This window comes from Muscardinus avellanarius (genome assembly GCF_963383645.1).
Source record: "Muscardinus avellanarius genome assembly, chromosome: 1".
NCBI classification, from domain to species: domain Eukaryota; kingdom Metazoa; phylum Chordata; class Mammalia; order Rodentia; family Gliridae; genus Muscardinus; species Muscardinus avellanarius.
Genome location: NC_137786.1, coordinates 206,615,066 through 206,759,244, shown reverse-complemented (window position 1 = coordinate 206,759,244; position 144,179 = coordinate 206,615,066). Strand labels below are relative to the sequence as shown.

Here is a 144,179-nt window from a genome sequence, read left to right as displayed (position 1 = left end):
TTTTTTTTTTTTTTTGGTGGTACTGGGGGGGGGGGGGTGGAACCCAGAGCCTTTCTACCTCCGGGCTATACTCCCAGACCTATTTTATATTTTATTTGGAAACAAGAGTCTCACTAAGTTGCTGAGAGCCTCACTAAGTAGCTGAGGCTGGCTTTCGAACCTGTGCGATCCTCCTGTCTCAGCCTCCCAAGCGCAGGGATTACAAGCGTGCGCCACCACGCCCAGCTCCATTCTCTTCTTTTGGTTGTCGAAAAGACAAGCCAACCACCTAGGTGTTTTGTTCACGATACTGGGCATTAGTCTCCGCTAGGTTAATCAGAGTCTCGCTATTCGCTGAGGCTGTCTCAGAACCTGCGATCCTCCAGTCTCAGCTTCCCACGCACTTCAAGTGGCTGCTGCACGTTGTCTACAGAAAGAGAGAGACTTCATCTCTGCTGAGGCAGAGGCAGACAGTTCCCTTGAGGACACAGGCCGGTGCAGGTGGTTCTTAAGCACTGGGAATGCCCGGTGTTTGGGAGACTGAGACAGGAGGATCGAGGACAGCTTCAGCAACTCATGGAGGCCATCAGCAACTTATAGACTGTTTCAAAACAAAAATAATAAAATTTAAAAACGGCTGGGGGTGTAGCTCGGAAGTATAACGCCTTTGGGTTTAATCCCCAGTACTACAGATAAAAGGGGAGCCAGGCGTGGTGGCCAACACTTGTAATCCCCGCGCTTGGGAGGCTGAGACAGGAGGATCGAGCAGGTTTGAAGCCAGGCTCTGCTGGCTTAAGAGACCCTGTTTCCAAATAAAAAATATATAATAGGCCTGGGAGTGTACCCCGGAGGTAGAAGACCCCTGGGTTCCATCCCCAGAACCACCAAAAAAAGAAAAAGAAAAAAGGGGGAGAGGCTGCGTGTAGCTCAGTGGTAGAATTGTCTCTGGTTTGAATAACTAGTACCCCACCCACAAACACATACCAACCTAAATCTTAAGATATTCAACTGGAACTCTGAAGATGCCTGAAGAAATCTATCAGTCTTCACTTCTGAGTCCAGACTAAGATACCAGAAAGTCTCTAATATTTCTCAACCCTAACTACATCTTAGAGTATAGGGGGAAGGTTCTAAAACTATGACCTGAAAACTCAGGGTGGCGGTAGGTATGCAAAGCAAACAATATTGAAAACGTCTCAGCTGATTCTGACACGTGGCCAGGTTAGAACACCTCCACACCCTAGTGAAAATCTATCCTTGAACGACTGATATAACCAGGAGTCACTTGGAGAGGACACTGACAGTCCTGCAATCACGGATGTAATTTAGAATGGTTTACCATAATCTTTTTTTTTTTTCCCATTTTTTATTTTGGTGGTACTGGGGGTGGAACCCAGAAGCTTTCTACCTCCGGGCTATACTCCCAGACCTTCTTTATATTTTATTTGGAAACAGGGTCTCACTAAGTTGCTGGAAGCCTCACTGAGTAGCTGAGGCTGGCTTTGAACCTGTGCGATCCTCCTGTCTCAGCCTCCCAAGCATGGGGATTACAAGCGTGCGCCACCACACCCGGCGTTACCATAATATATATATATATTTTTTTTTTTTTTTTTTTGGTGGTACTGGGGTTCCTGGAAACCCTTCTACCTCCGGGCTACACTCCCAGACACCTATTTTTTATATTTCTATTTGGAAACAGGGTCTCCTAAGCCAGCTCGGCTGGCTTCGAACCTGCACGATCCTCCTGTCTCTGCCTCTCAAATGCGGGGATTACAAGCATGTGCCACCATGCCCAGCTAATATATCTTGAACTGTTTCCTTTAAGTATTAAAAACATCAACACATGTTCCAGTTTGATCTTTGGCTGCAAGGACTGGAAACCCAAACTACCTCAAGGTAAAGGGAGTTCACACTGAGGTCACCTAGGGATTGCTCTGGAGTTGAATGCTTGTCACCTCCTTGGGACACACAGGATCTCTCTCATCACCTGCTTCTTTTGGCTTTCTCCTTTTTCCTAGTCTCTGCTCCCTCATTATTTAGGTTTACCTGAAAAGAATGTGACTGACCAAGGCAATTTTTTTGCAAAAAATCAAACCTCTCACAGGGAGGCTGCCCTTGGATGAGGTTTTTAGCCTTGGTCTATTATGTTAGGGCAGTGGCAAGACTCACAAGTCTCCTAAACATGGAATATACACATGGGGAGGGGTGCCCAAGAAGGCATCATGGATGAATGAATGAGGGAACACTGCTAACAGTAACTGACAACTCTAGTGACCCAGGAGGGTGGATTAAGTCATTCAGGGAAGCACTGGACCTGTGGTTTAAAACTTTAACAATGCCAGCCAAGAGTGGTGGTGCACGCTTGTAATCCCCGTGCTTGGGAGGCTGAGACAGGAGGATCGCGCAGGTTCGAAGCCAGCCTCAGCTACTTAGTGAGGCTTTCAGCTACTTAGAGACCCTCTTTCCAAATAAAATATAAAAAATAGGTCTGGGAGTATAGCCCGGAGGTAGAAAGCCTCTGGATTCCACCCCCAGTACCACAAAACAACAACAACAACAAAAAAAAATTTTTAACAGTGCCTAGCCAAGAGCAGTGATGTACACCTGTAATTTCAGCACTTGGAAGGCTGAGACAGGAAGATCATAGGTTTAAGGACAGGCTCAGCAACTTAGTGAGGCCCTCTGTAACGTAGAAGACTCTGTTTCAAATAAAAAGGGCTGGGGTGTAACTCAGATGTAGAATGCCCCTAAATTTTATCCTCAGTACCACAAGCAAAATCAGAAATGAAAACTTTGGCTGGGCACGGTGGTGCATGCTTATAATCCCAGCATTCGGGAGGCTGAGACCAGAGGATTGTGGTTCACAGCCAGCCTCAGCTACTTAGTGAGGCCCTCTGCAACTTAATGAGATCCTGTTTCAAAATAAAGAATAAAAAATAGGGCAGGGGATATAGCTTAGAGGTAGAATGCCCCTGGGTTCCATCCCCAGATCCTCAGGGAAAGAAAAAAAAAAAAAGGGAAAAAATCTTTGGCAATGCTTGCAGTAAACATGATCAATTTTTCTTAGCATTTCATTCTGTTTTTGTCAGGCATGGTGGCACACACCTGTAATCCTGGTACTTGGGAAGCTGAGACAGAAGGATCAAAGGTTCAAAGACAGCCTCAGCAATTTACCAAGGCGCTCAGCAACTTAGTGGGACCTTTTTTTTTTTTTAAAGGCATGGGGGTATACCTCAGAGGTAGAATGGTCCTGGGGTTCAGTTCCCAGTACCACACACAATTGTTTTTTTCATTCTATTCTTGCTTTTGAAGTTTAAGGCAATCTTTGGCATTACTGTAAGTATGTTTTTCATGAAGTTAGAATGTTCTTCTAGAAGCACAGACAACATCAACCAGTCAGTTCTGCCTTCCCCTGAAGATATTCATTTTGGTTGCCAAATAATCATGCTCTTTAATTATGAGCAAAATAAAGATTGGACGCCAGATAGCACAAACTCTGTTGCTTTGCCAACTATGTTGCTCTCACCAGTTTCAATACCTTGCTTCTAAAAACTTCCTCTCACACTTAAGTCATTATCTTTTACCTCATTACAAAGAAAGCTGCCTTCCCACTCTTTATACATGCAATAAAAACCTGACTTTCCTTGCTTTTAATATTAGAATTGGCATCATCAGCCAGGCATGGTGGTACACACTTGTAATCCTAGGAATTGGGAGGCTGAAACAGAGGATCGCAAGTTTGAAGCCAGCCTTGGTAACTTAGCAAAGCCCTCCCCAACTTAGGTTCTGTTTCAAACTAAAGAATAAAAAGCAGAAAGCCCCTGGTATATATGGTGTGTGCGTGTGCATGTGCGTGTGTGCGTGTGTGTGTGTGTGTGTGTGTGTGTGTGTGTATATATATATATATATATATATATATATTTATATATAAAAATTAAAAGGCTGCGGGTATAGCTCCAAGGTAAAATGTCCCTGGCTTAATCTCCAGTGCCCCCCCCAAAATAAAAGAAGTTTAAAGTCTAAGTTAAAATATAAAATTTAAGCCGGGCCTGATAGCACACACTTGTAATCCCTGCGCTTGGGAGGCTGAGACAGGAGGATCGCGCAGGTTCAAAGCCAGCTTCAGCTGGCTTAAGAGACCCTGTTTCCAAATAAAATATGAAATAGGTCTGGGAGTATAGCCCGGAGGTAGAAGGCCCCTGGATTCCATCCCCAATACCACCAAAAAAAAATTTTTATATATATATATATATATATATATATATATATATATATATATATATATAATTTAGAGTCAGTAGTGGTGGCACACACTTGTAAACCCAGTACTTGGAAGGCTAAGACAGGAAGATCTCAGGTTCACAACCAGCCTCAGCTATTTAGTGAGGCCACCAGCAATTTAGTGAGACCCTGTTTCACAATAAATAAAAAATAGGGCTGGAGGTGTAGCTCAGAAGTAGAATGCTCCTAGGTTCAATCCCCAGTACTACATAAACAAAAATAAAATATATAAAATTCAGTCTCATAACCAAAAAGTTAATGGACTGGGCATGGTGGCACACTCTTGTTTTTTTTAATTTTTTTTAAATTTTTTATTGGGTGGCACACTCTTGTAATCCCAGTACTTGGAGGACTGGGACAGGAGGATAGCAGGTTCAAGGACAGCCTCGGCAAATACTGAAACTCTCAACAACCTAGGGAGGCCGTTTAAAAATAAAAATAAAAAGGTCTGGGGATATAGCTCAGAGGTAGAATGTCCCTGGGTTCAATCTCCAGTAACACACACACACACACACACACACACACACACACACACACACACACACACACGTTAATTGAACAATCTGAAATCTTACTGTAATTTTATTTCAAATTGTGTTGTATTATCTATTTACCAAATCTATCTGGACAATGCAGTCATTCCAAAATAATCACTAGCTTGGTTAAAGTTAACAACTTTGGTGGTCTAAGGGAAGGGGTGGGTTAGAATGAGGTTCACTGAAAAAATGACTGCCACTGGCTATGTGTAAACATACGAAAATGTGTGTCAATCTCAGTGGTCTGTATGGGGCAGGGGGAAGACAGGGAGCAGCGGGGAGCACACCCCGTGCTGTGTGCACGTATGTCACTGTCAACACGATTTATATTACAATGCGAGACTACAATGCACCCGTGAATGCATATAAAAACTTAACAATCACTTAAAAGAACAATTTAACTGGGCATGGTGGTACAGGCATGTAATCCCAGCATTTGGGAGGCTGAGATGGGAGGATCTCAGTTCCTGGACAGCCTCAGCTACTTAATGAGGCCCTTTGCAACTCAGTGAGATCTTGTTTCAAAAATAAAGAATATAAAGCCGGGCGTGGTGGCGCATGCTTGTAATCCCAACACTTGGGAGGCTGAGACAGGAGGATCGCACAGGTTCGAAGCCAGCCTCAGCTACTTAGTGAGACCCTGTTTTCAAATAAAATATTAAAAAGGTCTGGGAGTATATCCCGGAGGTAGAAAGCCTCTGGGTTCCACCCCCAGTACCACCAAAAAAATAAATAAATAAAAATAAAGAATATAAAACAGAGCTGGGGGTGGAGCTCGAAGGTAGAATGCCCCTGGGTTCCACCCCCAGTACTGCAATAAATAAATAAATAAATAAATAAATACCAACTTACAACAAATAAAAGACACAAAAGACCATAAAGAAGGATGGCCTGTGCTTGCAATCAGCAAACTCCAGACTGTGGGAAGCTCAAGGAAAAATGGTCAGGTTCATTTAACAACACAGAGAGACAGGAAGAAATGAGTGAAGAGAGAAAGAACTAGTAGACTGAGAGGAACTTAAAAGCACATAAATCAATTGTAACTTCCATTGTTTGGATCCCTACTTGGATACGCTGTCAAAATCATTTAGAGCCTGTGGTTATTTTTTAAAGGGAGTGGTGGTGAAGGCCTGTAATCCCAGTACTTAGGAGGCTGACACAGGTGGATCGCAGGTTCCAAGACAGCCTCTAAAACTTAGTGAGGCTCTCAGCAATTTAGTGAGACCCTGTTTCAAAAATAAATTAGAGCTGGGCGTGGTGGCGCACGCTTGTAATCCCCGCGCTTGGGAAGCTGAGACAGGAGAATCGCACAGATTCAAAGCCAGCCTCAGCTACTTAGTGAGGCTCTCAGCAACTTAGTGAGAACCTGTTTCCAAATAAAATATATATTTAAAAAAAAAGGTCTGGGAGTATAGCCTGGAGGTAGAAAGCCTCTGGGTTCCACCCCCAGTACCACCAATAAATAAATAAATAAATAAATAAATAAATAAATAAATAAGAGAGCTGGGGGTGTAGCTTGGAGATGGAAGGTCCATGAGATCAGAAAATCTGAGCACTGACTGCATGTTGCATGGTTGATAGTATTAAGGAATTTTAGGTTTATGTGAGCAATAATGATCCTTCTTTTTTTGTGGCATATGGGCTTGAGCCATTCTACCTCCAAGCTGCATCCCCAGTCATATTTTTTATATTTAAAAATAATTTTTTTTTTGGTGGTACTGGAGTTCCTGGAAGCCCTTCTACCTCCGGGCTATACTCCCAGACCTATTTTATACAATTTTTATTTGGAAACAGGGTCCCTTTAGCCAGCGCGGCTGGCTATGAACCTGCGCGATCCTCCTGTCTCTGCCTCCCAAGCGCAGGGATTACAAGCGCGTGCCACCACGCCCGGCTTATTTTTTATTTTGAAACAGGGTCTAAGTTGCAGAGAGCCTCACTAAGTAGCTGAGGCTGGTGGCGAACCTGTGATCCTCCTGTCTCAGTCTCTCATGTACTGGATCTGGATTACAAGCATGGGCCACCGCACCTGTCCTATGTTTTTTTGTTTTGTTTTTGTAGTACTGGAAATGGAACCCAGGGGCATTCCACCTCTTAGCTACACTACCAGCCCTATTTTGCAGTCTTTTATTTTTTGAAACAGGGTCTCACTGAGTCACAAAGAACCTCACTAAGTAGCTGAGGCTGTCTGCGAATTGCAATACTCTGGTCTCCACCTCCTGAATGCTGGTATTACAAGTGTGTGCCACCACGCCCGGCTGCCTATGTTTTTGTTGTTGTTGTTTTTTTGGTACCAGGGATCAAACCCAGGGGCATTCTACCTCCGAGCTACACCCTGAGCCCTATTCTTTCTTTCCAAACAGGGTCTAGTGGCAGAGGGCCTCACTAAGGAGCTGAGGCTGGCATTGAACCTGTGATCCTCCTGTCTCAGCCTCCCAAGGACTGGATTACAAGCGTGGGCCACCACGCCTGGACTGTGGTTACTTTTTAAAGTCCTTATCTTTGGGCCACACATATTGAAATTTCATAGAGGAAGTGATATAATGTCTGACATTTGCCAAGGTGGGAGCGAGAAAGGGGTGGGGATATAAACGATGTTGGCCATAAATAGACAATAAATACTGGTTGATGAGTACATGGGAGAGTTCTATTCTCCCTTTTATATAAAATCTGCCAAGATAAACTTAAAAAGATGAAAATTTTTGAAGGGCATAGTGGTATACATCTCTACTCCCAGTACAGGAGGATCACAGGTTCAAGGCCAGCCTCAGTAACTTGATGAGACCTTGTTTCAAAAAAAAATAAATAAATAAAATAGGCTAGAGTTGTTGGTTCAGAGGTAAAACGCGCCCCCCCCCATTCAATCCACAGTATCAATAAAATAAAATAAAATAAAATAAAATAAAATAAAATAAAAATATAAAGTTTCAGAAGCACTGGTATGGTCTTATTTCTGAGTTGTCTACAATTTGTAGTAGTTAGCAAATTTGTTTTATCATGGTATAAGTTTTCATCTTGTACCTTCCAAAATACAAACCATACTCCTACTATTATATAATTTTAGACTTACTTACCGGTGAGTGAGTGAGTGAGTGAGTGAGTGTGTGTGTGAGTGTGATTGAACCCAGGGGTTCAAGCCACACCAGGGGTTCAAGCCACTACCTCCAAGCCACAACTCTTTTTATTTTTTGCTTTTGAAACAGGATCTCACTAGATTCCTGAGACTCTCAGTATGTTGCAGAGGCTGTCCTGGAACCTGCGATCCTCCTGTCTCAGCCTCCCAAGTATTGGGATTACAGATGTGCTCCACCACGCCTGGCATGTTAAATATGTTCTTAAACACTACATGTCATATCACCTACGTCCCTGTGATGTTCTATAAAGCATTAGGCATAATAATTACAAACCAATTCACCTAAGTCACTACCTAACAGCAATATACCACCTAATACTTGGTTTCTGACACATAAGGTTATAAAAAAAATTTATTAAGTACAGTTTCATATTTAGATCATCCAAGTTTACAAATGTGATTAGATCTTTAGGATACATAATTTATTCTTAAAATACAAAATTTATATACAGACATTAGAAACTCAGTTTCCAAAATACTCAATAAAGATGTCTGGGTGACACTTATAGAACTGACCTAGCAGCTTCTTCTTCTCTTTGGCAGACAGTTTTGAATCCCCATCAATAGTTTTTAGTAAACTCAACAGCTCATCTTTGGTTGTCTTCTGTGTACTGCTGGAGTAGTCACTTTGATCGATTCTCTGGCAATAAATATATCCTTAAGGTTCAAAAGTAAGAAATTCAGTTAATGACTATTCCTCAGATTTAACTAGAAAAATCAAGCACTTTTGTATGTGTAGGGAGAGTACTGGGGATTGAACCAGGGGCATTCTACCTCCAAGCTAAGCTATTTTTTAAATTAATTTTTAAAATTAATTTTAATTTTAATTATTATTTATTTTTGTGGTGCTAGGGATGGAACACAGAAGCACTGTACTTCCAAGCTACACCCCCAGCCCTGTTTTTTAGTCTCTTTTCTTTTTGAAGCCGAGTGTCACTGAGTTGCGAAGTGCCTCCCTCAGTAGCTGAGGCTATCCGTGAACCCCCGGTCCTTCGGTTTCACCTCCTGGATGATGGGATGACAAGGGTGCAACACCACGCTCGGCTTATTTTTTACTTTGAAACAGAGTATCAGTACTCTTCAGAGGGCCTCACTAAATTGCCAAGGCTAGTCGCAGCCTGCAATCCTCTTGTCTCAGCCTCCCAAGTACTGGGATTGCAAGCATGTGCCACCACGCCCAGCTCAAGTACTATTTTTATATTTATGTTTTTCTTCCCCATTTTGTATAATGTATCCTCTTTAGAAGAACAGACTGCTGCCAGGCGGGCGTGGTGGCGCTCGCTTGTAATCCCAGCATTTGGGAGGCTGAGACAGGGGGATTGAGGTTCAAGGACAGCCTCAGCTACTTAGTGAGGCCCTGTTTCAAAAGAAAGAATAAAAATAGGGCTGGGGTTGTAGCTCAGAGATAGAATGCCCCTGGTTTCCAACCCAGACAGAAAAAAAAAAGAACAGACTGCTGACTCTGACCAGGCTGCTTTTTTTTTGAGCGGGGGGCAGTACTGGGGCATTCTACCTTCAAAACAGGGTCTCACTGAGTTGCAAAGGGCCTAAGTAGTAGTTGAGGCTGGCTGCGAACTTTGATCCTCTTGTCTCAGCCTCCCGAATGCTAGGATTACAAACGTGTGCTACTATCATGCCCAGCTCCATGCTGCTTTTTGACAGAGAAGACTCTTTACTAAGTCTGTGCAAATAAGGAGAACATTTAGGATTTAACTGAAACTAACGACTACAGTAAAATGCTTTCAAATAAATATTGGGAATTTGTCTTTAGAAGATCATAAAAATAGCTGGGCATCCGGGGCGTGGTGGTGCATGCCTGTAATCCCCGTGCTTGGGAGGCTGAGACAGGAGGATTGCTCAGGTTCGAAGCCAGCCTCAGCTGGCTTAAGAAACCCTGTTTCCAAATAAAATATAAAGTAGGTCTGGGAGTGTAGCCCGGAGGTAGAAGGCCCCTGGGTCCCATCCCCAGTACCACCAAAAAATAAAAAATAAAAAAATATCTGGGCATGGTGGCACAGGCCTGTAATTCCGGTTTGAGGAGGCTAAGACAGAAGGACTGCAGGTTCTAGGCCAGCCTCAGCAGTGTGATGAAACTCAGCAACCTAGCAAAACCTCATTAAAAAAAAAAAAAAAAAAAAAAAAAAGGGAAGGCAGGAGTGGTGGCGCATGCTTGTAATCCCAACATTCTGGAGGCTGAGACCAGATGATCGTGGTTCATAGCCAGCCTCAGCTACTTAGTGAGGCCCTCTGCAACTCAGTGAGACCTGTTTCAAAAGAGGGCAGGGTGTGGAGCTCGAGGTTGAATGCCCCTGGGGTCCATCCCCAGACCCGCAAAAAAAAGAAAAGAAAAGAAAAGAAAGACAGGCATAGTTGCACACACTTGTAATCCCAGCATTCTGGAGGCTAAGACAGGAGGATAGTGGTTCGAGGTCAGCCTCAGCTACTTAGTGAGGCCCTTTGCAACTCAGTGAGACCCTGTTTCAAATTAAGAAATAAAAATTAGGGCTGGGGGTGTAGCTCAGAGGTAGAATGCCCCTGGGTTCCATTGCTAGTAACCCCAAAATATATAAATAAAATAAAAACTTGAGTGCTGGGAGTATAACTTGGAAGTAGAATGCCCCTGAGTTCAATCTCCAGCAACCCACCATACACACATAAATAAATAAGCCGGATGTGGTGGTGCAGACCTGTAATCCCAGTACTTGAGAGGCTGACAGGAGGATCACACAGATTCGAAGCCAGCCTCAGCTCCTTAGTGAGACTGTTTCCAAATAAAATATAAAAATAGGTCTGGAAGTATAGCTTGGAGGTAGAAAAACCCTGGGTTTTATCCCCCGTACCACAAATAAATAAATAAATAATTTTTGGTGTGTGTGGTACTAGGACTGAATATAGAGACATTCTACCTCATATCTATACCCAGCCCTACTTTATTTTTACTTATTTATTTATTTTTTATTTGGTGGTACTGGCGTTCCTGGAAACCCTTCTACCTCCGGACTCCCAGACCTATTTTATAGTTTTTGGTTTTTTTTTTTTTTTTTTTGAAACAAGAGTCTCTTAGGCCAGAGCAGCTGCGCGATCCTCCTGTCTCCGCCTCCCAAGCGCGGGGATTACAAGCGTGTGCCACCATGCCCGGCTTTATTTTTATTTTGAAACATGGTCTTGCTAAGTTGATGAGAGTCTCACTATTTACCGAGGCTGTCCTCGAACCCGAAATCTTCCTCTCTCAGCCTCCCAAGGACTAGGATTACAAGCACGCACGACCACGTTTGGCTAATAAGTATTTTTAAAAACGAATGAAGATGTAGCTCAGGGACAGAATGCCCGTGGATTCAATTCCTAGTACCAAAAAATAAATAAAAAGGAAGATAATAAAAATAATATTTCTGAGATTACCTGTGTCTTTATTTGGATCTCGTCCCTTCTGGATGGCCATAAGCTTAACACTGACAATTTTATGAAGTGTCCCAGGAATCTTAAGGAAGGGATGCGAAACATTACTCAAATGCATTCTCATCTACACGTAAGGGATCTAACACGGCTCGGCACCATTTCACTGCTAGTGTTACCTTAAAAACATCTTTTTGATGATCCATTAAAAAGAGTATCAGAAGATCCGTTTTTCCTTTGGATAAATTTTTATTGTCAACAATAGCTTTTGAGAATATCCTTTTCACAACCATTCGATTATCACTCTGTAAAAACAAAACACGCTCCATAGCACGTTTGTTTGTTTATTTATTTACTTGGTGGTACTGGGGTTCCTGGAAGCCCTTCTACCTCTGGGCTACACTCCCAGACCTACTTTTTATATTTTTATTTGGAAACAGGGTCTCTTAAGCCAGCGCACACGGCTGGCTTCGAACCTGCGCGATCCTCCTGTCTCCGCCTCCCAAGCACGGCGATTACAAACGTGCGCCACCACGCCCGGCTATTTATTTATTATTTTATTTTGTTGCTAGAGATTGAACCCAGACATTCCACCTCTGAGCCACAGTCCTGGCACTTTTTATTTTGAAACAGAGTTTCTTTAGGTTGCTAAGTGTCTTGCTATTGCTGATACTGGCCTTAAACTTGTGATCCTCCTGTCTCAGCCTTCCAAGGGCTGGGACTATAGGCGTGCACCAGCATACCCTGCCATGTTACTTTTTTTTTTTTTTTGTGGTACTGGGGATGGAACCCAGGGGCTTTCTACCTCCAAGCTACATTCCCAGACCTATTTTATATTTTATTTATTATTTTATTTATTTATTATTTATTATTTATTATTTTATTTATTTTTATATCTATTTTATTTTATATTTTATATTATATTTTATAAAATATATAAAATATATTTTATATTTTATTTATTATATTATATTTATTCTCACTTAGTTGCTGAGAGCCTCACTCAGTAGCTGAGGCTGGCTTCGAACCTGCGAGATCCTCCTGTCTCAGCCTCCCAAGCGCAGGGATTACAAGCGTGCACCACCACGCCCGGCTCATGCTGCATATTTAAAACACTCAGTTTAATACTGAGGGAATATTAGCTATAAATACTATTATCCATTCCAGCATACTGATGCTGAAGATGGAAGAATCTGACACATGGGTCTTTGTAAGTATTACAGATACTGAATACAATTAACATTTCAACAAAAGACTTACTTCTTTCTGTAATTTAAATTCAGAAGGATGTGCTGCAACAGCCATGAAATACAGTAATCTTCTAAATTCTTCTCTATTTTGGGAATCCAAGAGCTTCAGAAAGAGCTGAGTAGCTTCTAAAGCTATTTCAGTCTTCCCATTTACTTTAGCCAAAAGAAAAAACTGCTTTTAATTGACCAAATATAACTATATTAAAGGGAACAAAATTCAAGTAACCGTTTACGCTAAATAGAACACATTAAGAATCCTTCCTTCTCTCCTTCCTTCCTTTCCTTCCTCCTCTTTCTTTCTTTCTTTCTTTCTTTCTTTCTTTCCTGATTGATACTGGAAACTAATACCTTAAGTTTTTGCCATATAATCTCTTTGGATATTATATCTAATTCCTGGTTTAGTACATAAATTCCCAGCTTATGTCTTTCATTTAATTCAGTACAGTTTGGGAGTTCATTATGTGTATAATACTGATGTATACCACTCTGAAAAAAAACAGGATTCTCTGAAATCCCCAATTCATCTTCAACAAAACATGTGGAACATCCTGGCTCACTGGAAGAAGAAAAAGACTGTTTGCTATTTTGAAGAGACAGAAGCAGGAATGGTGCTGGTGCTGGCAATTCTTCCTCAAACAAGAACTGCTGCTGCTCTAAGCCTAAACATTCGGAGAGAGAGAGCATCATTCTCCTATGGCAACCAAAATTTTCTGGATAACTTTAAAGCTTATTAAAGCCTCTGGGCAAATGAGCCCTAGAAATTTTAGAATTAACCTACTTTTCACAGATTAATATAGATCTACCCACTGCCAGCTTGAAGTAGCACTCTTTTGAGGCTGATTTTTAAGATAATGTCTAGACCCCAGGAAGAACTGACTTACCTAGCAGTTCTGCAATTCCATTGTGAACATCGGAGAGGTGATTTAATAGAGGTTCCCTGCTGCTGTAGTATTTGCCGATGGCATCGAAAAGAAGTTCCTTCACTAAGTCCATTCTGTCTGGTTGCTCAGGAAAGTTTCTGCTTATGTCTACCACCATCTGGTCTGGAAGGTATTCCAAGCAGTCGATGGCTGCAGACAGCCACTCATCTTCCCTATAGAGGAGTGACATGTTTTTTGTTGTGTGACTGTTGTACAGAAAATGGAACCCAGGTGCATTCTACTTCTGAGATAAAGCTCCAGCACCATTTTATTTATTTATTATTTATTAATTTATTTATTTTTGTGATACTGGGAATGGAACCTAGGGGCACTGTACCTCCAAGGTATACCCCCAGCCCTATTTTTTATTCTTTTATTATTTATTTATTTTTTTGTAGTACTGGAGATGGAACCCAGGGCCTGTCTACCTCCAGGCTACACCTCTAGACCTATTTTATATTTTATTTGGAAACAGGGTCTCACTAAGTTGCTGAGAGCCTCACTCAGTAGCTGAGGCTGGCTTCGAACCTGTATGATCCTCCTGTCTCAGCCTCCCAAGCACTGGGATTACAAGCGTGTGCCACCACGCCTGGCTTATTCTTTTATTTTAAAACAGGGTCTAAGTTGCAGAGGACCTAACTAAGTAGCTGAGGCTGTCTGTGAACTACAATCCTTCTGTCTCAGCAATTCAAACTATTTTATTACTTTGAAACAGGGTCTCAATTAAGTTGTGGAGGATCTAATGGCTGAAGTTGGCCACAAACCTACAATCCTCCTGTTTCAGTCTCCCAAGTTACAAGTGTGTGCCACCATGTCAGGCTTCATGAAGTGCTATTTATTTATTTATTTATTTATTTGGTGGTACTGGGGTTCCTGGAAGCCCTTCTACCTCTGAGCTACACTCCCAGACCTATTTTTATATTTTTATTTGGAAATAGGGTCTCTTAAGCCAGTGTGGCTGGCTTCGAACCAGCGCGATCCTCCTGTCTCTGCCTCCCAAGCGTGGGAATTACAAGTGTGCACCACCATGCCCGGCGTGAAGTGCTATTTTAAAAAGCAAAATATAACCGGGCGTGGTGGCATACGCTTGTAATCCCTGCGCTTGGGAGGCAGAGACAGGAGGATCATGCAGGTTGGAAGCCAGCCTCACTGGCTTTAAGAGACCCCGTTTCCAAATAAAAAATATTTAAAAATGGGTCTGGGAGTACAGCCCAGAGGTAGAAGGGTTCCATCCCCAGTACCACCAAAAAAAAAAAAAAAAAAAAAAAAAAAAGCAAAATACAGCCGGGCATGGTGGCACACGCTTGTAATCTTAGCATTTGGGAGGCTGAGACGAGGATCGCAGTTCGTGGACAGCCTCAGCTACTTAGTGAGCCCCTCTGCAACTCAGTGAGACCCTGTTTCAAAATACAGAATAAAAACGCCAGGCATGGCGGCACACACTTGTAATCCCAGCATTCGGGAGGCTAAGACCAGAGGATCGCAATTCGCAGCCAGCCTCACCTACTTTGTGAGGCCCTCCACTACTTAGTGAGACCCTGTTTCGATTGTAGCTCAGAGATCGAGTGCCCCTGGGTTCTATCCACAGACTCATAAAAAGAAAGAAAAAAAATCCAGGCATGTTGGAACACGCTTATAACCCCCACACTTGGGAGGCAAAAACAGGAGGTTCACGCTGGTTCAAAGCCAGCCTCTCTGGCTTAAGAGACCCTGTTTCCAAATTTAAATAAATATATAAAATAGGTCTGGGAGTATAGCCCGGAGGTAGAAGGGTTTCCAGGAATCCCAGTACCACCAAAAAAAGAAGCAAAATATAGCCGTGCAGCAAGCAAGGCCGGGCAGGAGCCTGCCTTTGGGCAAGGCCGGGCCCTGAGCCTGTCACGCAGCAAGCCTGGGACTGGGGCCTGCTCCACAAAAAAGGCCCAGCGAGTCCCTGCAATCCTGTGGCCAGGAAGCACTAGAAGCTGCCACTGCCTCACCTCATGTCTCAGCGGATTCCCAGATCCAAGTGACCTCTATTAAAAAAAATTGGTTGTGAGTGAATCATCTTGTCAAAGTTACTCACCTTCTGGCTATCAGGTTTTCAGTAAGTGGAAATAAGTGTGGAGATACAGAAGCTCTAATACATTGTTGGCGGGATTGCAATTTGGTGCAACCACTTTGGAAAACAGTATAGAAGATCCTCAGAAGAAGGAAAACTAACTTACCATATGATCCAGCAATACCACCTCTGGGAATCTTCCAAAAAGAATGAAAACCAAAATACCAAACTAATGCACCAACAACCATGTTCATAGCTGCACAGTTCACCATTGCCAAACTGTGGAACCAGCCAAGAGGTCCTTCAACAGATGAGTGGATTTCAAAACTATGGGATATGTACACAATGGAATGCTCTGCCATAAGGGAGAATAAAATTATCGCATTTACAGTGAAATGTCACAAAAAATAAGAAATCAGATGCTTTTCTAAATGTGTGAAATATTAGGGAGAAATGGGTAACAGAAGGAACTCTAGATGAAGAAGGGACCCTATAGAGGAGCAATGAAGGTGACATATCTGAGGAGATGGGGGTGGGGGAAACTCTTTAAAGCACATGATGTACTTAAACATATCAAAGTGAATCAGGAAGCCAAGCATGGGTAGGAGAGAGGGGGAGGGAAGGGGTTAGGGATTGAGTAAGGGCTGATTGGGAGATGTGTGCATGTATATCTCCACAAGTTCTTTTTTTATCTCATTAAGATGTATGACTACAATATGACTACAATACACCAATAAAATTTTATTAAGAATAAAATAAAATAAAATAAAAAGCAAAATATAGCTGGGCGTGGTGGCACACACTTGTAATCCCAGCATTTGGAGGCTGAGATGGAGGATCGCCGTTTGCAGCCAGCCTCAGCTACTTAGTGAGGCCTTCTGTAACTTAGTGAGACCCTGTTTCAAAATAATAAAAAATAGGGGAGGAGGTATAGCTTGGAAGTCAGCCTCAGCTACTTCATGAGGCCCTCTGCAACTCAGAGACCCTATTTCAAAATAAAGAATAAAACATAGGAAGCCGGGCATAGTGGTGCACGCTTGTAATCTCAACATTTGGGAGACGGAGACCGGAGGATGTGGTTCGCGGACAGCCTCAGCTACTAATGAGGCACTCTGCAACTTAGTGAGACCCGGTTTCAAAATAAAGAATAAAAAAAAGAGCTGGGCATGGTGGCACATGCCTGTAATCCCCGTGCTTGGGAGGCTGAGACAGGAAGATAAAATAAAAAAATAAAATAAAATAAAATAGAAAATAGGTCTGGGAGTATAGCCCGGAGGGAGAAAGCCTCTGGGTTCCACCCCCAGTGCCACCAAAACAAAACAAAACAAAACAGGGCAGGGGGTGTAGCTTGGAGGTCAAATGCCCCTGGGTTCCATCTCCAGACCCACACACACACAAAAGAATAAAAATAGGTCTGGGGTGTAGTTTGGAGGTAGAATACCCTGGGTTCAATCCCCAGTACCACAAAAATGAAGCAAAATAGTAAAATAAATAGGAAAGAATAACAAATACACACAATATACCTAATTTACTTGCTATTTCAGGCTTGCCACCAGGATAAATTTATACATGCTTAAAGAAAAAAATTATACATGTAATTTTTTAAATGCGTGGCTAAATCATGTATCCTAGCTAAGATAAATAGCTTAATTTTTTTTTTTTTTGCAAAACCAGAAACTATTCACTATAATATAAAAGTGAAGACAGGTACAGTGGCACATACTTGTAACCCAGTATTAGGAGGCGAGACAGGAGAACTGCAGGTCCAGTGCCAGTGCAGCAACTTGGTAAGATCCTGCTTCGCATTTGGAAGACAGACAGGAGGATGGCAGTTCACAGCCAGACTCAGCTACTTAGTGAGGCAGTTTGCAACTCACTGAGACCCTGTTTCAAAAGAAAGAAAAAAAAAATAGGGCTAGGGGTGTAGTTCAAAGGTAGAATGCCCCTGGGCCCATCCCAGGACCAGAAAAAAAAAAAAAAAAGATCCTATTTCAAAATATAAAGGGGGCTGAAGCTGGACATGGTGGCACATGCTTGTAATCCCAGCATTTGGGAGGCTGAGACGGAGGTCTGCGGACAGCCTCAACTACTTAGTGAGTCCCTTTGCAACTCAGTGAGACCCTATTTCAAAATAAAGAATAAAATATAGGGCAGGCTGAGGGTGTCACTTGGAGGTAGAATGCCCCTGGATTCCATCCCCAGCACTGCAAAAATAAATAAATAAATAAATAAATAAATAAATAAATAAATAAATAAATAAAATGGCTGGAAATGTAGCTCAGTGGCAGAACACTCCTGGGTTCAATTCCCAGTACCACAAATCAAAACAAAAAAATTCTCTTACCTCTTAAAGTTAAATCTTCAGACCCTAAGATTTATATTCAGATTGGTAGTTGAAGATTATTAAGCTGCTTCCATTATAATTCTTCAATAAAACTAGCTGACTATAAAGTGCATATATTTAACAGGCAGTCTAAAAGAGTATAAAAGCATATGTAATCAACAGATTACAAAGATTTGTTAAATATGTTCATTTTGTTCCAAGTCCCTTTGAGGAAGTGTGTGTGTGTGTGTGTGTGTGTGTGTGTGTGTGTGTGTGTGTGTGTGTTACTGGGGATGGAATCCAGGGGCCTTCTACCTCTGACCTACACCCCCAGCCCTATTTTATTTTTTAATTTCTGTCTGGAAACAGGATCTTGCTAAATTTCAGAGAGCCTCACCAAGTTGCTGAGGCTGGCTTCAAACTGTGATCCTCTTGTCTCAGCCTCCCAAGTATGAGATTATAGGCATACACTACCATGCCCTGCTTGAGAAATCTTAAGAGACTAGTCAGCCCTACATTTTAATAAAGATAAGAAGATGAAGCATAATCATTTTCTTCGTCTGATGTGCAACTATGTTAACATGTGAAACAAAAATAAATGTAAAAGTAGTGAAATTTAAATGTTTTCTGATTTTGACTAATGTAATTTTGTTACTCACACTCTCAAGCACAGATAATATCAACTGACGGTGCCTATATGATCCGAATCAAAATCAAAAGATTATCTTTTTTTTTTGGTGGTGGTACTGGGGCTCCTGGAAGCCCTTCTACCTCCGGGCTACACTCCCAGACCTATTTTTACATTTTTATTTAGAAACAGGGTCTCCTAAGCCAGCGCGCACGGCTGGCTTCGAACCTGCGCGATCCTCCTGTCTCTGCCTCCCAAGCGCGGGGATTACAAGCGTGCGCCACCACGCCCGGCTAAAAGATTATCTTAAAACATCCTCTCTAATGCTGGGCGCAGTGGAGCATGCCTGGAATCCCAGTACTTGGGAGGTTGAGACAGGAGGATCACAGGTTTGAAGCCAGCCTAAGCAAGTCAGCGAGGCCCTCAGCAACCTAGTAAGACCTTGTTTCCAAATAAGAAATAAAATCAGCCTAGGGGGTGTAGATTGAAGCCAGAATACCTCTGTGTTCAATCCCTAGTACCACAAAACCAAAAACATCCTCTATATTTGACCTACAAACAAACTGAAATTATTATATGTATTTTCACCCACTGAGAGTCACTGTAGGCCTTGAGAATTCCTCGATCCAGATAGTTACTGGTGTTGACCATGTCCGGCTGCCTCTTGGGTTGAGGAACTCTAGGTACCACCTCTTTCTGCTTGAGTAAGGAGTCAAGAAGTGGAAGGTCGATGAGTTGTAGCAGACGCCCAATTGTTTCTTCTTGCCATACTTCATTAATAACTAAACCGGGAAAAGACAAGGCAAAGAGCAGCAATTCATAGTTACTATATGATGCTCGCCACGGTATTTGTCTCCACAGTAAATTTCTGAGGAGGAGGAGAAGGAGGAGGAGGGGGAGGGGGAGGGGGATGGGCATGAAGCCACATGCCTCCAATCTCAGTACCTGGGAGGCTGAGGCAACAGGTTCACAGGCTTACAGTCAGCCTCAGCAATTTAGTGAAGCCCTCAACAATTTAGTGGGGCCCTGTTTTGAACTAAAAGATAACATAGGGCTGAGGGTATAGCTTAGATGTACAACAGCCTGGGTTCAATCCTTAGTACCATAAAAAAAAAAAAAGAAAAGAAAAGAAAGGTGAAAAAGTCAGCCAGGTATGGAGGTGCATGTCTATAATCCTAGCACTTGGGAGGCAGAGACAGGAGGACCCCAGGTTCATGGCCAGCCTCTGCAACTTAGTTAGACCCAGTTTCAAAATCAAAGAATAAACAGGGCTGGGGGTAGAGTACTCCTGAGTTCCATCCCCAGTACCACAAAGAAAAGGGGAAAAAATAGAGGAAAAGTCAACCATATGAAGTGCTTTCTTATACAAAGTAAAACAATCCAAGATTTGTTTAAAGTGTAGGAGAACAGACTTTGGACAACAGGAATTCTTTTCATTCTTTGTGCTATATAAAGCAATTTGTCAGAGATAAGAGATCAAGTCATATAACATGTTAATAAGACTTTGGAAGAAAGAATGATTCATTACATCTAAAAACTGGTCTGAAACTACTGGCTGCAGATTATTCTGCTCAGGGTTTACACAAGATGGGGGAAGGAGGACGGAAATCGAAGCCATTCAGCTGCATTCCACCGCCACAAGGAAGAGCATGGGATCCCGTTAATGTTTTAGTGCAATTTTCAAATTTCGACTTAACCCTAATAAAACCTCAGGGAAAGAAATGCCTGAGTGCTCTTTTTAAAGTAAAAAATCTGCATGCAAAACATTCCAGATTTGAGCCTCTGCCAGCTGACAGGACAAAAGTCAGTGTTCAAGTGTTATAACACTGACATGTTTGTTAAAGATAATAGACTTCTGTTAAAATTTAATATAAACAACTTTAATACATAGGGCGCTCTTTCTTTGTGCTTTGAATACATTCTAATAAAGGTTAAGATTGAAAAATTTTGAATAGCTTTATTGTAGTTGGTCGCTTCTTTCTGTCTTGGCGGCACCATCAGCTTACCTTGCGGAGACAAGGTTGCGGAGATGTTTACCCGAGGGGGGTCAGCAGGCTTTAAACTCAGATTTTCCCACAGGTCCTCCAAACTGTCAGATCTGATGTCGGATGGCTGAAATAATGCATCTGCATACCTACAATGAATGCAGGATGCCCACAGAAATATTTTAGTATTTGAGAGCTAGGAATTTCTAGAGAGTTCAGAATAAAAACATGACAAATGCAAATCCTAAAAGTAGAATGAAATATAAAAAACACCGCCCCTCCCTTTCTTTCTTTCTTTCTTTTTTTTTTTTTTTTTTTTTTTTTTGTTACTGGGGACGGAACCCAGGGGCTTTTCTACCTCTAGGCTATACTCCCAGACCTATTTTATAGTTTATTTGGAAACAGGGTCTCACTAAATTGCTGAGAGCCTCACTAAGTAGCTGAGGCTGGCTTCAAATCTGCATGATCCTCCTGTCTCAGCCTCTCAAAGCACCGGGAATACAAGCATGTGCCACCACGCCCAGCTATCAATTATTTTTATATTTGGAGTATACGTTGGTGGACAGTGCCCATCATTTTCCAATTACTGACCTACAGCTGGGCATGGTGGTGCACACTTGTAATCCCTGCATTTGGGAGGCTGAGACAGGAGGAGTGCAGTTCGCAGACACCCTCAGCTACTACTTAGTGAGGCCCTTTGAAACTCAGTGAGACCCTGTTTCAAAGTAAAGAATAAAAAATAGGGCTGGGGGTGTAGCTTGGAGATAGAATGCCCCTGGGTTCCATCCCCAGTACCGAAAATAAGTAAACAAATAAATAAATAAGCCAGGCATGGTGGCGCCCATTTGTAATCCCAGCATTCGGGAGGCTGAGACAGGAGGATCATAGTTCAAGGACGGCCTCAGCTACTTAGTGAAACTCTTTGCAACTCAGTGACACCCTGTTTCAAAATAAAGAATAAAAAATAAGGCTGGGGGTGTAGCTCAGAGGTAGAATGCCCCTGGATTCCATCCCCGGTACTACAAAGAAAAAAGAAAAAAAAGAATGAGCCGGCATGGTGGCGCACACTTGTAATCCCAGTATTCAGGAGGCTGAGACAGGAGGATCATGGTTCAAGGACGGGCTCAGCTACTTAGTGAGCCCCTTTGCAACTCAGTGAGACCCAGTTTCCAAATAAAGAATTAAAAATAGGGCTGGGGTGTAAGCTCGGAGGTACAATGTTCCTGGGTTTCTTCCCCAGTATGACAAAAAATAAAAAATAAAAAAATAAAAAAATAAAGAATAAGCCGGGCTTGGTGGTACATGCTTGTAATCGCTGTGCTTGGGAGGTGGAGACAGGAGAATCACTCAGGTTCGAAGCCAGCCTCGCTCGCTTAAGAGACCCTGTTTCCAAATAAAATATAAAATAGGTCTGGGAGTGTAGCCCAGATATAGAAGGGTTCTATTCCCAGTACCACCAAAATAAAATAAAATAAATAAAGAATAAAAAATGGGGCTGGGGGTGTAGTTCGGAGGTAGAATGCCCCTGAGTTCCATCCCCAGTACCACAAACACTGATCTGCAATTCTTTCTTTGCAAATCTGAAACCAAAAAGCTATTAAAATCAAAAGTTGACTCAGAACTTTTAGAATTATAAGTTTACAGTGAAAAAACCTGATCTGAGATTACCATAACCTTTAGTATCAGTAGTACCAGTGGTACTGGAGACTGAAGCCAGGGACATTCTACCTCAAAGCTACAACCCTAGCCCTATTTTATTTTTTGAAACAGGGTCTTGCTACGTCGTGGAGGGTAAAATTGCTGAGGCTGTCCTCAAGCCTGCAATTCTCTTGTCTCAGCTCCCCAAGTACTGGGATTACAGACTGTGCCACCATGCCCAGCTCTTACTTAGTTTTTATTTTGTTTTGTAACAGGGTCTCACTAAATTGCTGAGACTGTCTTCCGAACCTGAGATCCTCCTGTCTCAGCTACCCAAATATTGGTATTACAGGCATGTACTACCATGCCTGATTTCCAATCTTTGTTTTTTTTTTTTTTTTTTTTTTTTTCAGTACCAGGAATTGAATCCAGGGGCATTCTACCTCTGAGCTACACCCAGCCCTATTTTTTTATTCTTTATTTTGAAACAGGGTCTCACTGAGTTGCAGAGGGCCTCACTAAGTGGCTGAGGCTGTCCATGAACCGCCATCCTCCTGTCTCAGCCTCCCAAATGCTGGGATTACAAGTGTGCGCCACCACGCCCGGCTTTCCAATAAATTATTAAATAAGTAATTGAGCATCAAATAGTAGCTTACACCTGCTTTTGGCAGGACTTTCTCATATTGGGCAAGTGCCTTACCACTGAGCTATATTCCCAACCCCAACTGACCTTGATAAAGTACAATCTCCTCATGCTAAAAATATTTTCATAGTCTCCCCAATGTCTGTATGATCAAGTCTCAACTTCTTAATATGCTGGACATAGTGGCAAGTCCTATCTACCTGGACAGCTGAGGCCGGAGGATCACTGAAGCCCAGGAGTTCAAGACAAGGCTGGGCAACATAGGGAGACCCCATGTCAAGAGTAAACACAAAAGCCGGGCGTGGTGGTGCACGCTTATAATCTCAGCATTTGGGAGGCTGAGCCAGGAAGATCATGGTTCGCGGACAGCCTCAGCTACTACTTAGTGAGGCCCTGTGCAACTCAGTGAGACCCCGTTCCAAAATTAAAAATTAAAAAATAGGGCTGGAAGTGTAGCTCGGAGGTAGAATGTCTCTGTATTCCACCCCCAGTACCGCAAAAAAAAAAAAAAAAGAAAGAAAGAAAGAAAGAAAGAAAGAAAGAAAGAAAGAAAGAAAGAAAGAAAAAACCACAGAGCCAGGCATGTTGGTACACACTTGTAAGGCTGAGAGAGGAGGATAGCAGGTTCACGGCTGGCCTCAGCAAATTGTGAGGCCCTTCGCAACTTATTGAGATCCTATTTAAAAATAAAGATAAAAAAATAGGGCTGGGGATGTAACTCAGAGGTAGAACGCCCTTGGGTTCAATCCTCAGTACTAAAAAAATAAAAATAAAAATAATAATAAACTAAAACAAGCAACAAATTCCTTTCTATGTTACAGGAAGCTTTGGCATTCTGGGTTCCACATGCCGTCACTGTATACCTGGGCCATTTTCTGAATCCTAGTGACCTCTACAACCTGACCTGCCTTCACCTTCTCTCTGTTCTCAGACGTGTGTGTGTGTGTGTGTGTGTGTGTGTGTGTGTGTGTGTGTGTGTATTTTGGTACTGGGGATTGAACCCAGGGTTCTACCTCTGAGCTTCACCCCAGGCCTATTTTATTTTTTATTTTGAAACAGGGTCTCACTCAGTGACAGAGGGCCTTGCTACATTGTTGAAGCTGGCCTCAAACCTGCAATCCTCCTGTCTCAGCCTCCCAGTTACTGAGATTACACACATGTATCACCATGCCTGGCTTGTACATAAATTTACTAACATTTTATTTAGACTGTGACAGTAACTTGAGACATAAAATTCAGTTTGTTATTTCTGCTAAATATAAAATAAGAATAAAAAGCAGGGCATGGTGGCACATGCTTGTAATCTCAGCATTCGGGAGGCTGACACAGGAGGATGGCGGTTCATGAACAGCCTCAGCTACTCCTTAGTCAGATCCTTTGCAACTCAGTGGGACCCTGTTTCAAAATAAAGAAGAAAAAATAGGGCTGGGGTGTAGCTCAGAGGTAGAATGCCAAGTTCCACCCCCAGTACCTAAAAAAAAAAGAAAAACTACCCCCAGATCCAGATTGTAACTATATGTATTGCTTGTAAGAGCAATATAAAACCAATCAATGTCTCATTGAAAGCAGACAAAGTCCTGCGCTTGGGAGGCGGAGACAGGAGGATCGTGCAGGTTCGAAGCCAGCCTTGCTGGCTTAAGAGACCCTGCTTCAAAATAAAAATATAAAATAGGTCTGGAAGTATAGCCTGGAGGTAGAAGGGTTTCCAGGAACCCCAGTCCCAGAAAAAAAAAAAAAAGTAGACAAAGTCCTGCCAGTATCCCCTTGATAATCTAACATTTTATACTGACCTGGAAGGTGAATATACTTTGTTCTCTTTGCCTAATTGGCTGTCTTGGTTAGCAATTGTCGTGAATCTGTAAAGGCTGCAACTGCTATCTTCAAATGTAGGCTTTTTGTCTTTTCCAAAGACTTTGGTAGGGACTGCTTCAAATACTTTATAGTCCATAAGTGCTTGACACACTCTCACCACTTTGGCCCTGGGAATGTCAATGTCGCCGAAATACTTGTTCTGAATCAGGTGAGCGTACACCACGTCCACAGCTTCTGAGCCAACGAAGCAATCGTTGTGTCGTTTCAAATGGTGCCTTCGCTTCTTCACTTCCACCTGTGTCTGGAGAGTGTTTATAATGCTGCTCCATACATAGGTGGCTCCAAAGGGCTTCTGGGCCACACTGAAACCTACAAGAGGGAAAAGCAAAGAGACTTAGAATCAGGATTCTGTTCATTTGGAATAAGGTCTAAGTGACCTTTAAGGGGAAAATGGCAATTTCCAAAGTAACAAATAAGAAAAAAATTAGCTAGGTGTGGTAATTCCAATACTTGGGACACCGAGACAGAAGGATCTCAAGTTTGAGGCCAGCCTTGGCAATTTAGTAAGATCTTGTTTCAAAATAAAAAATAAAGAGTTAAGGGTTAAGCTCAGAAGTAGAATGGCCTTGGGGTCAGTCCTCAGTACAATACAAAAAAGGAGAAATTATGAGAGCGGGTAATTATTGAAATATTGTAATTAATTTATTAAAAACTTTAGCACCTACTATGTGCTAGGAGGCACTAGAGAACACAATAAAGTCCCTGTTCTTATGGACTTAGACTCCTGGGGAAGATACAGACAAAACATACAAGTCTGATTTGTGCTAAAAAGAAAAGGCTGGGCAAGGAAGAGAATGCTGTTTTAAATGAGATGTCAGGAGCCGGGCATGATGGCACACGCTTGTAATCGCAGTACTTGGGAGGCTAAGACAGGAGGACTGAAGGTTTGAAGCCAGCCTCAACTATTTAGTGAGGCCCTCTGCAACTCAGCGAGACCCTGTTTCACAATAAAAAGATAAAAAAAAATCAGAGCCGGGTGTGATGGCGCACGCTTGTAATCCCAGTACTTGGGAGGCTGAGACAGGAGGATCGCGCAAGTTTGAAGCCAGCCTTAGCTACTTAGTTGAGGCTCTCAGCAACTTAGCGAGACCCTGTTTCCAAATAAAATATAAAATAGGTCTGGGAGTGTAGCCCGGGGGTAAAAAGCACCTGGGTTCTATCCCCAGTACCACAAAAAATTTTAAAAAGTTAAAAATGATTTTAAAAATCAGGCTGGGGGTGAAGCTCAGAGGTAGAATGCCCCTAGGTTCAATCCCCTGTGCCACTAAATAAATAAATAAATAAATAAATAAATAAATAAATAGTATGTCAGGAAAGACTTCCCTGATAATATTATCTCAGGCAGAGCCGAGCGTGGTGGCAAACATTTCTAATGCCAGCATTCGGGAGGCTGAGACAGGAGGATCACGGTTCATGGACAACCTCAGCTACTTAGTGAGGCCCCTTGCAACTCAGTGAGACCCTGTTTCAAAATAAAGAATAAAAACAGGGCTGGGGGTGTAGCTCAGAGGTAGAATGCCCCTGGGTTCCATCCCAAGTACTCCAAAAAAAAAAAAAAAAAAAAGATTATATCAGGGAGTAACTCAAGTTCTAAGTAAAAGTTCTAAGTAGGAACTTAAGTAAAACCAGAAAGCAAGTTTTGCAGATAGCCGAGAAAAGGACAGAGAGCGTGAAGGTTTGGGTTTGAGGTCTCTGCTACCTCAGAAAGGAGGCCCGTATGTGGAGAGAGCGGGCAGGAGGTAGAAGAGGTCGAGGAGGGGTAGAGACAGTGTGACGCTGGGGCAGAGACAGACTAAGCAGATCCTCTTGGCAGTTTCCAGTTATGCACAAGGAACTATTTAAAAGTGCCTCACACAGTTATCTGATTCTTCACTAACAACCTGATCAGACAGATAATCATCTCCACCTGAGCCATGAGACGCAAGTTCATAGACGCAAAATTTCCAGACATTATACTGAAAGAGGTTGTACTGAAATTGACTCCTGGTCTATAGGACTTTGAAGCATTTATCAGTCAAATGCACAGGCTGGAAGAATAAACTTGTATTTGTCAAGCTTCCTATTATGCTCAGACCAGGCTTGTGACTTAAGTACGTAGTAAACAAGGCAAAATCACCCTTTGGTTTCTGCTCAACATGAGCTCATGACCTATGCAAAGGAAGGGTGTACGCAGAAACAAGGCAAGATTTTAGCCAAACACGGTGGACGGAAAACAAGGCTCCACAAATTTCCGGTCTTATATTTTCTCATTTTAATAAACTAATTATTTGATAAAACTACAAAGAAGAAAAGGAGAAACAAAAAAGAAACAAAAGGGGGCCTTTGATTTTAGTAAATGATGGAACTGAGTCTACTAACTGGGAGGCTTTGCCCCTGCACAGCGGCACATGGCTCTTTTATGTATTACGCTTCTCATGAGCCTCTAAAAATTCAGTAGTCCTAATTTAAGCCCCCATTTTTGTCAAGCATCTTACTTACTTTATTTTTGGGATATCTTGGCAGAAAAGCTATTATTTCCCTAAAGATAAGTCTAAAAAGGAAAACAATACGCATCATTACAAGTGAGGAAAAAGGGGACATATAATTAAAGGAAGTGCTATGTGACATTGCCTTCTTACTCTAGTACACGTGGCCAGATGAGAGCGTAAGATAAGCTCCTGAAGCATATTCAACTCCACTGCATGCACCTCACACATAATTTTGTTTTTCTGCTTGTTTCTTGTTTTGTTTTGGTACTAGAGACTGAATCCAGAGCCTAGCAAACACTAAGTAGAACCATAAATTTTGACTGTACCATTTGGAATTCATTTCTTTTTTGGCAGTACTGGGGATGGAACCCAGGAGCATTTTACCTCCAAGCTATACCCCCCACCCTATTTTTTTTATTCTTTTGTGTGTGTGTGTAGTACTGGGGGTGGAACCCAGGGGCTTTTCTACCTCTGGGCTATACTCCCAGACCTTTTTTATACTTTATTTGGAAACAGGGTCTAAGTTTCTGAGAGCCTCACTAAGTAGCTGAGGCTGGCTTCGAACCTGTGCAATCCTCCTGTCTCAGCCTCCCAAGCGCTGGGATTACAAGCGTGCACCACCATGCCCCATGCCCAGAGGTTTATTCTTTATTTTAAAACAGGGGAGAGAGTAGCTGGGCATGGTGGCGCAAGCTTGTAATCCCAGCGCTTGGGAGGCTGAGACAGGAGCATCGCACAGGTTCAAAGCCAGCCTCAGCTACTTAGTGAGGCTTTCAGCAACTTAGTGAGACCCTGTTTCCAAATAAAGTATAAAATAGGTCTGGGAGTATAGCCCGGAGGGAGGTAGAAAGCCTCTGGGTTCCACCCCCCAGTACCACTAAAAAAAAAAAAAAAAAAAAAAAAAAAAACAGGAAGAGAGAGAGAGAGAGAAAAGGAAGAAAAGAGGGAAAGGGGAGAGGGGAGAAGGGAGAGGGAGAGGGAGAGGGAGAGGGAGAGGGAGAGGGAGAGGGAGAGGGAGAGAGAAAGAAACAACCCCAATGACGTGGAAAGGCTAATCTTCCCAGGGAAATTAAAGAACAAATTTCCCCATATTAGCCTGCTGCTTAAATGTGGGAAATCAGGAAGTTTGGGGGGTTGGATAACACCATATAAAAGATTAAGGAACAGGTTAGAGCAGGATAGTAGGCACCTGTGAGCTACATAATGTTTCCAGAGTCCTCCAGGCATGATACAATTCAGCCCTTTGAGGTCGCCTCTGTTCTAGCTGACCATTAATTCCCAAGCATTGCATCCTGGGATATTGCCCTCAAGCATCACCACCCACAGACCCAAAGTAGCTCGTGTTCATACAAATACTAGAATATGTAGCATACCCTGGACACGCAACAAGTAAATGTGCCAAAACCCACACCAGGATAACCTGTTTTTTTTTTTTGTTTTTTTTTTTTTGTTTTTTTTTTTAATGCTGACTTCACTAGTTAAGCACAGATTCTCCACATGCTGGTCAGAAATGTAATTAGCACCAGTTAAGAACTGAAATGAATATAGGGATGGTAGACCAGAGGCCAGTAAGCTGACTTACTGTGATTTTACTTTTAAACAGAATTCAAGAGATCAGAAGTACACAATGAGGGGTTTGTTAAGTCCAGCAATCAGAATTTAAGCTGCAGCTGGTCCTCAATCCTCACTTGTCTATGAGCTGGACCACTTATTTAAACTCATCCGCTCTGCATCTTGAGGTCTTCTTATTAACATTTGACCAAGCATTTTTTTTTCTTGGTGTTATAGGGGATTGAACCAAGGGGCATGCTACCTCTGAGCTATCCCCCCAGACCTATTATTTATTTATTTATTTATCTATCTATTTATTTTCCTAAAAGCATCATGACTGCCAGGTGTGGTGGCACAGACCTGTGGACCCAGCATGTAGAAGTCTGAGACAGGATGATCGCAGATTTGAGGACAGCCTTGGCAACATATTGAGATTCTCAGCAATTTAGCAAGACCCTGTTACAAAAACAAACAAACAAACAAACAAATAAAAGGACTGGGGGTATAGCTCAGAGGTAGACTGCCCCTGGGTTCATGCCCCAGTGCCACAATAAATAAATAAATAAATAAATAAATAAATGCATCATGACTAAAGAAATCTAAGAGTCTAGAGAATAACTTCAATAACCTTGGATAAAATATTTAACCTCAGCCAGGCGTGGTGGCGCACGCTTGTAATCCCCGCACTTGGGAGGCTGAGACAGGAGGATCGCACAGGTTCGAAGCCAGCCTCAGCTACTTAGTGAGGCTCTCAGCAACTTAGTGAGACCCTGTTTCCAAATAAAATATGAAATAGGTCTGAGAGTGTAGCCCAGGGGTAGAAAGTCCCTCAGTTCCAACCTAGTACCGCAAAAAAACAAAAAAGATTTAACCTCTGTAGGTTGGTTTCCTTATCTACTGATACAACAGTTGAACACTATGTTTAAGGTTTTCTAGTGTAAACTACTAAGTTTAGGAATTTAAAGACCAAAGTTGTACCTCTTACATTTAGATATGGAAATTGAATACCAGAGAGAATATAACAGACCTATAGGTAAGAAAGGATCAGGAGAGCTGGGCAAGGTGGCGCACGCTTGTAATCCCAGCATTTGGCAGTCTGAGATCGGAGGGTCACGGTTCACAGCCAGCCTCAGCTACTTGATGAGGCCCTCTGCAATTTAGTGGGACCCTGTTTCAAAATAAAGAATAAAAAACAGGGCAGGGGGTGTAGCTCAGAGGTCAAATGCCCTTGGGTTCCATCCCCAGACCCTCAAAAAAAAAAAAAAAAAAAAAAGGAATCAGGGGAACACTTTTTTTTTCCCCCTGTGTTATTAGGATTGAAACCAGGGGCATTCTACCTCCTGGCCCTATTTTAATTTTGAAGCAAGGTCTAAGTTGTGGAGGGCCTCACTAAGTAACTGAGGCTGGCTGTGAAGTTGTGATCCTATCTCAGCCTCCCAAGTACTGAGGTTACAAACATGAGCCACCACACCCAGCTCAAAAGGTATGCGGAGTTGGTGGTGGACACTTGTAATCCTAGTACTTGGGAGGCTAAGACAGGAGAATCACAGGTTCAAGGACAGCCTCAGCAAGTAATGAGACTCTTATCAACCTAGGGAGACCCTGTTTCCAAATAAGAAATAAGATTTGTGTATGGGTATAACTTGGGAGGTAGAATGCCTCTGAGTTCAATTCTCAGTACAAAACAAAATAAATAAATACTCAGAAGGTGCTACAACAAGAGGCTTAGATGTTTTTATTTTCATTCGTGCGTGTGTGTGTGTGTGTGTGTGTGTGTGTGTGTGGTACTGTGGATTGAACCCAGGGGCATTCTATTTCCAAGCTACACCCCAGCTATTTTTTTATTTTGAAACAAGGTTTTGCTAGGTTGCTACAACTCTCCTTCTTGTTCTGAGGCTGTCCTTGAACCTGTGATCCTCCTGTCACAGCCTTCCATGTACTGGGGATTATTGGCATGTGTCACAGCACCCAGTTTCAGATTTTTTTTTTTTTTCTGGTAATAGGGATTGAACCCAGGGTCATTCTGCCTCCAAGGTACATCCCCCAGTCCTATTTTTTATTCTTTACTGTGAAACAGGTTCTTACTAAGTTGTGGAGGGTATAAGTAGCTGAGGCTAGCCACAAACCTGCGACCCTCCTGTCTCAGCTTCCCAAGTAATAGGATTACAAGTGTGTGCCACTACTACACCCAGCTCCAGAAAGTATTTTAAATTAGATTTCTAACACTGTACATGCTCTTAAACACTAGATTAAATCTATGCTTGTTAAATTTCTTTTCCTAGAAGCCTCATCATTATTTGCTTAAAAACAATAGCTAATTTGCAAAAGTTCTGTTCTTTACACATATATGAATTCTACCCCAACGAAGCTTACCAACAATGAAAGAATTAAGCTTCCACGATAATACTGAACACTGATGGATATTTGAAATACTCTAAACCAGACACATCAAGAAATTACATTTAGCCGGGCATGGTGGCACACACTTGTAATCCCAGCATTAGGGAGGCTGAGACCTAAGGATCGCAGTTCGCAGACAGCCTCAGCTACTTAGTGAGGCCCTCTGCAACTCAGTGAGACCCAGTTTCAAAATAAAGAGTAAAAAATAGGGCAGGGAGTGTAGCTCGGAGGTCAAATGCCCCTGGGTTCCACCCCCAGATCCGAAAAAAAAAAATTATATTTAGCCAGGTACAGTGGCACACACCTATCACTTAGGAGGCTGACAGGAGGATCACAGGTTCAAGGTCAGCCTCAGCAACTTAGCAGAGGCCCTCCACAATTTAGTAAGACCCAGTTTCAAAAAAAGAAAAAAGAAATAATAGGGCTGTGGGTATAGCTCAGAGTTAGAATGCCCTTGGGTTCTATTCCTACCGCACACGCACACAACCACACAATCCCCAGTTTTTAAGGGGTTAACCCAGGTGCTCTCGGGGAAGGGTCATTCTACCCATTGGGACATATCTGGAGACATTTTTGGTTATCACAGAGGGTGGAGGTGCTATCGGTATCAAGTGCACAGAGGCCAAAGATGCTGTGGAACATCCTACAATGTGTCTGTGACCAAAAGAATGGCAATTTTCTACACAGTTCTGTTTATTTTATTTTATTTTATTTATTACTATTCTATTTTTTTTTTTTTTTTGGTGGTACTGGGGGTGGAACCCAGAGGCTTTCTACCTCCGGGCTATACTCCCAGACCTTTTTTATATTTTATTTGGAAACAGGATCTCACTAAGTTGCTGAGACTGGCTTTGAACCCGTGCGATCCTCCTGTCTCAGCCTCCCAAGCGTGGAGATTACAAGCATGCGCCACCACGCCCGGCTTCAGACTGTTTAAAAACTGTTTTCTGAAGACTGTTCAGATGTGGAAATGTGTGCTAACATATTAGGCACAGGCCTAGGTGCTGCAAGATACAAGGGGTAAGATCCACATGGACTTTGGAGTCCCAGAGACCTATGCTGCCCTCAGGCCCGCAATTCACTAATAATACACGCTTTGGCAAACTGCCTAACTCTTCTGCTGCAAAACAGACCAAACTCCACTTCTCTAGGTTACTGTGAGGATGAGAGAAGATAGGCTAATGTAGTTAACACAGTGTCCAACAACGAGCAGATGTTTCATTAAAACAGGGGACATGCTGGGCATGGTGGCGCACGCCTGCAATCCCAGCTCCGTGGGAGGTTGAGGCAGGGAGACCATGCCTCCCTTGGACTCCGGCCTGGCAAATTTGTGACACCTTGTCTCAAAATACAAATTAAAAGGGCTGGGGATGTAGCTCAGCGATACAGAGCTAGGTTCAATCCTGAGGACTGCAGAAAAAATAAAAGAAAGTGGGGAGGGACTGTCACAATTAGAAGAGCCTAAGGAGGCAACCACTCAATGTACTATGGTGGATGGGGTCCTGAAGAGAGAAAAAGGACACTAGGCAGAAACGGAGGACGCTTGAATAAAGAAAGTACTTTTTAAATTAATAACCATGTATCAGTATTGGTTCATTACTGTGACAAATGAACCATACTCAGGTAAGATAACAAGAGAAACCAAGTGGAATATATGGAAACTCTAGTACAAACCTTATTATTTTTTTGTAGTGCTGACAATTGAACCCAAGGTTATTTTACCTCCTGGCTATACCCCTAGCCTTACTTTATTTTTATTTTAAAACAGGGTTTTTTTGAGCCGGGCGTGGTGGCGCACGCTTGTAATCCCCACGCTTGGGAGGCTGAGACAGGAGGATCGCACAGGTTCAAAGCCAGCCTCAGCTGGTTTAAGAGACCCTGTTTCCAAATAAAATATAAAATAGGTCTGGGAGTGTAACCCAGAGGTAGAAGGACCCTGGGTTCCATCCCCAGTACCACCAAAATATAAATAAATAAAAAACCAGGGTCTTTTTTTTTTTTGTAGTATTGGGAATGGAACCGAGGGGCATTCTACCTTCAAACTACACCCCCAACCCTATTTTTTATTCTTTACTTTGAAACAGGGTCTCACTGAGTTGTGAAGGGCCTCGCTTAAGTAGCTAAGGCTGTCTGCAAACCGTGATCCTTCTCCAGAGGATCCTCCCAGGGTCTTTGCAACTCATAGAGACTCTGTTTCAAAATAAAGAATAAAAGCCGGGCGTGGTGGTGCACACTTGTAATCCCTGCACTTGGGAGGCTGAGACAGGAGGATCGCGCAGGTTCGAAGCCAGCCTCAGCTACTTAGTGAGGCTCTCAGCAACTTGGTGAGACCCTGTTTCCAAATAAAATATAAAATAGGTCTGGGAGTATAGCCTGGAGGTAGAAGGCCTCTGCATTCCATCCCCAGTACCACCAAAAAAAAAAAAAAAGGATAAAAATAGGGTTGGGGGTGTAGCTCGAAGGTAGAATGCCTCTGGGTTCCATCCCCAGTACCATAAAAATAAAATAAAATAAAATTTAAAAAGTAAACAGGAGAGGTACCTTCTTCGTTCTTTCTCTGAACTCAAAGGATGCAGTCCCTCTGCTCAGGACTTACCTTTGACTTTTTTTTTGGGGGGTGCATGGGGGTACTGAGGATTGAGCCCAAATGCATTATATCTCTAAGCTACATTCTTGGCCCTATTTTATTTTTTTATTTTGAATCAGGGTCTCACTAAGTTATGAAGAATCTCACTAAGTTGCAGAGGGTCTCCCTAAGTTGCCAAAACTGGCTTTGAACCTGAAATCCTCCTGTTTCAGCCTCCTAAGTACTAGAATTACAAGCCAGTGCCACCATACCCAGTTCCACCAGTAACCCTTTTTAATTTTTTTTTTTTTTGAAGGTCTGGGGATGGAACCCAGGGGCATTTGACCTCCGAGCGACACTCCCTGCCCTATTTTTTATTCTTTATTTTTGAAACCAGGTCTCACTGAGTTGCAAAGGACCTCACTAAGTAGCTGAGGCTGTCTGTGAACCACAATCCTCCAGGTCTCAGCCTCCAGAATGATGGGTGAATGATGGGATTAAAAGCTAATGCTGAGGCCGGGCGTGGTGGCGCACGCTTGTAATCCCCGTGCTTGGGAGGCTGAACATGAGGATCCCACAGGTTCGAAGCCAGCCTCAGCTACTTGGTGAGGCTCTCAGCAACTTAGTGAGACCCTGTTTCCAAATAACCTATAAAATAGGTCTGGGAGTATAGCCCGGAGGTAGAAAGCCTCTGGGTTCCACCCCTAGTACCACAAAATAAATAAATAAATAAATAAATAAATAAATAAATAAGCTAATGCTGGGATTACAACCCACCACGCCCAGCTACTTAATTATTTAAAAAACAAACATACAGGGTATTACTAAATTCCTGAGAGTCTCACTATGTAGCTGAGGCTGGCCTTGGAATCTGTGATCCTCCTGTCACAGCCTCCCGAGTACTGGGATTACAGGCGTGTGCCACCACACCCACCTCCCTTGACCTATTCTCTCTACCTGGACAATGCTGTCAAACTGAAAGGAATTCAGTCAAATAAAGACCAGTGGGAGAAGATAGATGTGAGATGCCAGAGGTCTTAACTTTTCATCAGAAAATAAATGTATTAATCCTAAATCATTCAGGATTTAAGAAAAACACATTTTTTTTTTTTTTACCAAAACTTCATGAAAATAGGTAAATGTAGTCAGGCACGGTGGTGCATGCTTGTAATCCCAGCCACTCAGAGGCTGATGCAAGAGGATTAAAAGTTCAGGGCCAGCCAGGGCTCTGAACTCAAAATAAGACCCTGTCTCAAAATTAAAAAAATAAAAATTAAAAAGAGATGTGGATAGCCAGACATGATGACACATGACTTCAATGATAATACTTGGAAAGCTGTGACAGGATTACAGGAGGATTGCAGGTTCAAGGACAGCCTTGGCAATGTAAGGAGGCTCAGCAACCTAGCAAGACCCTGCTTCACAAGAAAAAGGAAGCCAGGCGTGGTGGCACACGCTTGTAATCCCAGCACTTAGGAGGCTGAGACCAGAAGATCACGGTTCGCAGACAGCCTCAGCTACTACTTAGGCCCTTTACAACTCAGTGAGACCCTCTTTCAAAAATAAAGAATATGGCCGGGCGTGGTGGCGCACGCTTGTAATCCCCGCGCTTGGGAGGCAGAGACAGGAGAATCGCGCAGGTTTGAAGCCAGCAGCGCGCACTGGCTTAGGAGACCCTGTTTCCAAATATAAAAATGTAAAAATAGGTCTGGGAGTGTAGCCCAGAGGTAGAAGGGCTTCCAGGAACCCCAGTACCACCACCAAAAAAAAAAAAAAAAAAAAAAAAGAATAAAAAATAGGGCTTGGGGTGTAGCTTGGAGGTAGAATGCCCCTGGGTTCCATTCCCAGTACTGCAAAAAAAAAAAAAAAAAGAAAAAAAGAAAAGTAAAATACAGCTGGAGGCATAGCTCAGTAATAGAATGCCCCTGTGTTCAATCCCCAGTAACACACACACACACACACACACACACACACACACACACACACGAGAGAGAGAGAGAGAGAGAGAGAGAGAGAGAGAGAGAGAGAGAGAATAGTTGAGTGAACACAGAATTGTGTTTAATGTGTTAAAATTGGCTGTGCTGGGCTGAGCATAGTGGTGCATGCCTATAATACCAGTACTTGGGAGGCTGAGGCAGGAGGATTGCAGGTTTGAGGATAGCCTCAGCGACACAGCGAGGCTTTCAGCAACTTAGCAAGACCCCGTTTTCAAAGAAACAAACAAAAATAATAAAACATACAAGATCTGGGGTGTGGCTCAGAAGTAGAATGCCTGACTTTGAGCATCAGTCCCCCCACCACTACCCCCGCAGAGGAAAACTGGCTGCTGCGAGTGGAAAAACTTCCTATACTGCAGATAGCAAGATTGCAACACTTTTACTGGATATTGGTTTTGGTAGTCCAAAGTTTATCATTGTCCTATTTGGCATTAGAGACATGCTGTAGACTGTGATTGCCTCTTAAAAGAAGGTTGCAGGCAGATAAAATTTATAAAATAAGCCTCTACTAACAGAACAATTTTAAGATAGGCTAAGAGCAGTATCAACAAATGCAGGCATTGGCCCCTGCTTTAACTCACACAGATTAATGAGAGCATATGGGAAGTACTGTGAGCTCCCTGGAAAAGTGACACCAGTCAAATTCAAAGAATTAGGTTACAGTATAAAGGGATAACACGATAACATGCCACTTTATTGTATGTCTTTATTCAAAGACAAGCCTGTGAAGTACTGGCTGAAGGTCAGAATATAAACCTAATTTCCTCTATAATAAAAACCGGCCGTAGGTCATTACAGCCCCTTTAAGGTAAGAAAGAGTTACTAATCCACGGAGGAAAGGAAAGTAGAAAGCTGTTTGCCAGAGCACACAGAGGGGATGGCAAGGAACCAAGAGCCCAGGCTCCCATTACCTTGCTCCCCAGGACTGTGACGGGGCCACTCCAGGGTGGAAGCCAGTTAACAAACACTGACAGGTAGGGTCCAGCTGCAGCCAGCAAAAGCAATGAGACCAGGCAGTGCCCTCTGAGCTCTGCACCCGAGGTCAAGGATGGTGGTCTCCTTTAATTCCCCAGTCTGCTAGCCAGCATGTCAGTCCTTCCCTCTGACTGTCATCTCCTAGGTTTCTAAATACATATTCCCTCACAGCATCTAAGAACCTGTCTGCCGACACCCGAAACCCAGAATTGTTATTTCACTTATTAGAGACAAGACACACGTGTGTGTGTGTGTGTGTGTGTGTGTGTGTGCGCGCGCACACACGCGTTACTGAGGATGGAATCCTGGGCATTCTACCTCTGAGCTACACTTCCAGCCCTATTTTTTATTTTGAAACAGGGCCTCACTGAGTTGCAAAGTGTTTTACTAAGTACCTGAGGCTTTTTTGTTTGTTTGTGTGCTATCCTGGGAGTGAAACCCTGGGGCAAATGCGATCCTTCTGTCTCAGCCTCCTAAATGCTGGGATTACAAGCATGTGGTACCATGCCTCACTACCTTCATTTGGCTTTAAATCCCCAAATGGAGGGAGTATTTCCTTCACAATGTAAACCAAGGAGATGGTCTAAACGCAGCCATTATGTGTTTATCTGAATCCTCTAAGAGGGAGCAGAATATGGACAATATTAGAATTTGTTTCAGAAAAGCGCCAATGAAAACTGGTTCTCTATCTAAATTTATTATTAGCATTTTGAAGATTAAAAGACTGAGGCCACTGAGATGCGCCCGTCTGACCTAGAGGAAGGAGTCAGTTTCACTGGCTGGGGTTTTAGGAATGAAAGGCTAATTCCTGCAGCACTCTGTACTGCAGTTCCAGAAAGAAGGGGGAAAAGTTGTAACTTGTCCAAACAAACAAAAAAGCCAAGTGTTATCTGGGTATCTTGAATCATCTGAGTCACCCTATTTGCTAAGTTGTAGATATTCTAGGATCAGAATTTTAGAGCTGATCATCTGATTGTGTTCATTTGTTTAAGCATTTTTTTCTTGTGGCACTGGGGATGGGACCCAGGGGCATTCTACCTCAAAAGACACCTTCAGCCCTATATTTTATTCTTTATTTTGAAACAGGGTCTCACTGAGTCACAAAGGGCCTCACTAAGTAACTGAGGCTGTCCTCAAACCACGATCCTTCTGTCTCAGCCTCTCAAATGCTGGGATTACAAGCATGCACCACCACACCTGGCTATTGGTTTAAGCATTTGAAGAAGCCAAGCTCCTACACCAATGACTCCCAGAAGATATGATGAAACTGGCAACAGGATTCACCATATTGTCATTTAAGTAAAAAAAGAAAGGTCCCAAAACTCCATTCATTAGCTGTGTGTGGTGGCACAAGCCTGCAGTCCCACTACTTGGGACACTGAGACAGGGGAATAGCAAGTTCAAGGGCATCCTCAGCAACTTACCATGTCCCTATTTCAAAATAAAAATACAGCACGCTTGTAATCCCAGAATTTGGGAGGCTGAGACCAGAAGACCTCGGTTCGCAGACAGCCTCAGCTACTTAGTGAGGCCCTCTCCAACTCAATGAGACCCTGTTTCAAAATAAAGAATAAAAACTAGGGCTGGGGGTATAGTTCAGAGGTAGAATGCTCCTGGATTCTATCCCCAGTACCGCAAAATAAATAATAAATAAATACTTAAGTACATAAATACGTAAATAAAAATAAAAATACACTGGAGGTGTAGCTCAGAGAGCACACCTGGGTTCAATCCCCAGTAGCCCCCCATTTAAAAAAAAAAATCCGATTCACTGAAATAGTGCTTAGGCAGAAAGTGTTAATAAATAGCTACTCGGACAAGTTCCTGCCAGGATGACTTAGGTCAGAACCCTCTCATCTCTTCCAGAAGAGTCTGGGGGGACCCGAGTGAGTCTCCATTCCTGCCAGCCTGGTTAAGTAGCTCGAGAGCACGGGGGCCCCGGTCCTACCCTGCAGTCAAAGTCTGTGCTCAGACAGGAGCCACGGGCCATCCAAACTCCACATGCCATCGCAGTCGCCACCCACCCCCGCGGGGGAGTGCCCGCAGCTCGGCGAGGAGCCCGCGGTGCGCGGGGAGGATCGCGGCCGAGGGCCGCCCCGGCCCGGGGTCCCGCACCTACCCGGAGGCCTCTGAGCCGGGCTGCGCAGAGCCGACAGGTCCAACGCCGCCGCCTTCTCCCGCACGGTGGCCATCGCCCGGCCGCGCCTGCCGCCTCCCGACCGCGGCCGCCCCGCCAACTGCGCCCCCGCCCCCCGGCCGCGGGTTAACGGAGCGGGGGCGGGGCTCCGCCCGGCACGCCCCCTGGTCACGTGCCTCCCATAGGCTGGTCCCGCCGGGCGGCCGCGCTCTCCCACACCTGGGGCCAGGTAAAAAGCATCCCCCGCCCCGCCTGCGGGTCCGCTCCGCACTCCCGCGGCCGCAGCTCAAGCCAGCTGGTGCTGAGCAGGCCCTGCCGCGCGTGGGGCCCGCCGCAGTGTCCGCACCTGGGGCTTGGGTGGGAGTAGTCCCTGCTTCCCAGAGTGTCTGTTTTTTTTTTTGGGGGGGGGTTGCTTTTGCTTTGCTTTTATTTGGGGCATTTTACCCCTGTGCTACACTTCCAGCCCTATTTTATTTTATTGTGGTATTAGGGATTGAACCCAGGGGCATCCTACTTCTGAGCTACACTCCCAGCCCTATTTTTTATTCTTCTTCTTTTTTTTTTTTTTTTTTTTTTTTTTTTTTGGTGGTACTGGAGATGGAGTCTAGAGGCATTCCACCTCCAAGCTACACCCCAGCCCTATATTTAATTCTTTATTTTGAAACAAGGGCTCATTGAATTGCAAAGGACCTCATTAAGGAGCTGAGGCTGTCCAGGAACCACGATCCTCTTGTCTCAGCCTCCCAAATGCTGGGATTACAAGCGTGTGCCACCACGCCCGGCTTTATTTTTAATTTCCAACCGGCCTCACTAAGTATATATATGAGTTTGGCCACGAACCTGCGATCCTCCTGTTTCAGCCTCTCAAGTATTGGGATTGCCTACTTGTGTCACCATGCCGGACTTGTTTTATGTTTTGGTACTGGGTATGGAACTCATTCTGTCTCTAAAACTACACTCTCAGCCATTTTTATTATGAAACAGGGTCTTGCTAAGTTGCTAAGGGCCACTGAGTTACTGATGCTGGCTTTGAACCTATGACCCGTCTCAGCTTTCCAAGCACTGGGATTGCAGGTATGGTCCATGGCTCCCATCCTTCGGAGTTTTCATAAGGTGTACAAGAACCAATCCGTGTTTAGTATTTAGTAATTGAGCCTGTAACATAAGTGTTTAAAATGTTGTAATGGGAGCCGAATGTGGTGGCACACACTTGTAATCCCAGCATTCGGGAGGCTGAGACAGGAGAATTGCGGTTTGTGGCCAGCCTCAGCTACTTAGTGAAATCCTTTGCAACTCAGTAAGATTCTGTTTCAAAATAAAGAATAAAGCCGGGCGTGGTGGCGCACGCTTGTAATCCCCACGCTTGGGAGGCGGAGACAGGAGGATCTCGCTGGTTCGGAGCCAGCCTCGCTGGCTTAAGAGACCGTTTCCAAATTTTAAAAAAATATAAAAAATAGGTCTGTGAGTGTAGCCCGGAGGTAGAAGGGCTTCCAGAAACCCCAGTACGACCAAAAAAAATTAATAATAATATTAATAATGATAAAGAATAACCTGGGGTGTGGCTCAGGGGTGGAATGCCCCATCCCCAGTACCGCAAAAAAAAAAAAAAGTAATAAATGAGTTATCCATGCATCCCTCTTAGTGAAGAACAGACCAATCCTTACCTGACCTAGCAGAGCAAAGTCCAGAGGTCACAGAAGGGCTGTAGGGAAAGACCTTGGGACCTACTGCCAGGAAAATGTGTTGATTGCAAATAACTGGGTCAGGTGCTTAGGGAAAGGAAGGGAAGGGTTGGAGTAAAGGGAAAACAGAAGGGGAAGGAGGGCTGTTAACAGGAAGCACCTTACTTACTCCGGAAATCGAAACAGGGAATCCTGGGGTATAGTGCTGAATAGGCTAGGAGACCAATGCCCCCAATTCTAGATACATGGCCTCCCCCCGCACACACACACTTGGCACTTCTGCAATCATTTTCAGTGTTTGGTACATATAATAAATGTCTTCAAGCTGGACCTGATGGTGCACGTTTATAATCCCAGTACTTGGGAGGCTGAGAGAGGAGGATTGCATTTGCACCAGCAATTTACTGAGGCATTCAGCAACTTAGCAAGACCCTGTTTCCATATAAAAAATAAAATAGGTCTGGGAGTGAATCCCAGAGGTAAAGGCCTCTGGATTTCATCCTAGTAACACACACACACACACACACACACACACACACACACACACACACCACACTTGAAGATATCTGTGTGATCTGGGTATAAATTAGAATGGTACTTAAGTGAGACTTCATTATTTAACTTATTGGAAAAAGCTTCATGTGGTTGTTTTGAAGAATACAAAGAAGTTATGACATTAGGGACCTAGGTTCAGTAGGTGGAATATGAGAACTAATTTTCTATTCTTAAAAGTTAGAAAAGAATCGCCAGGTGTCCTAGCGCAGGCTTATAATTCCTGTGCTTGGGAGGCTGAAACAGGAGGATCGCGTAGGTTCAAAGCCAGCCTCAGCTACTTAGTGAGGCTCTCAGCAACTTAGTGAGACCCTGTTTCCAAATATAAGAGGTCTGGGAGGGTAGCCCAGAGGTAGAAAGCCCCTGGGTTCCATCCCCAGTAGCACAAATAAATAATAATAATAATAATAATAATTTTTCACCAGCTTGTGTTCTGCTTGACCATGTGGAATGCTGGAATTCCCTACAACCTACATCCAGGGCATCCCAGAGGCCTCCCCTTTGTCTTCCTCTTCACTGCTCATTTTCCCAGCTTGCCTGGATATTCTTCTCTCACTTATGGCACTTATCAAATAAATGTATTACTATTCACCCCACACGCCGGATTGATGCTTTCTAATTAATTCAGCACACACACATCTTGACTGCCTAACAAAACTGGAAAATTGTCCAGGACAGGGAGTATATTTTAACTCCTCAGGATTGCAGGTTCACAGACAGCCTCAGCTACTTAGTGAGGCCATTTGCAACTCAGTGAGACCCTGTTTCAAAATCAAGAATAAAAAATAGGACTGGAGTGTAGCTTGAAGGTAGAATGCCCCTGGGTTCCATGCCCAGTACTAAAAAAAAAATTATATATATATATATATATATATATATATATATATATAGTCTCTCAACCTTTTTTGTTTTGGAAGGAGGTACTGGGCATGAAACCCAGGAGCATTCTACCTTGTTAAATTGTTGAGGCTGACTTTGAACCATAATCCACCTGTCTCAGTCTCCCAAATACTGAGGTTACAGGCAAGCACCACTATGCCTGGCTTAGTTTTTACTTTATTATTATTATTTTTTTTGGTACTGAGGATTGAACTCCATGAGCTTCTACCTTTAAGCCACACCCTCAGTATTTTGTTTTGTTTTGTTTTGTTTTGAAACAGGATCTCACAGGGTTACTGAGGCTGTCCTTAAAACCTGCATCCTCTTGTCTCAGACTCCCAAGTACTATGATTACAGGTATGCCTTACCATGTCTGGTTTTTTGGTTTTTTTTTTTTTTTTTTTGGAGGGGAGTACTGGGAATTGAACCCAGAGAGTCATTTTGCCTCTGAGCTATACAACCCAGCCTTATTTTATTTCTTATTTGGAAACAGGGTCTCTCTAGGTTGCTGAGGGCCTTGGTAAATTGCTGAGGCTGGCTTTTTTTTGGGGGGGGGGTACTGGTACTGGGGATAGAACCCAGGGGCATTCTACCTTCAAGCTACATCACCAGCCCTAGTAGCTTGCTAAGTAGCTGAGGCTGGCTGCGAACCTGTGATCCTCCTGTCTCAGCTTCCCAAATGCTGGGATTACAAGCTTGTACCACCACACCCAGTTTAGGATATGTAAATTTTTGCCATACCATAATTGAACCCTGGGGCATTCTACTTCCCCCAGCCCTATTTTTTTTTAAAAACAGGGTCTTGCTATATTGTCAAGGTTAACTGCAAACCTTTGATATATCTCCACCTCCCAAGTACTGGGATTACAGGTGTGTACCATACTCTGTAGTTTATCACTTTCACATGTTTTTTTTTTTTCCTGCTTACAAAATCACTAAATATCATTTATATTGACAATTTCTTAAACAGGTATGTCAAGTCATTATAATGTTTAGCATATGGATATGGAAAGAATTTTATTTGATCTAAACTGGCCTAAGAGCAAACTTGTCTGAGCCAGTCAAGAAGTAGGAAACAGAACAGAAAGTTTATGATTCACTAATCTGTCTGAGTGTGATCCTAAATCCACAAAACAACACCAAAAAAAAAAAAAAAACCCACCACTTCTGCTTTTTCTAGCAATGTAAGACAGTGATGAGTGAAAAAATCTTTTTTTCCTGATACTTTGTTTTGTTTTTTGCAGTGGTAGGGATATAACTCTACCTTATAAAATTTCGTTAAGGCTAGGCAAACGCTTCAACTGACCTATACCAATAGCCCCTGGGGAATTTATTTATAAAATTCTATAATTTTTTTCAGTTTAAAGTTTATTTTTGTGTGTGTGAGTCTGGGAATGGAACCCAGGGGAATTCGACCTCCAAGCTACACCCCCTGCCCTATTTTTTATTCTTTATTTTGAATCAGGGTCTAAGTTGTGGAGGGCCTCACTAAGTAGCTGAGGCTGCCCGCAAACTGCAATCCTCCTGTCTCAGCCTCCTGAATGCTGGGATTACAAGCGTGTGCCACCATGCCTGGCTCAGTTTAAAGTTTTTGTTTTGGACCCCGGTGTGGTGGTGCACGCTTGTAATCCCCGAACTTGGGAGGCTGAGACAGGAGGATCGCACAGGTTCGAAGCCAGCCCCAACTACTTAGTGAGGCGCTCAGCAACTTAGTGAGACCCTGTTTCCAAATAAAGTATAAAATAGGTCTGGGAGTATAGCCCGGAGGTAGAAAAGCCCCTGGGTTGCACCCCTAGTACCACAAACACACACAAAAAAAGATTTTATTGGTTTTTTTTTTTTTTTTTAGACCGAAATGGCTGGTCTTGGTAGCCGGGCATGGTGGCGCAGGCTTGTAATCCCAGCATTTGGGAGGCTGAGACTGGAGGATCACAGTTTGCAGACAGCCTCAGCTACTTAGTGAGGCCCTTTGCAACTCAGTGAGACCCTGTTTCAAAATAAAGAATAAAAAATTGGGCAGGGGGGTCAAATGCCCCAGGTTCCATCCTCAGACTGCAAAAAAAAAAAAAAAAAAGAAAAAAGAAATAGAAGCCGGGCATAGTGGCGCACGCCTGTAATCCCCGCGCTTGGGAGGCAGAGGCAGAAGGATCGAAGCCAGCCGTGCTGGCTTAAGAGACCCTGTTTCCAAATAAAAATATAAAATAGGTCTGGGAGTGTAGCCTGGAGGTAGAAGGGCTTCCAGGAACCCCAGTACCACCAAAAAAAAAAAAAAAGAAAGAAAGAAAGAAAGAGAAAAAAAAAATGGCTTGTCTTGAACTCCTGAGTATAAGTGATTCTCTTGCCTCAGCCTCCCCAGTAGCTGGGGCTAGTGATGTCCCACTGCACTCCTCATATCCGGTCATCTATATCAGTAGGTGTGTGTGAGGGGTACTAGGGATTGAACCCAGGGGCATTCTACTTCAGAGCTACACTCCCAACCCTATTTTTTATTCTTATTTTAAAATAAGTTGCAGAGGGCCTCACTAAGTAGCTGAGCCTGGCCATGAACCTGAGATCCTCCTGTCTCAGCCTCCCAAGTACTAGGATTACAGACTTGTGCCAGCAGGCCTGGCTTGTCTTTTTTGTTTTGAAACAGGGCTTTGCTAGGTTGCTGAGAGTCTCACTAAATTGCTGACACCTGCCAACTTTCTGTCTCAGCCTCCCAAGTACTGGGCTTACAGCTGTGTACCACCAGGCCTGGCTGATCACTGGGAATTTGTGCTGCTCCCGCCTCTTCATTACTGGGACTAATACAACAATAGCTATGCATAAAAATACCTCTTCAAGATTCCATTTTAGCCAGATGTGGTGGCACACACTTGTAATCCCCGCACTTGGGAGGCTGAGACAGGAGGATCCGGGTTCGAAGCCAGCCTCAGCTACTTAGTGAGGCTTTCAGCAACTTAGTGAGATCCTGTTTCCAAATAAAATTTTAAAAAGGTCTGGGAGTATAGCCCTGAGGTAGAAAGCCTCTGGGTTCCACCCCCAGTACCACCCAAAATAAATAAATATATAAATAAACCCAGAGGCATTCTACCTCTGAGATGCACCCCAGCCCCATTTTATTTCTTATTTGGAAACAGGGTCTCATTACATTGCAGAGGACCTCACAAGGTTGGCCCGAACCTGAATTCTTCCTGTCTCTGTCTCCCAAGGACTGAGATCACAGGTGTATGCCACCACATTCAGTTATTATTTTTTATTTTTACATAAGGGCTTGCTAAGTGTTAAGAGTCTCACTGAGTTGCTGAGGCTAGTCTCAAACCTGAGATCCTCTTATCTCAGCCTCCCTTGTACTGAGATTATAGGAATTCACCTCCATACCTGGATTATATGGTAATATTATGTTTTGCTTTTTGCAGGAACTCCATCTTTTTTTTTTTTTTTTTTTCCAGTACTGGCGCTAGGACCCAGGGCATTCTACCTCTGAGCTACACCCCCAGCCCAATTTTTTTCTTTCTTTTTTTTTTTTTTTTTTTTGCAGGTCTGGGAATGGAACCCAGGGCTTTTGACCTCCGAGCTACACCCCTTGCCTTATTTATTTATTTATTTATTTATTTATTTATTTATTTATTTATTGCTGGTACTGGGGATGGAACCCAGGGGCCTTTTACCTCTAGGCTATACTCCCAGACCTATTTTATATTTTACTTGGAAACAGGGTCTTTTAAGCTAGCTGAGGCTGGCTTCGAACCTGTGCGATCCTCCTGTCAGCCTCCCAAGCGCGGGGATTACAAGCATGCGCCACCATGCCCGGCCCCCTGCCTGATTTTTTATTCTTTATTTTGAAACCGGGTCTCACTGAGTTGCGAAGGGCCTCACTAAGTAGCTGAGGCTGTCCGCGAACTGCAATCCTCCAGGTCTCAGCCTCCTGAATGCTGGGATTACAAGCATCCGCCACAACACCTGGCTTATTTCTTATTTTGAAACAGGGTTTCACTAAGTTGCAAAGGGCCTCACTAAGTAGATGAGGCAGGCTGTCTGCGAACTATGATCCTCCTGTCTCAGCCCTCCAAATGCTGGAATTACAAGATTGTGCCACCATGCCCGGTTTCTTTCTTCTTTTTTTTTTTTTTTAGATATATCTTATAAGGTCCATTGTGTATTTTTGATTGGATTACTGAGGGTTTTTTATTGTTAAATTATACTTCTTTATGTATTTTGGACAATAACCCTTTATCAGATTTATAATTTGCAATTCTTTCCTATTATATATAATTACAAATTACAACACTCCCTGCAGTGTTGGCTTTTCTCTTGATTGTTCCCTTGATATGCAACAGTCTTTAGGTTTAATGTAAACTCATTAGGTGATTTTTGTTTTTATGGTCTATGTTTTTGGTGTCATATCCAAGAAAAATCGCCAAGTTCAGGTCATGAAGCTTTTTCCTTATGTTTTCTTCTAGGAGTTTTATAGTTTTAGGTCATACATTGAGGTTATTAATCTATTCTGAGTTATATTTTATGTATGGTTTGAGGTAGGGATCCAGCTTTATTCTTTTGTATTTGTATATTTGTATATCTAGCTTTCTAAACATTGTTTAAGAGACTGTCATTTCCTGAATGCCTCTAATCCCAGTACTTGGGAGGCTGAGACAAAAGGATCACAGGTTTGAAGCCAGCCTCAGTGACTTAGCAATACCTTGTTTCTTTTCTCTCTCCTTCCTTCCTTCCTTCCTTCCTTCCTTCCTTCCTTCCTTCCTATCATCTATCTATCTATCTATCTATCTATCTATCTATCTATCTATCTATCTATCTATCATCTTTCCTTTCTTTCTACAGTACTAGGGATGGAACCCAGGGACGTTCTACCTCCTAACTACACCCTCAGCCCTATTTTTTTATTCTTTATTTTGAACCAGGGTCTCACTGAGTTGCAGAGGGCCTCACTAAGTAGTAACTGAGGCTGTCCTCAAACCACAATCCTCTTGTCTCAGCCTCCCAAATGCTGGGATTACAAGAATGTGCCACATGCCCAGCTCAGCAAGATCTTGTTTCAAAATAAAATTAAAGCAGGGCGTGGTGGCGCACGCTTGTAATCCCCACGCTTGGGAGGCTGAGACAGGAGGATTGCACGGGTTCAAAGCCAGCCTCAGATACTTAGTGAGGCTCTCAGCAATTTAGTGAGACCCTGTTTCCAAATAAAATATAAAAAAGGTCTGGGAGTATAGCCCGGAGGTACCCCCAGTACCACCAAAATAAATAATTAAATTAAATTAAATTAAAACTAAAAAAAGGGATGTGGGAGTATAAATTGGAGGTAGAATGCCTTGGGTTCAACCCCCAGGACAACAACAACAACAACAAAAAAAAAAGCACTTAGAAGCCAGATGTAGAGGTGTATGCCTGTATATCCTAGTCCTTGGGAAGCTGAGAAAGGAGGATTGCAGGTTCAAGATCAGCCTCAGCAACTTAAGACTCTCAGCAACTTAGTGAGACCCTGTTTCAAAATTAAAAGTAAGAAGGGCTAGGATAGAATGAGATAGAATGCCCCCTAGGTGCCATCCCCAGTACTGATGAGGAAAGGGCCTCATTAGGGTAGCTGAGGCTGTCCGCAAACCGTGATCCTTTAGTCTCAGCCTTCCAAATGCTGGGATTACAAGCATGTGCCACCACACCTGGCTTTCTTTATTTTTTAATAAGGCTGATCAAGTGGAGCAGTTATAGTAGAGAAGAAACAAAAAAATCAAAATCTGTAACTAGTTGTGATCATTTAATTGTAAATACCACTGCACTTGGACCGACTGAATTATGTGATTTAAAGGTGAATTTTATTTTATTTTATATTATTTATTTATTTATTTATTTTGTGGGTCTGGGAATGGAACCCAGGGGTATTCAACCTCCGAGCTATACCCTTGCCCTACTTTTTATTCTTTATTTTGAAACAGGGTCTCACTGAGTGGCAGAGGGTCTCACTAAGTAGCTGAGGCTGTCCGCGAACCACGATCCTCCGGGTCTCAGCCTCCCAAATGCTGGGATTACAAGCATGCACCACCACGCCCGGCTTAAAGGTGAATTTTAAACCAGGCATAGTGGCCCACGCCTGTAATCCCAGTACTTGGGAGGCTGAGACAAGAGGATTGCAGGTTCCCAGCTAGCCTCAGCAACTTAATGAGACCCAGTTTCCAAATAAAAAATAAAATAAGGCTGGGTGTGTAGCTCAGAGAAAGAACACCCCTATCAATCACCAGTACCAAAAAAAAAAAAAAGAGTTTTATGGTAAGTGAATAATATCTTAATTTATAATGTTCTGCCCAGGATGTGACTCACCCCTTCTTCAGTGTATCCACACTATATATGATACCTGCCCATTAGTCACATACTAGCTCTCTGGGTTAGCAGATCAACTGTTGGGACATTACAGTGCTTGTGTTGAGGTATCCCTTATCTTACCTAGTAAGGCCCCCAAACACCACTGTAATGTATATATAGGATTTGACACTAGCCAGTTTCAAGCACCTATTGGAGGTTTGGGGACCTCCCAGTGGGAAAGTGGGGCTACTGAAATATAGCCCATCTAGCTTTCTTTTGGTTAGTTTGTATATGGTGCATATACAAAGTGCATATATGCTTGTAATCCCTGTTTCCAAATAAAAATATAAAAATAGGTCTGGGAGTGTAGCCTGGAGGTAGAAGGGTTTCCAGGAATCCCAGTACCACCAAAAATTTTTTTAATAAAAATAAATAAATAAATAAACAAATAAATAAATAAATAAAAGGGGCCTGGTATCATACTCCTTTGCCTCCTTTGTGACCTCTGACTAAATTTCAACATTACATCTGGTGCCAAAACCCAGGAGGGTTTAATGATTTTGTACCCCCCTCCAGTCCCTTTATTTTATTTATTTATTTTTTTGGTGGTACTGGGGGTGGAACCCAGAGGCTTTCTACCTCTGGGCTATACTCCCAGACCTTTTTTATATTTTATTTGGAAACAGGGTCTCACTAAGTTGCTGAGACCCTCACTAAGTAGCTGAGGCTAGTGTGATCCTCCTGTCTCAGCCTCCCAAGAGCAGGGATCATAAGCGTGTGCCACCATGCCCGGCTACCCTGAGTCCCTTTAATTCCCAGTGGTTCCACCAGGCCCCTGAGGGGAGCCCTCCTCTTTACTCCCAGGACTCTCCAACCATTAATTGGATTGACTGCTTTCGGACAGGGTGAGTTCCCTTCCCTTTCTTGGGTCAGCAGGTCATCTCCTCCAGCTTCTTGCTTCTGGCTTCTCTGTTTATCCAAATGTGTGGCTGCATCCGAGTTTCCTCCAGACAACCAGGTTGTCCTCCAGCCTTGAGAAGGGAGTGGAGAAATATCTTGTCCTCTTGCTTCCTCCAGGAGTGGACACGTCTCTCCCATCCTCTTGGCCCTGTTCCTAGAGTTTGACCAGGATAATGGGGACGCCTGTCTCTTGTTCTTTGTTTTCACCCACAACCAGACATGGGAAGCCAAAATTCCAAAATAGATTCCCAGTCCCCACTGGGATGTCTCCTCCCTAATTTCCAGACCCTGGGGCTATCAGATTTATGCCCTGAGCACCTCCATTTCTATTGTAACATAGCATGGCCTCTGTACAAATTGCGTAATGGGTCATGGTGGTCCGAAAATGGAACTCTGGATTTTAATATCCTGACCAATATCAGCAACTTTTGTAAGCGGGCTGGTAAATGGTCAGAAGTCCTTTATGTCCAGGCCTCCTTTTTCCTGTGCTCCTGCCTCGTCTTTTGTTCCTACTGTCCCACTGCCCAAGTCCTACTGGCTAAGTACCCCCGTCAGCCACCATTTTTCTAATTCTGCTGGGTTACAGTTGCCACCTTGTGACTTTGCACAGTGCCATCTTGTGACCTTGCTGAGTTACAGGTGCCACCTTCTGATTACACCCCCGATCCCCTGGATCTCTCCTCACCACCCTACCCTAAGATGGCCTCTCACCCTAACCCGCTCCTTTTCCCCACGCTGTCCTCCCTCAAGAGAGCAACTCTTAGCTGCCCCTCACTTTCCCCCGCAAGTTGCCATACCCACTCCAAGGACCCCCCTTTTCTCTTGGCCCCACTCTGCGAGGTGGCTGGTGCAGAGGGCATGGTCCATGTCCATGTCTCTTTCTCCCTCTCAGACCTTGCTCAAATTGAAAGAAAACTGGATTCTTTTTCCACCAATCCATCCGGTTTTGTTAAGGAATTCCAATATATTATTCAAGCATTGTGGGCTGCTTCCCATAAGGCAGTTAACTATGATAAAATGAAGGAAGTCACCCAGGGTCCATATGAAAACCCAGCTGTTTTTCTTAATCAGCGTCAGAAGGCTTCCACCCTCTATACTCACTTATATCCATCTACTGAGGTGGGATCTGGGGTGTTGACAACCCATGTCATTGGGCAATTGGCCCCTGACATTTGGAAAAAAATTAAAAAGGCTGAGGACGGCCCTCAGACCCCTCTTAGAGATTTGGTGAATATGGCATTTAAAGTTTTTAGTTTCTGAGAGGAACAGGCTGAAGTGGAAAATACAACCCAGCTCCTCCAAAAGGCAGATTTGCAAACCTGCACCTAGGTAGTAGCCCTGCGGCAGGTGGCAGAAGCTCAGCCCTCTGGACAACGAGCACCACCTAGGGGTGGAGGAAGGCAACGACAACTGCCACTAGGAGCCTGCTTCAAATGCGGCAAGGAAGGACACCGGGCTAAACACTGCCATCAGCCATGCCCATTAACCAGACCATGTTGGGCATGCGGCCAGGAGGGCCAGTGGCAAAGTGGTTGCCCTTGGAAAAGCGGTAAGCCCCAGGTACATCAACACAGGAGGACCACCCTTCCAGACCAGGCCCTTCCGCTGGCTCTACTAGACCTGGCCAAAGACTGACGGCTCCCAGACTTGTCAATCCTTATCACTCTCACAAGGTAGCAGGTAAGCCAGTCTCCTATTCGGTTGATATGGAAGCTACCTATTTAGTCATTCCCTCCTTTTCGAGTCCAAGTTTTCCTTCTCCAATATCAGTACAGGGGTTTGACGATAAACCCTTCTGCCCACACACAACGCCCCCCACCCCCACCCCCATTTTTGACATTTGTAAAATCTTACCTTTGCCCATTCATTCCTGATTATCCCTTCCTGCTCTACCCCCCTTTAGGAAGAGACTTTTTTTTTTTTTTTTTTTTGGTTGTACTGGGGTTCCTGGAAGCCCTTCTACCTCCGGGATACACTCCCACGGGCTACACTCCCAGACCTATTTTTTAACCTTTTCATTTGGAAACAGGGTCTCTTAAGCCAGCGAGGCTGGCTTCGAACCAGCGCGATCCTCCTGTCTCCGCCTCCCAAGCGCGGGGATTACAAGCGTGCGCCACCACGCCCGGTGAGACTTTTTTTTTTTTTTTTTTTTTTTTTTTTTTTTTTTTTAACCAAACTTGGGGCATCCTGCACAAAGGATGGATGGCTTATGAGACTCAACAAAACTTCCCTGCCCGAGGCTCAGGCCAAAGCAGTCATTAACCTAATACATAATTCCCAACATGTTGGACCTACGGCACTTAAATATTTCCTAAACCCCTTGTTCAGTAAAGTCAGTGCCTTCTGTTCTATTTGCGCCACCATTTCTCCCCAAGGAGGCTTATGCCCCTCTTTACCTCCCCACCAAATGAGAGCACATTTGCCATGACAGAATTGGAAAATTGATTTCACCCTTATGACCTCTCACAAAAGACTAGATATCTTTTTACCATGGTTGACACCCTAACAGGTTGGGTAGAGGCTTTTGCCTCAAAGGATGAGAGATTGGCACTGTGGCCAATGCTCTATGCTCGGACATCATCCCTCAGTTTGGACTTCCTAATTCCTTACAGTCAGATAATGAACCAGCTTTTATTTCTAAGGTTCCTCAACAGGTGCACAGGCCCTTGGCATTGCTGAGAGACTGGCCTCGAAGAACATGTGGTCCTACTTTCTCAGTCTCCCAAGTACTGGGAATATAGTCATGTACAATTATAACCAACTTGCAATGATACTTTAATATATATGTGGAAGCAGAGTAGACTCAGTTTAATCTCACCCGGCACTACCCTGTAACTGAATCCCCCTCCCTCTTCCCATTTCCAGTGGTAAATCTAAAGTTTAACCTCGCTCCTCTAGGAATGACTGTGCTACTCCCAGCACGGAGGAGACTACTCCCTTCCCCCAAGACAGCATATCTCTACCTAAAATTCCTTTGTGGTGTCCCCTCCCACAACACCTAACTGGCAAATTTCACTTCTGTAACCTGCTTGTCTACCCCTTATAAGCCCCCTACCCCGGCCAGTCGGGGCACCCCTCTGGTCTGATTTTAGACTGAAGGCTCTGCCGCTGGCCAGCTAATAAAGTCTTCATTGGGCTCTCGAGTCTCTCCTTCTCACAAACTCTGCATACAACATATATAATGTTGACAGTGAATTGTCAGAAACTCCTGTAATGTTAATACACTCACATTATCATCAGCTCTGAAAATACTAACTTCCTGATTTCTACTTAAGTCAACAAACATTATCGTATAATAAACTCAGTGGAGAACTTATACTGAGAAAACCTTGTGTTGATTAGCCCATAAGCAGTTTTTAAAGTTACTGATAGGACTTCCGGGAAGATGGCGACCGAGAAAAGCGGGGCTTAAGAGTCCCGCTAACAACCAATCTCCATTACCACAAAAAGAGCGCCTTTCATAGCCAGAAAACACCATCACCAGAAAAACAAAAAAAACCACCAGGCTCCAGAGAGAAAGCGGACTGAGAACAGAGCTCAGGGCCACAGAGGAGACACACGCGCCCGAGGACGCGGCAGCAGCGCCATACTGCCGGCAGCAGCGGCGAACTCAACGGACGGCTACAGCAAGCCAGGTGAGCCGCTGCGGAACAGCCAGGCAGGATCTTTCGGCGCAGGGAGCATCTAAAGCTCCCAGTGGCTGAGCTCAGCACACGCTGTAGGGATTCAGAGTGGAAATCAAAACCAGAGAAGAAAAAATACGCCAGCTTCATGGCCGAGGGCGTGGCAGAGGCGCCATATTGCCACCGGCGGCGGCAGCAGCAGTGAATTCACCGAGTCCAGTACAGTTACATCTGCGTACTCAAGAACAGTGAGTCAAATTGTGGGCCACAGAGGAGAAATCGCAGTATTGGGCCTCCTGGGACTTGACCCAGTGAGGGAGTGGTGGTGGCAGAGATATCACACCATAGGAGAACGTGCAACCTGGCACCCCCCATAGTTTAAAGCAGCCTCTATCGACTCCCTGGGTCGGAGACTCTGTGATACAACCCAGTAAAGGAGTAGTGGGGTCTGAGATAATACAGACTCGAGATCCAGAGCACCTTAAGTGAAGCCATAGTGACCCAAGGGAAGAACCCAGAGAAGGCACAAACCTCCGAAATCATGGGAAAGAGGAATAACACTGGAGCAATGAATGTGCACAACCCCACAACATCAGAACCTGATAAAACAGAAAATCAGAGATTTCTAGAAGATCAAATCAGGAAAATAACTGTAGAAATAATAGAGGTGCTTCGAAAAGAACTCAGAGAGAGCCAAAAAGAGATAAAGGATGCAATTAATGAAGTAAAGGCCTCAATTCAAAGCACAAACAACCGATTAGACCACATGGGGAACAGAATCTCGCTCTTAGAAGATGAGCAATCCAAAAATGAATGCATAGTTTCTAATCTAGAAAAAAATATCCAACAGCAGGAATCTGACATTGAAGAAATATGGGCCCATCTTAAGAGAGCTAACCTAAGAATAATTGGAATAGAGGAGGGAAAAGAAAGTGATACCAAAGGGATCAACAATCTCTTCAAGGAAGTAATAGCAGAAAATTTTCCAAATATAGAGCAAGAGGTTGATACACAGGTCCAGGAAACTTATAGAACTCCCTTTAGACAGGATCGGAGAAGAGGATCCCCACGCCATATAATTGTCAAAATGACCAATGTGGAAGCCAAGCAGAGAATCTTAAAGGCAACAAAAACAAAGGGCCAACTGACATTCAGAGGCAAACCAATTCGAATCACTCCAGACTTCCCAAACCAAGTCATGAGAGCCAGAAGGGCTTGGAGTAACATATTCCAAACTCTGAAAAAAAACAACTTCCAGCCAAAAATTTCCTATCCAGCAAAACTTTCTATCAAATTAGATGGAGAAATAAGAAGCTTCCATGACAAACAGAAACTGAAGGAATTTATGTCTTCAAAACCAGCGCTAGAGAAAATACTCAAAGAGATTAACTACAAAGAAGAAATAGGTAACACTCACCAGAACCAGAGAAACAAGAGTTTCCATCCAACAGACAACTAAGATTGGTTATCTGTGGAGATTCATTATTTTAGTCTTTTACTTATCTTTAAGTTGTATTGTTTGCCTTTATTGTTGTTAATTTTTAGGATTTCTAGTTGGAATATTAATATACCTTCAGATATAGCATTTGGAAATATTTTATCCAATTCTATTAGTAACTGTTAACTCTGTTTACATTGTCTTTGGATATACAATATTTTCTTTTATTTTTTAGGGAGTTTGTATATTCTTCTGTTGCCTGTGCCATTGAAATCATATCCAAGAAATCACTGCCAATTTCAATGTTGTGAGGTTTTATGACCCAGATTTTCTCCTAAAAGTTTATAGTCTTAAGATTTATATTTAGGTCTTTTATTTATTTTGAGTTAATACTTGTATATGGGATTAGGTAAAGGTCCAATTTTATTCTTTTCCATGTAATTATTATTTTTCAACAATATTTAGTTAAAAGATTATTATTTCCACCACCAAATGTTCGTGGAAACCTTCTCAAAAATAACTTGACAATATAGGGAAGAATTTAGTTCTAGGCTTGTATTTAACTCCAATGGTCTATATATCTGCCTTTAGAACAGTACTACACTGTTTCAATTATTGTAGCTTTATATGGTTTGAAATCAGAAAATATACATCTGCTAGCTTTGTTCTTTTTCAAGATCGTTTTGGGTATCTAGAATTCATATTCCATATTAGGATAGATTTTTTTCTGAAAAATAAATATATAAATATACGATAGTTTCACCTAAAAAAAACAGAAAAAAATATGCTCTAGTAAGAAAGAAAGCAAAAAGAAATATTGATATGCTATCTTTAAATCATCAAACGCTTGGTATCAGACAAATGAAACTGTTATGTGAGATTATCATTTTTAATTTTGGATAAATTGCTATAATACTAGATGTCAACCACTAAGCCAAGCATGGGAAGGAGGGATGGGGAGAGAATGGGGTGGGGATCGGGTGGGGGCTGACTGGGCGATGTGTGCATGTATGTCTACAAAAGTTTGTATCCCACTATGATGTATGAATACAGTGCACCAATAAAATAAAATTAAAAAAAAAAAAGTTACTGATAAAAACGTCTATGTAAACATGGCTTATTTTCTGAGACAGAAGGATCACATGTTTGCCGCCAGCGTCAGGAATTCATGTGGTCCCCTGAAACTTAGTGAGAACCTGATTAAAAACAAATAAATAAAGCCGGGCGTGGTGGCACACGCTTGTAATCCCCGTGCTTGGGAGGCGGCGACAGGAGGATCACGCAGGTTCAAAGCCAGCCTCTCTGGCTTAAGAGACCCTGTTTCCAAAAATAAAACTATAAAATAGGTCTGGGAGTGTAGCCCGGAGGTAGAAGGGTTCCATCCCCATTACCACCAAAAACAAACAAAAAAACCCCAAACCAAACCAAAACAAAAATCCAAATAAATAAAATGGGGCTGGGGATAAAATAGCTCAGAGGTAAAATGCCAATGGGTCTAATTCCCAGGAAAACACACACACACACACACACACACACACACACACACACACACACGCACACACACACACAAAACCAAGGCTCATGGCTTCATGTGCAAAATTATAAGAATGGGCGCTGGTCTATTGGACAGTAAGCACTGAGAACTAAGCAATATATGAAAGGATGGGTACTCTCTATTTTTTTTATTCTTTTTTATTTTTTTGGTGGTGGTACTGGTGGTGGAACCCAGAGGCTTTCTACCTCCGGACTATACTCTGAGACCTTTTTTATATATTTTTTGGAAACAGGGTCTCACAAAGTTGCAGAGAGCCTCACTAAGTAGCTGAGGCTGGCTTCAAACCTGTGTGATCCTCCTGTTTCAGCCTCCCAAGCGCGGGGATTACAAGCAGGTGCCACCACACCTGGCTTTTTTATTCTTATTTTGAAACAGGGTCTCATTAAGTTGTGGAGGGCATCACTAAGTAGCTGAGGCTGGCCATGAACTTGTGATACTCCTGTCTCAGCCGCCCAAATACTGGGATTACGAGCATGCATCACCATGCCCAGAAGGATGGGTACTCTTTGTGTGTGTGTGTGTGTGTGTGGTACTGGGGATGAAACCTAGGGCATTCCACCTCTGAGCTACACCCCCAGTCTTATTTTTTATTCTTTATTTTAAAACAGGGTCTCACGCTGAGCGTGGTGGCGCATGCTTGTAACCCTCACTCTTGGGAAGCGGAGACAGGAGGATTGTGCTGGCTCGGAGCCAGCCTCGCTGGCTTAAGAGACCCTGTTTCCAAATAAAAAATATATATAAAAATAGGTGTGGGAGTGTAGCCTGGAGGTAGAAGGGCTTCCAGGAACCCCAGTACCAAAACCAAAACAAAACAGGGTCTGACTGAGTTGCAAAGAGCCTCACTAAGTAGCTGAGGCTGTCTGCAAATCACAATATTCCTATTTCAGCCTCCCAAATGCTGGGATTACACGCGTGTACACCACACCCAGCACTCCCAACCTTTTAAAATTAAATTAAATTATGATTTTTTGCGGTACTGGGGATGGAACCTAGGGGAATTGTACCTCTGAGCTACACACTCCAAGTGACACCCCTAGCCTTATATATTTTTTTGTTTTTTTGGTGGCACTGGGGATGGAACTCTTCTACCTCCAGAGTACACTCCCAGACCTATTATTTTATTTTTTATTTGGAAACAGGGTCTCTTAAACCAGTGAGGCTGGCTTCGAACCTGTGCGATCCTCCTGTCTCTGCCTCCCAAGCCCGGGGATTACAAGGGTGAGCCACCACACCCAGCACAGCCCTATGTTTTATTCTTTATTTTGAAACAGGGCCTCACTAAGTAGCTGAGGCTGTCTGCGAAACCACCATCTTCCTGTTCCAGCCTACTGAATGCTGGCATTACAAGTGTACACCACCATGCCTACAGCCTTTTTTTTTTTTTTTTTTAATTTTAAAAACAGGCCTTTCTAGATGCTGAGAGTCTGACTATAAACTGAGGTTGTCTTAAAACCTGGGATCCTCCTGTCTCATCTTACCTCAATTGCAAGAAGAGGAAATTGGTCCAGATGAGACTCCCATTATCTGCTTGAGGACAGAGCCCGTGTAGTAGAAGTGAAGCAGGAATATTCTCCCAAAGAGGAGGTAAGTGGCATGCCCCTGTCTACTCCAGTTCTGCCAATTCTTCTACCAAGTTGTTACTGCTTTCACAAAGCTTCCTGTGATCCTCACCCAAGAAAATAAACTCCCTGCCAGAATGTTTTGCTCATGGTAAGTACATTTAACAGAAAATTTCTTCCCCAACTATTCTGTGAAAAATCTCAAGCCCAAAAGACAAAGGAGTGCATGCCTATTCCCAACTCATATTGCATGTGAGAATAAAAGGTGGAAAATTACGGTCACTGCATTTCACTTTTTCACACAATATCAACTTTATATTAGACAAAGTCTTGGTATAGCCATTTTCTTCTGATATCGTACCAATTTATGCCTTTCCTACAAAATCCAGTGAATGCTTTCCTGTGGTTTTTTTTGTTGTTGTTTTGTTTTGTTTTGCAGGTCTGGGGATGGAACCCAGGGGCATTTGACCTCCGAGCTACACCCCCTGCCCAATTTTTTATTCTTTATTTTGAAACCGGGTCTCACTGAGTTGCGGAGGGCCTAAGTAGCTGAGGCTGTCCGCGAACCGAGATCCTCAGGTCTCAGACTCCCAAATGCTGGGATTACAAGTGTGCGCCACCACACCCAGCTTGCTTTCCTGTTTTTTTTTTTTTTTACCAATTTAATCATCCCTGGAACTTTTCTTTCATATGTTAGTTATTCATCAGATATTTGATGAGAACACACCATGTTTAAAATCATGCACTAGATGCTGTTGAGGAGGTAGAAAGGAAGTAGGTAGATAGGGAAGAGGCCTTGGTAGAAAAACTTAAATTCCTGAGGGGCGACGAATACTAATAACTTCCAAGGCTCCTAAAAGAGACCAGCTCTTCCAAGGTTCAGATATAAGAATGACCAAAGCTTCAGAAAACCATCTGTTTACTAATCAACAAACCCAGAGCCGGGCCGTGGTGGTGCAGGCTTGTAATCCCCGCGCTTGGGAGGTGGAGACAAGAGGATTGCGCGCTGGTTCAGAGCCAGCCTCGCTGGCTTAAGAGACCCTGTTTCCAAATAAAAATATAAAAAATAGGTCTGGGAGTGTATCCCGGAGGTAGAAGGGCTTCCAGGAACCCCAGTACCACCAAAACAAACAAACAAACAAACAAACAAACAAACACCAGGAGACATCACTGGAGCAAGTCTGAGCAAGTCTGACACCTCAACTGAAAGGAGACCCCTCAAAGGACATGCAAATACCCTATGCAAATTTTAAGAACTAACTCCAAGTAATAGAAGACATGCAGATATATATATAAACCCCTAGACTAGTCACCAGGATGGTTACCCACTCTGGGAAGCCCTCCCCATTGGGGAGCTTTTCTCTCTCTCTCACAGGTTGCGTTAGCTTTGAGAGAAGGTGGGGTGCAATTGAAGGCACTTGGCCCGGGATACACTTGGGTAGTGACCTGAAGGCCTCCACTGGACATCAAGGCCGACCAGGGCCCCTAGGGGTGTCCTGCACTTCCTTTCTGGCAGATCACGTGGACCTTGGGAGAAAGCAGCTTGCTTGAAGGCATTCAGCTTGGGCTACCCTCAAGTATTGTCCTGAAGGCAGCTGCTGGACATCAGAGACCCGACATCCCTTAGAGGTGTTCTGCCACTTTCCCTATTCCTTTCTGGCAGATCGCATGGACTTTGGGAGAAAGCAGATTGCAACTGAAGGCATTCGGTTTGGGCTACCCTCAAGTATTGTCCTGAAGGCAGCTCCTGGACTTCAGAGTTCCGACAGCCCCTTAGGGGTGTTTGGCCACTTTTCCGTATTCTCTGCTGTTTCCAATAAACCTTTTACTCCCCTTCCTGACGTCTGCGGGTGTCATTCTTTGCTCACCGCAGACAAGAATCCAGTAAGGAAACACTGGGTTTCTTCTCAAGAAACTCCGTTTCATCTTAAGGAAACGCCGTGTTTCTTCTCAAGAAATCCATTTCACTGTGAAAGCAAAGGGGATCAAATCACACAGAGAGAAGACAAGAACCAGCAGGATCCCGCCAATCAAGCCACTATGACCAAGGGATAATGGCCATGCTAGAGGACTCAAAGGCACGGACCTCATTTGTTCAAAAGCAATGAGAAAGTAAAATCAGAAGAATGAAGAGGTGGGGAAGGTCAAAAGAAGAAGCATCAGCCGGGCGTGGTGGCGCACACTTATAATCCCAGCATCTGGGAGGCTGAGCCAGGAGGATCTGGGTTAATGGCCAGCTTCAGCTACTTAGTGAGGCCCTTTACAACTCAGTGAGACCCTGTTTCAAAAATAAAGAATAAGCCGGGTGTGGTGGTGCACGCTTGTAATCCCCGCGCTTGGGGGGCAGAGACAGGAGGATCGCGCAGGTTTGAAGCCAGTCGCGCTGGCTTAAGAGACCGTTTCCAAATAAAAAAAAGTATAAAAATAGGTCTGGGAGTGTAGCCTAGAGGTAGAAGGGTTTCCAGGAACCCCAATACCACCCCCCAAAAAAAATAAATAAAAAGAATAAAAATAGGGCTAGGGGTGTAGCTTGGAGGTAGAATGTCCCTGGGTTCCATCCCTAGTACCACAAAAAAGAAAAAAAAAAAAATCAAGAATTGAAGGTACGGGAGCCAGGTGTGTTGGCACACGCTTGTAATCACAGCATTCATAACACAAACAGCCTCAGCTACTAACTGAGGCCCTCTGCAATTAAGTGAGACCCTGTTTTAAAATAAAGAATAAAAAATAGCGCAGGGGGTGTAGCTCAGAGGTCAAATAATACCTGGGTTCCATCCCCAAACTGGCAAAAAAAAAAAAAGTTGAAGGCAAGGAAACACATGATTTTGAGGAATTGGAAGATGTTCCCAAGCCTGAGCCACCATGGGGGAAGATGTGCAAAGGAACAGGGACTATTCAATAAAGGAAATTTGGGAATTAGGATAAAATGCCAGGTTACAAGGAATGAAAAGCCATGGAAAAGGTGTGAAGAGGAGGACTATGGAAAATAAATTTTTAATCCTTGCTTTTTTCTAAAGACTTTTTTTTTATTCAAAGAAAAATCTGTATTTACCTTTGTTAAAAACAACAAAGTTGAGCAGTGAGTTCACCGGACGGCACCAGACCAACTCACTCAACAGCCCACCAAACTTCAGAGAGGAGCGGCGAACAGCGAGCCGATATTTAGTTAAAAGATTAGTATTTCCTCCACCAAATGTTCGTGGGAACCTTGTCAAAAATAACTTGACAATATATGGAAGAATTTATCTCTAGGCTTTTATTTAACTCCAATGGTTTATATATCTGCCTCTAGAACAGTACTACACTGTTTCAATTATTGTAGCTTTATATGGTTTGAAATCAGAAAATATACATCTTCTAGCTTTGTTCTTCTTAGAGATTGTTTTGGGTATCTAGAGTCCATATTCCATATCAGGATAAATTTTTTCTGAAAAATAAATAAATGTATGATAGCTTCACCTAAAAAAAAAGAAAAAAAATACTCTCTGGTAAGAAAGAAAGCAAAAAGAAATATTGAACTGTTATCTTTTAGTCATCAAAAGCTTGGTATCAGACAAATGAAACTGTTTTGTGAGATTATCATTGTTAATATTTGATTAATTGCTTTAAAACTAGATGTCAACCACTAAGCCAAGCATGGGAAGGAGGGATGGGGAGGGAACGGGGTGGGGATCGGACAGGGGCTAACTGGGCGATGTGTGCATGTATGTCTACAAAAGTATTTTCTTTATACCATTATGATGTATGAATACATTGCACCAATAAAAAATAAAATTTAACCCCCCCCAAAAAAACCCCCACAAAGTTAGCACCCACTTGTAATCCCTCCTTGGGACACAGGCTCTCAGCCAGCTTCAGCTACTTAATGTCGGGCTGGGGATGGAGCATGCCCCTGGGCTCAATTCCCATACCACAAAACAAGCTCATAAACAAGCCTGTCTGAAGTACAAACACACAAACAAGCCTGTCTGAAGTGCCACAGCTAAATTCTATGTAAAACACAAGTTACTTTTGCAAAGCAATTACTTAGCTCCCAATTAACATTACTAGATAAGGTTTAACATTAGACCAGCAGGTAATTATATTATCCTTCCATCTGAAACCAGTCTGCTCTAAATTATTCATCCTACTGAAGAACAGATATATACATAACTTAAATGACCAATAATCAAGAGCATTTTGATTTTACTTTTGGAATATGGTTTTTAATTTTCAATTAATCTAAGGAATTTTGTATAGCTATGCCAGAGAAAAGGGGCAAATTTGTATGCCAAGTCATTGATTCATCACATACTTGGAACTCAAAGTTTGTTCTAGGCCACTGTCAAGACTTAAAGGGGGAGGGGAGAAAGGGGGGATGTTTGTATTTTTCTTCATTCTTTTCCACATTTTTTAACAAGCATAAGTAGTTTTATTATCTTCTAGTAATAAAATGTTTCCATTTGGAAAACAAGACTGGAAGGATTCTCCTTCACATTTTCCTGTAGAACAATCAGGCTAAATAATTAAGTTTAGAACAGCAATTTCAGTAACCAATAGAGGAACAGGGATCCTACAGAATTCTTTTTTTTTTTCTCTTTTGGTGCTGGGGATTGAGCCCAGAGACATTCTACTTCCAAGCTACATCCGTGCCCTATCTTTTATTCCCTCCCCACCCTCCCCTTCCTCTTCTTCTCGTGGCACTGGAGATAAAACCCAGAGGTATTCTACCTCCAAGTTATACCCCAACCTTATTTTTTATTATTTATTTTGAAACAGGGTCTCACTGAGTTGCAAAGGGCCTAAGTAGCTGAGGATGTCCGCAAACTACCATCCTCCTGTCTCAGCCTCCTGAATCCTGGGATTACAAGTGTGCGCCATGCCCGGCTTTATCCTTTATTTTGAAACAGGCCTAAATTGCTGAGGTTGGCTTTGAGCCTGTGATCTTCCTATCTCAGCCTCCTAAGTATTGGGATTACAAGCGTGCATTAATAATGCACAGCTAATGTTACAGAATTTTAATGTCTTTTGACAGATACATTTATTTTTATTTTATGGTACGGGGGATATAGGATTCAGGAGCATTCTACCACCAAGTATACCCTCAGCCCTATTTTTATTTTTTACTGTAAAACAGTCTTGCTAGATTAAGGAGTCTCACGCCTTGCTGAGGTTGCCCTCAAAACTGCGATTCTCCTTTCTAACCACATATGGTTATAGTTTTTTTTTTTTTTTTTTTTAAGGTGCTGGGGATTGAACCCAGGGCATTCTACTACCAAGCTCCACCACCCCTTTCATATTTTTATTTTGAAACAGGGTCTTGCTAGGTTGATGAGAGTCTCACTACTTGCTGATGATCCTCCCATTTTAGCCTTCCAAGTTCTGGGATTACAAGCATGTGTCACAGTACTCCTCCCCACCCATGGTCCTCCCCACCCATGGTACCCAGGGGCATTCTATTTCCAAACTATACCCCCCCCCAGGCCAATTTTTATTTTGTTTTGAAACGGTCTCTTTAGGTTGGTGAAAGCCTAACAACAGTGCTGAAACTGTCTTTAAACCTCCTGCCTCAGCTTTCCAAATTCTGGGATTACAGGTGTGTGCCACCATGCCCAGGTTAAGACAAACTTTTTTACTTTTCTTCTCCTTTTTTTTTTTTTTTTTTGTGGTACTGGGGATTGAACCTGGGGGCATTCTACCTCCGACCTACACCCAAGCCCTATTTTTTTTTTTTTTTTTGGTGGGTCTGGGGATGGAACACAGGGGCAGTTGACCTCCAAGCTACATTCCCTACCCCCCCTTTTTTTTTTTAAAAAATTCTTTGTTTTGAAACAGGGTCTCACCAAGTTGCGAAGGGCCTAAGTAGCTGAGGCTCCACGAACCGTGATCCTCCGGTCTCAGACTCCCAAATGCTGGGATTAGCCTCCTAAATGCTGGGATTACAAGGGTGTGCCACCAAGCCTGGCTCCCAGCCCTATTTTTTATTTTTTTTTAAACAGGCCCTCACTGAGTTGCAAAGGGCCTAAGTAGCTGAGGCTGGCTGCTAACCCAAATCCTCCTGTCTCAGCCTCCCAAATGCTGAGATTATAAGCATGTGCCACCACGCCCAGCTTAGATAAACTTTGTGTGTGTGTGTGTGTGTGTGTGTGTTAACAGGGATTGAACCCAAGGGTATTCCACCTCTAAACTACACTCTTAGCCCTTTTCGTTTTTTATGTTGAAATAGGGTCTCATTAAGGTTGGTCTTGAACCTGTGATCCTCCTGTCTCAGCCTCCTAAGTACTAGAATTACAAGGGTGTGCCACCACACTCAGTTTAGATAATCTTACACCTGGTGTGGTGGCGGTGTAAGCTTGTAATCTCAGCATTTGGGAGGCTGAGACAGGAGGATCATAGGTTCAAGACCAGTCTTGACAACTAATTGAGTCCCTTTGCAGCTCAGTGAGACCCCGTTTCAATATAAAGAATAAAAAATTGGGATGGTGGTATATCTCAGAGATATAATGCCCCTGGGTTCCATCCCCAGTACCGCAAAAAGAAAAAAAAAAAGATAGACTCTTACATTTTTATAGAGACAAAGGATATTCAGGACAAAGTCATATTTGGCAATAGTTTATAGAGATAAGTATTTTGATATTATCAATTACTTCGAGCTATGTAGTATTTTCAAATTAATAAGAATACAGCTGGGCATGGTGGTGCATGTGCCGGTATTGGAAAATTGCTTTGGTATTAATGTCTAAAATGTAAAATATAGTCAGGGCCTGAGTGCTGAGCAGGCACTCAGGCGGGGAGGGGGCTGCAGCTATTACAATGCACAGTTCCCTTATGTCTTTGCCCTTCGTTCTAATGATTAACCTATAGAAAATGCCTCAGAGTCAATTGAAGCCTTTAGCCCTAAAACTATATAGAGGCAATCAGTGCCTCAATCAGTGCCTCTGTTTACCTCTCTCCTCTGTGACCTGGCCTGGGTGTAGGAAAGGTAAACTCTATGTGCTGCTTTGAAGCACCCCTAGTTGATGAGCAACCAATACTGCCCACTACAATAGAGGCAAAGGCCAGGTTAATAAGTGCAGTCTGGAGACAAAGAGGTACCACCTGCCTAGGAATAAGTCCCTAGCCCATTGCCTTGGTAACACGATAAGAAGATAGCAATACAAGTCTACCTAAGTGCTGGGATCCTAGGAGGGGGTCAGAGTTCCCATTTTTTTCGGGCTCTCCAGCTTGCTTGCCAGCATACTGCTTTTTCTTTCTCTTCTCTTATTTCCTACTGACTCTGTAATAAAGATCTGCTAAAGCTGCACCAAGCTGCCTATTAGTTTTAATTTTTCTATTCAACAAACTTTAGCTGAATAAGAAAAAGAGCCCTCACACCATTTAAACTATAACAGTGCACGCTTGTAATCCCAGTACTTTGGGAGGTGGAGACAGGAGGGTCACAGGTTTGAGAATAGCCTCAGCAAGGAGTAAGACTCACCAATTTAGTGAGAGTCCCTCTTTCAAAAAAAAAAAAAAAAAAAAAAGCTGGGTGTGGTGGCACACGCTTATAATCCCCCCATTCCGGAGGCTGAGACAGGAGGATCGTGCTGGTTCAGAGCCAGCCCCTCTGGCTTAAGAGACCCTGTTTCCAAATAAAAAAAATATAAAATAGGTCTGGGAGTGTAGCCCGGAGGTAGAAGGGCTTCCAGGAACCCCAGTACCACCAAAATAAATAAATAAATAAATAAATAAATAAATAAATAAATAAAATTAAAAAAAATAGGGCACGGGTTATAGCTCAGAGGTTGAATGCCCCTGGGTTTCATCCCCAGACCCACAAATAAATAAATAAGGCTGGGGGTGTTGTTCTGAGGGTTCTGTGAGAACTCAGAACATGATGTTTTGTCTATATAATCGCTCCATTTTTAATTTTTTTCTTTTCTTCTTTTTTGCGATACTGGGGATGGAACCCAGGGGCATTCTACCTCTGAGATCCACCTCCATTCCAATTTTTCAATTCTTAAAAAAAAAAAAAAAAAAGTAGCCAGGCATGGTGGCGCATGCTTGTAATCCCCGTGTTTAGGAGGCTGAGACAGGAGGATCGCACGGATTCGAAGCCAACGTCAGCTACTTAGTGAGGCTCTCAGCAACTTAGTGAGACCCTGTTTCCAAATAAAATATAAAAAAGGTCTGGGAGTGTAGCCCGGAGGTAGAAAGCCTCTGGGTTCCACCCCCAGTGCCACCAAAAACATAAAAATAAAAATAATAAACACTCAGCTGGGCATGGTGGTGCATGCTTATAATCCCAGCATTTGGGAGGCTGAGAAAGGAAGATCTAGATTCAAGGTCAGCCTCAGCTACTTAGTGAGGTCCTTTGCAACTCAGTGAAACCCTGTTTCAAAATAAAGAATAAAAAAATAGGGCTGAGATGTCGCTCAGAGATAGAATTTCCCTGGGTTACATCCCCGCTATCTGGAAAAACAAAAAACAAAAAACAAAAGCACAAACACAAACATTATGATTTTGCTGTTTAAAAAATTGTTCTCATTTTAATGATCTGAGTTAGTAACAAACAAATATACAAAATTGTCTTTCACATTTTCATACACTGAATTATGGACCAATTGAAAACTCTGGACTACAAATGCAGGTTTCTTTGTATCCTTAACTTCAATCATTGTCACTTATAAATAAAGGTGATTCGTGGAAACATGCATTTGTGAACACAGATGCCAAAGTTGTGCAGTAAGTTAATGCACAATGCAGTGTACGTTGTTCATTTGCACAGCTGTGTGTCAAGTAAAATTGTATAACTGACCTAGAACAAGTTATCCTGGGATATTTCACTGTATTTGAAAAGCATTTTTGTCAAACAGAATTATAATACAAAACAAAAATTATATTCTACAAATACAAGAAATTTGCAACTTTCACATCTGAAGCAACTTTTGGGACAGCTGCTTCAGTAACCCTGCTGCTATACTGATTTATGGGTATTACCTTTAAAGTTATGGATTGGAATATACTGCTTTAAGGAAAATAAATATGTATATTAAGAAGAAAACCATGGTTTAAATGTGAAGCTTTTTCCCAATGCATGAATCTGTCCATATATATTCAAGTTTTAGACATGTAAAAAAATTTAGAATTTTAAAAGCAATCTGAGAATTTTCTAAACCACTTTAAAAAGTGATTTTTTTTAATCTGACCAATGTTTCCTGTTTGGTAACAAGAAAAAGGGCAGTTTTTAGTTAAACTGTGATAATTGATAAATCACAAACTTATACTTTTATTAGAGTTCAAATAAGTGGAGCTTCGGTCATAATGCAAATGATAAGGAGGCCCCTTTTCCTTCTCCGACCACTCATCAGAACTAATAGTAAGCACCAACATGAAATGAGTGTTTTTTTTTTTTTTTTAACATTATTTCCAGATATATCTAAGTAGGAAAATCCAATCTTTCTCAAAAATATTTTCCTGGGTTGTGGCAACATGTGCTTTACCTTTTTAGCGCTATCTACAACCTACAGTTATTCCTATATTATAAATTTCAATATCCCTGGCAAGGAATGTAAATGCTAACCAGCTAGATAGTTAACTTCAAAGAGAGGACTCGTGTACAGTCGTCATCATATAGTCCCACTTTTCTCTAAGGCCTGAGGTTGATGTTTTTTCCTATGCTATATGAAACAAATGTTTTTCCTATGCTATATGGAACAAATGATACATCTAAACAGTTAGGGTCTCATTGAGGCAGTGTAAGACTTGGCCTCCGGTATTTTGAAAACACTTGTTTCTCCAACTAACATGGATACTACTGTAAACATTTTGAGATAACTGCAGCTCAAAAAGTAATGTGTTATTTTCTATGCGAAACAAGATTAAGGAAACATCTTTTTTTCCATGGGGTTTATTCATGAAGAAAATGTGGCTGTAATTTCAAACAACTACTTCAAGAGTTATCTAAATGCAAGGTGGCTTTTAAAAGTACTTGAACCACAAATGATTCAAGAAAGTAAGCGGGAAAGTAAATTTGTATCCTTGCAACACTACATTAAGAGTCCTAGTTTACAACTCTGCACTTTGGAAATGAAAAGAAACCAATTCTGTTCAGAGTCAATACTATCAGAAAGAAATATGGCTGCTTCCTACTCTTCTCCACTTGCAAAATTAATGCTGAGATTCTCCCACTGCTGATAGCCTGCAAGTCTCTCATGAGTTAGGCAAAGTGAACCTTATAGGTTCCGTTTGTTTTTAAAATAAGTTTTATTTTAAAACTCTTTCAGAAATGGAACTTTAACCCTTGAGAGAAGCTTCTGTTATGGAATATCCTGGCTAATGGCAGGTACACATATTAAGGATTATTGCTTTTCATCAGATAAGGAGCAGGAGCAATATTTAACTCAAATATTCATTTTTATCTGATGTTACAATGTTGTATTCTCAAATCAAGTGACATGTCACCTTAAATTCTTTGTCAGTTTACTGAAGTTTTAAGTAAGAAGTTGGCTTATTAACTCAAAATCAAGACAGTAAGAATATCCACATAAGCACGTCTTATATGGGCACTGAGCAGCAACATTGCTTTCTTGATAGGACGTAAGGCACTAAATGGTGGCAAAATAAAAGTTCGATGATTAATAACTTCTTTAGAATCCTAAAAAAAGAGATTTTTAGAATGACACTAGTAAATATTTCACAAACAAATAAGGCATCCTGTTGGCAAACGTAAATAAAACACAAGGTCATGCTGAACCTAATACATTCACTGTTTTGGCTAAACTACTTTAACAGCTAGCTATTAAACTTAAGAAAGCTACAATAGTGTGTATAAAGGTTGAAAAGGCACCAAAAGGAGAACTCTACAACTTCCAGTTCTAAGAGTTAGGGAAGCTGTGTATAACACTGCATACTGTCTGATTATCAATTTTATTCCTTGAAATGTACCATGTAAATTTTTACTTTGACAATCAGTTAATCAAGTGCTAGTTTAGTAAGAAATTTAATGAACTAGGAAATTGCTGCAGTGTCTAACACAGCCTCATTTATAAAGCTTAACTAATTCTAGCACTGAATGCATATTCTGGATAACACTGGAGCAAATCTGTATGAACAAAAATGGTTACCTTACGATAACATTCACAATAGAAGTTTGACATATAACTAAACAGGATTTACTGAAAGTAGTGAAGTGTAGTACAGATAGAGGACAGAATCATAATTACAACATTTTCCTTGTGAAAAATACAGCTATTAGTAAAATAAAAAATGTACAATTGAAAAATTTCCAGAAGAAGAAAACACAGTATAAACAAAAATACTTTTCTTTGAGATAGGGAAAATAGTATGTCACTGGTTTTTTTCATTACAATATAATCTGACACAAAAAGGAGTAATAGAATTGCACCAATTCCACATCCAGTTTCCTGAACATGTTAAAAGCAGTCCATAAAGCAGAATGCTGCAGTTTCTGAATTTTATATTTTAAACTGATGATATTCACATACAGGATGTCACATCACACCAGATCTGTTTACAGAATGTACAATACTTCCGGGTTTGTGGCCAGACATGAATACAAATGTATCCTTTTGGCCACTTTTATTCCATTCTGGCATTTATCCAGAGTCAGAAAAAAAAAAAAATCAAGTGTCTTAAGTGTTATTCTCTAGCAATAAAAAAAGTTACATTTAATGCATGCTTCATAATTTGTCAAAAAACTATTCCTGAAAATAAAACGCAGTTACCCAATGGCTTACAAATTCATTAGGATAAAAACGTGGTGGAATTAAGGTCCACCTGTAACGACCGACTTCCGTGGTGGCACCAGTGTCCTTTTGCAGAGGTCCTAGTGAAAGTTCCATGGTGGAAGTGGGCATACCTGCAGGAGACCACTGCTTGACATTTCATTACCTTTGTCCACCCTCTCTGCTATGTCGTTAGTGCTACAAAAAACATGGGATTTTTGTAGAAATATTAGGAACATTTCTGCTGTACATGACTTAGAAGTTCTCCAAATTTTTCAAAAAGGTCCTCCACCCATTTTACATTTTTCATACAAAGTTGAACAATTTCCTCCTGTCCTAAATCTTCATTTTTTTTCTGCACAGAAGAAATCTAAAATAGAAAAAATTGTCACATTAGCTTCTACTTATTGCTTTATACTTAAGCACTTCATAAGACCTTACTCTTCCTAGATTTTTTTTTTGGGGGGGGTCTGGGGATGGAACCCAGGGGCATTCGACCTTCGAGCTACAGCCTCTGCCCTATTTTTTATTCTTTATTTTGAAACCGTGTCTCACTGAGTTGCAGAGGGCCTCACTAAGTAGCTGAGGCTGTGCGCAAACCGCGATCCTCCTGTCTCAGCCTCCCAAATGCTAGGATTACAAGTGTGCACCACCACGCCCAGCTTCTTCCTAGATTTTGAATCAAACAAAAATTTATCAACTCATCTACATAAACTTTTCTTTTTATTTCCACCCATGGAGAATACTTATTTCAAATAAATATATGTAAGGTATAATCGTATTACCATTGCCTCCATGCAGACAGAGAGGAAGGCTAGGAAAACTGCTTTAAATTTTCTCAATTCTTTCCACCTGTGTTAAAAACTAAATGACAAAGACAGGCGTGGTAGTGCATGCTCGTACTCGTAATCCCAGCATTAGGGAGGTAGAGACCAGAGATCACGGTTCACACACAGCCTCAGCTACTTAGCAAGGCCCTTTGAAACTCAGTGAAACCCTGTTTAAAAAAAAAAAAAAAAAATAGGACTGGGAGTGTAGCTCAGAGGTAGAGTGCTCCTGGGTCCATTCCCAGTACTGCAAAAACAAAACAAAACAAAAACAAACAAACAAAAAACTAAATAATAAGCCAGGTGTAGTGTCGCACACTTGTAATCTCAGTACTTGGGAGTCTGTGACAGGATAGTCACAGGTTTGCAGCCAGCCTCAGCAACATATTGAGGCCTTCCACAAATTAGCCTGTTCCAAAAGGCTAAAAGGCTGGGGGTATAGCTCAGAGGTAGAATACCCCTAGATTCCATCCCCAATACCACACAAACACACCCCAAAAATAAAAATGAAAAAACAAAAAACAAATTATAAGTGTAGTGATCAGTTCTGCATTTCAGAGCACTGTAAAAAGAGTCAACGTATTTTCCATGACCATGTTTGCTATCTTCTCTGCTAAAGAAAGTTACATTCATGAATACCTTTCTATACCAGACTATTGTCTAACACATCATTATATATATATATATATATATATATATATATATATATATATATATATATATAGCGCTTTGGGTTTTCTTTTTTTTTCTGGTGGTGGGCATTGAACCCAGAGGCATTCTACCTCTGAGCTAACCCCTCAATCCCTTTCTAACTTTGTAACAGGATCTTGCTAAGCTGCTGAAGTCTTGGCCTCCCGAGTACTGGGATTATAGGAATGGGCCACTGTTTCTGGCTCAACATTTCATAATAAGTAAAAAACTGACAGTGCTAGTCAAATAAGGTCATACTGTCTCCAACCAGTTATTCTGTTTGAAATCAGTCCTTCAATCTCATCCACAAGATAGTACTGTCGCCGGGCGTGGTGGCGTACACTTGTAAGCCCTGCGCTTGGGAGGCAGAGACAGGAGGATCGCGCAGGTTCGAAGCTGGCTGCGCTGGCTTAAGAGACCTTGTTTCCACATTAAAAAAGTATAAAAATAGGTCTGGGAGTGTAGCCCGTGGGAATGTAGTCGGAGGTAGAAGGGCTTCCAGGAACCCCAGCACCACCAAAAACAAACAAACAAACAAACAAAACAACAAAAAAATAGTACTGTCATATATAATTTCTTAGTACTTGATACTTAAGTTAAAATTAAACTTTCATTTTTCAATCCTAAGGCAAAAAACCCCCATTTTTCTGCAATCAAGAGGAAACAAGGTCATTGTAGTATAAGATAGTGAAATACCACATCAGTGACTGAAATGTATTAAAGCAGAATCACTCTACATCATAAGGGAACAGAATGCAATAAAGTATTATTTATTATGACAAAGTAAAGCAAGCACTAGCAGCTTAAAAACATTACCAGTTAGCCAGGCATAGTAGTGCATGCTTGTATTTTCAGCATTTGGGAGGCGGAGACTGGAGGATGGCGGTTAGAGGACAGACTCAACTACTTAGTGAGATCCTGTTTCAAAAAATAAAAAGAGAGCCGGGCATGGTGGCACAGGCTTGTAATCCCCACGCTTGGGAGGCAGAGATAGGAGGATCGCTCAGGTTCGAAGCCAGGCGCGCTGGCTTAAGAGACCCTGTTAAAAAAAAAAAAAAAAAAAAAAAAAGCATAAAATAGGTCTGGAAGTGTAACCTGGAGGTAGAAGGGTTTCCAGGAACCCCAGTACCACAAAAAACAAACAATAAAAAGACTGAAAATTAGGACTGGGATGTGGCCCTGGTTTCATCCCTAGTACTGCAAAAAACAAAAAAACCCAAAACCCAAAAAAACACATTACCAGTTGCCTGGTAAGGGGGCACACACCTGTAATCCTAGTACTTGGGAGTCTGAGAAAGGAGGATCAAAGGTTCGAAGCCAGTCCCAGCAACTTGGTGAGGCTCTCAGCAGCTTGGTGAGACCCTGTTACCAAGTTAAAAAAAAAAAAAAAAAAAAAAAGAGAGAGAGAGAAATGGCCGGGTGTGGTGGTACATGCCTGTAATTCTTGAATATGGGACGCTGGAATATGGATTGCAGGTTTCAGGACAGCCTCCAGAAGTAGTGAGACTTGAATCAAACTGAATCAAACCCTGTTTCAAATCCTGAATCAAAAACTGAATCAAACCTGATTCAAACCTGAATCAAAAACTGAATCAAACCCTGTTTCCAAATAAGAAATAAAACTGGGCTGGGAGGGCTGGGCGTGGTGGCGCACGCTTGTAATCCCCGCACTTGGGAGGCAGAGACAAGGAGGATCACGCAGGTTCGAAGCCAGCCTTGCTGTCTTAGGAGACTCTATTTCCAAATTTAGAAAAATATAAAATACAGGACTGGGAGTGAGTGTAGCCCGGAGGTAGAAGGGTTTCCAGGAACCTCAGTACCACCAAAAAAAAAAAAAAAAAAAAAGAGTTGGGGTCTAGTTCAAAAGGCAGAATGCTCCCTGTGTTCAGTCCCCGAGACCCCCAAAAAACAGAGTAACAAACAAAAAAATTGACGAGTTACAGCTCAAGAGATGTTTTTTTCTGATAAACATAGAGAAACCCAAAACAATTACCTATAGGAGTATAAGCAAAATTTGTTTATATACACACATATTTTATAATTATTTAAAGCACTCACAATTACTATAGCTAGAGTGTTCTTAAAGTTCAGAAAAGCATAATTTATTTTTTAAATAAATGAAGAGCAGTTACCTCTTTCTTACACATCCGATAAACATGATATTTATAATGATGAAGTGAATGATACAAAGAATACAACTGTATTTTCTCTGGATCAACAGCGAATTCCTACAAAAACAAAAAGGTTTACAGATATATCTCTTTTTTTTTTTTTTTTGGCAGGTCTGGGGATGAAACCCAGGGGCATTCGAACTCCAAGCTACATCCTCTCCTATTTTTTATTCTTTATTTTGAAACCATGTCTCACTGAGTTGCAGAGGGCCTCACTAAGTAGCTGAGGCTGTCCACGAACCACAATCCTCCAGTCTCAGCCTCCCAAACGCTGGGATTACAAGCGTGCACCACCACGTCCAGCTCAAATATATCTTATAGAATATCTAAGCTGAGAATACGTTCAGGAAAATACTAGATCAAAAGTTTCATGGCAATCTTGAAAGTAACTTTCATGGCTAGGAATTAAGACTGTATTAATAAATAGATATTTATTCAAAATAAAAGTTTAAATTCTTGAATATAAATATAAATATGCACTATTTGAAAAAAATTATAGAACTTTAAAAACATTTATCTTCAAGGATAAATGACTCTAATGGCATGTTATGTAGTCTATCATTTCTTTCTCCTAGGTACAATAAATACATATGTAAATATCACTAATTTTGTAATGAGAATGGAATAATCCAAGACTATTTCTTTTTTTTTTCGTGGTACTGAGGGTGGAACCCAGGGTCTTTTCTACCTTCCAGGCTATTCTCCCAGACCTGTTTTATACTTTATTTGGAAACAGGGTCTCACTAAGTTTCTGAGAGCCTCACTAAGTAGCTGAGGCTGGCTTTGAACCTGTGCAATCCTCCTGTCTCAGCCTCCCAAATGCTGGGATTACAGGCGTGCGCCACCACGCCCAGCTATCACAGCCCTTTTTTAGTTTTTGTTTTAAAACAGAGTTTCCCTAGGTTTCCAAGGCCGGTCGCAGGCCTGCAATCCTCCTGTCTCAGCTTCTTAAGTACTGGGAACACAGGTGTGTACCGCTGTATCCAGTATGCAAAACACTTTTCTTTCTTGTGATACTGGGGATGGAATCCAGGGATCCTATTTTTTATTCTGTATTTTTGAAACAAGGTCTCACTGAGTTGTGGAGGTCCTAAGTAGCTGAGGCTGTCTGCGAATCTCAATCGCCTCGTTTCAGTCCCCCAAGTACTGGGATTACAAGCGTGCACCACCATACCTGGTTTATATAAAAACATTTTTGATATGGAGTTGTTATTCTGTCAAACTTTTCTCAAAAACATTTTAATGCCGGGTATGGTGGCGCACGCTTGTAATCCCCGCGCTTGGGAAGCGGATACAGGAGGATCACGCAGGTTCGAAGCCAGCCTCACTGGCTTAAGAGACCCTGTTTCCAAATAAAAATATAAACACAGGTCTGGGAGTGTAGCCTGGAGTTAGAAGGGCTTCCAAGAACCTCAGCACCACCAAAACAAAACAAGACAAACAAAAAAAATTAAAAAGCCCATTTTAACTATCTATACTGCGTGTGTGTGTGTGCGCGCGCGCGCGCGCGTGTGTGTGTATGTGTGTGCATGCGCACGCACATGTGCGTGTTTGTTTTGTGGTACTGGGGTTTGAACCCACAGGCATTCTAACTTCAAACTAAGCTCCCAGCCTTATTTTATTTCTTATTTGGGAACAAGACATAATTACATTGATGAGTCTCACTACTTGCTGAAACTGTCTTCAAAAACCTGCAATCCTCTTATCTCAGCCTCCTAAGTACTGGACTACAGGCATTTGCCACCATGCCTGACTATACCGTGTTTAAAGAAAAAAAAAATCCCAATTTTAATAATTTTGCAGATATGAAATCTTATGGAATGTGTGCATGCTAACTCTTATTTGCAGCATAGATATCCAATAACAAAGTTACAAACAGGTAATGCATACATTAATTATTGAGTTAGCCATTCTATGATGTATATAGATTATAAAGCATGTTGTACATAATAAATATATAATTTTTATTTTTTAACTAAAATAAAAAGCTGTGTAAAAATGTGTAACACGGGCATGGGATGATTCCTTCCTTATTAGTCTATTTAAGAAATCTGTATGCTGATGCTGGTGGCGCACGCTTGCAATCCCCGCGCTTGGGAGGCTGAGACAGGAGGATTGCACGGGTTTGAAGCCAGCCTCAGCTACTTAGTGAGGCTCTCAGCAACTTAGTGAGACCCTGTTTCCAAATAAAGTATAAAATAGATCTGGGAGTATAGCCTGGAGATAGAAAGCCTCTGGGTTCCACCCCCAGTACCACCAAAAAAAAAAAGAAATCTATATGCTGGGCATGGTGATACATGCTTATAATGCCAGTAGTTGGAAATCTGAGATGGGAGGATCACAAGTTCAAGGCCAGCCTCAGTTACTTAGTGAGGCTCTCAGCAACATAGTAGACCCTGTTTCAAAATAAAGGATAAAATAGGGCTGAGGTTGTAGTTCAGAGAGAGAATGTCCCTGGGTTCAATCCTCAGAACCACAAAGGAAAAGAAATGAAAATCTGTGGCCAGGTATGGTGGTGTATGTCTGTAATCCCAGTACTTTGGAGGCTGAGACAGAATAATCACAAGTTTGAAGCCAGCTGTGGCAACTTAGTGTGGCCTTCTACAAATTACTGAGACTCTGTTAAAAAAAAAATCCATGAGCACTTATTAATATGCCATATACTGCATCAAGGCAACAGCAAAAGACAATAGGCTGGGCATGGTGACACACGCTTGAAATCCCAGCATTTAGGAGGCTGAGACAGGACGAGCAAGGCTTGCAGACATCCTCAACTACTTAACAAAGCCCTTGGCAACTCAGTGAGACCCTATTTCAAAAGAAAGAATAAAAAAATAGGGTTGGGATGCAGGTCGGAGGGAGAATGCCCCTGGGTTCATTCTCAGTACCACAGACACAACAAAAGACAACAAACACCGAGTCCCTGTTCCTCAAGCCAGAGCTGCTTGTTCACCTGAGACTTTCACACTCAACAACAGCATGGTGAAGTGTGTGCTTATTTCAGCATTCTTCGTAGGAACTATATTAACAATTAGACAAGGTATACTTTCTTTAATCAACATATACTTACTTGTGGAGATTTCTTTTGAACTTTCTTGTTTTTTTTAATTTTTTATTGGTGCACTATATTCATACATCATATTGGGGTAACATACATGTACACATCACCAATTTAACCTCTCCCCAATTCCCTCCCCATTCCCTCTCCATCCCTCCTTCCCTTGCTTACTTGTGTAGATTTAGTGGTTGTTTTAGATGTCCTCAGAGTTTTCTTATTATAAGCTTTGCCATTCATTTTGATTTTAGAAATAGCAGATCCTCCACTTTTTGCTTTAGAGTCTCGAGTAATTATTGTTAGTTCAGGAAAACTGTCCAAAGCATTCTTTAAAACAATGAAGCATAATAACTGAATGAGAGGAAAACTAACTTAAATTATTTCCATTATTCAAAATTTACACATACACGGAGGGTGGTTAAGAGGCCTGGTCACACGTTCTTTGTACTTCCATCAAATACTGAATCTATTTCCCCCTCCCTTGAATCTGGGCCAATGTATCACCCGCTTTATTTATTTATTTATTTATTTATTTATTTATTTATTTTTGCGGGTCTGGGGATGGAACCCAGAGGCATCTGACCTCCAAGCTATACCCCATGCCCAATATTTTAGTCTTTATTTTGAAACAGGGTCTCACTGAGTTGCGGAGGGCCTCACTAAGGTAGCTGAGGCTCTTCGCAAACTGCGATCCTCCAGTCTCAGCCTCCCGAATGCTGGGATTACCAAGTGTGTGCCATTATGCCCGGCGTCACCAGCTTTTTTTGTTGTTGTTTTTGCAGTACTGGGAATGGAACCCAGGGACACTGTACCTCTAAGCTAAAACCCCAGACCTATTTTTTTTTTTTGGTGGTACTGGGGTTCCTGGAAGCCCTTCTACCTCCGGGATACACTCCCATGGGCTACACTCCCAGACCTATTTTTTTTAACATTTTTATGTGGAAACAGAGTCTCTTAAGCCAGCGAGGCAGGCTCTGAACCAGCGCGATCCTCCTGTCTCCGCCTCCCAAGCATGGGGATTACAAGCGTGCGCCACCATGCCCGGCCCCAGACCTATTTTTTAGGTTTTTTTTTTTTTTTTTTTTTTTTTGGTGGTATTGGGGACTGAACCCAGAGGCATTCTACCTTTGAGTTACACCCCCAACCTTATTTTTTATTCTTTATTTTGAAACAGGGTCTCACTGAGTTGCAAGGGCCTCACTAAGTAGCTGAGGCTGCCCACGAACCACAATCCTCCAGTCTCAGCCTCCCAAATGCTGGGATTACAAGCACGTGCCACCATGCCCGGCTTTTTTTTTTTTTTTTTGAAACAAGGTCTCACTAAATTGTGAAGGGCCTCGCTAAATAGCTAAGGCGGTCTGTGAACTGTGATCCTCTGGTCTCAGCCTACTGAATGCTGGGATTACAAGTGTGCACCACTATTGCCCGGCTATCACCAGAGTTTTTAAGCAATGCTATATCAAAGACAGTATAGAAACTCCTGAAAAAGGCAGGTTTTCCCTAGTAATGTCTCTTTGGCTTCAAGGCAAGGAAAGACATGTATGTAAGTTACTTCAAATCTCTACCATATGAAGCACTGCTGTACCCTGAAACAGCCCAGCCCTGCCACAGAGAAGTCATTTGATCCTGGATGCAGATCCGGACAAGAAGCTTCCACATGCTTCTTTGTTGTCACCATTACTCCTACTTCTTTTGGCTCCACAAAAAGCACTTGTAAGGCAAGATCGCAAAGCCATGCAGCCACCACTGGTAATATTACGGCTATGTGGTAGGACCAATTTCAGCCCATTCCTTAGGAGGCATAGCGAATTTATGCCTTACCTACTTGGCAAATCATCTTGACATGAAAAGTTATAACTGAATGATACTTGTAGCTAAAGTTAACTGGCAGGATTATAGTTTTATAACACTGGATTGAGCTACCATTATAATTAAAGCACTGCAACCATGTTTATGATTCAGAATGTATTCTCATTTGTTAAGTTCAACAGTTAACTGTTAATAACTTTCAAGACCATTCTTTACCGCACTCATAGTTCCCAAGCACTGGGAGTATGGTCCTGATAATAACATGTACAGTGGGTGAGCGGGGTCTGGGACATTCTACCACTGAGCTAACCCCAGCACTTATCTTTGAAATAGGGTCTCACTAAGTTGCTGGGCTGCCACTGTACCTGCAATCTCCTATCTCAGATTCCCAAGTCTGAATTACAGATGTGCACCATTGTACCCAGCCTACAACCGGAATTTAAAGACTAAAAGTAGATTCTAAGCTAGAAACCATGAGTACTAAGTCATGAAAGGAGAAATTTTAAATCTTTTTGGTGAGCACAAGATACTAAGGATGATAAAAAATATGTGGATATTTCTCAGAGAATTATTGACTTCAAAAGACTTTAGGACTCATTTCCCAAATCACTAAGACCATAAGAAATGGTGCTAATTATTTTTAAGGAAGAGAACATTATTCTTAAACTATTATTTATAATATTTTACAACAAATAATTCTAACTTTTATATCTATATAATTTGGTTTTCAAATGCATTTTGTTTTGCTAATAAATCATCTAAAGGAAATACCTTGAATGATTGGTCCAAGTGAAGATTCAAAAGAAGTCTCTTTCGGTTATCATTTAACATGCCATCTATTTTTTTCATATGAGGTAAAAGTAGCTCATCTGAAATAACATAATTTAACAGGATAAACTAGAAACATGATTCCTTTTTAAAAATCCAACTTTTCTTTAAGCATTTGTATATTAAAACAAAAAAAATTTTTGGAGGGAACTGGGGATTAAACCCAAGTTATTAAATCCAAGTTATACTCCCAACCCAATTTTATTTTTTATTTTGAAATAGGGGACTCAGTAAGTTTCTGAGGGCCTCACTAAGTAGCTGAGGCTGGCCTTGAAACTGCAACCCACCTGGCTCAGCCTCCCAAGTACTGGGATTACAAGCATGCCCCACCACGCACAACTATTACATCTGAGCTACATCCCCATCCCTATTTTATTTTTAATTTTGGAATAGAGTCTTGCTAAATTGCTAAGAGCCTCACTAAGTAGCTGAGGCTGTCCGCGAACCGAGATCCTCCGGTCTCAGCCTCCCGAATGCTGGGATTACAAGCGTGCACCACCACGCCCGGCTTTCATTTTAATTTTTTGTTTATGGTACTGGAGATGACAACCAGGAGTATTCCACCTCCGAGCTACACTGCCAGCCCTATTTCTTATTTTTTTATTTTTAAACAGGATCTTACTGAGTTGCAAAGAGCCTCACTTAGTAGCTGAGGCTGTTCATGAACCATGACCCTCCTGTCTCAGCCTCCCAAATGCTGGGATTACAAGCGTGCACCACCATGTCTGGATTTTTAATTTTGAAACAGGGTATCACTAAATTGCTAAGGCTATCCCTAAGCCTGAAATCCCCCTGGTCTCAGTCTCCTAAGTACTGAGAGTATCGGTGTGTTCAGCCACCATGCTTGGCTGAGACACTGTTTCAAAATAAAAAAATAAAATATAAGGCCGGAGGAGGGTGTAGCATGGAGGTAAGATGCTATAACCCAACCCTATTTTTAATTCTTTTTATTTTTGTGGTACTGGGGATGAAACCCAAGAGTTTTTTTTTTGTTTTTTGTTTTTTACCTCCAGATCAATTTTATATTTTATTTGAAAACAGGTTTCATTAAGTTGTACACCTAACTAAGTAGTGGAGGCAGGCTTCAAACTGTGCAATCCTCCTGTCTTGGCCTCCCACATACTGGTATTACAAGCTTGCACCACCATGCCTGGTTTTTTACTCTTTATTTTGAAATAGGGTCTCACTAAGTTGCAGAGGGACTCAACTAGTAGCCAAGGCTGGCTGCAAAACTGTGATCCTCCTGTGTCAGCCTCCCTAGTACTGGGATTTTAAGTGTATGCCACCATGCCCAGCTGAGTTCATCTTTCCCTCCCTCCCTTCCTTCCTTCCTTCCTTCCTTCCTTCCTTCCTTCCTTCCTTCCTTCCTTTTTGTGTGGTACTGGGAATGGAACCCAGGGAATTTCTACCTCTGAGGTACACCCCCAGCCCTATTTTTTATTCTTTATTTTGAAATGGGTTTCACTAAGTTGCAAAGGGCCTAAGTAGCTGAGGCTGCCCTCAAACCCGCGATCCTCCTGTCTCAGCCTCCCAAATGCTGGGAATTACAAGTGTGAGCCAACACCCTCAGCTAAATTCAACTTTCTTTTTTTGTGTGTGGTACTGGGGATGGAACCCAGGGGCTTTCTACTTCTGGTCTACACTCACAGACCTATTTTATATTTTATTTGGAAACAGGATCTTACTAAGCTGCTGCGAGCCTCACTAAGTAACTGAGGCTGGCTTTGAACCTTTGAGATCCTCCTATCTCAGCCTCCCAAGTACTGGGATTACAAGCGTATGCCACTGTGCCCAGCATGAGTTCAAATTTCCATACCAAAAAAAAAAAAGGTGTATGTGTGTTATACATATATATGTATTTTTATTTTTAGTTTTAAACAGGGTCTCTCTAGGTTGATGAGAGTCACGCTATTTGCCAAGGCTGGCCTTGAATCTGTGATCTTCCTATCTCGGCCTCCCAAGTGTTAAAATTTTAATTTTAAGTGTGTTCAACCACATCTGGTCTCTCTTAAATTTAAGCTTTTAAGAAAAATACTTTCAGCTGGGCGTGGTGGCACACGCTTGTAATCCCCACGCTTGGGAGGCGGAGACAGAAGGATCATGCAGGTTCAAAGCCAGCCGCGCTGGCTTAAGAGACCCTGTTTCCAAATAAAAATATAAAAATAGGTCTGGGAGTGTAGCCCAGAGGTAGAAGGGCCTCCAGGAACCCTAGTACCACCAAAATATAAAAGAAAAAAAAATAAAAAGAAAAAAAATACTTTCAGAGTATAATTTGATTACTTTTGGTACTATATTAAATACTTTAGGGTTTGTAATCCCAGCATTTAGGAAGCTGAGACAGGATCACAGTTCATGGACAGCTTCAGCTACTTAGTGAGGCCCATTACAACTCAGTGAGACCGTTTCAAAATAAAGAATTTAAAAAAAGGGCTAATGGTGTAGCTTGGAGGTGGAATGTCCCTGAGTTTCACCCCCAGTACCTCAAAAAAAAAAAAAAAAAAAAAAAAGTTTGTGTTTGCTTTGTTGTGTTAGGGACTGAACCCAGGGCCTTACACATGTTAGGAAAGCACTCTATTCTTAACCCAGGCCTAACCCCATATATTCTTTTTTTCTGTGGTATTAAGAGATTGACTACAAGGGCTCTACCCTTTTACTTCTACTTCTGAACTACACTCCTAGTACTTTTTTTTTTTTTTTGTGGTACTGGGGATGGAACCCTTCTTCCTCTAGGCTACACTCCCAGACCTATTTTATATTTTTATTTGGAGACAGGGTCTCTTAAGCCAGCAAGGCTGGCTTTGAACCTGTGCGATCCTCCTGTCTCCGCCTCCCAAGTGTGGGGATTACAAGCGTGCGCCACCATGCCCCGCAACTCCCAGCACTTTTTATTTTTTGAATTGAAACACGGTCTTGCTAGGTTGCTGACAGTCTTCTTACTTGTTCTCAAACCTGTGATCCTCCTGTCTCAGACTCCAAAGCACTAGGATTATAAGTGGGCACCATCAGGTCCAGTTTTCATCTATTCTTTAACTTGATTAGATAAAATAATTTCTCTTGAATATATATTTTACTAAAAATAACAAATATACATTTTTAATCTTTACATCATTCTTATCTGGTTAATCTTTCCAATTCTTAGAAAACAGACTATATTAAAAAAATTTTTTGGTATTAGGAATTGAAGGTCTACCTCTGAGTTATACCTCCAACCCTATTTTATTTTTGAGGTACTGTACATTGAATCTAGGGGCATTTTACCTCAGAGCTTCACTCCCAGCCCTATGTTATTTTTATTCTGAAACAGGGTCTTGTTAGGTTGATGAGAGTCTCATTACTTTGCTGAGGCTGTCCTCAAACCTACCATCTTCCTGTTTCAGTCTCCCATGTGCTGGAATTATAGGTGCATGCCTCCAGTCCCGCCTTAATTTTTATTTTGCAACAAGGTTTTGCTAAGTTGTTGAACCTGACTTCTATCCTCTCTTTTTAGTCACCCAGTTACTAGGATTACAAGTGTGCACACCCAGCTAAATTATGGACTCTCTCTGTATTACAAACACTTAGAAAATAACAATGATGATACATATTGTAGAATTCAAAGAAATGATCAAATAATTTCCCCATCATCAGAAAGGAATAAAAATACGTTCAACATGAGGTTGTTCTAATATTCAGAAAATGCACTTAAATCATCACCATTTTCTATAATTAAGACATAATTTAACTGAAAATTTTTGGTATATATTATATTAACCATATCTCAACACATAATTAACAGATTCCCCCCTTAAATCCAAAAAGTACTACCAAGAAAATACTACTTAGCAGACTGTACCATTGCTCCTCTCTAAGGCTTGCATTGTGTCAGGGTCCAGGGCAATGCTAACAAGCAATTCCATGTAACTCTTAAAAGTTTCTTTCATTGCTCTTGTATTCAAAAAGCGAGTGACAAAAGGAGCTGGAGGATCAAATTCTAGGATGAAAAAAGATGAAATATTAAATTTTCCTTCCAAGCAACATTAATAACACTCTTGTCTATAACAGGAACCTATAAGCTAATGAAAGAAAGACTGTAGATACAAATGGGGTGCGTGTGTGCGTGTGTGCATGTGTGTGACTGAGGATTGAACCCTGGGGCATTTTACTTCTGAGCTTCACCCCCAGCTCTACTGCTTATTCTTTATTGTGAAGTAGGATCTCATCACATTACAGAGGGCCTCACTAAGTAGCTGAGGCTGGATGCAAACTTGCAATCCTCCTGTCTTTGCCTCCAGAGTACTGGGATTATGAACATGCACCACCCTACCTGGCTCTATTTTTTTTGGTACTGGGAATTGAACCCAGTGGCATTCTACCTGTGAGTTACACCCCTAGCCCTCTTTCATTTTGAAACAGGGTCTTGCTAAATTGCTAAGGCTTGTCCTCAAATCTGCAATCTTCCTGCCTCAGTCTCCCAAGTACCAGGATTACAAATGTGCACCACCACAGCTGGCATAGATACAATTCCTTCCAACTCCAGGCTTTTTCATCCTCCCCAACTCTCACTTCTTTTTCTTTTTTAATATTGGGGATTGAACCAATGGGCATTCTACCCTTTAAAAGTACCCGGGTGGTGCTGGGTGTGGTGGTGCATGCTTATGATCTGTCTCCTGTTGAGACAGGAGGATTGTGGTTCACGAAAAGGGCTGGAGTATAGCTCGGTTGTAGAATGACCCTGTACTGAAAAACATCCCCAGTACTGAAAAACAAAACAAAACACAAAACAAAAAACAAAACAACACACCCTGGTGACCAGGCATGGTGGCACACACTTGTAACCTCAGTACTTGGAAGACTGAGACAAGAGGATCAGAGGTTTGCAGCTAGCCTCAGCTATTAAGTGAGGCCCTCTACAACTTAGTGAGACCCTGTTTCAAAATCAAGAATAAAATATAGGACTGAGGGAATAGCTCAGAGGTAGAATAACCCTGAGTTTAATTCCCAACACTACAAAAAATAAAATAAAAAACACTTGGGAGGCTGAGACAGGAGGGTCATAGGCTTAGGGTTAGCGTCAGCAATTTAGTAAGATCCTGTTTCAAAATAAAAAATGAATGGGACTGGCTCAGAGGTAGAATGCTGCTGAGTTAAATCCCCAGTACTACACACAAATATAAAATTATAATTGCTATTCAGAAATATCAATATATCTAGCCCACATAAACAGAAGTATTTAGAATCCTTGAGACATTTTAAGACCACAAAGGTATCTTAAATCAGTGAATCTGAAAATCATAAGCATATAAATCTAACAGCACCAGCAGGCAACAGTGGTGCATGCCTATAATCCTAGTACTTTAAGTTGTTGAGAGGTTGAGACAGGAGAATGGCAGGTTTAAGGCCAGCCGCAGCAACCTAGAAAGACTTTGTTTTAAAATTAAAAAGGCTTGGGTGTAGCTCAGAGGTAGAACGCCCCTGGTATTAAAAAAAAAACCAAACAAATCTATTATGATCTTCTTAAAGCATTTAATTATTGCTTGCTTAACTATTAGTGACATCTAGTGGCCACTCAAGTTACCAATGGGAGAATTTTTGTGTGTGTGTGGTACTGCGGATTGAACCCAGGAGCATTCTACCTCAGAGCTACACCCCTAGCCCTATTTTTTATTCTTTATTTTGAAACAGGGTTTCACTAAGTTGCAGAGGGTCTCAGAATTTGCTGGGGCTGGCTGCAAACTTGCTATCTTCCTGTCTCAGCCTCTCAAGTCCTAGGATTATAAGCGTGTGCCACCATGTCTGGCTACCAATGAGAGAAAATTTAATCTTTGTCACTTGAGGAAAACTATACTCCTCTATCCGTGAGTGAGTGTCTCCTGAGCCACACCCTGAGCCCTATTATTTATTTATTTACTTATTACTTATTTATTGCGGTACTGGGGATTGAACCCAGAGGCATTCTACCTCCAAGCTACACCCTCAGCCCTTTTTAGAATTCTTTATTTTGAAGCAGGGTCTCACTAAGTTATGGAGTGCCTCATTAAGTAGCTGGCGCTGGTTGCAAAGCTGTGATCTTCCTATCTCAGTCTCCCAAGTGCTAGGATTATAAGTGTACACCATCACACCCTGCTATTTTTTTTTTTTTTTTTGAAACAGGGTCTTGGTTTTGCTGAGGCTCACTAAGTTGCTCAAGCTGGCTTCCAACCTGTGATCTTCCTGTCTTAGTTTCCCTAGCACTAGTATTTAGGTGTACACCACTGTCCCCTGATGATAATATATTTATATGCATGTGCCGCCATGTTCAGCCCCTCTATTCTTTTATTTTAAGGGGATTGAAAGCAGGGCTGCATGCATACTAGGAAAGCACCCTATTATCGAGGTATAATCCTAGCCCCTTAAATCCCTCCTATTCTTAAGCAGTAGAGAGAGCTGCTGATGCAAAAATTACATATAATGCCTTTGATACAGACTCAAAGGACTAAATTTATTTATAAATTCTCATATGAACACTTCTAAATAACCATTCACAAATAATTAGCTTTTAAAATTATTCTTGCCAGGCATGGTGGCGCATGATTGTAATCTCAGCACTTGGGAAGCTGAGACAGGAGGATTGTAGTTCACAGCCAGCCTCAGCTACTTAGTGAGGCCCTACGAGGTAGAATGTCCCTGGGTTCCATCCACAGGTTCTGCAACAAACAAACAAACAAACAAACAAAACACTCAACAACAACAAAACTTGTTTTTGTGTTACTGGTGATTGAACCCAGTGGCGCTCTACCACTGAACTATACCCCAAGCCCTTTTTATTTTAAGGCAAGGTCTTGCTAAGTTTTTCTAGGCTGGTCATCCTCCTGAGTAGCTGGGGTTACAAGCATGCACCACCTCTGGCATAACAACCCCCCCCCACCCCAGTACTGGGGATGGAACCCAGAAGCATTCTCACTAAATTGTGCAGGGCCTCAGTAAATAGCTGAGGCTGGCTGCAAACCTGCTATACTCCCAGAGACAGGGAGTACTGGGATTACAAGCATGTGCCACCACACCCGGCTCACAACAGGTTTTTTTTTTTTTTTTTTTTTTGCAGGTCTGGAGATGAAACCGAGGGGCATTGGACCTCCGAGCTATACCACTTGCCCTGTTTTTTATTCTTTATTTTGAAACAAGGGTTTCACTAAGTGCCTCACTAAGTAGCTGAGGCTGTCCGTAAACCGAGATCCTCCAGTCTCAGCTTCCCAAGTGCTGGGATTACAAGCGTGCGCCACCACTTCCAGCTTCACAACAGCTTTTTGAAGCAACACATCTTAAAGTGGCCTTTGGCACTGAAGGAGAATTTTACAATTCTCTTTCTAATGACATAATCTCTAAGATCATGTCTCAAGCAATTCTTGTAATTCAGAAACCATCTTCAGTATCAACCTCAACTATATACCCAATTGCCAATTAATCATCCAAATTATACCAAGGTTATATCCTGAATTTCTCAAATCTGTCCCCTTTTCTTGCTTCTTAGGCTCGGATTCAATTTATGCCTGAAATTATCTTAAAATTTTTTTGTGTGTGTGTGTGATGCTGGGGTCCTGGAACCCAGGGGCTTTCTACCTCAGGGTTATACTCCCAGACCTATTTTATACTTTATTTGGAAACAGGGTCTCACTAAGTTGCTGAGAGCCTCACTAAGTAGCTGAGGCTGGCTTTGAATCTGCGCGATCCTCCTGTCTCAGCCTCCCAAGCGCTGGGATTACAAGTGTGTGCCACCACGCCCAGCTTGAAATTATCTTTAAAAATGCAGATTTCATCATTTTACATCACTCTTTAAGTCCCTCTGAGACTTCTTTTGTTTACTGGAGCCCAAGCTCTGAAGCTTTAGTATGGCAGACACATCTTCTCATCATCCCTTCATCTTGCCCCATCTTCACCTTCATCCTCTAGAACAGAGGTCAGCAAACTTCTTTTATAATGGATCATATGGTAAATATTTTAGGTTTTGCTGGCCATCAACTCTGAAGAAACTACTCAAATCTACCACTGTAGGAGGAAAGCAACCGTATGGAAATGAGTCAATTTCCAAAGAGTATTGGTGGGGCTGCCTAGTTACAAAACTAGGCAGACAGTGAGATCTGGTTTGCAGGCTGATCTCTGCCATTGACTATTGAACTTGAAATTTTTTGTATCCACCACACACCAAGCTTTGGAAGCTAAGGGAATGTTACTGTGTATTCTTTGTTTTGGTACTGGGGATTCAACCCAGGGACACTCTACCAACGAGCTACATCCTCAACACTCAGCACCTTTTGAAACAGGGTATGGATAGGTTGCTGACAGACTGGGTAAATTGGTGAGGCTGGCCTTAAACCTGCAATCTTCCTGTCTCAGCCTCCCAAGTATTGGAATTAGAGGAATGTACCACTACACCTGCTATATATTCATTTTGTTTGTTTGTTTGTTTTTGGCAGTACTAGGGATAGAACCCAGGGGCATTCTACCTCTGAGCGACACCCCCAGCCCTATTTTTTTTCTTTATTTTGAAACAGGGTCTCACTGAGTTGCAAAGGGCCTAAGTAGCTGAGGCTGGCTTTGAACCTGTGCGATCCTCCTGTGTCAGTCTCCCAAATGTTGGGATTACAAGCCTTACCACCACACCCGACTACATATTCTTTTGTATTACAATTTTCAGTTTTAATTTTTTTTCAGATTGAACTCAGGGGCATTCTACCTCCGAGCTATACCCCAAGCCCCATTTTTTATTCTTTATTTTGAAACAGGGTCTCACTAAATTTCAGAGGGCCTCACTAAGCAGCTGAGTCTGACCACAAACCTGTGATATTCCTGTCTCAGCCTCCCAAGTACTGGTATTAATAAGTGTGCGCCACCATGCCAGGCTCTGTTTTAATTTCTAATATGATAAATTTCAACAGATATAACCTACATAAATGTCCTTTAGGATCTTCAATAGTTAAGAGTGACAAAGGATGCAAAGGTCGAAATTTGATAATTGCTAAATGTATTTCAAGTTTCTCATTTAGTATTTATTAATTGATATTGGGAATTGAACCCAGGGGCATTTTACCTCCAAGCTACAACTCTAGCTTTATTTTATTTTACTTGGAAACAGGATCTTACTAGGTTGACGAGAGTCTTACTACTTGCTAAGGCTGTCCTCAAACCTTCAATCTTCCTGTCTCAGCCTCCCAAGTACTGGGGACTATCGGTGCGCCTCACCATGCCTGGCTCAACTTTGTCATTGTTATTTACCTTAGTTATGAACACATGATTGGCTGGTAGAAGATACACAGTAGTATGTATCCTTTTTTTGGTGGTACTGGGGTTCCTGGAAGCCCTTCTACCTCCAGGCTACACTCCCAGACCTATTTTTTATACTTTTTTATTTGGAAACAGGGTCTCTTAAAGCCAGCAAGGCTGGCTCCGAACCTGCGCGATCCTCCTGTCTCCGCCTCCCAAGCGCGGGGATTACAAATGTGAGCCACCACGCCCGGCAAGTATGTATCTTATATACCTCACACACATACATTATTTTTTATGTTACTGTACCACAATAATAATTATAGTTTGAGTTACTGCCTCCTAGGTCTATTAACTTTTTTTCTGGCATAAACAGACTCAGGTGTTTAGAACTAATACCTAATCATCTGATCTAACCTCCACCCCATCCACAGAAGTGAAAAAAGTAGCATTACTAAGGTTAGAACTCACAAAGGGGAGTTCCACCTTTTCTAAAAGTTTTACAAGACTGTATGTAGCTCAACTGTACTTCAGTTGGTTTGTTATTTCTCACAAAAGCACAAGCAGATCTTATGAGGTAGATGAATCCCTGAAAAGCAAATGAACTGTGACCATCAGCGTTACTGTCCGCTCAGGAGGATGGTCAGAGGGTGGAGCACTCACCCTCGTCATCAGTACTATTAGAATGGATCTCAGGAGATGAGTCAGACTGGGATGATGAAAATTCTTCTTTCCATTTCTTCCGTTTCTTTGGTGGTGGCTCAGCCTTTATTTTTAGCTGTTTAACTTTGGGCTTCACAGAAGGAGTTTTTGTAGTTGTACTTTTTGATGTTGGAGGATCGGAAGTTTTACTGCTACTACTTGGCTTAGGTTGAACAGCTCTGCAATGTTACAAACTTCATTAATACACTTAAATCTTGTACTAAAATAAATTAGAAGAAAAAAAGTAAGAATCATAGGAGAAAAGATTACTTAAATACCCTCATCAATTCCTCTAAAATGAAATACATCTCAATAGCAACTTCCATTAAATTTTCTTTCTTTATGTAGTACTGGGGTTGGAACCCGGGGCATTGTACCTGAGCTACACCCCCAGCCCTATTTTTTATTCTTAATTTTGAAACAGGGTCTCACTGAGTTGCAAAGGGCCTCACTGAGTAGCAGCTGAAGCTGTCCGCAAACCACGATCCTTCTGTCTCAGCCTCCTGAATGCTGGGATTACAAGCTTGCACCACCACTCCTGGCCCATTAAATTTTCTTGAAATACAATTTTTATATCAGCATTTAATATTCAGTTATTAGGGGACAATTAATTCAATCCCTATTCTTCTCTCTTCATTCCTCCTCTTCTTTTATGGACTCGTTTCCTAGAGATTATGAAGCTGTACAAAAGACGATCAGTGAGCTGAGGAAAGAAAAGCCTGCTAAACATGTGGTAGCCAAATCCAGCTCTGACCTTCAGACGCTACCAAGCTGTGATGGTACCAAGTTTTCATGAAGAAAACCAAATGCATCTGCCCAAGAGCCCTCAAAGATCTGCTCTATGCTGGATCTAGAGATCTGAGTGGATAAGCTGGGCGTGGTGGCGCACGCTTATAATCCCAGCATTTGGGAGGCTGAGACCTGGAGGATCGTGGTTCGCGGACAGCCTCAGCTACTTAGGCCCTCTGCAACTCAGTGAGACCCGGTTTCAAAATAATGAATAAAAAATAGGGCAGGGGGTATAGAGGTCAAATGCCCCTGGGTTCCATCCCCAGACCCGCAAAAAACAAAAAAAAAACCAAAGAGATTTGAGTGGATAGAATTACATTGTAAAAAATAAGTGAGCTGCTTCCAAAAGGTGAAAAATCTTATTCATGTCCATAGATTGAGATTATCTAGGGTCATACTCACTTTCCCAAGAGACAAGAACAGGTTATTTATCATCCAGATTCATGCTGCAGACAACCCAGGAACATTAATTTATGATGATAATTTTATTGTCCACTTTCTTAATAATGCATTGTCTCAGTTTTTAAAAAATGATCTCATAAACTTGATAATCCTTTATTTTCATTATGTAGATAAAAAAAGAATTCAATATCTACTCTATGTTACAATTAAGAGATCGACTCAAACCTTTTTATCCTAAATTCTACTTTTCACTATACAAGGGTAACAGTAAAAGAACTAAGGGAAATAAAAGGGTACCTGCCCCAACAGAGATAGTCATAAGCTGTACAGTACCCGTCTCATTCTTTCAAAGGGAATCACTTATTGCAACAGGTACTGAATTTTTAGAATTGTATATTTTGTAAAACAATTAAGTCTCTTCAGCTGACATAATCATTTATAATAGCCAAAGTGAGCCTATAAATATATTACATAACAAATACCTGATAATCTGTGAAGGTTTATTTCTTGGCTTTTTGGAACACACTCTGACATACTCCTTTTTGTTTGCATTTTCAATGAACTTCACATATATCCTTTTGTATTTACTCTTTGCATCTCCAAAATACCCAAGGTACTAAGGAAAGAAAACACTCTGAATCAAGTAATTGCACAAGCTATATATAAGTTTTACTGTGTTGGTTTGTTTATCACAACCATCCTTTTTGCCTTCTCAAATTCATCTCTGGTCAGGCCAGTTTCACTGAATAAAAATGACCACAGGCTCATTCTTGACGCAAGCCAATTTATGCTGGTTATAAAAGCAATCTCATTTGAAAGATGCTTACTTACTCAAAACTACTGAACAGCTATGAAAGCAGTACAAAAGAATGATTTCTCTCAGTCTTCTGGTAAGTGAAGATATTTGACTGGTAAAATCATCAATATAAGAGCCTCTGAAATGTAAGAGTTCATCTGAAATCTTGAGACTAACATTAATCCCCTTTTCTTTATATTAAAATAAAGTTAAGCAACAGTTATCTAAATATCTGGGATTTACTGATTTTATTTTTACATCACTATCAAAGTATATAGTTAAAAATTCATGATATTTTATATAATAAATATTAAATATGAAATGCATCTAAAACCTAAAAGCATTATACATTTCCCCCATTATCACTGTCAAAATAAAGGCTAATGTATTGGGGGGGGGTACTGAGGGTGGAACCAAGGGGCTTTTCTACCTCCAGGCTATACTCCCAGACCTATTTTATACTTTATTTGGAAACAGGGTCTCACTAAGTTTCTGAGAGCCTCACTAAGTAGCTGAAGCTGACTTTGAACCTGTGCGATCCTCCTGTCTCAGACTCTCAAATGCTGGGATTACAAGTGTGCACCACCACGCTTGGCAAAATAATGTAAACAAACATTTTACTTACACTGTTTGTGGCTGCAAATTCTCTTTGCCCATCTCGAACTTCGGGAACAAATTTTTGTAATAAAGCTTTTTGTACTTTCCAAATAGCTGGGGGTTCTTTTCCTGTTTTTAAAGCCTCCTGTAATAAGCAGAATTAATTACTTATAAAAAGTATAAACATAATTTAGATTTATAGACTCCTTACACCTTCAAGAAATATTAAAGATCTACCTAGCTCAACCTTTTATTTCTCATCTTTGGCTGAATTTCTGCAATAATTCTTTCCCTACATTCTCTTGCAGTGCAGGGGATGAAACCCTGACCATGTGCATAAGCACTCTACTAATGCACTACAGTCCTAGTGAGCAATATATATATTGTGTGTGTGTAGTGCCGGGGATTGAACCTACAGGTTGGGTTTTCTACCACCAAGCTATACTGCCAAGCTTAATTTTAGCTTTTCAATTTGGAAACAGAGTTTGTTAAGTTACTAAGAGCTTAGCTAAATTGTTAAGGCTGGCTTTAAACTGTCTCAGCCTCCCAAGCAATGATATTATAGACGTGTGCCATCATGCCTAGCCCTAGCAATAATTCTTATAAGTTGGTTAGGTCGTTCAGTCTCTACTTAAACTCTTCTAGAAACAGGGAGCTTACTAAAATGAAATAGCTCATTACTTTCCTATACAGCTAAATATTATTGAAAAAATCTTCTACTAATAATACTGTCGTATACTATGTATAAATTTTATAAGAGCATATACATATTTAAAAGACCAAAAACAAATGCGCCAAAATATTTACAACAGTTAAGCTGGGTGTGGTGGTGCACGCTTGTAATCCTCACGCTTGGGAGGCTGAGACAGGAGGATCTCGCAAGTTCAAAGCCAGCCTCAGCTGGCTTAAGAGACCCTGTTTCCAGATAAAATAGGTCTGGGAGTATAGCCCGGAGGTAGAAAACCCCTGGGTTCCATCCCCAGTACCACCAAAAAAATAAATAAATAAAATAAATAAAAAAATAAAAAATTACAAGAGTTATTGTGAATGGTAGGAATATAAATGACTTGAATATTTACTTATTGTTCTAGCTATGCCATTCCTATGTGCCCCAATTTCAAAAAAATAAAAAGATAAAAGCAAAAATGAGCATAGAAAAACTCAAAAATTATCTTAAGCACAGATAAAAAAATTGTTTTGGTACCGAGGACTGAACCCAGGGGCAGTCTACCTCCAAGCTAAACCCCCAGCCCAATATTATATCTTATTTGGAATCAGGGTCTTATTAAGTTGTTGAGAGACTTGCTAAGTTGCCGTGGTTGGCTTTGAACCTGTGCTCCTCCTGTCTCGGCCTCCCAAGTACTGGGATTACAAGCATGCACCACCATGCTTAGCTTCTTTAAATTTTTAAATTATATATCACCATTTTCTCCAAAGTACAAATAGCACATTGAGTTGTTAGCTTGGAAAAAAAATGAACATTTCAAAACTACCGTAATACTAGGGGCGTAGCTCAGTGGTAAAACACCTGCCTACCATGTATAATGCCTTGGGTCCCATCCCATATACCACAAAAACAAAACAAAACAAAACAAAACAAAAAAAACACTGCGATAATTACTTGTACTAAATGCAACTAACTACTAAGAAATATATCATATCAAAATAAAGTTCTTGCCAGGCGTGGTGATGCACACTTGTACTTGGGAGGCTGAGACGAGGATCGCAGATTCTCAGTCAGTCTCGGCTACTTAGCGAGGCCCAATGCAACTTAGTAAAACCCTGTTTCCAAATAAAGAATAAAAAACAGGGCTGGGGGACTTCCGGGAAGATGGCGACCGAGAAAAGCGGGGCTTAAGAGTCCCGCTAACAACCAATCTCCATTACCACAAAAAGAGCGCCTTTCATAGCCAGAAAACACCATCACCAGAAAAACAAAAAAACCACCAGGCTCTAGAGAGAAAGCGGACTGAGAACAGAGCTCAGGGCCACAGAGGAGACACACGCGCCCGAGGACGCGGCAGCAGCGCCATACTGCCGGCGGCAGCGGCGAACTCAGCGGACGGCTACAGCAAGCCGAGGTGAGCCGCTGCGGAACAGCCAGGCGGGATTTCTCGGCGCAGACAGCATTTAAAGCTCCCAGTGGCCGAGCTCAGCACACGCTGCAGGGATTCAGAGTGGAAATCAAAACCAGAGAAGAAAAAATACGCCAGCCTCATGGCCGAGGGCGTGGCAGAGGCGCCATATTGCCACCGGCGGCGGCAGCAGCAGTGAATTCACCGAGTCCAGTACAGCTACATCTGCGTACTCAAGAACAGTGAGTCAAATTGCGGGCCACAGAGGAGAAATCCCAGTATTGTGCCTCCTGGGACTTGACCCAGTGAGGGAGTGGTGGTGGCAGAGATATCACACCATAGGAGAGCGTGCAACCTGGCACCCCCCATAGTTTAAAGCAGCCTCTATCGACTCCCTGGGTCGGAGACTCTGTGATACAACCCAGTAAAGGAGTAGTAGGGTCTGAGATAATACAGACTCGAGATCCAGAGCACCTTAAGTGAAGTCATAGTGACCCAAGGGAAGAACCCAGAGAAGGCACAAACCTCTGAAATCATGGGAAAGAGGAATAACACTGAAGTAATGAATGTGCACAACCCCACAACATCAGAACCTGATAAAACAGAAAATCAGAGATTTCTAGAAGATCAAATCAGGAAAATAACTGTAGAAATAATAGAGGTGCTTCGAAAAGAACTCAGAGAGAGCCAAAAAGAGATAAAGGATGCAATTAATGAAGTAAAGGCCTCAATTCAAAGCACAAACAACCGATTAGACCACATGGAGAACAGAATCTCGCTCTTAGAAGATGAGCAATCCAAAAATGAATGCATAGTTTCTAATCTAGAAAAAGATATCCAACAGCAGGAATCTGACATTGAAGAAATATGGGCCCATCTTAAGAGAGCTAACCTAAGAATAATTGGAATAGAGGAGGGAAAAGAAAGTGATACCAAAGGGATCAACAATCTCTTCAAGGAAGTAATAGCAGAAAATTTTCCAAATATAGAGCAAGAGGTTGATACACAGATCCAGGAAACTTATAGAACTCCCTTTAGACAGGATCCGAGAAGAGGATCCCCACGCCATATAATTGTCAAAATGACCAATGTGGAAGCCAAGCAGAGAATCTTAAAGGCAACAAAAACAAAGGGCCAAGTGACATTCAGAGGCAAACCAATTAGAATCACTCCAGACTTCCCAAACCAAGTCATGAGAGCCAGAAGGGCTTGGAGTAACATATTCCAAACTCTGAAAGAAAACAACTTCCAGCCAAAAATTTCCTACCCAGCAAAACTTTCTATCAAATTAGATGGAGAAATAAGAAGCTTCCATGACAAACAGAAACTGAAGGAATTTATGTCTTCAAAACCAGCGCTAGAGAAAATACTCAAAGAGATTAACTACAAAGAAGAAATAGGTAACACTCACCAGAACCAGAGAAACAAGAGTTTCCATCCAACAGACAACTAAGATTGGTTATCTGTGGAGATTCATTATTTATGTTAGTCTTTTACCTATCTCTAAATGGTATTGTTTGCCTTTATTGTTGTTAATTTTTAGGATTTCTAGTTGGAATATTAATATACCTTCAGATATAGCATTTGGAAATATTTTATCCAATTCTATTAGTAACTTTTAACTCTGTTTACATTGTCTTTGGATATACAATATTTTCTTTTATTTTTTAGGGAGTTTGTATATTCTTCTGTTGCCTGTGCCATTGAAATCATATCCAAGAAATCACTGCCAATTTCAATGTTGTGAGGTTTTATGACCCAGATTTTCTCCTAAAAGTTTATAGTCTTAAGATTTATATTTAGGTCTTTTATCTAGTTTGAGTTAATACTTGTATGTGGGATTAGGTAAGGGTCCAATTTTATTCTTTTCCATGTAATTATTATTTTTCAACAATATTTAGTTAAAAGATTATTATTTCCACCACCAAATCTTCGTGGAAACCTTGTCAAAAATAACTTGACAATATAGGGAAGAAGTTAGTTCTAGGCTTGTATTTAACTCCAATGGTCTATATATCTGCCTTTAGAACAGTACTACACTGTTTCAATTATTGTAGCTTTATATGGTTTGAAATCAGAAAATATACATCTTCTAGCTTTGTTTTTGCTTCGAGATTGTATTGGGTATCTAGAGTCCATATTCCATATCAGGATAGATTTTTTTCTGAAAAATAAATATATGATAGTTTCACCTAAAAAAAAAGAAAAAAAATATTCTCTGGTAAGAAAGAAAGCAAAAAGAAATATTGAAATGTTATCTTTAAGACATCAAAAGCTTGGTATCAGACAAGTGAAACTGTTATGTGAGATTATCATTTTTAATTTTGGATAAATTGCTATAATACTAGATGTCAACCACTAAGCCAAGCATGGGAGGGAGGGATGGGGAGAGAATGGGGTGGGGATCGGGTGGGGGCTGACTGGGCGATGTGTGCATGTATGTCTACAAAAGTTTGTATCCCACTATGATGTATGAATACAGTGCACCAATAAAATAAAATTAAAAAAAAAAAAAAAAAAAAAAAAACAGGGCTGGGGGTGTAGTTCGGAGGTAGAATGCCTCTGGATTCCACCCCCAGTACCCCCAAAAATAAAGTTTTTTTTTTTTTTGGTAGTACTGGGAATTGAACTCGGGGTCATTTTACCTCCAAGATAGAACCCCTCCAGTCCTATTTTATTTTGAAACAGGGTCTCAATAGGTTGCTGAGAGTCTCTTTAAATTGCTGAGGCTGGTTTTGAACCTGTTATCCTCCTTTCTCAACCTCCCAAGTACTGGGATTACAGGTATGCACCACAACACGTGGCCATGGCCAAAAAGAAGTTTTCTTTTCTTTTCTTTTGGTGGTACTGGGGGTGGAAACCAGAGGGTTTCTACCTCCAGGCTATACTCCCAGACCTATTTTATATTTTATTAGGAAATAGGGTCTCACTAAGTTGCTGAGAGCCTCACTAAGTAGCTGAGACTGGTTCTGAATCTGTGCAATCCTGTCTCAACCTCCCAAGCGAGGGGATTACAAGTGTGTGCCACTATGCCCAGATAAAGTTTTATTTTCAATGACTTCCCTTTTTTTCAGGTCTGTGGATTGAACCCAGGGGCATTCGATCACTGAATTATACCCCCTGCCCTATTTTTTATTCTTTTTTTTTGGGGGGGGGGGTCTGGGGATGGAACCCAGGGGCATTTGACCTCCAAGCTACACCCCCTGCCCTATTTTTTTTTTTTAATTCTTTATTTTGAAACCAGGTCTCACTGAGTTGCAGAGGGTTTCACTAAGTATGAGGCTGTCTGCGAACCACAATCCTCCGATTTCTCTTTTTTGTGTGTGGTACTGGGGTTCCTGGAAGTCCTTCTACCTCTGGGCTACACTCCCAGACCTATTTTTTATATTTTTGAAACAGGGTCTCTTAAGCCAGCGCAGCTGGCTTCAAACCTGTGCGATCCGCCTGTCTCCGCCTCCCAAGCGCAGGGATTACAAGTGTGCGCCACCACGCCCGGCCTCGATCCTCCGATTTCAGCCTCCCGAATGCTGGGATTACAAGCATGTGCCATCACGCTTGGCTTATTCTTTATTTTGAAACAGGGTCTCACTACATTGCAGAGGAACTCACTAAGTAGCTGAGGCTGTCTGCAAACTGCCATACTCCTATCTTAGCCTCCCAAATGCTGGAATTACAAGCATGTGTCACCACACCCAGCTAAGCTTAGACTAACTTTAAAAACATATCCGTAACTAGAGTAGACGTTTGCTCTTTAAGTTTTCATGAAGGCTATCATAGGCACTATAACTAAACTATGACCTTTAAACCCAAGAACATTCACATCACCTTAAATGTCTCTATATCTTCTATCTTTACCACAAATTCATCACGTTCTCTGTATTGGCCTTCTCCTCCACTTTCTGTGTTTTCATCATCTGTAAAACCTTCTATGGCAACAGCACTCTGTTCTTTTGCAAATTGGTCTGAAGGAAGACCATCAAGTTGTATGGGTTTTGTGGGTTCTGTAGAGTTTGTGCTTTCCAGGATGTTCACTGCACAGGTAGTAGAGTGGAGAGCTTCTTGCTTAGCTGCACCCACAGTGGTGGAGGAAGCAGCAGCAGCACCAGTAGTACTGACCGATGGGCTAGGTGCCACCTGTAGGGCTTCTGAAACAAAATCAAGCAAATGCAAAGCAGTAATATAAATATTAAACATTTGCATGCTTAAAGTAAAATCTGAACAGTTTTAAAAGAAAGGCTTAATTATTTTTTAATCAATTGGTTGAAACAGTCAAAACCACAGGAAGAAATTAAGGAATGACTATTAATTTCTAAGAATCAAGATGTGAGAATTGACTTAATGACAAGACTGAAATGCAAACCTCCATCTATGTACCTACTCTTCCCCCAAAACTCCACTTTAAGTAGAACAAATAAAGACATATAACACATATATATTTATGGGGGTTACTGAGGATTGAATCCAGGGACATTCTACCTCTAAGCTATACCCCTAGCCACTCATCTCCCATTTCCTATTTTTTAGCTTTTGTTTTAGCACTAAATTGCTGAAGCTAGCCTTGAACATGCAATCCTTTTGTATTAGTGCCCCAAGCACTGGGATTATAAGCATGTGTCACCAAGCCTGGCCTGGCCGCCCTTTTTATCTCCCCCCACCTCCAGGTCTGGGGATCGAACCCAGGGGCATTTTTTATACTTTATTTTGAAATCAAGTCTCACTAAGTTGCAGAGGGCCTAAGTAGCTGAGGCTGTCTGTGAACCATGATCCTCCTGTCTCAGCCTCCCAAATGCTGGGATTACAAGTGTGAGCCACCACCGCCACCGCTGCCGCCACCGCCACCACCACCACGCCCGGCGGTCTATTTTTTTTTTTAATGGTGCTGGGGATTGAACCCAGGGGCATTCTACCTTGGAGCTATACCCCCAGCCCTTATTTTTTATTCTTTATTTTGAAAGAGGGCCTCCTTAAATTGTGAAGGGCCTCACTAAGTAACTGAGGCTGGCTATGAACCTGTAATCCTCTGGTCTCAGTCTCTCAAATACTGGGATTACAATTGAGATTACAACTGGGATTACTAGTGTGCGCCGCCACCACCATGCCTGACTTTACTTTTTTTATTATTTTATTTTATTTTTTTGGTGGTTCTGGGGGTGGAACCCAGAGGCTTTCTACCTCCGTGCTATACTCCCAGACCTATTTTATATTTTATTTGAAAACAGGGTCTCACTAAATTGCTAAGAGCCTCACTAAACTGAGGCTGGCTTCGAATCTGCGTGATCCTCCTGTCTCAGCCTCCCAAGTGCGGGGATTACAAGCATGCATCACCACGCCTGGTTTTCTTTTTTTATTTTTAGAATCAGAGTCTCACTAAATTGCTGAGGCTGGCCTGGAATTTGCATTCCTTCTGTCTCAGCCTCTCAAATATTGGGATTTCAGTGAAACCTGGCTTGAACAAAGGTGTATTTAAAAGAAAACTGGGCTGGGCGTGGTTGCACAAGCTAGTAATTGCAGCATTCAGGAGGAGGAGAACAGACTAGAAGGATCATGGTCAGGGACAGCCTGAGCTACTTAGTGAGGCCCTTTGCAACTAATTGAGACACTGTTTAAAGATAAAGGATAAAAAATAGGGGTGGGCCAGGCGTGGTGGTGCACTCTTATAATCCTAGTATTCCGGAGGCTGAGAGCTTGGTTCCATGGACAGCCTCAGCTATATAGTGAGGCCCTCCATAACTTAGTGAGACCCTGTTTCAAAATAAAGAAAAAACAAACAAACAAACAAACAAAAAAACAGGCCAGGATGTGTAGCTCAGGGTCAAATGTCCTGGAGTTCTGTCCCCAGACTCGCAAAAAAAAAAGAAAAAAAAAAGGGTGGGTATGTCTCTGAGGTAGAATGCCCCTGGGGTTCCATCCCCATCACCACACACAAAAAAGGAGGTCAAAACTCAAATAACCATTCAAGAAAGACAGTGAGAACACACACTGAATCAAGTAGGATTTGGCCAGAATGTGGCTAACAAAAACTAAATCCCACTCAGGAGACAAAATATAAAAATAGTATATTAAAGTCAAAGTCAAGGAGAGGGAGAGAGAGAGAGCAAGCGAGAGAGAGAGAGAGAGAGAGAGAGAGAGAGAGAGAGAGAGAGAGAGACACACACACACACACACACAGACAGACAGACAGACAGACAGACAGACAGACAGAGGACAGACTGGGGATGGAACCCAGGGGCATTCTACCCCCAAGCTACACACCCAGCCCTACTTTATTTTATTTTTTAATTTGAAACAGGGCCTCACTAAGTTGCTAAGGCTGGCCATGAACCTGTGATCCTCCTTGTCTCAGCCTCCCAGATATTGGGATTACAAGCACATGCCACCATGCCCTGCTAGTAGTTTAGTTTTCTGAAAAGAACCATTTAATAAGCAAAACCCTTTCACAGGCTGACAAGGAAAAAGGTACAGAAATCACTAGGAGAAAGAAAGTTCACATTAGCTACAGAAGCAAAGGAGACTAAAAACTGGAAGGAATACTAATGTATAATTTATTTTTTTGTTCTGGGAATTGAACCCAGAGGCATTCTACGTTCAAGTTATACTCACGGCCCAATTTTATTTATTTGGAAACAGGGTCTCACTAAGTTGCAGAGGGCCTTGCTAAGTTGATAAGGCTGCCTTCAAGTCTGTGATCCTCCTGTCTCAGCCTCCCAAATACTGTGATTACAGGCATGTGCTACTATGCCCAGCACACTATGTATAATTTTAAAATCTAAATAAAAGAAACCATTTTATTTTCTAAAAAATATACCATTCCTAAAATGGCCCAGATAGATCAATTTACCTCAGGGAAAAAATGTGAAAGCATCTCAAGAGATAAGTGAGTGAGACGCTGTTTCAAAACAAAAATTAAAATGGTTCAGTGTTACAGACTGGGAGAGTATGGTTTTGGGGAAATTGTTCCTGGGGACCCCTGTTAGGGTCCCGGACATACTTTCCCTCAAACTAAAACCCAAAACAACCAAAAACAGAAAAAGAAAAAAAAAAAAAAAGTGGTTTTCTTGTCCTAAGCTAAGAATAAAAATGCATAGCTTGGACAGTTGCTAAAGATTTAGTTTATTAAAAAGACAGAAATACAGAAAATAGAAATACAGCCCCATGCCAGAGTGGCATGGAGGGGTGACTCGAATGAATACACTGAAGGATCTCATCATGTTCATGTAATCCTGACAGAGTAAACATCCCTATAAGGTACCTCCCCTCACCCTGTAAGGTACCTTCCCCAGCCAGGTGTGGCAAGGCATTTCCTACCATCTTAGCTAGCTTACCTAATCATGTAGATCTGTCTTTAGATAAAGGCCTAGTTCTCCTCTCCTATTGACTATTTGTTTTTGGTGTTCTTTCTTGATTCCACATATCTTAGCCAATTACCTTCTAAAACACATTTTGTACCGGTATTGGGAACAGCCTAGGAAGATTTGAGAAAGCTATGATTATTAATATATTTCAAAAATTGGGTGAGGGGCAAAATGGGCAAGGACTTGGTTTCTGCCTAAAAGCAGGCAACTATTCCAACATAAATTAACCTAGCTAAAAGTAATTAACAAGTCAATAGGAGAGGAGAAATAGGCCTTTCTCTATCTAAAGACAGATCTACATGATAAGCCAGCTAAGATGGTAGGAGGGGTCGACCTTCAGGAGACACTTTGCCACACCTTGCTGGGGAGGTATCTTACAGGATAAGGGGAGGTACCTTACAGGGGTTCACTACATCAGAATTACGTAAACATGATGGAGGTCATGTGTATAAAAAGTCCGGTCCATGTGCTGTATCTTGTGAGTGGTGAGTTGGCCCGGGCCGCCCTCCCACCTCATGCCATTTTGGCATGGGGCTGTAACTATTTTCTGAATTTCTATTTTCTGTATTTCTATCTTTTTAATAAACTTCTTTAAATCTTCAGCAATTGTCCAGGCTATGCATATTTATTCTTAGCTTAGGACAAGAACCCATGGTTTTTCTGTTTTGGGTCGTTTGGGGTTTTGTTATGGGTTGGGGGAAAGTGTGTCCGGGACCCTCGCAGAGGTTCCTAGGGAACAGTTTCCCCACGACCACAGACCACATTCTCTCAATCCGTAACAAAAGCATTAATGCTGGGATTACAAGCATGTGCTACCACGCCCAGCTTCACGAGTAATTCTATAAAATGACTTCAAAAATAATTTTGCAAGATGATATATCTGCTGGACTAAAACATGGAGAAGAAAGCAGTGATGCCAGGCATGGTGGCACATACCTGTAATCCCAGTACTTGGGAGGATGAGACAGGAGGATCATAGGTTCGAGGACAACCTTAGCAACGCAGAAAGACTATCCACAATTTAGTGAGAACCTGTTTTTTTTTTTAAAAAGAAAATATGGCTGGGGTGTAGCTCAGAGGTAGAATGCCCCTGGGTTCAATCCCCAACTACCATACATACACAAGAAACAAAAGAAAGCAGTGTAGGTAAAATCTAGTCTAAGAATCACAATTGTGAAAAGGAGGTCAGAGGTATAAGAAACAAGAAATTCCACTGTCAAAGAAATAGTGTTTGGCAAGGTGGGGCATGCCTGATAGCCCAGTACCAAAGAAGTTCAAACAGGAGGACCGTAGTTTTAAGGCCAGCCTCAAAAACTTAGTGAGAACTTCAACAACTTTTTGAGATCTAATTTTAAAATCCCCAATACAAAAAAGAAGAGAGAAAGTGAAAAGGACAAAGAATAAAACAGAAAAACTGTTACATATTACCTTTGTTTTTCTATGCTGTTCAAAATAATTTTCCTAAGCAGAAGCAATAATCAGCTTTTTTTTTTTTTTAAGTGGTACTGGGGTTTGGACCCAGGGGCATTCTACTTCTAAACTACATCCTCTGCCCTATTTTATTTTTTATTTTGAAACAGGTTCTCACTTAGTTGCCTAAGTTGCTATGGTGGACCTCAAACCTATGGTCCTCCTGTTTCAGACACCCAAGTACTAGGACTACAGGCATGCACCACCATGCCTGGCTATCAGCTTTCCTTCTTTTATAAAGACAAATCTGACAACCACACGGAGGAAGGCCTGGGGTAGAGACTAGTGAGAAACATTCTAATGAGAAGTTTGTTGCAACAGTTAAAGCAAGTATGTGTTCTTGCAGATGAGGCAACAGGATTGGTGAAAACTCCAAAGATCTGATAGTAAGAATTAGGTTGATGGTGATGACTGTACACTAAAAATGAGATGAGTGTCTGGAAGAAACTAATTTAGATTCTTGTTTTAGATTAGAGACTGCAAATGATTTATCCTAGGAATGACAAAGGAAAGATAACAATAATTTCAAAGCAATCTGAATTGAGAGAGAAGGGTGTAAAATCTTACTAGGATTGGCCACATCCACAGTAATGTCTTAGAACTAAAACTCATTTTCATGATGCTAATTTCCCTATGTAAGAACATGAAATTCTTTAGAAATGTATTTATTATCAGTTATTTATGGTAAAAGATGGGGGACAGCGGTTGTTTCACATCATTTTACTAGTTAAAGGTGGTCTCAAGCCCAGAAAAACAGTTAAGAAGTACACTACAAAACAGAGTTTAGTTCTGTTGTTGTTTTGTGTGTTTTTGCAGTAGAGATTGAACCCAGGGCCATTCTACCTCTGAGCTATACCCCCAACCCTATTTTTTATTCTTTATTTTGAAACAGAGTCTCACTGAGTTGCAGAGGGCCTAAGTAGCTGAGGATGCCTGTGAACCACAATCCGCCTGTCTCAACCTCCCAAATACTGGAGTTACGAGCGTATACCACCATGCCCAGCTCAAAATACAGTTTAAGTCTTAAAGCACAACCTTATTCAAACAGAAAAGCTCAGGAGGAATACAGGCTCTATAGCCATACAAACTAGGGTTCAGATTCTAGTCCTGTTAACTGCTAGCTATACAGACGTAGGCAATTCATTGACTTTCTATTTGATCATCTGTACAGTGGAGATGATAATGCATATCTCATAATATTGCTATCAGTTCCTGACACAGAGATGGTATCTATATATCTCTTTCTTGTCATGTTCCTCAAGATACTAACTTTATACTTACCCGTCAATTATTTACGAAAAGTAGTGCTTCTAAAACTTTTTTTATTAACTACAGAATAAACTGAAACACATACCTAAAGATGGATATATAATTTGGGGCCAGTACAAACTTGCAAGATTTTGTTTTAATTAATGTACATGCTGCACATAACCATATCTATATAGTAAAATGTTAATCTTCAGGTAAAGTTGGCATATCAAGGAAACGTCAAGTTCATACAACAGGGCCCCCAATACCCTGCTTTATATTCAAAAGCTACCTCAAGTTGTCTCAGGCTATAGAAATCTAGATACCTTATGGTAGAAGTTGAAGTTATGATGTCTGTGGCAAAAAGTCAAGAAAAGCATAACTGTTCAACCTAAAACTCAGAATTTTCCTAGGCAAGGTAAGTGTTCAAAACTAGTCTCTTAAGATACCTGCTTATATATTTTGTCTTGAAAATGTATTTGCAGATCTGCTTTAAGCTAAAAACTTAAATTGTAGGCTATCGTTAGGAAAAAAAAAAAACAACAGTAGAAAGTCTTAACTGTAAACCTATTTAAAACATTACCTGTTTTCTTTTTATCAGAATCTGCATCCAATGCAGTAAAGGGAGTAGAGATGTTTTTATAAATATCCTGACTGCACACTCCAGGATCATCTTCATCAGAAGAAAATGAAGACAAATTTTCCAAGTTTTTAAGTTTGTTATCAACTTTTTCTGATGGACTGTTACCCCCAGTTTCAGATACTAAAGGTGTGGTCTTTGGAAGTGGCGGCGGACAAAATGTACGGACAATTTGGGTCCCTGGTCGTCTGGTCCTGTTAGGCGTTCGTACAGCAAGAGTGGAAAACTGCTGCTTGGGTCCAGATTTCAGAAAATCTAAGAAAGAAGCAATAAATCCTGTTTTGACTTCTGGCTGTTTTTCCTCTACTTCTTTGATCTTCTGTCTCATTTTTTCTTGATGTTGAGAGCCATCATGGCAGCTCTCTGAGGGAGGAGGAGTATATGATAAATATATATCTGTTCCTCTGGGATTCTGGCATTTGCCTTGTGTAGTTCTTTTCAGCTGTTTCTGATTACTGTTGTCTTCCTCTTTAGGTTGTCCTTTGCCTTTAGCTTTTTTCTTTGGAATGTTAAAATGTACTAAATCTTGATTTTCTTCTTCATTCTTGACACTGATTGCATCCCCAGGTTGGGCCATGGCCAACAGTGCAAGCCCACTTCTAGTAGGGTTCACTGACACACTACTGTCATCACTGCCTAAGGTAAATTCACTCTCAGATGTAGCATTCTCTCCACTCAAGCTTCTATTACTAGAAACAAACTCTGGGTTTCTGTTCTTATTTAACATATTATCAACAGGAACTTCACTGTCTTCTTCAGATTCATGATTGGTTGCAGACTGTTTTTTGAATGGGCCAGAATTTTGTTCCTGACCTTCATGACTTGGTCCAATAACTGCTGAAGTTACCTTAGTTGATATAGTTTGACCAGGTGTTTCAACATGCTGTTGATCGAGAGTCATTTTTGACTGAAGGGTAGGTATGGGTGAAAGGTTTGCAGTTACCTGATTTCCATTTAAAGAAATATCGTTTATATTCTGTGGCTTTCCTACTGTAGCTGTTATAGAGTTAAAATCTGAAGCCACATGCCTCACATCTAGGGACTGCTGAAAATGAGATTTAGAATCACTGTCTTCAACAGTCTGCATGGTTTCATTTGAAGCTGACTTGGAAAAATCAGAAGGTGTAACCCCACAAGCTGCTGCTGTAGCTGCTAATATATCATCTACATTTGATAAAATATTTCTTTCATCCCCAAGAAGAATTGCCTCTGGGAAACATATTGCTCCAAGAGAAACAAACTGATTCTTTGAATCATGCTGATTTGTTTCACTGAAATGGCCCTTTGTTGTAAGATGCTGTTGTAATGGTTTTGAAGATTCGGAAAGGTCCATTTTCATAATTTCAGAATTCTGAGGATGGAGCTGTTGCTGAGAATGATCACCATTGCTCTGGATAATATGACCATCCATTTGAAGGAAAGGCTGTACTATTCGTTGAGGACTATGAACACGCTGTACTTGTAAAGATGTTTTCACTTGTCCTAAACCTGCCTGTAGTATTGACTGCTGAAGCATCTGTAAATCACAGGTAGAATCTAAAAGAACCTGTGTATTAGGAAGAGAAGCCTGATGGCCATGTCCTAAAGCATGATTTGGAATTTGAATCTGAGACGAGGCATTAATTATTTGATCATGCTGTTCCTGGACCTTGGCTTCATGTACCTTATGTATAAGAGAATGCTGTTGGCTTAGGTCTTTAGTATTCAACTGTATTTGTGGAGTTTGCATTAAACTAGTTTTCTTAAGATCAAGAGTTGCTGCATTATTAACTTGGCCAATTTGTTGGTTAAGTTGTGTCACTGAACCAACCATGTTTTCTTCTTTTTTTGATCCTTGTAGAGTAATACCAACAACTTGATCTTCAAGATGGGAATTACTTCTGATTACACTCTGAGGATATCTGTCATCTGTCTTGGACATCTTATAAGTTGATTCTTGAGCATTAATTTCCCCATCAGACAGCCTTTGGGTTGATGTCTCAAGAGATCCTTGTGGCTGTAATGCCTGTAACTCTTGAATTGGAAAATCACCTTCTTGCTTTGAAGATGTATACATATTTGAGTCAAGTTTCCTTTCAGCGTAAGACTTTGGATCAGAAGAAGATATATTATTTTGTAATGTCTGACAATGAGTAGAGGGTACAAAAGAAGATGACTGGACCGCAGGCAAAAACTTTTGGGACTGGGGAGATGATGAGCCTTGCGTCTGAGCAGTTGGGGAAGAATGCATAGAAATGTAATTTTGAGTTGGGCTAGAATCTGGCAAATTCTGAGTCTGAGAGGCAGAAGAATAAGAAAGAGAAGGGGCTGTTAATGTCAGGGACTGGCCTGAAGCATAACTTTCTGAAGGACTAACAACTGACAAAACTTGTGACTGAGATGAGTAACTAACCTGTGTCTGGCTGACTGGTGATAGGCCCTGAGTATGACCAGAAGAAAAACTTTGAGACTGACTGACTGAAGACAGATCTCTTGTTTGAGCAGGGTAACTCTCATTTCTAACTGAAGATAACACTTCTTGCTGACTGGATGAATAACTAAGTGTCTGATTTTCTGGAGTAAGTGGCTGAGATGACCCAGAAAAAGTCAATGTTTTATATAAGGATGGCAATTTCTCAACCTTGCTGGGCCTATAAACCTGTGAATGAACAATAGATGGCACATTATGTGGCTGTACTAGACCATAATTCTGAGACTGACTAACCGATAAAAGGCTTGGTAGCTGTGCTGTAGAATAAATTTGTGCTTGACCCGATATGACAGAACTCTGATTATGTAAAGGTTTGGAATAGCTTAGTGTTTGCATTGGAGGAATTATACTTGGAGGTTTTGCAATCTTAGTTGATGTTAGTGGTTCTTTCGTAGAACAGCTGTTTACTTTTGTACTAGAAGGAAGATACCCTGATGATGGAATTGCAGATGAGTAAGACTGACCGAGTTCCATCGATACTTGTGGGGTCTTCTGTTGCAATTGCAATCCTCCATTGCTCACCTGAGTAGAATCTCCAACTGGGCTACAGGATAAGGATGATTGCCTGGTTGTTTCCTGAAAATTAACTGCACTTGTACTTGATAGATAACTATGTAAGGAATGCTGTGAACCAGTCAGTTGTGCCTGAATAGAATGGGTACCTGAAGGCCGCTGATGGTGTTTGATAACACTACATTCTCGAAGAAGAGCTCTTTCAATGGAAGAAGTAGAACTAGTGAAGAGAGTTGAACTGTAGGCCTGAGGAGTTTGCTGGGCTCCTCCAAGTGCTGAAGGCAACAAACTAAACTGAGGTTGTAAAAGATGGGGAGCAGACTCTTGAGCTGAGCGATATGTTGAAGACTGAGGTGGTATACTGTTACTCAATGCAGAACCGCCCAGGCGCTCAAATGCCAAAGCAGTTGGAACAGTTCCCTGGGAAGTCTTAATTTGTAGCAAAGGGTCATGAGGACTTAAAATTCCATTAGATGTAGTGTTAAAAGTTGAGTCCTGAAGCACCAAAGGTGATGTGGTAGCAAAGTTTCTATTGCTAAAGGTGGTAGGATGCTGATAAGCAGAAAGGGCAGATGGTGGAAGTGTTCCAGTGGTTGGCGAAGGCCCAGTAACAAACAGCTCTGTTGTTGCTGAGGAAGGCATCCCTATGAAGAGAAGGTTCAAAAAGTTTTGTGCAATTATACCACAAATACTTAAATGCTTTAAAATAAGTGACTTATATGACTCAACCCACCAAAGTATTTTATGATCGAAAAGCCTGAGAAATTAGCTCTGTATATAAACAGTGAAAATTACATTTCATAGTAGCCCCCCTCCCCCACTTCTTGTGGCACTGGGGATTGAACCTAGGGGACTTCTACTTGGAGCTACACCCCTAGCCCTATTGCCCTATTTTATTTTTATTTTTTTGACTTTTGGGTGTGTGTAGTACTGGGTTTTGAATCCAAGGACATTTTTTAAATTTTGTTTTTATTTTATTTTTATTTTCAAACAGGGTTGATGAGAGTCTCACTATTTGCTGATGCTGTCCTTGAACCTGTGATACTCCTGTCTCAGCCTCCCAAAGTACTGGGATTACAAGTGTGCACCACCACACCTAGCTTATTTTTATTTTTGAAACAGGGTCTTTATAGGTTGACAACAGCCTCACTACTTGCTGAGGCTGCCTTCAAATGTATGATCTTCCTGTCTCAGCCTCCCAATTACTGGGATTACAAACCTGTACCACCATGCGGAGCAAAAGAGTTTGCTTTCTTAAAGCAAAAATACAATTTTAAAAGTTTCAGCATCCCAGGCATGATGGCACATGCCTGTAATCCCAGTATTTGGTATGCTGAGACAGAAAAATCACATCAGCAACATCAGCCTTAACAACTTTTTTTGTGTGTGTGGTACTGAAGGTGGAACCCAGGGGCTTTTCTACCTCAGGACTATACTTCCAGACCTATATTTTTTTATACTTTATTTGGAAACAAGGTCTTACTAAGTTGCTGAGAGCCTCACTAAGTAGCTGAGGCTGGCTTTGAACCTTTGTCATCCTCCTGTCTCAGCCTCCCAAGCGCTGGGATTACAAGCTTGCGCCATCATGCCCAGCCACATACATTTAAAATAAAATAAAAGAGATGGGGGTGAAGCACAGAGGTAGAACACAACAGGTTAATCCTCAGTAACACAAAAATCAATCAATCCGTAAAATAGGATTGGGGGTGTAGGTCGGAAGTAGAATGTCACTGGGTTCATTCTCCAGTACCACAAATTAATTTAAAAAAGGTTTCAAAGCTGGGCGTGGTGGCACTTGCTTGTAATCCCAGCATTTGAGAGGCTGAGAAAGGAGGATCATGGTTCACAGACAGTCTCAACTACTTAGTGAGGCCCTTTGCAACTCAGTGAGACCCTGTTTCAAAATAAAAAGAAAAAATAGGACTCAGGGTGTAGCCTGGAGGTAGAATGCCTCTGGGTTCCATCCCAAGTAATGCAAAAAAAAAAAAAAAAAAAAAAAAAAAAGTTTTGGCAATTCGTTTCTATAATTGTAATACAGGCAAATTGGGGTGTGTGTGTGTGTGTGTGTGTGTGTATGGTCTTGAGGATTGAACTCAGGAGCATTCTACCTCCATGCTATACTCCCAGTCCTATTTTATTTTTTATTTGAAACAGGGTCTCACTAAGTTGTGGAAGCCTTATCAAGTTACTGAGGTTGACCCCAAACCTATGATCCTCTTGTCTTAGCCTCCCAAGTACTGGAATCAAAAGCATGAACCACTATGCCCAGCTAAGACCAGCTTATATATAATTGAACAAGGCCATATGAAAATTAAGAAATAAGTAAAAATTAATCTACAGTGATTCTCAGTACAAAATACCAACATATTGATATGTACAACACATTAAACTGAAACATCAGTATTAAACTGCCTACATCTAAGATGATAAATAAATCTAGAGATAACAGTGAAGTTATCAACAGTAGAAATATTACCAAAATAATTTATATTAAAAATCTCTTGTAGCTGGGGATGGTGGCTCACGCTTGTAGAGGCTGAGACAGGAGGTTCGTGCAGGTTCAAAGCCAGCCTTCTCCAGCTTAAGAGACTCCGTTTCCAAATAAAAAATATAAAATAGGTCTGGTAGTGTAGCCTAGAGGTAGAAGGCCCCTGGGTTCCATCCCTGGAACCACACACAAAAAAAAAGTCTATTGCATTGCAGCCAAGCATGGTGGCGCATGCTTATAATCCCAAAACATTTGGGAGACTCAGACAGGAGGATTGTGGTTCACAGATAGCTTCAGCTACTTAGTGAGGCCCCTTGCAACTCAGTGAGACCCTATTTCAAACTAAAGAATAAAAAGAGAGCTGCAGCCGGGCGTGGTGGCGCACACTTGTAATCCCCACGCTTGGGAGGCTGAGACAGGAGGATCGTTCAGGTTCGAAGCCAGCCTCATCTACTTAGTGAGGCTCTCAGCAACTTAGTGAGACCCTGTTTCCAAATATAAAATGGGTCTGGGAGTATAGCCCGGAGGTAGAAAGCCCCTGGGTTCCACCCCCAGTACTACCAAAAACAAAACAAAAATAGAGCTGGGGATATAGCTCAGAGGTAGAAATCCTCTGGGTTCCATCCCCAGTACCACAAAAAAAACAAAAAACAACAGAAAAGAAAAAGGAAATCTCTTGCATTTCAACTATTGACTTCCAAAGAACAACTTCCCAATAACAGATGCATTGATCAGAAATGAATAAAGTACTATCAAGAAACTGACAGACAACATCAAGCCATATACAGAACAAGTAAAAACATGGACAGTTCTTGGTACATACCAGTAATCCCAGTACTTGGGAGGCTAAGACAGGAGGATCACAGGTTCGAAGCCAGACTCACAACTTAGTGAGACCCTGTTCCCAAATAAAAACTTTAAAACCCCATAATCCTTGTGATCCAAAATTTCCACTTTTTTTTTTTTTTTTTTTTTTTTTTGCGGTACTGGAGATGGGACCCAAGTGCATTCTATCTCTGAGCTACACCCCAGCCCTATTTTTTTTTCTTTATTTTATATTATTTTTGCAGTAGCGGGGATGGCATTTTACCTCTGAGCTACACCCCGGCTCTATTTTTTATTCTTTATTTTAAAACAGGGTCTCACTAAGTTGCAAAGGGCCTCACTAAGTAGTAGCTGAGGCTGTCCACAAACTCAGATCCTCCTGTCTCAGTCTCCCAAATGATGGGATTACAAGTGTGAGTCACCACACCCAGCTTATTCTTTATTTTAAAATAAGTCTCACTGCATGGCAAAAGGCCTTACTTAGTAGTAGTTGAGGCTGTCAGCAAACCATAATCCTCCTGTCTCAGCCTCCCAAAAGCTGTGATTGTAAGTATATGGCACTCCCCGCCCAGCTATAAAAAGTTCCACTTCTAAATTATTATTATTATTATTATTATTATTATTATTATTATTATTTTGGTGGTACTGGGGATTGGAAACAGAGGCCTTCTACCTCCAGGTTACATTCCCAGACCTATTTTTATATTTTATTTGGAAACAGGGTCTTACTAAGTTGCTGAGAGCATTATGAAGTAGCTGAGGCTAGCTTCGAACCTGCACAATACTCATGTCTTAGCCTCCCAAATACTGGGATTACCAGCATGCACCACCATGCCCGGCTTCTAATAAATTATTCTACGGAAATTATTGGACACAAAGATATTTGTATAAGATATTTATTATAGCTCTTATTTGTATTAAAAACAAATAACCAAAAAAATAAGATATTGCCTAGGTAGATATATGTTTTGACAGAAAAATAGCTAGTAATCCGGGCATGGTGGTACATGCTTATAATCCCAGCATTTGGGAGGCTAAGGCAGGAGGATCGCCATTTGCAGCCAGCCTCAGCTACTTAATTTAGCGAGACCCTGTTTCAAAATAAAGACTAAAAAAAAAAAAAAAAAAAAAAAAAAAAAGGGCTGGGGTGTAGCTCGAAGGCAGAATGCCCCTGGGTTCCATCTCTAGCACTGCAAAATAGAAAAGAAAATAGTAAACCTTCTGGGCATAGTGACAATGCCTATAATCCCAGTACTTGCAAGGTTGAACAGGAGGATCACAGGTTTGAGAATAGCTCAGAAACTTAATGGGACTCAAAGCAACCTAGCAAGACAACTAAAAGGGGTAAAGAGATAGCTCAGAAGTAGAATGCCACAGAGGTCAATCTCCAGTGCCAAAAATAAATAAATAAATAAATAAATAAATAAATAAATAAATTATTAATTATTCTCTAAAAAAGTGGGTCTATAGTGGAAACTAACTGTAGCTCCCCTATTCTGGTTCAAATTTAAAATATCCCCTAAAAAATGGCCTGGTGGTGCACACTTCTAATCCCAGCATTTGGGAGGCTGAAACAGGAGGATCACGGTTCACGGCCAGCCTCAGCTACTCACTGAGGCCCTTTGGAACTCAGTGAGACCCTGTTTCAGAATAAAGAATAAAAAATAGGGCTGGGGGTATACCTCGGAGGCAGAATGCCTCTTGGTTTAACCTCCAGTACTGAAAAAAAAAAAAAAAAAAAAAAAAAGAAAGAAAGAAAGAAAAAAATCCCCTAAACCTCATGGTTTTAAAGTAGAGTAGTTGAAGGCATAATGTCTAAAGGGCGGGCATGGCTGGTGGGCCCCTGGGGATGTGGACTGGGGACTATTTATGTTCCTTTCCCTATTCCCTTATTCTCTCTGCTCCCTTGCCAGGATACCCTGAAGAAGTGCAGCTGCAGGCCAAAAATGGACCATGACGCCTTAATCTCTCTATATGTAGCCTCAGCTACTTAATGAGGCCCTCAGCAACTTAGTAAGACTGTGTTTTTTTTTTAACTTTTGAGACTGTTTCAAAAGCAAGTAAAATCCTTCTTCTCTAAGCGTTGCATATCAGGTGTTTATATCACAGAAGTGAGAATGTTGACTGAAACAACCAATCACTACAACAGCTGAAGCAAGAGGATCACAAGTTCAAAACCAGTCTGAGAGCACTTGTAATTTCAGTACTTGGGAGGCTAAGACAGGAGGATCAACTACGTAGTGAGGCCCTCTGGAACGTAGAATAAAAAAATAGGGCTGGAAGTGCAGCTCTGAGGTTGGGTTCAATCCCTAGTATCAAAATAAAGGAAAATAAAATAGGACTGGAATGTAGCTCACAAGTAGAACACCCCTGGTCTCAATCCCTAGTACCACAAAAAATACACACACACACATATATAGCTTCAATTTGTCCTTCCAGACATAATTTACTTCTCTCTCCCTTCATTCTCCTTCTCCTCCCCATACCCCCACCAGTAGCTCTATTCAAGCTTCCCCCAAAACTATATCCCTGGACTTTTGTGTGTGTATGTATGTGCATGTGTGTGTGGTATACACACAGCCTTTTTGTTTTTATTTTGAAACAGGATCTCACTAACTTGCCACCAGTCTCGCTAAATTGCTAAGACCAACCTCAAACCTGCAATCCTCCTGTCTCAACCTCCTGAATACTGGAATAATAGGAGTGTACCACTATTAGCTTGAACACTTCTTTAGAGGACTAAAAAATTCTGCAAGCAAAGAATCACCTGTCTGCCAGGATGAAGCCCTGAATTGTGGTAAAAGAGTGGTTCCAGAAGAGGCAGCCTCATCAGTTCGAGACTCAACAGCAGAGAGAAAATTCATCACTGAAGATTCTTTAGTGTTAGCACCGGCACTGTTCACACTAGTATCAAATACTCCCGAAAGACCTACAGTGGAAGATAAAATATATCCCAACGTAAAAATATAGAGTTACATATATATTCTTTTTTATTGTGGTACTGAGGGCTGAACTCAAGGGCATTCTACCTCCAAGCCACACCCCGAGCTCTAGCTTTTATTCTTTATTTTGAAACAGGGTCTCACTAAGTTGTGAGGGCCTCACTAAGTAGCTGAGGCTGGCTGCGAATCTGTGATTCTGTCTCAGCCTCCCAAGTACTGGGATTACAAGCATGTGTCACCATGCCTGGCTTAGACTTATCCATTTATCTATTTATTTATTTACCCAGGGGTATGCTACCTCTAAGCTACAGCCTAAGCCCTTAATTCATTTTTTGTTTTGAAACAGGCTCTTGCTAGGTTGATGATTCTCACTGCTTGCTGAGGTTGTCCTTGAACCTGTGATCCTCCTGTCTCAGCCTCATAAGTACTGGGAAGTACTGGGATTATAAGTGTGTGCCACCATGCCCTGTTTCAATTTATTAATTACATAGATATTCCTTCTATCAGTAAAAATGAAAGCTTTAAATCTCATTTACACTTTAACATTTCCCATACACATTACATTTACTACCTAAAATGTGAACTTTTCTTCTTATACAGTACATGTATACGATTTATAGCAATTTCACAAGAGAATTGTTACCAGTTGGTTGAGGTGTGGAGGCATATCCAGGAAGCTGGTGAGAGGCTGCAAATGTCTGTCTTTGAAGGAGATCTGCTTCAGACACTGAGGGACGTCCTTCTTCATAACTTAAACTAGAGAATAATAAAAAATCAGTCACCAAAAACACAAAGCCTAAACCCTACAATCAAAAACTTTCTAGGAAGCTGGACGTGGTGGCTCAAGCTTGTAATCCCAGCATTTTAGAGGCTTAAAAAGGAGGATTGTGGTTCAAGGAGGCCCTTTGCAATTCAGTGAGATCCTGTTTTAAAATAAAGAATAAAAAAAAATGGGTCTGAGGGTGTAGCTCGGAGGTAGAACGTCCCTGGGTTCCATCATCTCCAGTACCGTAAAAAAAAAGAAAAAAAAAAGAAAAAAAAAAGAAAAAAAAAAAAAAAGGAGACAAACCAAGATGGCGGAGACGGTGGCGGCAGTGGCGGCCAGTATTTGGGAGAGGTAGATAAAACCAATCCAACCCTCCTTGAACTGTTGGAGAAATCTCCCTCCAAAAGACTGCTCCTGTCCCACATGCTCAGGAATTCTGTAAGAAAAATTCTTGGGAGGAGGGCCAAGATGGCGGCAATGGCCAGTATTGGAGGGAGGCAGGTAAATTCATTCCCAGCCGCTGTGCTCATCTGCGCAGTGCTGGAGCTGGGTGCACTTGGAGCAGCAAAACCCATTCTCCATGGTGAAGCTGTGGGCCTCCGCTCTTGGAGGGGAGATAATTGTCACTAAGTATTTGGGCCCCCAACTCCAGCAAAAGACACGTACTGTTTTCTTTATTAAAAAATATTGAGGAAGGGGCCAAGATGGCAGCGGCCGCAGACACCACTGCGACCATGACAATAGTTGGCAGTGGCCAAATAGGACATGTATTCCTCTGAGAGACCCCAGACATCAGATTTTGGTTTACTATCTGATTGGGACAATATATACATTTATAGCTATGACTTCCTACTAAAATATAAGAGAGAAGAGACAGACTAAGATGGCAGAGATGGCAGCCGCAGTGCTGGCCTGTATTCGGGAGAGCTAGATAAATCCAATGCAACCCGCTTGAACTATTGGAGAAATCTCCTCCAAAAAAGACTGCTTCTACCCCACATGCTCAGGAATTCTGGACAACATACTATATAAGAAAAATGCTCAGGAGGAGGGCCAAGATAGCAGCGCCGGCAGTGGCCAGTATCGAGAGGCAGGTAGATTGATTCTAATCTACCCTTAACTTTTGAGGAAATCTCCCCAAAAGTAGACTGCACCTGCCCCACATACTCAGGAACTCTGGACAACATACTATGTAAGAAAAATGTTTGTGACGCATCAGATGGAGCCCCGTATAGTCAGGTAGGCCGGCGCCACACATCCTGGGAGGTAAGGGCGCTTCCGGCCGCCATGCTCTGTGCAGCACTGGGGCTGGGTGTGCTTAGAGCAGCAGAACCCGCTCTCCATGGTGAAGCTGTGGGCCTCAGCTCTTGGAGGGGAGATAAAATACATTGCTACTAAGTACTTGGGTCCCCAACTCCTACAAAAGACACATACTGTTTTATTTAAACATACTGAAGAAGGAGGAAGATGGCAGCAGCTACAGTTGCAGCTGCAGCAGTGACCACAACCGCAGCGGTGATGGTTAATAGCAGCCGAATAGGATATACATCCCCCTGAGAAATCCTGACAACAGATTTTGATTTAATAGCTGAATAGGACAATACACAGAAAACATTTCCAGTCATCACATCCTATGTGAAATATAGGAGAGTGGAAAATGGTGGAATTAGAGGCAAGACTGTAGCGTGGCGCCCGCAACTGCAAGAAAAGTGATTTTTGGAGGTATATCCCAGAAGAGATCAGAAAGCAGACTGCTCCTTCCACACATGCACAGGAATACTTAACAACATACTCTAGGAGAGACCAAGAAGGCGGCGGTGGCCAGTATTCAGGAGAGGCAGACAGATCCAACAAAATCCAGCTTGAATTTTTGAAGAAATCTCTTCAAAAGTAGACTGTTCCTTGCCCCATATGCTCAGGAAATCTGAACAACATACTATGTAAGAAAAAGTTTTGCGGCACTTCTGGGAAGATGGCGACCGAGAAAAGCGGGGCTTAAGAGCCCCGCTAACAACCAATCTCCATTACCACAAAATCAGCACCTTTCATAGCCAGAAAACACCATCACCAGAGAAACAAAAAAATCACCAGGCTCCAGAGAGAAAGTAGACTGAGAACAGAGCTCAGAGCAACAAAGGAGATACACCGGCCTCACGCCCGAAGACGCGGCAGCAGCGCCATACTGCCGGCGGCAGCAGCGAATTCACTGGACGGCTACAGCAAGCCGAGGTGAGCTGCTGCGGAACAGCCAGGCGGGATCTTTCGGCGCAGGGAGCATCTAAAGCTCCCAGTGGCTGAGCTCAGCACACGCTACAGGCACTCAGAGTGGAACTCAAAACCAGAGAAGAAAAAATAAGCAAGCCTCACGGCTGGCAGCGGCGCCATATTGCCACCGGCGGCAGCAGCAGTGAATTCACCGAGTCCAGTACAGCTACATCTGCGTACTCAACAACAGTGAGTCAAATTGCGGGCCACAGAGGAGAAATCCCAGTACTGTACACCCTGGGACTTGACCCAGTGGGGGAGTGGCGGTGGCAGAGATATCACACCATAGGAGAACGTGCAACCTGGCACCCGCCATAGTCTAAAGCAGCCTCTATCAACTCGCTGGGTCGGAGACTCTGTGATACAACCCAGTAAAAGAGTAGTGGGGTCAGAGATACTACAGACTCTAGATCCAGAGCACCTTAAGCGAAGTCATAGTGACCCAAGGGAAGAACTCAGAGAAGGCACAAACTTCCGAAATCATGGGAAAGAGGAATAACACTGGAGCAATAAATGCCCACAACCCCACAACATCAGAACCCGATAAAACAGAAAATCAGAGATTTCTAGAAGATCAAATCAGGAAAATAACTGTGCTTCGAAAAGAATTCAGAGAGCCAAAAAGAGATAAAGGATGCAATTAATGAAGTAAAGGCCTCAATTCAAAGCACAAACAACCGATTAGACCACATGGAGAACAGAATCTCGCTCTTAGAAGATGATCATTCAAAAAATGAACGCATAGTTTCTAATCTAGGAAAAAATATCCGACAGCAGGAATCTGACATTGAAGAAATATGGGCCCATTTTAAGAGAGCTAACCTAAGAATAATTGGAATAGAGGAGGGAAAAGAAAGTAAAACCAAAGGGATCAACAATCTCTTCAAGGAAGTAATAGCCGAAAATTTTCCAAACATAGAGCAAGAGGTTGATACACAGGTCCAGGAAACTTATAGAACTCCCTTTAGACAGGATCGGAGAAGAGGATCCCCACGACACATAATTGTCAAAATGACCACTGTGGAAGCCAAGCAGAGAATCTTAAAGGCAACAAAAGCAAAGGACCAAGTGACATTCAGAGGCAAACCAATTAGAATCACTCCAGACTTCCCAAACCAAGTCATGAGAGCCAGAAGGGCTTGGAGTAACATATTCCAAACTCTGAAAGAAAACAACTTCCAGCCAAAAATTTCCTACCCAGCAAAACTTTCTATCAAATTAGATGGGGAAATAAGAAGCTTCCATGACAAACAGAAACTGAAGGAATTTATGTCTTCAAAACCAGCGCTAGAGCCAGGCGTGGTGGCGCACGCTTGTAATCCCCGCGCTTGGGAGGCAGAGACAGGAGGATCGCGCAGGTTCAAAGCCAGCCGCGCACGCTGGCTTAGGAGACCCTGTTTCCAAATAAAAATGTAAAAATAGGTCTGGGAGTGTAGCCCGGAGGTAGAAAGGCTTCCAGGAACCCCAGTACCACCAAAAAAAAAAAAAAAAAACCAGCGCTAGAGAAAATACTCAAAGAGATTAACTACAAAGAAGAAATAGGTAACACACACCAGAACCAGAGAAACAAGAGTTTCCATCCAACAGACAACTAAGATTGGTTATCTGTGGGGATTCATTATTTATGTTAGTCTTTTACCTATCTCTAAATTGTATTGTTTGCCTTTATTGTTGTTAATTTTTAGGATGTCTACTTGGAATATTAATATACCTTCAGATATAGCATTTGGAAATATTTTATCCCATTCTATTAGTAACTTTTAACTCTGTTTACATTGTCTTTGGATATACAATTTTTTTATTTTTTTATTTTTTAGGGAGTTTGTATACTCTTCTGTTGCCTGTGCCATTGAAATCATATCCAAGAAATCACTGCCAATTTCAATGTTGTGAGGTTTTATGACCCAGATTTTCTTCTAAAAGTTTATAGTCTTAAGATTTATATTTAGGTCTTTTATCTATTTTGAGTTAATATTTGTATATGTGATTAGGTAAGGGTCCAATTTTATTCTTTTCCATGTAAGTATTATTTTTCAACAATATTTAGTTAAAAGATTATTATTTCCACCACCAAATGTTCGTGGAAACCTTCTCAAAAATAACTTGACAATATAGGGAAGAATTTAGCTCTAGGCTTTTATTTAACTCCAATGGTTTATATATCTGCCTTTAGAACAGTACTACACTATTTCAATTATTGTAGCTTTATATGGTTTGAAATCAGAAAATATATATCTTCTAGCTTTGTTCTTTTTCAAGATCGTTTTGGGTATCTAGAGTCCATATTCCATAATAGGATAGATTTTTTTTCTGAAAAATAAATATATAAATATATGATAGGTTCACCTAAAAAAAATAGAAAAAAAATATTCTCTGGTAAGAAAGAAAGCAAAAAGAAATATTGAAATGTTATCTTTAAGTCATCAAATGCTTGGTATCAGACAAATGAAACTGTTATGTGAGATTATCATTTTTAATTTTGGATAAATTGCTATAATACTAGATGTCAACCACTAAGCCAAGCATGGGAAGGAAGGATGGGGAGAGAATGGGGTGGGGATCGGGTGGGGGCTGACTGGGCGATGTGTGCATGTATGTCTACAAAAGTTTGTATCCCACTATGATGTATGAATACAGTGCACCAATAAAACTTAATTAAAAAAAAAAAAGAAAAAGTTTTGCAGAGAAGGACCAAAATGGCGGCAGCGGTCAGTATTCGGGAGAGGCAGACAGATCCAATCCAATAAACCTCGAATTTTTGAAAATATCTCCCCAAAAGTAGACTGCTCTTGCCGCACATGTGCAGGAATTCTGGACAACATACTATGTAAGAAAAATGTCTGGGGCAAGACGGAGGGAGAACTGCTTGTATTGCTGGGCTGATTTGCTGCGCCAGAGGTCCCAGGAGACCTCAGCTCATGGCCCCTGCGCCCCTCTGCACTGTGCTGAGGGTCAGGGTGTGTTGGAGCAGCAGATCCCGCTCTCCATGGTGAGGCTGTGAACCTCCACTTTCAGTGGGGAGATAAAATCCATTGCTGCTAGGGAACTGGGCTCTCAGCTTCTGCAAATGGCACATGCTGTTTTCTCCTACTAAATAAATAAATAAATTTATTTATCTCCTACTAAGTAAATATATTCCTCCATATATAATATATAATATATATATTATATATTATATATGGAGGAAAACAGGAACCTTTATAAACATTATGCCCACAGTGACAGTAACCAGAGCCTACAGCCCGGTCTGGAGCAAGCGGGCGGGGCCCAGAGACTGCCAGGCGGCGAGGCTGGGTCTGGAGCCAGGGAGGCTGGGCCCAGAGCCTACTGCCCTGCAGGTCAGAACTGGGGCCTGTTACATCGCAAAGGGCCAGCGGGTTTCTTCAACTGTGTGGCCAGGAAGCAATAGAAGCTGCCGCTACCTCACCTAATCTCTCAGCAGATTTCTAGACCCAACTGACCTCTATTTAAAAAAAAAAATTGGTTGTGAGTGGATCATCCTGTCAAAGTTACTCACCTACTGGATTTCAGGTTTTCAGTAAGTAGGAATAAGTGTGAAGAAATAGAAGCTCTTATACATTGCTGGTAGGATTGCAAATTGGTGCAACCACTTTGGAGAACAATATAGAAGATCCTCAGAAGAAGGAAAACGAACTTACCATATGATCCAGCAATACCACCTCTGGGTATCTACCAAGAAGAATGAAAATCAAAATACCAAACTAATGCATGAACAACCATGTTCATAGCTGCACAGTCCACCGGCGCCAAACTGTGGAACCAGCCAAGTTGTCCTTCAATGAATGAGTGGACTTCAAAACTATGGGATATGTACACAATGAAATGCTCCACCATAAGGGGGAACAAAATTATGGCATTTACAGTGAAATGTCACAAAAAAATAAGAAATCAGATGCTTTTCATAATGTGCAAAATATTAGGGAGAAATGTGTTAACGGGAGGAACTCTAGATGAAGAAGGGACCCTATGGAGGAGCAATGAAGGTGACATATCTGAGGGGATAAGAGGGAGGATAAGGGAAACTCTTTAAAGCACATGATGTACTTAAACATATAAAAGTCAATCAGGAAGCCAAGCGTGGGTAGGGAGGGAGGGGGAGGGAAGGGGTTAGAGATTGGGTAGGGGATGATTGGGTGATGCATGCATGTATATCTCCACAAGTTTTTTTACCCCCCCATTAAGATGTATGATTACAATGCACCAATACAAATTTATTAAAAAAAAAAAAAAGAAAAAGCTTTCTAGGAGAGCAACCATTAAAAGCAGGAATTAAGCTTGCATGGTGGCCCATGTTTGTAATCCCAGTACTTGAGAGGCTAAGACAGGAGGATTGCAGGTCCCTGGCCAGCCTCAACTATTTAGTGAAGCTGCCAACAATTTAGTGAGACCCAGTTTCAAAAATCAAAAACAAAAACAAAAAAAAACCAGGGCTGGTGGTGTAGCTCAGAGGTAGAATGCCCCTGGGTTTAAGTCTCAGTACCAAAAAACAAACAAACAAAAAAGTAGAAATGCCTCAGCCAAGGAGCACCTAGAACTGGACAAAAACAAAAAAGTAGAAGTCTGATGAATTTCCTGACCTACACATAAATAGATTAAAAAAAGAGAGAATACTGTCACAATGGGAAAAATATACTGAAATTCTCCAAAGAAGGATACATAGCATTTTCTTTAATTCAACTTCCCCTCAGAGTCCTTTCCCTGGGAGAGGTAATTCAGGAGAGTAAAAAGAGGAATATCCTGGAAACTAGGAGAACTGAACTCATTGTTTCAACTCTACTACAGGCTATCAGTGAGAGAGAGGTGACTGACTCAATTACTGTCAGATTAATTTCTCCATCCATAGGAGACAGGAACCAAACAAAATAATCTAAAAAACCTCTTTAGAGCAGGGCATGGTGGCACACGCTTGGAATCCCAGCATTTGGGAGGCTGAGACAGGAGGATTATGGTTCACAGCCAGCCTCAGCTGCTTAGTGAGGTCCTCTGCAACTCAGTCAGACCCGGTTTCAAAATAAAAAATAAAAAATAGGGCTGGGGGTATAGCTCCGAGATAAGAGTGCCAATCGGTTCCATCCCCAGTACCACAAACAACAACAACAACAACAACAACAACAACAACAACAACAACAACATAACCTCTTTCGTTCTAACATTTTATATACTATCAAGTATATAAAATAGTTATTATTCAAATAATAGTTAATATGAAATAATATATTCAAATAATAGTCAATATTATTTCCCAATAACTCACTTAATTTAGCTCATTCTAATAATTCAGAATTATCTCAACATTAGTTATCATTCTTCTATAAAAAAGCTTAATTCCCCCCTTTTCAGGTATATTTTATATATATTTTAGATATATATATCTACACACACACACACACACACACACACACACACACACACACTACATGTGAAAAAACACACATACACACACCAGCCAAACGTGGTGGCACACACCTATAATATCAGTACTTGCAAGGCCAAGACAGGAGGCTCACAGGTTCAAGGATAGACTCAGCTATTATAGTGAGTCTCTCAGCAACCTAGCAATACCCTGTTCCCTCCCTCCTAATTCTCTCTCCCTCCCTCCCTTCTTCCTTTCTTTCTTTGGGTATTGGGGATTGATCCAGAAGCATTCTACCTCCAAGCTATACCTCCAACCCTATATTTTTTATTCTTTATTTTTGAAATTGGATCTCACTAAGTTGCAGAGGGCTTCACTAAGTACCTGAAGCTGATCATGAATTTACGATTCTCCTGTTTCAACCTTCCAAGTACTGGGATTAATAGCATGCACCACCATGCCTAGCTTGAGACCCTGTTTCAAAATCAAAAAATAAAATAATGGGGCTACATGGGGGTTGTCTTGGATGTAGAATACCTCTGGGTTCAAACCCTAGTACTACATTAAAAAAAAAAAAAAAAAGCTGGTGCACACTTGTAATCCCAGCATTTGGGAGGCTGAGACAGGAGGATCCAGGTTCAAAGACAGCCTCAGCTACTTAGCAATACCCTCTGCAACTTAGTGAGTCTCTGTTTCAAAATAATTAAAAACAGAGCTGGGGTATAGCTTGGAGGTAGAATGCCCCTGGGTTAAATCCTTAGTACCGTGTTAAAAAAAAAATCAGGAAGGAAAAGGGAAAAACCTACATATAAAATAAAAACCTAGCTGGGCATGGTGGCCCACTTATGTAATCCCAGTACTTGGGAGGCTAATGAGATTTTCATCACCTCTGAGACCCTATTTCAAAATAAAAATAAAATAGGGTTGGGGGTATAGCTCAGAGGTAGAATGCCCCTGGGTTCAAACTCCAGTACCAAAAGTGGGGAGTGAGAAAAAGAAAGAGCTTACTTTTTTTTTGGCGGGTCTGAAGATGGAACCCAGGGGCATTCAAATTCCGAGCTACACCCCCTGCCCTATTTTTTATTTTGAAACCAGGTCTCACTGAGTTGCAGAGGGCCTAAGTAGCTGAGGGTGTCCACGAACTGTGATCCTCTGATCTCAGCCTCTGGAATGCTGGGATTACAAGTGTGCACCACCACTGTACCACCACGCCCGGCTCCAGCTTACTTTTTGTTTTGTTTTTTGGTGGTACTGGGGTTCCTGGAAACCTTTCTACCTCCAGGCTACACTCCCAGGCCTATTTTATACTTTTTTTTTTTTTTTAATTTGGAAACAGGGTCTCTTAAGCCAGTGAGTCTGGCTTCGAACCTGCGCGATCCTCCTGTCTCCGCCTCCCAAGCGCGGGAATTAAAAGCGTGCGCCACCACGCCTGGCACCAGCTTACTTTTTAAAAAATTTTTTTGAACCAAGCTTGGTGGCACAGGCTTATAATCCCAGTACTTGGGAAGTTGACAGAAAGGTCACAGATTCAAGGAAAACCTAAGCACTTAGTGAGACTCTCATCAACCTAGCAAGACCTTGTTTCAAAATAAAAAATAAAACAGAACTGGAGATAGAGGATGGAGGCAAATGACCCTGGGTTCAATCCCCAGTACCACAAAAGAAAACAATATTAACAACAAAAAAATTTTTTGAGACAAAGTCTTACGAAATTGCAGAGGCTGGTCTCAAATTTGCAATCTTCTTGCCCGAGCCTCCCAAGTAACTGAGATTAGGTCTACTACACCTGCTCAAATATGTGTGTGCATTTTTAAAATATATCAATGCTGCTGGGCGTGGTGGCGCCATACTCCCAGACCTATTTTATACTTTTTTTTTTATTTTGAAACAGCGACTCAATAAGTTGCTGAGAGCCTTACTCAGTAGCTGAGGCTGTGTGTGATCCTCCTGTCTCAGCCTCCCAAGAGCTGGATTACAAGCCCCACCTGTGGCACCACACCCAGCTCCCCATTCTTTTTTTTTTAAAACAGGGTCTTGCTATGTTGCTGAGGGCCTCTCTAAATTAAGCTGTCCTTGAACCTATGATCCTCCTGTCTCAGCCTTCCAAGTTACTGGGATTTCAAGCAAGTGCCCCTACGACAAGCTAACATAGATTATTTATTCTTATTTATTTACTGGGCAGTACTGGGGATTGAACCCAGAGGCATTTTACCTCCATGCTATACCCCTAGCCCTTTTTCTAATTCTTTATTTTGAAACTGAGTCTCACTAAGTAGCTGAGGCTGGCTCTGTGATCCTATTTCAGCCTCCCAAGTACTAAGATTGTAAGCATGTGCCACCATGCCCAGCTTAATTAACACAAACTCTGAGTGTTCAATTTATCCCTCGCCTTTGTATCTTTTTTACATCTTCCTTGGTGCTTACATCTTTCTCTTTTAGCATATGTTTCAGTCTCACCTAGCTATTTTTCCTGTCTTTGACCTTCACAGAGCACTTTGAGCCTTTCTGGTGAACAATGGCATTTAGAAGCCAAATCTGGATGTGTTTAATGCTTGGGTACCATTAGTTCCTCAGGTGGAGAGAGCTAGAAAACACACATCTGTTTTTTTGTCTGGGTGTGTGTTACCAGGGATTCAGTAACTAAAACCAGGGGCATTCTACCTCTGAGCTACGCCCAGAGCCCAATTTTTTAATTAATTCATTCATTCATTTACTTATTTTGTGGTGTTAAGGATTCAACTCAGGGCTATTCTATTTCCAAGCTATACCCCAGTCCTATTTTATTTATTATTTTAAAACAGGGTCTTGCTAGGCTGTTGGAAGTGTCACTATATTGCTGAAACTAGTCTCCAACATCAATCCTCGTCTCATCCTCCCAAGAACTGGGATTACAGGAGTGCACCACAAAGCCCAGCCTATTTTATTTTGAAAAAGGGTCTCACTAAGTTTCTGAGACCTGCCTTGAACCTATGATTTTCCTGTCTTAGGGATTGCAGGGGAGTACCACCATGACCTGCCAAAATGCATGTCTTCTAAAAACATAAATTGATACTCATAACTCTTGTTCAAATCCCATAAAAAAATCCCATATAGATTTCCTCATCTCTCCCATTTTGCATGTCTATCTCCAATTACCTATAGTTAGAAACTTGGCTCACAATTACACCCATGTATTTTTTTTCCCAGTACTGGGGATGGAACCCGGGGCATTCCACTTCTGAGCTACACCCCCAGCCCTATTTTTTATACTTTATTTTGAAACAGGGTCTCACTAAGTTGCAAAGGGCCTAAGTAGCTGAGGCTGGCCACAAATCTGAATCTTCCTGTCTCAGCCTCAAATGCAGGGATTACAAGCGTTTGCCACCATGCCTGGCTTACACCCATGTATTGATTCATCATCTTTATCTAAAAATACCTTTATACCACTCTACCAAAAACAAACCTGCTAAGTTCAGTCAGCCTTACCCTTCCTTCCTTCCTTCTTTTCTTCCTTCCTTCCTTCTTTCCTTTCTCTTTCTTTTTGTGGTACTGGGGATGGAAACCAGGGGCACTCTACCTCTGAGCTACACCCCCTGCCCTTTATGTTACAAGAGGGTCTCACTGAGTTGCAAAGGGCCTAAGTAGCTGAGGCTGTCCTCGAACCATGACCCTCCTATCTCAGACTCCAGAATGCTGGGATTACAAGTGTGTACCACCACGCCCAGCCTCACTATTTCTTCACAGTGCTTTTTGTCCCAAGATTATTATAAAACATAGTACTAAGTAACAATGAGTTTTTTGAATTTTGATAATTCTATGCATTAGTCTAAGAACTGCAATACCACTCCAATCATATGTAGATATTGCCATCACAATGAAAAATTTTCATTATACTCCTCTACACTCAATACTTTTTCATCTCACTCTGGCACCAAACCACCACCAATAAATCCACTGTCAATAAAATTTAGAAAATCCATATTAGAAATGCATATAAATGGAATCATACAGTATATAATCTTTCGGGACAGGCTATTTTCATTCAACATAAAGTCTTTTTGTTTTGTTTTGTTTTAGCCTATTAGGTATTGAACCCAGTGGTGATCTATTCCTGAGTTATATCTCTAGCCCTTTTTACTTTTTAATTTTGAAACAGAGTCTCACTAAGTTGCTAAGTGCCTTGCTAAATTGCTGAGGCTGCCTTCAAACCTGAGGTCCTTCTGTCTCAGTCTCCTAAGTACTGGGATTAAGGTGTGCAATACCACACCTGGCTTTAAATAAATGTTTTAAGTTTTGATTGAATTACTTTTTCTTTTAGTTAGTGCTTTCAGTGTCCTAATAAATCTTCATCAGACCCAAGGTCACTAATATAATCTTTAAATTCTATAAACTAAGCTGGGCGTGGCTTAGTTTATAGGCTGATTACAAGCACACTTGTAATCCCTGTGCTTGGGAGACTGCGACAGAAGGATTGTGCAAGTTCGAAGCCAGCCTCCGCTGGCTTAAGAGACCCTGTTTCCAAATAAAAAATATAAAATAGGTCTGGGAGTGTAGCCCAGAGGTAGAAGGCCCCTGCATTCCATCCCCAGTACCACCATAAATAAATGAATAATAAATAAATAAAATCTATAAACTGGGTATAGTGCTACATGCTTGTTTTTTTGTTGGTGTATGTGTGTGTGTGTGTGTATATATATATATATTTTTTTTTTGGGTGGTACTGGGGGTGGAACCCAGAGGCTTTCTACCTCCAAGCTATACTCCCAGACCCATTTTATACTTTATTTGAAAACAGGGTCTCACTAAGCTGCTGAGAGCCTCACTAAGTAGCTGAGGCTGGCTTCGAATCCGTGTGATCCTCCTGTCTCAGCCTCCCAAGCGTGGGGATTACAAGCGTGCGCCACCACACCCGGCTTATATATTTTTTATTTTATTTTTTTGGTATAGTACTGGGGATTTGTTTATTTATTTATTTATAATTTATTTATTTATTGCAGGTCTGGGGATGGAACCCAGAAGCATTCTACCGCTGAGCTACACCCCCTGCCCAATTTTTTATTCTTTATTTTGAAACAGGGTCTCACTGAGTTGTGAAGAGCCTCACTAAGTAGCTGAGGCTGTCTGCGAACCGCGATCCTCTGGTCTCAGCCTCCCAAATGCTGGGATTACAAGCATGCGACACCATGCCCGGCTTATATTTTTTATTTGGAAACAGGATCTCTTAAGCTAGCGAGACTGGCTTCAAACCTGCAGGATACTCCTGTCTCAGCTTCCCAAGCACGGGGATTACAAGCGTGCGCCACCTTGCCCGGCAATGCTACATGCTTGGAATCCCAGTACTTGGGAGGTTTCAACAGGGGGATCACAAGTTCAAAGCCAGCTTCAGCAACTATATCAGGCTCTCAGCAACTTAGTGAGACCCTATTTCAAAATAAAAATAAATAGGGCTGGTAATATAGCAAAGAGGTAAAACATCCCTGGGTTTAATCCCTAGTACCAAAAAAAGTTTTACTTTTATGTTTAGGCCTATAAATCATTTTATGATTATTTTTATATGGTATGAAGTAAGAATGAAGTTTCTTACCTCTTACCCCTTTTTTTTTCTTTTTTGATGCTAGGGATTAAACCCAGAGGTACTCTTCCTCTGAGCTACACCCTCAGTCCTTTTTATTTTTTATTTTAAAACAGGATCTCAAGCCAGGCATGGAGGCACACACTTGCAATCCCAGTACTTGGGAGGCTGAAACAGGAGGATTGCAGGTTCCTGGCCAGCCTCAGCTATTTAGTGAGGCCCTTTGCAACTCAGTGAGACCCTGTTCCAAAATGAAAGAATAAAAAATAGGGCTGGGGGTGTAGCTCAGAGGAAAAATTTCCTTGGGTTCCATCCCCAGCACCCCAAAGATAAATAAATAAGAAAGAAAAAATACCTTTGGCTGGGAATGGTGGCACACACTTGTAATCCTAATATTTGGAAGACAGACAAAAGGATTTTAGGTTTGCAGCCAGCCTTACTTAGTGAGGACCTCCACAACTTAGTGAGACCGTGCTTCAAAACGAAGAATACAAAATAGGGCTAGGGGTGTAACTCGGAGGTAGAATGCCCCTGGGTTCAAGCCTTAGTACTGCCAAAAAAAAAAAAAAAAAAAATCTATGAATGAAAATAGGCAGCCATGTGCAGTGGCACATGCCTGTAATCTCAGTTCTTAGGAGGCTGAGACAGGAGAATTGTTGTAGGTTCAAGGCCAGCCTCAACAATTTGGCAAGACCCTCCTTCAAAATAAAGCCTGGAGTGGTGAAGTACACTTTCACAAGTTCAAGGGCAGCTTTGGCAATTTAGCAAGGCTCTCTGTCTGGAACCTAGTGAGACCTTGTTTCCACAAAAGAAATAAAATTGGGCTGGGGGAGTAGCTTGGAGGTGGAACACACCTGGGTTCAACTTCCAGTACCAAAATAATAAAATAAAATATAGCCAGGCGTGGTTGTGCACACTTGTAATCCCAGCATTCTGGAGGCTGAGATAGGAGGATCACTGATCGTGGACAGCCTCACCTACTTAGGGAGGCCCTTGGCAACTCAGTGAGACCTTGTTTCAAAATAAAGAATAAAAACTAGGGCCGGGGGTATAGCTCAGAGGTAGAATGCCCTTAGGTTCTAGCCTCATTACTGCAAAATAAATAAATAAATAAAATATAAAAAGGGCAAGGATTATAGCTCACAGGAAGTATACTCCTGGGTTCAATCCCCATTATGGCTCATATCCAGATACTAATAATATATAAACCTACACCTTGGGTAGCCTACCATTATGTCTATAATGCTTAAGAAATTAAAGACATTCTAAGTTTAAAAATCAATTAACAAAAGTTCTACAAAATATGTTAAATCCCACATAAACAAGTCAGTACTTGCTCAAATGTAGTAAGTTCCTTAAGCACTGAACGATTTTCCCCTAGTAATGTACCACTTTCTTTTGTGTTAAAGAATTTAAACACTGGAAACTGGAGTATAATAAAAACAGAACGCTCTTTAAGCTTTAAAAATATTATTTTAGTCTCAGATATATCAACTCTACACAGTTAAAGATAAGGATCCTAGGCAGGATCACGAGCCCCAATTTTCAGTTCTGATTCTGCAAATAAATGCTACAAGACTTTGTGCAAAGCATGTAATCCTGTAGAGTACTAGCCTTTCTATTAATGAAGCCTAATGTTCTTTTCAGTTCTAATATTGAGTTAAGATATTTTTAATTCACCTATCATACAATATTCTTTAGTATAAAACCTACTGAAATAAACACTGAATTCACTGAATTAACTCTGTGCTGTGTTACGAACCCTAGAATATGCCTCCTATTTAAACATTACAGGCAAAATATCTCTTAGAACTTCTATTTCAGCTAGTCATAGTCTATAGAGAATTAAAAACAAAGAATGGTAGCCAAGAATAATCAGCCATATTTGGAAATAGTTATTATGAGTTTGAAAAATAAACGAAACCTTAAATGTATAACAGCTCTTAAAATAAAGGCACAAGCTAAGCCGGGCGTGGTGGCACACGCTTGTAATCCCCGCGCTTGGGAGGCAGAGACAGGAGGATCGCGCAGGTTCGAAGCCTGCTGGCTTAGGAGACCCTGTTTCCAAATAAAAATGTAAAAATAGGTTTGGGAGTGTAGCCCAGAGGTAGAAGGGCTTCCAGGAACCCCAGTACCACCAAAATGAAAAAAAAAAAAAAAAAAAAAACAGTAATGAGAGTGACAGCATTAGGGCATATGAAATTTTTATTATATACTTATGTTCCATAAATGCCTATAGTCCTATCAATATAAGCCAGTGAGCTACATCATCTGAATCCTTAAAGAACCTTTACCTTTTTTTTTTTTTAAATGGTACTGGTGATTATTAAACTCAGGGGCATTCATTCTACCTCTGAGCTACACTTTCAGCCCATTTATTTTAAAACAGAATCTCACTAAGTTGCTGAGACTAGCCATGAACCCACGATTCTCCTGTCTTAGCCTACCAAGTGCTAGGATTACAGGCATATGTCACCATGCCCAGCTAAACTTTAACTTATGTAGGCCAAATTTAAACACCTGAAATATTAAATAAGTCATTAAAATCAGGCAAGGTGGTGCATGCTTGTAATCCCAGTACCTAGGAGGCTAAGACTGGATGATCACAGGTTCACAGCCAGCCTCAACCACTTAAGAGACCTTCAGCACCTTGTTTCAAAATGAAAAATAAAATACGGCTGGAGGTTTAGCTCAGCGGCACAATGTCCCTGGGTTCCATCCCCAGTACCACAATCAATCAATCATTAGCCGGACATAGTGGTGCACACCTGTAATTCCAGTATTTGGGACGCCGAGACTGAAAGATCGCAGGTTCCGCAACTTAACAATACTCTCAACAATTTAACAAAAACCTGTTTCCAAATTTAAAAAAAATAAATAAAATAGGGCCGGGGGTGTATCTTGGAGATAGACTCACCCTGAGTTCAATCCCCAGTATTGCAAAAAATTTTAAATACACCAAAGCAGAATATATTTGCACTCAATATCTATATTTCTTCTTTCCTTCTGGCACTGGGGACTGAACCTAAGGCCTTGCCCCTGCTAGGCAAGTGTTCTACCATTAAGCTCAAAAACATGATTAAATCAACTGTCTAATGAATGCTTACTATATATGCCAGGTAAGTGAAGGAAACACACACAGCTCAAGTTCTACCATGAAGAAGCACCCAAACTTATGAACAGAGACTAACAATAAATAAGAACAATGAAACATTCAGTATCAAGATTTGATAATTGCTCTTAGGAAATACTGAACAGTGACTCAACCATGAGAGGTACTCTGAATTCCACATACCTACGGCAACCATTCAATGTGGTATCAGCCCATTACCCTGAGTTTTATCTAAAAGCTATTTTGCTCAGCCTCCCAACTACTGTGACACCACATCTGGTTCTCTAAAAACTTTTAACAAAAATATAAGCTGAGAAGCCAGGTGTGGTGGTGCATACTTGTAATCCCAAAGGATCATGTTCAAGGACAGCTTCCATTACTTAGTGAGGCCCTTTGCAACTCAATGAGACCCTGTTTCAAAATAAAAAATAAAAGCCGGGCGTGGTGGCCCACGCTTGTAATCCCCGTGCTTGGGAGGCGGAGACAGGAGGATCCCGCTGGTTCGAAGCCAGCCTCGCTGGCTTAAGAGACTGTTTCCACATAAAAATGTTAAAAAATAGGTCTGGGAGTGTAGCCCGTGGGAGTGTATCCCGGAGGTAGAAGGGCTTCCAGGAACCCCAGTACCACCAAAAAAAAAAACAAAAAAACAAAATAAAGAATAAAAAATATGGCTGGGGGAACAGAGTTAGAAGGGTTCCATCCCGAATACCGTAAAAAAAAAAAAAAAAAAGATAGTTATACTTTGATGAAATTTAATAAAGTGTTGGAATAAAGAAAACTTGGCAGGGTTACAAATTTGGTCAGGGAAGGCCTCTGAACAGATGATACTTAAACATAAGTAAGAATATCGAAAGGCCAACAAAAATAAGATCCAGGTCAACAGATCTCCCCTGGCTCATGGTGGCGCATGGGGAGGCAGAGACCAGAGGATCACGGTTTGTGGGCAGCATCAGCTACTTAGCAAGGCCCTTCACAATTCGGTGAGACAGTTTAAAAAAATAAAAAGAATCGCCGGGAGTGGTGGCGCGCACGCTTGTAATCCCAGCATTCGGGAGGCTGAGACGGGAGGATCACGGTTCGCGGACAGCCTCAGCTACTTAGTGAGACCTCTGCAACTCAGTGAGACCCAGTTTCAAAATAAAGAATAAGCCGGGTGTGGTGGCCCACGCTTGTAATCCCCGCGCTTGGGAGGCACAGACAGGAGAATCGTGCAGGTTCGAAGCCAGCCGCGCGCTGGCTTAGGAGACCCTGTTTCCAAATAAAAATGTAAAAATAGGTTTGGGAGTGTAGCCCAGAGGTAGAAGGGCTTCCAGGAACCCCAGTACCACCAAACAACAACACAACAAACAAACAAACAAACAAAAAGAATAAAAAAATAGGGCAGGGGGTGTAGCTCGGAGGTCGAATGCCCCTGGGTTCCATCCCCAATACCGCAAAAAAAAAAAAAAAAAAAAAAAAAAGTAATATATAGGGCTTTGCCCCAGATTCACGATCCAAAAACTCTGGAATTGCCCAGCAACCTACATTCAACAAGTCCTCTACAGGAAGATCTTATCAGGGAATTGTCAGATTCTCCCCTAGGACATTTATTTGCCTTAGGACAAATCTGGGAGACTAGACAGGAAGATGGCTAATTAAAGACCAGCCTCTACAATTTTTTCAAGGGCTGGGGAGTAGCTCAGAGGTAGAATGTTTTGTGTTCAACCTCTGAGGCGCATGTGCATCACAGGTTCGAGGTCAGTCTCATTAACTTAGTGAGGATCTTGGCAACTTAATAAGATTCTGTCTCAAAATAAAAAATAAATTAGGGTTTGGGGTTGGCAGAGTAACTCAGAGGTAGAACGTCCTGGGTCCAATCCTCATTACCTTAAGAGAAGATATATCTTTGTCAACACATGATTCTTCTGGTTACCTTACTCAAAATTTACCTTATTCTTACCCTTTAACATATACCCTTTCAACAACCCAAGGCAATTAATATTTATTTCATATTTATCTCATTTCTTTTTTTCTTTTGTTTTTGTGGTACTGGGTATGGAATCCAGGGGCATTCTACCTCTGAGCTACATCCCCAGCCCTATTTCTTATTCTTTATTTTAAAACAGGGTCGCATTGAGTTGCAAAGGGCCTCCCTCACTAAGTAGCTAAGGCTGACAAACTGCATCTCATTCTCCCAAATGCTGGGATTACAAGACCACTTCCAGCTAAAGTGTATTTTAAAACCACCTAGCCAGGCATGATGGCACATGCTTTTAATTCCAATACTTGGGAGGCTGAGCTCGAGGACAACTTAGGCTGTCAGCAACTTTAGTGAGACCCTATTCCCAAATAATAAAATAAGAAGGACTAAGGGAGCCAGGCGTGGTGGTGCACACTTGTAATCCCAGCATTTGGAAGGCTGACACTAGAGGATTGTGGTTCGTGGACAGCCTCAGCTTCTTAGTGAGGCCCTCCACAACTCAATGAGACCCTGTTTCAAAATGAAGAATAAAAAATAGGGCAGGGGCTGTAGCTCAGAGATCAAATGCCTCTGGGTTCTATCCCCAGACCCACCCCCCACCCCCAAAAAAGGACTAAGGGTACAGCTTGGAGGTAAAATGCCCCTTGAGTTCAATGCCCAGTAACCCCCACACACACACACAGAGAGAAAATGTGGACTCTATGAAGAGAATAAATTGATGGAAAGAAAAGATTTAAGGTAAAGCCTAGCATGGTGGCGCACACTTGTAATCCTAATACTTGGGAGGCTGAGACAGGACAATCAAGGTTTGCAGCCAGCCTTAGCTACTTAGTGAGTCCCTTCACAATTTAGTGAGACTGTTTTCAAAATAAAGAATTAAAAATTATAGATCAGAAGTAGAATGCCCCTGGGTTCAATCCCTAACACCATTAAAAAAAAAAAAAAAAAAAAAAAAAGGTGGCTTAAAGCAGCAGAAACAAAAAGAATCAGAGAACTTCAAGATATACTTAAGATATTTTTTCCCTTTTATTTGGGGGGATGTGGTATACTCAGAAAAGCACAGAACAGACAAGAAATCATATCAATCCCAAACCATGTAGAGATTATACAGAAGAGCAAAAACTAGTAAAGAACAAGGAAAAGCACAGAAGGAAAGCCAGGAAAGTCAGTGTAATGTAAGTGAAAGTTAGCATGTTTGTTTGACTTAGGAAATGGTCAGCAGTAACCAAAACACCGAAATAAAGATACTAAAGCTTAGGTTTCTAGGCCAGCTCACAAAAGCTCTTTTAACCATAATACAGGTGAATTATAGCATTAGATTATTTTATCATGAAGCAGTACAGTAGTAATATAGCCAAACATGTGGCTCAAAACCATGATACCCTAATTCAAATCCCAGCTCTATTACTTATTAGCTTTGTGGCTCTAGGTATATTACCTAATGTCTCTTTCTGTGTCTTAGTTTCCTTGTCCATGAAAGGTAAAAAGAAGCCAGGCGTGGTGCTGCACGCTTGTAATCCCAGCATTCAGAGGTTGAGACCGGAACACTGAGGTTCTCAGACAGCCTCAGCTACTTAGTGAGGCCCTTTGCAACTAGTGAGACCCTGTTTCAAAAATAAAAACACTAAAAAATAGGGCTGGGTGTGTAGCTCAGAGGTACAATGCTCCTGGGTTCCATCTTCAGTACGGGGGGGCGGGGGGGGAAGGTACCTCAGGAAATTAAAGAATTAACAAGTGGGATGGCATCAAACTAAAAAGTTTCTTCTCATCAAAGGAAACCATCAAAAACCTAAAGAGAAAGCCTACAGAATGGGAGAAGATCTTTACCAGCCACCACTCAGATAGAGGGCTAATATCCAGAATATACCAAGAGCTCAAAAGACTCTACACTAGCAAAACAAATAACCCAATCAAGAAATGGGCAACTGAACTGAACAGACACTTCACAAAAGAAGAGACATAAATGGCCAATAGATAAATGAAAAGATATTCAATATCATTAACCATTAGGGAGATGCAAATCAAAACTATGCTGAGATTCCATCTAAACCCAATCAGAGTGGTAAGCATAAAGAACTCAAATTTTAACAACAAATGCTGGTGAGGATGTGGGGAAAGAGGAACTCTTTTACACTGTTGGTAGGAGTGCAAACTAGTTCAGCTGCTATGAAGATCAGTGTGGAGATTCCTTAGAAAACTGAGAATGGATCCACCATATGATCTGGCATTACCACTCCTGGGTATCTTCCCAAAGGGGTTGAAATCAGAGAATTATAGTAACATATGCATACCCATGTTCATAGCAGCACAATTGGTAATAGCCAAAATATGGAACCAACCTAGGTCTCCATCAACAGACGAATGGATTGCAAAATTATGGGAAATACACACAATGGAATTCTACTTGGCTATAAAAAAAAAATGTCAGTTGCAAGAAGATAGAAAGACCTGGAGAACAATTATGTTAAGTGAAATCAGCCAAGAACAGAAAGAGAGGGGAAGAAAGGGAAGAAAGATAGGAGAGGAAGAAGGCTGAGGTTGATTAATGAAGGAGCTATATCCGAATTTGTGTAAAAATATAAATATAGCATGGTTAACCTGGACACTCATTGTTGGGGGGGAGGGGAAAGGGAGGAGGGTACCAAGCATAGTCTGACTGTATGCCATTTTCAATATGTTCCACATAAAAAAAAAAAGAATACCTACATCAAAGGATCCTAAAAGGGTTAAATAGGCTAATGTGAGTCTATGTGACTTAAAGCTAATACAAATTAGTTATTCATAAGGTAAATATTCATAAGGTAAATAGTTGCTACTAAGAGAACACTATTTCTGTGGGAAAATACTTTATGAACCCCCCCCCAATACTGGTTATAGAACCCAGATGCATTCTACCTCTGAGCTATACTCCCAGCCCTATTTTTAATTTTTATTTTGAAACAGAGTCTTACTGAGTTGCAAAGGGCCTAAGTAGTTAAAGCCATCTGCGAACCGCGATCATCCTGTCTCAGCTTCCGAAATGCTGGGATTACAAGCGTGCGCCACCATGCCCGGCATACTTTCTGAATTTTAACAGCAGTTTATTTGAAATAATGTTTCACTGACTTGTGATTGTCCTTACTTCTTAGAAATTGTGATCTTACAAGACCTTTTTTCCAAACACTATGAAGGAAAATAGATTTAAAACTTATTCAATGCCAGGCATGGTAGCACACCCCTACATGGAAGGCTAAGACGGGAAGATTACAGGTTTGAGGCCAGCCTCAGCAATTTAGCAAGACCCTAAGCAACTTAGAGAGACCTTGTTTCAAAATAAAATATAAGCCGGGCATGGTGGCGCACGCTTGTAATCCCAGCATCTGGGAGGCGGAGACTAGAGGATCGCAGTTCACGGAGAGCCTCAGCTACTTAGTGAGGGCCTTCGCAATTCAGTGAGATCCTGTTTCAAAATAAAGAATAAGAAATTGGGCAGGGGTTGTAGCTCGGAGGTCAAATGCCTCTGGGTTCTATCCCCAGACCCGCAAATAAATAAATAAATAAATAAATAAATAAATAAATAAATAATAAAAGCCGGATTTGGCACACACCAGTAATCTCAGTACTTGGGAGGCTGAGACAGTAGGATGAGATTTGAGATTTGAGAGCCTCAGCAAGCAGAGACTCTCATCAACCAACTAAGAACCTGTTTCAAAATAAAATAGGGATACAGGTATAACTGAGGTAGACTGTCCCTGGGTTCAATCTCCAGTACTATAGGAAGGAAGGAAGGAAGGAAGGGAGTGAAGGAAAGGAAGAAAAAAGAAAGAAAATATAAAAAGAACTGGGCAGGCGTGGTGGCACATGTTTGTAGTTTATCATCTCAGTATTTGGAGGCTGAGACAGGAGGATCCAGGTTCTCAAACAGCCTCAGCTACTTAGTGAGGCCCCCTGCAACTTAGTCAGACAACGTTTCAAAATAAAGAATAAAAAATTGGGCTGGAGGTGTAGCTTAGAGGTAGAGGACATCTGGTTCAATCCCCAGCACCAAAATATTAAAAAAAAAAATGTTTAAGTATCCAAAGAGCTTGGGTGTGGTGCTGCACCCTAACAATCCCACTACTTGGGAGGTTGGGATAGGAGGATCACAGGTTCTTGGCCAGTCTCAGCTACTTAGTGAGGACACTCAGCAACTTAGGGAGACCCTGTTTCAAAATAAAGAATAACAATAGGGCTGGGGGTATAGCTCGGAGTTGTAGAATACCCTTAGGTTCCATCTCCAGTGCCACCAAAAAAAAAAAAGTATCCAAAGTAGCCAGACATGGTGATGCATGCATGCTTATAATCCCAGTACTTAGGAGGCTGAGACAGGAGGATCCCAGCTTCTCTGCCAGCCTCAGCTACTTAGTGAGACCTTTGCAACTTAGTGAGACCCTGTTTTAAAATAAAGAATAAAAAATAGGGAGCAGGGTGTGGTGGCACACATTTGTAATCCCAGCATGAGAAACTGAGGAAGGAGGATTGTGGTTTGAAGACAGCCTCAACTACTTAGTGCAGCCCTTTGCAACTGAGTGAGACCTTGTTCCAAAATAAAGAATAAAGTCGGGCGTGTTGGCGCATGCTTGTAATCCCAGCATTTGGGAGGCTGAGACAGGAGGATCTCAATTTGAGGACAGCCTTGTGAGACCCTGTTTCAAAATAAAGAGTAAAAAAGGGATGGGGGTGTAACTCGGAGGTAGAATGCCCCTGGGTTCAATCCCCAGTTCCTCAAAAATTAAAAAAAAAAAAAAAGTATCCAGGCCGGGCGTGGTGGCGCACGCTTGTAATCCCCGCGCTTGGGAGGCAGAGACAGGAGGATCGCGCAGGTTCGAAGCCAGCCGCACTGGCGTAAAAGACCCTGTTTCAAAAATATAAAATAGGTCTGGGAGTGTAGCCCGGAAGTAGAAGGGCTTCCAGGAACCCCAGTACCACCAAAAAAAAAAAAAAAAAAAGGTATCCAAAGTATATTCAAACAAACTGGGTGTAGTGGCATAATGTAATCCCAGCATTCGGGAGGCTGAGACCCAGAGGATCACGGTTCGCGGACAGCCTCAGCTACTTAGTGAGGCCCTCTGCAACTCAGTGAGACTCAGTTTCAAAATAAAGAATAAAAAATAGGGCAGGGGGTGTAGCGGAGGTAGAATGCCCCTGGGTTCCATCCCCAGACCCGCAAAAAAAAAAAACACAAAAACAAAACAAACAAACAAAAAAACAAAGTATATTCAAACAAATATCCTTTCACGGAGAAGGCATACCATTTTTAGAGAAAGTAGAACATCTTTAGAGAGGCTAATCATTATTTTGGTTTGGTTTTGTACTAGGGACTGACTCTACCTCCAACCTTATTTTATTTTTATTTTGAAACAGGGTGTTACTAGTTTGATATAGTCTCAACTACTTGCTAAGGCTCTCCTCAAACCTGTGATCCTCCTGTCTCAGCTTCCCAAATACTGGGATTTCAGGTGTGTACCACTACACCCAGCTATTACTTTAGATTTTTTGAAGAAGTACCAATCACACTCCTTACACACTTATGCTACAATCAGAAAAAAATTATGAGCTGGGCATGGTGGCACATGTTTGTAAATCCCAGCATTTGGGAGGCTGAGACAGGAGGATCGCGGTTTGTAGACAGCCTTAGCTACTTAGTGAAGCCTTCTGCAACTCAGTGCAACCATTTCAAAATAAAAATAAAAAACAGGGCCAAAGGTGTAGGTAGCTCAGAGGTAGATTGCCTAGGTTCCCCAGGACTGGGGGAAAAAAAAAAAAAATATATATATATATATATATATCTTAGAAATCCTAAAAACAGGTAGGATTTAAAACCATGTTCCAAGCCAGGCATGGTGGCACATGCTTGTAATCCCAGCATTCAGGAGGTTGACGAACAGCCTCAGCTACTTAGTGAAGGCCCTTTGCAACTCAGTGAGACCCTTTTTCAAAATAAAGAATAAAAAATAGAGATGGGGGTGCAGCTTGGAGTTAGAATGCCCCTGGATCCTATCTCCAGTACTGAAAAAAAAAAAAAAAAAAGTTCCATTCAGTCATTTTCTGGTGCATATTCAAATATAGAGGAAAAACCTATCATACATCTATCATCACCCTGATAAAACAGCATGACCTGTTCTCTTCTGCACAAGATATAAAAATTGAGTAGAGGCAGGCGTGGTGGCGCACGCTTGTAATCCCAGCATTTGGGAGGCTGAGACCGGAGTATCGCGGTTCACGGACAGCCTCAGCTACTTAGTGAGGCCCTCTGCAACTCACTGAGACCCTGGTATTCAAAATAAAGACTAAAATAGGACAGGAGGTGTAGCTCAGAGGTCGAATGCCCCTGGGTTTCATCCCCAGATCCTCAAAAAAAATAAAAATAAATAAATAAATAAAATAAAAATTGAGTAGAGAAAGGGACAGGTGTGGTTTACAAGTTCCTGATGATTATCTTTCTTCTTTCCCGAAGCATACAAAGATACCTATAGAACCTGAAACAGTTCCCCGAAAGGTATGTCCAACTGCATGGTAATTGGCCAAGAGCATTCAACTCCTAAAACTGAGAAAAGGACAAACAAATGGGATTTATATGACCAGTTCATCATATACCTGAACTTCCCAAATATCTACCAAGTACTATTTTAGAAATTTCAACCAGGCATGACAGCGAATGCTTGTAATCCCAGTACTTGGGAGGCTGAGACAGGAGGAGAGCAGGTTCAAAGCCAGCCTCAGCAACTTTTGAGGTCCACTACAACTCAGTGAGACTTTGTCTCAAAATAAAGAATAAAAACATGGGCCTAGCTAGGTGGTGCAGGCTTTTAATCCCATGTTTGGGTGGCGGAGACAGGGTGGCGAACACAGGAGTATCACGCAGTTTCAAAACCAGCCTTGCTGGCTTAAGAGACCCTGTTTCCAAATAAAAATATAAAAATAGGTCTGGGAGTGTAGCCCGGAGGTAGAAGAGTTTCCAGGAACCCCAGTACCACCAAAAACAAAAAAGGGGGGGGGGCTGGGGGTATAGCCTGGAGGAAGAATGTCCCTGGGCTCAATCCCCAGTACTGCAAAAAAAAAAAAGAAGAAGAAGAAGAAGAAGAAGAAGAAGATGAAGAAAAGAAAAAAGGGAAAAAAGAAGTTTCAGGTTCAGGGACCAGAAACCTCTATAAGCCCTATTTAAGGAAAAAACACTGGAGTTTCTCATTCTTAATTTGTCAGCTACTAAAACAATAGAACTAATATGATGGAGTTGTCCTGTCCAGAAAAGTATTGTTTTGAACTATGGAAATTTGTTTAACACACACTTCACCATCAAGTGACAAAAATGTTGCTCAAGCAAAGACATACAGTAGGATTGTCAGTAACGACTGCATATCATTGCCATCTGTCAGCTTCCGAGTAGGTTACGGGAAACAAGGTGTCAGACAGGCTAATTCTTTATGGATAAGTACCCATATTACATCATCACAGCCAGCACTCATTTGCACCTCCAGAAGAAACTGCCACTGAGGGGAACAAAAACATTCAACTGACACGTGAATTACAAGAAACATCCTGAAATATTAGAAAAGATTAAGCTTCTGAAATTAAGTTTTAAAGGATATCAAAAGACTTACAGGCAAATTTAAGAGATGGCATTTTTGATGTAACTAAAATCAGAAGTCATTTCCCAGTTTGAAGAATAAAATGAGGTACAATTAAGAAGTGTGAGCAGCCCTGTACAGATGGCCCGATCCTTAAGGCAAGATGTTAACAAAGCAGGTTTGTGGAGGAGGGGAAAGCCTGCATTTTTATGCTATAATTTGACCCCACTCCCCAAATGTTTTTAAGGTGGGAAGAGTGGTTAGCATTTAAGAATCAGTAACTTCTAATGAGCAGAAAATACATGTTTCAAGTCAATCTTCTTACTGTTTTCAAATATGCTTGGGAAGTCGTTCCGTGTTACTGTGATTAATAACATTTGGAAAACATTACAAGTAGATTTTCATTTTTCCCCTAAGAAGTATTCTGCTAAAAGAAATAACAGAAGTAACTAGGTATCAATACAATTTCATTTACCTAATATTTTTCATTTAAAACACAAAAACGCTGCATAAATGCCTATCAGTGCTGTTCACTGAACAGAAAATAATTTTAATTTGTAAATTATCATATTCAATGCAAAATCGACTTGGAAAATAATGGCTAAATTACCACCAAAAAGAAATAATGGGAGTAGTGCCAAGTGCCTTTCATAAAACTCCTCAAAGTGGCTTACTTAGATAAAATACAAAATCATGGCTATTTTGGAAAGGTCTGCGCATTTAATCATATAGTTTCAAACTGGCACAGCATATTTCTTTAAAATTTCAGGTCTTTTAAACAAAGGGCCTAAATTTTTCTAAGAAGGCTTATTTTCCTTTTCTTAAAGCAGCTTTTTCTTCCTTTCACAAACATCCCAAGGTACAAAGACAAAGACCAGCCACTCTTCACACATATTCTCCAAATCATGAGCGTGGAACTTTCCCCCAAAACAAAGGAGATAATCTGGAACATTGTAATAATGTGTACAGTACCAAAAAAAAAAAAGTTCACTTCTGTCGTGAAAATAACGAAAAACCTGATGAGATCATATAGCCACGAAGCTTCCTGTTGGTAGCCGAGGATGAAGTCATTAGCAACCCAGGATTCCCTGGTCCTGGTAATCAGAAGCTGCACCTACCAGATTCAGTATTGTTCGGGAGAGGTGGCTTTAAAACACCCGGCTCTCAAATCCTCCAAACCAGACCACGCCTTCCAGTTATCATTCAAATAGGACCGTTTTAAACTGTGGCACTACTACACTTTCCCCGAGAGCTTAAGTATCGAGCGGGATCCACTATTTTAGATGCTCTTGGTCATGCTGGAGGAAAGATGAACTCTTGAACCCCGGGCTACATAATGAACCCAGGCTTATTTCAGAAGCCGAGATGGAGAAGCATGCTTGGGCTCCTCCACCTTTATGGCCTTCACTGATCGCCAGCTCCCAATCTCTGCCCCGCTCCTCGTCACCCCAAGGCACAGAAAGCAGAGAGAGATCCCTTACTTCCTGCTGTTGTTAAAAGGGGAGGAAACCCGAGAGCAACTCTGAACGCGTGGAAGCCAATTCGCTTAGTCTTGGCTGCCACTGCCAACATATGTCACCCAGCCCCAGCCCGCGTTCCCGCCCGCCGGGCCCCCTTCCCGGCCCGCGCTCCACGGCTTCTCCCGCCGCCCGGCCCCGCGGGGACCCCGGGAGCAGGGGCCGCGGCTCGGCGCTCCGCCCCTCCCCCACGCCGCCCGAGCCCCAAGACCACATTGTCGGCCACCCGGGCTCCGATACAATGGAATGTCACGGCCCCGCACCGCCGGGCCCCTGGTCCTCCGGGACCCCGAGTAGAGCCGCGACCCCAAACTTCACCGCGGGAGGGTCCAGGACGGGGGGGGGGGCTGCGCCCGCGACTCCCGCCCGGCCCTCGCGTCCGCCCGGCCCCCCACCCAGCCGGGACCACCCGCCGCCATCCCGAGGCGCGGCAGGCCCAGCGGAGGGCGCCCGGCGGCCGGCCCGGGGGCGCAGGCCCGCGCCCCCCGCCCTACCTGGCCTTGAGGCTGGGGCTGCTGCAGCCGGGGCTGGAGGCGGCGGCCGGGGCGCGGGGCTCGTAGGCCCAGGCGGGGGCCGGGGGCGGCGCGGCGGCGCTGGGGGCGGCGGCGGGGGGCGCGGGGGGCGCGGGCGGCGGGTCGGCGAAGTCGGCGGGCGCGTAGCTCCGGTCCATCGCGGGCGGCGGCGGCGGGGGCTCCGCGGGGCGCGGGCGCGGCGGGGCGGAGGACGCGGCGGCGGCCCCTCACATGGCCCTGCGGCGCGCGGGCGGCGGCGGCGGCGGCGGCGGCGGCGGCGGCGGGGCGGGGCGGCCCGGCCTGGGCGTCAGGGCAGCGGCGGCACGCGCGGCCGGGCTCTCGCGCGGCGGCGGCGGCGGCGGCCGCGGCGCCCCATGTTGGTGGATTTCCCAGGATGCACCTCCCGCCGCCGCCCCGCCCCGCCCGCGCCCCGCGCCCGCCGCTCCGCGGGGCAGGGGCCGGGCCGGCCGGCCGGGCGGGCGGGCGGGGGCGCGTGGGGGGGCGGCGAGCCAACGGGAGGGGCTGCTTCGCCCCCGGGGCACTGGGGAGGGGCTCGTTCCCAAGACTCTGGCCCCGAGTTGCGGTTTCTTTCTCTGCGCTCCCAAGCAGACATCACTAAAAGCTGTTCCGCAGTGCCGCGGACTCCTTTTTCCTGCCCGCAGCGGACGCTGGGCTGCAGGACCCCTTTTCCTGCTGCTCGGCGGAGATTTATATTCAAAGCGATTCAAATTCAAACTTATTATTTTCCAGTCCTCGCTCAAAGGGCCTTTCCCAGGGGTTCTTATTAGCCGTCCCCACCCCCACCTTGGGGATTTTCTCACTCTGGATGGCTGAATCTTGCATCCCAAAACAAATACTGCCTCTTCATTGATTAATCCAACTACCATCTGGCTGGCCTTGATTACAACAAATTTAAACTCGCCATGCACTGCGTGTTGCGGTTTCTTGGTCGAGATTTGGAACCTCTACAGGATCCTACCCAAACATTTCTTATCTGACTTCCTAGCTGTTGGGCATGAGGTAATTTAATGACTGTTTGAGGTTTATCTGTTGCATATCGCGAGTTGTTGTGAGTAGTGAAATTACGGGATGGCAGAAATCGTTTGGCCCTTAAGCCATAAATTGAAAGTTAAGGTAACAATGAAGTTTATATTTAATGACCGCATCTTTAAAAAATCAATATTGGTTTTAACACCTATTATATGCTTAGCACAGAAATCTATCCCTCAAGATAAGCCTAACTTAAAGGTTTAAGCAAATCAGACGGGCGAAAACAAGACCTAATAAACTTGATACACTATCTCTGTTGACCATTTAAGAAGCATTTTAGACTTCAGTACTACCCGGCACTGCATCTGCTAATCCTTCCGTGGTTAATTTTTTTCCGCGAGATTCTGTTTTCCTCCAGGAGCCTACCTCCTTTTGTTCCTATTCATTCGTTTCTGTAAGCCCTTCTGCACCTGTGATGTTAGGAGCCTGGGCGCCGTTGGGGAAGCAAAGTAAGTAGTGGTTATTTGCAAATGAATTCAAACGTTTGGACTGCTGTGACCTTGCCAATTTTATGTTAATTAAAGTAGGCATTAACCGCGAATATCTTTGAAAAGAGATTTGCCTTGGGGAAGGAATTTGCCAAATCTGAGGTCCTACAGAGAAATAAACAAAAATCTTCACTACAACATTTACTTTTTTTTTTTTTCCTGCAGACTGAAACTCTGGAACCTAAGTGAAACAAGTTTTCACTACTAGCTATTATATTTAAAGTACGTTTGTGAGCACTAAAGTTTTGTCTCTGTGGAAAGTAAAGGAAATGAAGTGGCATATTATAAATGTTTTATAGCAATTAAGTTTGAGATACCCATGACTGGTACTCAGAGTGACTGCGGCACCAAAGAGGTGGCAATAAAACCTTTATAGTCCCTCACATCATTATTTAGTTTATGCCACATGAACCTGAGTAAAGAAAAGTTTTAGTGAAAAAAAAATTTTTTTTTTGGTACTAGGAGGTTGAACCCAGGGGCTCTCTCCCTCCAAGCTACACCCCCAGCCCTATTTTTAATTCTTTATTTTGAAACAGGGTCTAACTAAGTTGGAGAGGCCTCACGAAATAGCTGAGGCTGACCACCAACCTGCAAAGCTGCTCATCTCCTGTCTCAGCCTCCCAAGTACTGGGATTACAAGCATGTGCCACCATGCCCAGCTAGTGAGTATTTTAAAATAATGTTACTCTGAGCAAAGCATGGTGGTGCATGCCTGTGAACCCAGTACTTGGGAGGCTGAAAAAGGAGGCACTTTTGAGACCTGCCGCAGCAATTTACTGAGACTCACAGCCACCTAGTAAGACTATTTCAAAACAACAACAAAAAAGGGCTGGGGGTTTAGTTCAGAGGTCCCTGTATTCAATTCCCAGTTTTAAAAAAAAAAGCTGGGCATGGTGGTGCATGCTTGTAATCCCAGTACTTTGGAGACTGAACTAGGAGGATCACACAGGTTCGAAGCCAGCCTCAGCTACTTAGTGAGGCTCTCAGCAACTTAGTAACTTAGTGAGACCCTTTTTCCAAATAAAATATAAAATAGGTTGGGGTGTAGCCCAGAGGTAGAAGACTCCTTGGTTCCATCCCCATTACCCCCCCCACACACACACACACAAAAGAATAAAAAGAAATAGGGCGAG

At 42.0% G+C, this 144,179-nt stretch overlaps 2 protein-coding genes across 6 annotated transcripts; both read right to left on the bottom strand.

Annotated features, from left to right (window-relative positions):
- Positions 1-8,389: 8,389 nt before the first annotated feature.
- DEPDC7 (DEP domain containing 7) lies at positions 8,390-38,768 on the bottom strand (the record flags this gene model as incomplete). The annotated part of the gene is made up of 9 exons (XM_080718305.1): positions 8,390-8,583; positions 11,326-11,404; positions 11,499-11,624; positions 12,580-12,722; positions 13,451-13,662; positions 19,074-19,263; positions 20,488-20,615; positions 24,538-24,928; positions 38,696-38,768. 9 exons carry the CDS (start codon positions 38,766-38,768, stop codon positions 8,390-8,392), a joined length of 1,536 nt encoding a protein of 511 aa, XP_080574431.1.
- A 30,421-nt stretch (positions 38,769-69,189) lies between these two features.
- On the bottom strand, positions 69,190-141,666 carry QSER1 (glutamine and serine rich 1; the record flags this gene model as incomplete). Of its 5 annotated transcripts, XM_080717200.1 has the most annotated exons (13): positions 69,190-69,330; positions 72,610-72,705; positions 75,878-76,030; positions 78,284-78,381; positions 82,173-82,310; positions 88,220-88,437; positions 89,932-90,065; positions 90,871-90,987; positions 96,743-97,062; positions 103,571-107,254; positions 112,691-112,852; positions 113,509-113,621; positions 141,491-141,666. In XM_080717200.1, 13 exons carry the CDS (start codon positions 141,664-141,666, stop codon positions 69,190-69,192), a joined length of 5,550 nt encoding a protein of 1,849 aa, XP_080573326.1. The 5 variants fall into 5 exon arrangements, with proteins under 5 accessions (XP_080573326.1, XP_080573328.1, XP_080573327.1 ...); XM_080717202.1 differs by lacking the exon at positions 75,878-76,030; XM_080717201.1 differs by lacking the exon at positions 82,173-82,310.
- Between the last annotated feature and the right edge of the window lie 2,513 nt (positions 141,667-144,179).